The sequence below is a fragment of the Dipteris shenzhenensis genome, chromosome 16 (genome assembly GCF_047967505.1).
Source record: "Dipteris shenzhenensis isolate YYH24624 ecotype China chromosome 16, Dip_SZ_1.0, whole genome shotgun sequence".
Classification (NCBI taxonomy): Eukaryota; Viridiplantae; Streptophyta; class Polypodiopsida; order Gleicheniales; family Dipteridaceae; genus Dipteris; species Dipteris shenzhenensis.
In genome coordinates this window covers 22271306-22415484 of record NC_141611.1, presented here as the reverse complement: position 1 = coordinate 22415484, position 144179 = coordinate 22271306, and the positions used below count along the sequence as shown (strand labels likewise).

The 144179-nt window shown below is 43.8% G+C and overlaps 2 protein-coding genes across 2 annotated transcripts; one reads left to right on the top strand and one right to left on the bottom strand.

Moving 5' to 3' along the window:
* Positions 1-33084: 33084 nt before the first annotated feature.
* LOC147892695 (integrator complex subunit) lies at positions 33085-130161 on the bottom strand. Its single transcript, XM_087387187.1, has 10 exons — positions 129971-130161; positions 129387-129836; positions 97148-97362; positions 96410-97027; positions 73507-73603; positions 73332-73423; positions 73117-73237; positions 34321-34406; positions 34175-34226; positions 33085-34038 (listed from the first exon to the last, which is right to left on the bottom strand). The coding sequence occupies exons 1-10, from the start codon at positions 129977-129979 to the stop codon at positions 33496-33498; spliced, it is 2283 nt and encodes a 760-aa protein (XP_087243313.1). The 5' UTR covers positions 129980-130161; the 3' UTR covers positions 33085-33495.
* On the top strand, positions 107031-109986 carry LOC147892696 (uncharacterized). Its single transcript, XM_087387323.1, has 6 exons — positions 107031-107148; positions 107286-107400; positions 107514-107607; positions 107719-108587; positions 108697-108953; positions 109706-109986. Exons 1-6 carry the CDS (start codon positions 107031-107033, stop codon positions 109984-109986), a joined length of 1734 nt encoding a protein of 577 aa, XP_087243449.1.
* Positions 130162-144179: the final 14018 nt, after the last annotated feature.

Genomic DNA, 144179 nt, shown 5'->3' with positions numbered 1-144179 from the left:
GTAGGGATCTCCCTAATGCATCTAAAGTCACAAATCATTTGCTGAATGTGATTCTTCTGAATGGGGCAATCATAACAAGTTTTGGTGCTACCTTTTTGTCAATTTGAAAGATGCTTGGAGGGTGGCTTAAACCTATGTATTCTCAAAATTCATCTAAAAATGGGATAATATCAAATACACACAATTGAGACCCTCATTAGAGAGATCCTCTCACATTTCCATGGTGGGGATCAAATGAAGTCATAATTGGTAAGACACAATTAAAGAAGTGGATGGGATGGTATATCCCCCAAAGCATGCATGAATTAGGAGAATTTTCTCCATAATTGGGGAAAAAATGAATGGAATGGAGAGATATATAGCTTGTTTTTATACCATCAGAGTCATGCCTAGAGTTGTATGAATTTGAAATAGGGGGGAATTCTCCATAACTATATGAATAAACTACTTATTAAATGACTACATATGATGTCCAATCCCAACAAATCTAATGAAGGGTACTTCATGTGTTACATTGATGCTTCCTTGAATGGAGGAGAAGGGATGAGGGCAAAGGTAGAGAAGGAAACCTAGAGGATGCAATCATAGAAGGAGACATGGTATAGAGAATCAAATTCTTTTGTGTCAATGTCCACCATTTGATCTATGCTATCCTTGATGGACTAGCATGATTGCATCAAAGCCCATCAAAGCCCAACTGTTCTATACAAACTTGCACTTTGGCAACGTCTTGTTTGATTTTACTTTAAATGGTGCATGGAGAGTTGGAATCATTGATTGGGCAAGGGAAAAATATATTTTAGAGGAGCATAAAAAGGCGTTCATAAAAATGAAGCAGTTGCAGTATGAGAGTGATGAGGTCTGGGCATAGTGTATTCTCCAGCATGAGTAAGACCATGCTAAAAAACAATGGCTAGTGCCAGGGTTATGGATTTTTGCAGTACAAGGGAGATATAGTCCACAACTGGACATGTTTGCCTTTGGTTGGATTATCAATGACATGGTGCTTTTTTCCTTTGATGGCCATAAGTATTTCAAATTGGTTGTTTGCATGCCTGAAAAATCACTTTTGTAGTCCATTGTGTTACTTCATTGGTGGTAAGATGATTATAGAAAGCCCATAAAAAATCTTGCTCTGAAGCTTCTTTATACATACAAATTCTTTTGTACATACATTTGTTATGATGAATCTATAATAAGATCAAATTTTAAGTCTCTTTTTTAAACCTCTTGAGTCTACTTTCCTAAAAAAATTGGATTGACTATACATCTATCTTGTAGCATCATCATGCATCATATCGTGTGGGTGTAGCATCCTCATGCACTAGATCATGTTGCATCATGCGACATTGTATGCATCATCATGTTGCACACATTGATATTGAATGTTGAATGTGCTTGAATTGTTAAATGTTACAAGATCCATGTATTGATATTAATTTTTCCCATACGCTTGAATTTCTGGATGTAGAATAACTTGCAGATTATTTGCTAACTGACATGTGACCATAGATACAAACCATTGCCTACCTTCACAGAGATCATTTAAAAAGTAAGAAGGAGATAAGACGCATTGCAATGATGAAACCAAAAGCTACCCCTTACATGAGAGGAGGTTGAAGAAGAAGAGAAGGGTAATCATGCAATTTGTGCATGCTATGAGGGCTTGTAAAGGTTTTCCAATTCCTTCAATAACAACAACCATCTTACTAAACCTCCTTGGATTAGTATTATATTAATCAAATAGAGGAAACCCTTAAGTCGAGTGTGTTACTATAATTTTATAATGAAAGGTCCTTTTATTTGTTATTTTTGTGGCTTGTGTATCGCATATTAGTTTGTTTAACTATGTCTATCATTTTTCAATGTACCTCTAAATTTGCTAAATGAAGTTCAATTTTATATACATGTGTGTGTGTGTGTGTGTGTGTGTGTGCATATATGCGCGCGCGCGTGTCTGTGTGTAGATCGAACAGGGCATCAATGGTTGCGAGTGTGGATTGTGAAGGAAAGAGGCTAGGATGCAAGTACTTTTTGGCATGCTCCTAATGGGGTAGGGCTTAGAAATGGTTTGGGCTTGAAAGTGAAAAATCACATATTTTAGGTATTGTTTAATCATTCATTTCTCGTCATTTATGCATTGGTACACATGCACATGCCTCTATGTGAGTATTTAATGTTGACAGGTTTGTGGTTGCTTCTTCTTGATTTCACTCACTATAGACTGTACATTGCTGATGAGATGCTACAAGATCTGTGACTTGCCACTGTTATTGTTTGGCATCTCCACCAGGGTCAACTCTATCGTTCTCGCGATGATGGTTTCACGCAGCTCAGGAAGCTCAACAACACAAGGTTGTATTCCTCTTCGCTCCTTTTCGTCCCCTTCATCGCTCCTCCTCTTTCCAGGTCATCAGGTAAGACTCCTCCTCTTTATAGATATGCTCTCTAAAAGACATTTTCATGCAGCTTGGGTAGTTCATCAATAAAGGCTCTTGGTCCTCTTCATCAGTCCTCTAGGTATGCTCTCCTGCAGCAACTATTAGGCCATTAGTTTGCCTTAGATTTTCATTAGTTAGCCCCATTCTCATAGCTCCCTTGCTGCTTTGTCTCCCTCCCCCAGCATACACACACACACACACACACACACACACACACACACACACACACACACACACACAAAACACACACATGCACATGCGCACGTACACACACACACACACACACATGCATGCATGCATGCATGCACGTGCATGCATGTATGCACACACACACACGTGCGTGCGTGCACGTACACACACGCATGCACACACACACACACATGCACGCATGGATACACACGCATAAACACACACACATACACAGCCTCTGATATTACAACTGCCATAAAATCCCGCTCCCCATTTGGTGGTTTGCCCAAAATTTTGGAATGTCCTTGGCCAAAGATTTTTGGAATGAGAAGATCTGAGCCCAAATCTTGTGCTTGTTGCAAGGAGTAGGGAAAGTGGGGAAGGAGGCTTAGAAAATGGCTAGCAAGTGGAAACTCTGAACCAATTTTTGAGGGGGAGAGGCAACCTTGATTGGCCACCGTCAAGGGATTGGGACGTGAGGATAACATCATGACAAATTAGCTTACTGGTTGATTGTAATTGTTGAATTGCTAGCATTGAGACACATGAATGAATATTTATGAGCATGATAGGGGTGATTTGAGATGTGCAATATTACCATTATGGAAGCCTTGAAATCAAATAGTGGAGATTGACCTCCATGACCAAGCCTTTGACATAGGGAAATCGTGAGATGTCCAAACGTGAGAGCTAGCTTGAATAGAAGCTTGGTGAAGATGGAAGCTTGAGTAGGAGGAGTAGATAGGAAGTGGAAGCAAGCTTGAAGGAAGACTCAGGAGAGTCTGGCCATAAAGCACCCGGTTCTGGATGATATCCAGCTAGAGCTTGAGCGTCTCTCTAGGGGAGGGGTATACCCCCACAGTGTTATCTAGCATTTGCCCACGAAGGCAAAAACTATGGCGGACTGTTGGTAAGAAGGGCAAGGCCAAGATGGAAAGCTAGATTCTATCGACATAGCATCCGCATGCAAGTTTGCAATGCGAGTGGTCAATCAACTGTTTGCTTCAGCGTGGCCTCCGGAGGGACGAAATACTCATGCGGACGGACGGATGGTCGAGACCCCTCCCCCTTTCCTGTCGTCCCCCCGTAAAGCTTATGTTGCAGAAGGAATACAATGCATGGAGGTTTTGGAAGAGGCAACTTAGCAAGCCATGCCGGAAGCTAACCACAAAAAAAGACTGCATGAGGGTAAGAAACCAAGGAGAAGAGGGTAGGTGAAGGTAGCAGGCTGCCTCAAATGCCTCTCCAAAAGAATCAATGAGGTCATGAGACAAGCAAAGGTGGGTACGGCTAATCGCTTCAACTATTTCAAAGATGCAACGTCACCGTGATTTGGAACCCTGTCACAAGGGTAAATTCGACATGGTCTCCTGGAATGTTAGAGGGTATTGTGGCATTGTCAAGCAGAAGGGATGCCTAGCGGTGATCAAAGCTGTAAGGCCATTGGTAGTTCTACTTCAAGAAATCAAGTGTGGAGTGGATGATGGGATGTGGTTCACTTGCAGGAAGCTCGAGTACGATGTGTTTGTAAATTTTCCAATTCAGTGGAAGGGAGGAACGACTAATCTCATGCACAGTTGCGTCATCAAGGGCAGGGATATATTCAACTAGATCCGGGCATGCAACTCTTAATTGTGAAAGTGAAAGTGAATGATGAGTCGATATTCGAGTACATTGCAAATGTAAAAAGATGTCATGAAGGTATATAAGAAATGAAGCACAATTGAAAATGCTTTCTTAATCACATAACAAATCTTTGCTTTATTGTTATGTATAATTAGATAGCATTGTTCTTGTCGTGTATACATTGATGTGGATAGAGAGTTGGCATGTGCATAGGATGTTGGCAATGTATATAACCATATAATCATGTGAAAACATAATCATTTAGGCACAAATTTCATATGATATATAACCACATGTTCGTGTAACTACACGTTCATGTTCATGTGGGGGAGAGTTGGCACAGTTTCTCTCCAAAAGTTATAAGACCAAGGAATGTGCCGTTCCTTGGGATCTTGCATCATGTATTTTGCAAATTGCATAATGTATGTGCGTTCCTTGGGATCTTGCATCATGTATTTTGAAAATTGCATAATGTTTTTTGGACATTGCATAATGCTTCATTGTCAAAGCCATGTAGAACCCTCTCTCATTCCACCGAAATTTCTTACTTTTAGACGGCTTATATATATTGTGTCCAAGGCATCGAGTGTATTATAACAAATATTACCATCATGAAAATGGCATCTCGCCAACATGCTCAAAAACCTCAAAACATCAAAGCATTGATGCATCTATAGAAGAAGTGTTACAAGACTCACTGACCTGTGTATTTCATGGTTGCAGTGGCCACAACGTGCGGCTGGAGGGATAGTGGGCTCCAATACGAGACGCCAACCTTCCCATCGACAAGTGTGTCCACGTTTTCAAGATGATAGTGGAGTCGAAGAGGTAATTGAATTTGGGATTCTTGCTTTCGAAGCTCCACATATCGATGCCGCAACGAGGAATTGCTCAGCGTGAACTGAAAGGCAGACCAACGAATTCCAGGTTAACGTCGAGGAAGATGCGGCCACTGGCGCCAAGGCCAATGGCGTCGACAAAGAAGCGCAGTTGAGCGATGGATTTGGTTGGGGGAACAAGGGTGGCGAGGAGGTGGCTCCTCTCTGCGATGAACTACAGAATTTTTCTTGATTGTCTCCGTAGCACCCTTCTGAGACCCGCAATTGTTCGTTCCACTCTTCTTGGGCTACAAAGAAAAACATGCAGTTTGTGATTGTTTACCTTACTCTGGGGAATAGACATTGTAGCAGGATCAACAAGCAGAGCATGAGCAGCAGCAAGAGCAACCTCCGTTCCGTCGCCACCACCATCGCTATCGCTTCACCACTCTCTCCCTGGCCTTCAGCCTCTGCCCCTCCCCCTCCTCCATCCTCTCCAACCGTGCCCTCCTTATCCCACGCCTCCCTGTCCCATCGCCCAAATCCGCCACCATCTTCCCTTCTCAGAAAAAATGCATCAGCCCCATGCCCCTCATGCCCACGGTCTCTACAGCTACAGGACTTGTAGCCGCCCTACGTTCGCCTTTCTCGAGCACAAAGAAGAGCTCCAAATCTAGCACTGCTTTACCCGCAATTGTTCGTTCCACGTTACCTTTACGTTCCTGAATTGCCTTGGACTCTTCATCGGTACTCTCGTTTGAGCTGCTTCTATCTTTTTTCTCGCCTGAAGAGGAGAGTGGCATGTTTGTTTGTTCTGAATTTTGAGAATCTGCCTCGCCCGATTGCACCTGTACAATGTTGGAAAATGTGACTGTTCCCTTCTTCTTGCGAATTTGACTTGTCTCCTTCGTAACTGCATCGTGATCTGCCTTTCCCAACTTCTCTGTGGATTTCTGGCTTCGTGAATTTTTTCCCGGTGACCTTACTTAGACCTTTCCTCTCCGAAGCAGGATCCCGCCACCTCTGACTTTAGTCTTGGCGAAGGGGAACTTGCCATCGTCTTGTCAGACTTCATGTCATGGGCATCACTTTTGGTTGTCTCATGATTTGCAGTGGCGTACAAACACAAACAAAGTGAGACAAAGAGAAGCCAACCAGATATGAACTACTCGACAAATGGAGGAGCAGATTAACAGTGAGAAGAGGGGGGGGGAACGAGTACTTGGAGAAGCGCTGGAGGAGGAGGAAAGCATGGATTGGATGACGGAAGCATGGATGACAAAGGGGGGGAGCCATGGTGAAGGTGAAGCTGGAGCTCACGGGGCTATGGCGATGAGCGACGAAAAGCTTGCAAACAACAAAGCAAAGGACCAACTTATTTAGCGAGGCACGGAACTGAATTTAGATGAATCGAAACTAAAAATAGAGGGACACGTGGTTCAAGGAGAGCTTGGATTTGTGTTTACTTGGCCAGCACTAGGACGTTTTTTCAAATTCTGAAATCCTGTGCTTCCACATGGCACAATATACACCCTTAGATTTTTTAAATTCTGAAAGCCCAAAAGCTGCGTAAAAAGCCAATTGCGTAAAAAGCCAAGGCAAAACCTTTAAATATAGGCGAAACGGAGGAACGAAAGCCGTCTCGTACATGAAGGCTCTGTAAAAGCTTTGAAAGCTTTTGAAAAGCTGCGTAAAAAGCCAAGGCAAAACCTTTAAATATAGGCGAAACGGACGAACGAAAGCCGTCTCGTACATGAAGGCTCTGTAACGTAGGCTTTGCCAAATTCAATCAAGGTAGGCTTCCAAATCTTCTTCGAGATATACAGATTGGAATACCCTGCAACGCTCTTGATCGCTTCCGTTCAAACTTGTTACTTCACTTGGTTATGAAGAATTCTCCTTCTTTGGCAAAATTCAACATCCTGAATGCGTTAGTCGTTTCCCTGTCAGCGGTTTCCCTGGACAATTATCTTCCGCATTGCATATTCCAAAGAGTGCCACGGAGTTGTGCAGTCATGATCTAGAGAGGCTTCTCCAAGTAGTGCTTTTGCCTGCGCCAGAAATCCACTCTATTACTAACATTTATTATCACGTCAAGTGCACTCTTTGGCTATTAAGAATTCTTTCTGCAAACGAATCCCCGCTCAAATATATCCCTCACGTTGCCCGCGGTTAAAAAGGCCATTCTATGTCAATGGGTAGTACGTAGCAGTTGTCATGCTTGACTGAATCAAACGAATTCATTCAAAGAGTTCCATTAATCCTCCTAAGTCTCGGATGTTTAATCGCAACTGGAGATACTTGCCCTGGCAAGAGCCTTGCTCTGAAAGGCAAGCTATTTCCTAACTTCTCAAAGCTTCCTGCGCTGATAAATCCTAACTTGATGAGGGAATCAATCTTGCCAGTCTTGAGAGCCTCTCCAGCTTTGTTAAGCTCACCGGGCTTTCTTCGCTTGTCGAATTTGTTGTTGACGGTATCGTGTTAATGATTGGCACTGTCTACAGATATAGGCCTCAATTAGTTATGTCCGTTTTTGTAATTCTCCTTCTCCTCAGGCTTGCGGGAATCCTTGTCTCTAGGAGCTTATGAAGCTCTTTGGATTTGGGGCGATCGGAGGTAGCATTGGAGGAAGCAGCCCGATGGGAGGAGCAGACGGTGAAGGGGGCATTGCATAGCACCAATGTCCTTCCACTGGGACGATTTCAATAAACTTACGGGGACAGGCGCAAGCTCCTGGAGCTCCCGATGCTGCAGCACGTCTGGAGGGAGTAGCTAGGGCCATGGAAGCTCCAAGGTGGCGATGCCCCTTTTCTATAGATCTCTTCTTCCAAGAGGGTGTGTCTAGCTTTTGGTCTCTTTCTACTGAATTTTGTTGTCTGCTACTATGAGGCAATTGACACTATCATTTCATGTTAGCATTTTGAGATTATGCATGACTTAGCAGCACTCCTTGTGGCTTACGTAACATGGACACTTTGAGTTGCTACCATTGGTAGACTACACAATAAAATAGTTTGGAGGTGGATGCGATGCAAACATCAATAATTGTTGCGATCTGATCAAAGTTTGCAAAAGTGTCAATGATAACTATTGCCAACTCATAAGATCATGGACATAGTGAATCATTTTAGATATAATAAGATGTTATTTATACGCACTTTTATATTTCCATAGTCGTAATTTTTTGGAATCTTGCAAAGGCAAAAATTGTAACTACAACTGCTCGAAGATGTGTGAAGATGATTACCTTGATGGTTTGAACATCTTTGATCATTGGATTGTGTATAGCTTTTGTGCTTGAATTTATCATCTTTAGGAAATTGCACATATGCTAACCAACATATCCAAACATGCAGAACAAGAGGAATGCATATTGACTAATCATGATTGTTTTTCAGATTCCAACATTCCAGCAAAGAAATAGGCGACTTCTCGTCGAGCTGTGGACGTCACAAAGGATACTCCACGTAAGTAGAATGTACGGTCATTTCAATTCTGAAATGTTTCTGCACCGTCTGTTGCTCTGGTCCGCATTAATGCGCTACACCTCCAACACTGGAGGTGACTATTCGAAACGGGGGGATGGCACGTTCCCCTATGATATATAATTTTTGGAGAGACATGTGCTGGCTCTCCACCATACATTACGTATGGTTTTTTTTTTTTTACACATCTTGAGCACGCACACTTCTTCGCACATTCTGTTTCTGCAAGGGAACATTACATTTGCTTGGTTCGACCAACATACTAATCATGTCTGCAACACTTCTGTTTTCGAGATGTTTGCAGCCTCCAAACGAGTGTCTTCTCCTAAAGGGGGGGAAATCTTTTGGCGAGCTTTTTAATGTGAGCTTTTTTACCATTTCCTTTGTTTTTGCGAGCTTTTTTTAGAAATCCATACATGTTTTTGTTATAAGAAAGATGGGGAGGTTAGAAAGAGGGGGAGAGAATATAGGATATGTTCATTTTCATAGCATGTGGGAGGGGTGGAAGAGTGTATACTATGCACAAGGGGGGGCGGATATGAGTGGCAGTAGGAGGCAAAAAATTATGGAAGATATGTCCATATTCAAAGTAGAAGGGAGGAGCTATTGGAGATATGTACATTTTAAAAGTGTATAATTTGAAATTTTTGACCTCATATTTGGATTCCTCGTCGAATTCCGGTCATTTTGAGTACCAACATGACCATATTCTGATAAAAATTGGAAAAATGGTGTTTTTGTCATTTTGGCCTGTTTGGGGCCTGTTTTGAGTCTGTGCTAGCCATTTTGGCCTGTTTGGGGCCTGTTTTGAGTCTGCGCTAGCGCAGACTCAAAACAGGCCCCAAACAGGCCAAAATGACAAAAACACCATTTTTCCAATTTTTATCAGAATATGGTCATGTTGGTACTCAAAATGACCGGAATTCGACGAGGAATCCAAATATGAGGTCAAATCTGTCAAATTATACACCTTGAAAATAAACAAATTTCCCACATGCTCTCCCTTCCCCTTTACATTTAGTAGATGAACATAACTTTCACATTCCTCATCCTCTCTCTCCTCCTTGCACTCCTCTTTGCATACCTTATAAGTTCCCCCTCTACGTTCTCCACTATGATAATGAATATATGTTCCAACTCCCCTCCCCTCCCTTCTCCATGCCACCTTACCCATGCGCCCGTCCCTCCCCCTTTCCTTTATCTCCCCTCCCCCCCCTCTCTCCTCTTAACTGCAACCACAACCCAAACTTTCAACCCACCCCACTCCATGACCCCCCCCCCCTCTCTCTCTCTCAGGTGAATGAAAAGCTCGCAATATTCATGAAAATTGAAAAAAAGCTCATGACAAAAAGCTCACCAAAAAATCACACCCCTCCTAAAGGTACGCACAACAGAATGTATTTGCTTGATTCAAGTTATTTTATCAATTCTTTCACCTTCTAAAGATAGAGGTTCAGTCCATTTTGTTTTTCCTGTTGCGTTTAGACAAAACCACGTGAGTGAAATTCTAGCAAAGTTTCGGATGGTTTTTATTATTAATCCCTGTAGGTGTTTAAACCCGAACATAAGACATCGATTCATGTCACGATGTAGAAATGACCACCGGAAACTCCTTCGAACATGACCATTCGTCAACGGTCAGAGCAGCCAGAGGTCGAGCTATTCAACTTGATATAACATCAAGAAAGATGTCCTTGAGGCCAGCTACGTCATCGTGGTTGACCATCGCAGATAGATACAAGCAATGGGTTAGTAATTGCACGGCTATTTTCTCTAGCCTTCAAATCTGCGATGTCTGTGGCATAACCACGGTACTGTCTGCAAACCAAAGGATCGTTTCTTCGCAACGCATAGGCATCTCGAGCCACAGCGCCGCACTCGAAAACATGATACTTTTGGATGCCTGCGAGAATATGGGCATGCAAGTGACTTACTGGAAATGCCAAAGCAGCACACGAGATGCCCAGCGGAGCAGATACATTGTGCGGTTGATGCACTCTCGGCAGTTGCTTAAAACAAACCACCTCCACACGCAACTGCTAAGCATCATAGATATATCCATTTCAGTTACCACGACTGCAAATGCGATTGCTCGTGGCACACTCGATCGAAGGTCACTTCTAGACAATCCTCTGATATCTCGAAAAAACATCCCACTAAGCTCGGCTCAAGAAATCGTGACGAACGAGCTGTCAGGTGTGCTCCCATACAACATCGAGAACAATCCAATATTGTGCAAGTACAATTCTTTAGCAGAGCGTGCGGACATCAAGATGGGTATGTGCATCTTGAGTCCTCAAACCATTGCAGGTATCTTGGAACTACACGATGAGACAGCTCCCTTCGAGTTAATGTCAATAGCAGAATCTCAGCCTGAGCTCCTGCTTTTGCAAAACATGGTGGACCCCGCGAACCGTTGCGCCTTTGATGCAAGGGACAAGCATGAGTTTGCCTCCATACAGCTACGGGGTACATAAATGCTTTCAGAGAGGGTCGCTTCATTCCACGTCGACGGAGTAGCAGCAGCTGGCAGTGCGTGCGTTGACATAACCATGGAGTCAGCAGTGTTCCCCTTCCTGTTCCCTTTCGGACGGGGCTACTATGATGGCTGCATACAGTTCAGCAACTATGTGAAAATGAGAATATGCACCTTATTCTCTATCTACACGCTCTACAAGCCGTACTTGTTGATCACGTTCCAGTTAAAACAGGGAGTGATGATTGCCAATTCAAGCAACTCTACATGCTTGCAACGAGACATCGACCAATATAGGAAAGCCAACCCTGCCACGACCGATGAAGACGCAATGAGACACGTGCTTCGCTACAGCATGCCATCAACAATGCCGGGGTCCCCATCGTGGCATCGACGGCAACTGAAGGACCTCATAACGATGGTCGATGCTTGGGGCCTCCCAGATTTCTTTCTGACATTCACTGCAGACGAGGTCACCAATACACGATGGCAAGAAATTAATGTGATCGAGAGCATCGCAACACATTATAATGCGCAATTCACTTGGAAGGACTGTCCTGTTGAATGCGTGGCACTTTTCCACGCACGCTTCCACATGTTCATGCGCAAGCATTTGCTTTCATCCGACGGTCTGCTTGGCCAAATACAACACCATGTCGTTCGTTATGAGATACAAAACAGGGGCTCCCTACACGCCCATGTCATATTGTGGGTCCACCATGATGACCGTCAGCGAATTGCAAATGAGATTGCGGCTTACGTCCCCAGGGACGAGGCCCTGGATCCTCGAAACACAAGGCTGCGAGAACTAGTTCTCAGGAAGCAGTTGCACGTATGCAGGAAAGCGTGCTACGTCGGACCGTCACACCACAGTTGCAAGCACGGCTTCCCTTTCGCAACACAGCCAGAATATGAACCCATCCTCGACCCTCTGACGCAACGTTGGTTGTATTACCGGCCGGGACACGAGCACCAAAATGTCGTCCCTTACCACCCTTCCGTGTTACTGTTGTGGGGTGCACACATGAACATACAGCGGGTGACAAACTCTTCAATCTCTCACTACCTCCTCAAGTACGCGATGAAATCTGAACCAATGGGCAAACTGAACATCCATTCAGAAGACGCCTCGCGTTTGGGGTTGCAACATCTCGACGAAGTAAAGCTGAAACTCATCGCCGCGAGCCTCCTATCAAAACCAACCTCTCCAACAGAGGCCGCGCTAAACTGCATGCAGATACCAACAATCACAAGGAGCGAGACCGTTCACTATGTTGACTCCTCGCCACCATCTCTAAGACAACGCATCATCTCGCGCAACAACAACGTCACCCTGCACCCGGTCGACATATACTGCGGGAGACCGAGCGTCATCGAGGATAGCACGTTCTACGATTACCATAGGCAATATGTGATTCGAAAGCCCAAGGAAACGCAACGTGAAACGGTCGGTCTTGACCTCTTAGGCAACAGGATCGCAAAATGTGAGCGAGTAGTCAGATTCACTGACTACCACCCTGGACATCAACCAGAGGGGTACTTCTACAACGTGCTCTTGCGAAAACTCAGCTTCACGAATGAAACGGAGCTCATATCACCTGCCAACACAGCTGGATCCTACTTTGTCGAATGCCAAATGCGCGGCCTCATATTGAGCAACGAGGACCTCGAGATGTATGTGACCGACTACATGCAAAGGAACTTGCTAGCGACTGACCACATAGACCAGTTGATCAATATGATATTGCAAAAGGTTGTGATCATCCGAGACTGCTCGATGGAAGTGCCTAACATCGACCAGCAAACCGTCGAAGGGCCAACACGCGCGAGGATGTTGGAAAAAATGGCCGAGTTTCGCACCGTCGCCAATGCCGCATTGACAGTAGAACAACAAAGAGTCTTCGAAAGCCTAGCTTCAACAAGCTCGAGGCTGCACGTTGTCTGTGGAACACTAGGTAGCGGCAAAAGCTTCTTGATACGGTACTATGTTTTGCATCTGGTAGTGCAAAACAAAACGGCAATACTCTGTGCATCAACAGGGGCGGCTGCGACGCGGCTGAGCGGGATTGCAACCACTGTACACTACCAATTCAAGATCCATGTGCGCAGCAGCAGTTAGTACCCACTGAACATCCATGAGACGGATGAGCGACACCTCGCAATCAAGGAAGCCAACGCGATCATCATTGACGAGATGTCCATGCTAACAAGGATGACTTTCGATCTCGTGGTAAGACAAATCGTCAATGTGACTAATGGCACATTGCATGAGCCATTCAGACACAAAATGCTCATAATTTTTGGTGACCTGGCGCAATTACCGCCAGTCTAAAAACACCGCGAGGATCTCTGCGAGCCGTGCCACATCACGTCCTCCGCGCACTGGGCTCAAGCGAAAATGTACCACATGCAATTCTCGGTGCGACATGCACGAGACATGCCGTTCCTGGCATTCTTGCATACCATAAGACTCAGGACGCCCACAACTGATGAGATTTCCGACTGTTTGGGGCAGTGCATTGTTGACAAGGAAGGTGCATGCCACTTCATCGATGCCGAAACAACCATCATTTGCACGCACAGAGTTGATGTCGCTACCTTCAACGATGAGCTTGTGGAGAAATTCAACACTCCCGAGATGATTGTGCATGTTCAAATACACAGTAACGCCGCGAGCGAACCAGCTCTCAAAGAATGGTTGGAGGACAAAAGCTTCAACGAGATAGGAAAAATTTGTGTGGGGGCGAAGGCAATGATAACGGAAAACATCGACCTCGCAATAGGTGCCGCAAATGGAGCAATGTGCAAAATCAAGAGCATCAATGCAACTAGCAGGGGAGAAATCAATGGTATCACTGTCGTCGTGGACACAACAGCGGCCGTGCTCACATTACGACGCTCAAAGCATCAGCGAAAGGCAATAAATGGAAAATGGTTCCACAAGTCCACATTTCCACTAACCCTAGCATACACTATCACGGGACACAAATCCCAAGGCGCAACCATATCCAACAAAGCGCTGCTCATATTTCGAGGAGTGTTTGCCCCTGGCCTAGCATACGTGATGTTGTCCAGAGTGACTGAGAGAACGAGGCTGCGCATACTACATTGCCCACATCCAGACATATTCAGACCTATTCCACGAGAGTTCTCACAGCCAACAACACAACCACGCGCATAAAGGTATTCACTACCAGAGATTGAAAAAGGCAGAGACAAGTCATGAATATGTTACGTCAAACATGCGTGCAAGGAAAATGGTTTTAATATCTTGTCTGTTGTCGAGAACAGGTGCAGAGAATCAGAAAGCTCGGGACATTGCAGCATAAGACATGGACGCAGACAAGGTAAATTCCACCAGCATGAAAGAATCTTTTTTTTTTCTTGAAGATTTAAAAAGACAGCTCATTTGAAAAGACGGTGTAATAAGTCGTGCCTGCAAGCAGCTATTTGAGCTATACAAAAGCAATGCGAAGGCAACAAAACCTCCACCAGCAAAGAGGAGGTTCTTCCTAACCACAAAGCAATTCCGGCTAGCAAACAATGCAGGAGAACGTCCGGGAGCTTACATCAATGGCTTCAACATGTATGTGGAACTACGCGACTTCATTGACAACTGCAATAGGCGTTTGCCAGCTAAAAGAGAGCCGAGAGGCTTGAGATTCGCAAATGGTACGTAATGCTTCCGAAAATTAAAAAAACCGCAACAATTGAGAAAAAGAATTAACGAGTTGCAAGAACAACAAACTCATCATGGATTGCACTTCTCCTGTAGGACTCCTCAAAGAGATCCTTGTCGAGCTTGACATTGAGTTCGATGAGACCGATAGGATGATGGAAAGTTTGGAGGGGCAGAAGCTACTAGACACGAAGACGAAAGGGATCACAGCGTATGCGTGCGAGCTGCTGCATTACGGGTACAACGTATTCTTGAAGTTGCTGAGGGACACGACGCGCGATCAAGGAACAGCTATACTCGAACAATTCATGGAACAATTTGGAGGGGCGCACGACGTGACGCACCCGGTGACGACAATGGAGAAGCTTACGTATATTTTCGACAGGGACTTATACGAGGAGCACTTCGGTATTGGAAACGATCCTTTAACGCCAACAGAGAAAAACCAGGGCAAGTAAATAAATGCATTCTATTATGGACCTCAAACGAAAAAAAAAAGACCAAAAACCTCGATGATTAACGTAATTGTCAACGTTTACGCAGGTACGACATTGAAAGACGCGAGCCTCCAGATGAAGGAGGAGCCTCCACTGAAGCGCCCGCGCAAGGGAATCGTGCGAGCCTCGTCGTCTACTGCATCACGTGCAAGCCCAACAACAAAAAATACATAGGGAGCACGACGGACATGCCGCGGAGGATCAAACAGCACAATAAAAAACCACCTACGAAAATGAAAGAGGACTTGCAGCATTACAAGCCCTTCAAAGAAAATTTCGAAATCAAAGTTTTGGAAACAACAAACACTGTAGACAAAGCACGAACTTTAGAGCAGTACTACATAAGGAGCCACAACACAGTAGGTCCATTAGGTTACAACACGCTCGAGGGCCATCCGGCTAGAGCGCGGAAGTACTATTTCCTAAAGCGTAGGAACATAATTTGACCCAATCCAATGAAGTTGCAAATGGTGCTGGAACTTTTGTCGTACATGCAATGCAACTTTGGGTTTGGATTATTCCTGTCACAGTTGCATGCTTCTGTCTCAATTTGGTTTTGATTTATTATTTATACATTTCTGAAATACATCTCCCCGTCATTCGAAGTGGAATGACAATAGATTTGCTTACAGTGCAAAGAATAGGAATTTTTCTTCCTCCGAAAAAAAGAAAAACTACGTTTTACTGTCGACATGAACAACATCAAGTGCAAGCAGGACTGGATGATAACGAAATCTCTACAAAAGGTTGCATGCAATTGAACATCAATCTTCTGCATCATTTCTGACAACGTGACTCATGTGAACCTCAACAAGATAGCAAAAGAGAGAAGTATTCATCAAGAGCCCAGCTGGCCAAGCAATCTAGTTGATGGCACTATGCTGCCTGCCTAAAAATATTCTCAACGTCTCCACCGCCCTAGATCATCCTTGCAAAATAGGACAAAAGGTAAATCTCTTTGTCTTTTATCTTGATAAGGTGTATGACCATGTTAGGTGGGACTACTTGTTGCATACCTCCTTCAAGCAGTCCTTGGTCCACAGTCTGGAGGCTCAATGATTGGCAGTTAGGCAAGACACGATTGAGCAAAATCTCCCTGGAGATCATATACAAAAGGTTGATCAATGGCGCGATGGTTATCCTAGCCTTTAATCACAAGTGGATGCTCAAAAGAGGTGTCAAATGGTGGTAATCGAGATTTCACTCCATCTAGAAGGTGTGTGTAGTTGGAAAAGCTTCGTTCATGACGTGGAAGGTCATCCAGTAGTGGCTGCTAGTTAAGGGCAGATTGGCAAAGCACATCCTTATGTCCTTGGTTCGCCCTCTCTATGGTAAATTGACAGAGTTAGTAAGGCATCTTTTCTTGAACTGCTATGTCACCCGTGGGGTCTAGCTCAGAATGGAGGTAACCATCCGAAAGTCTGGCCTCATGGCTAAGTTCTACATTGGCTCAGTATGGTGCATGGTCCTTAGGGGTGAGGCAACCTGGTCCCCCTTGAGCCTGGTAACTTGCCAGCCATACATCTGGGCCTCAATCTTTCTCTTGGTTTGAGAAGTTTGCAACAAGACAATATTTATAAGTGATGTTGCCTTAGGTTACAGGGAGTTAGTAGTAATTGCCTTGGTCAAAGGTCACCGATGGGGCTCTTGGGCAACAATCATCCTATAGAGAGTAGGAATCTTTTAGTTATCAGGGTGTACGTGTAGTGGATTGCTGCATGCAGGGTAGGCCACAGGCGTCCTAGCCCATAGTCAGCCAATTTTTATTCCTGGTCTCTTTAGGGTTTGACCAACCCCTTACTATATAAACCTTTTATTTTTGTGCTTGAGGGGGGAAAGAAAAGAGAGGGAGGGACATGTGAGCATAGGCAAAGGGGGATGAGAGAGGAGTTTTAATACTGTTATAAGGAAAGGGCCATATAATATTACTTTATAGCTTGGTGGTATGGCTCAATCATGGTGTCATATTCAGACAAAAGAGTAGACGGACAAATGGTTGACAATGCTAGAGATGCAAACTTACAAACATACATAGAACGTGGAATATTTGATCACATGCTACCTAGCATGAGTAAGAGCAGTCAATGGAATGGGGGAGCGTCTCCTAGTCATTTTGAAAATTTAGAGCCAGATAATGCATCTCATGATTAGAATTATCAAGAACCCACATCATCCAAACAAACACAACATTAGGCAAAGAAGTTGGTGGATGATGCAGAGAGCATTGTCAAGGACATCAAACCTAAAAGACTATTTCTTGTCACTCTCTAAGTTGGTCTTCCTGTTCATTTTGTTTCTCTATCGAGGAGATGGCCATCCGTTCAAAATCCAAATCTCCATGGATGAGTGCTCGGATTCCATTTGCCGACGGATCTTCACCTGCTAAGCTTCTAGGATGTCTCGGCTCAACACCATTCCGACCTTTTGGCTCTGCATAGTAGTCAACGTCCACCTCTAGGGTAGCGTATCCGAGTCTCTCTTCTCATGCTCGTTACTCCTATTGGGCAATTGCCCCTACCAACCTCATTTGGAGATTGAACTCTTATTCCAAGACTACTCCGCCTCACATAGTTGGATGTAGCCACTGCCTCTGATTTAGATATTCTTCATGTCTAGCCTCCTATCTTCTTCTTCTCTCGGAGCATGTGTTAGCCATTGCTTAATTTAAAAAGTAATCAAAGAACTATCCGAGTACTTTCTGTATTCCACACCCCAATCTTTAAGGACTCTATCAATTGTTGCCACTCATTTGGAGTTACTTGAATAAACTTCCTATAGTAAACCATGATTCCTAGCAACTGCTTTTGATGGAACAAAACTGAGTTATTGTCCACACTTAACACTTAGTGAAATACACCACAAGTGAAATAAACAAAAAGTGAAAAGAAAACTTAGAGAGAGACTATTTCTCATTCATTCAATAAGAATTACCATGTACAACCAAGTTGCCTCGGCTTGCATCCCTAACGTATCAACTTATTCAGAGGAAGAGGACTCGGTACAATTACTCTCTCTTCCTTCCCCGCTATTACAACTTTTCTACCTAAGAACCACCTTCCATCTTAGCACATGCTATGTGCGCTCGCCACTACTCGCCTATGGGTTGATACCCTAGAATCATCGGCACCCCTTGCTGCAAAATAATACTCGATTGCCACTCCTACTATTTGTGGTTGATGCTCGCTGACACACATACTAGTTGGCCTCTGACCCATGGCCAACACTCAAATGACCTAGACATAGCAAATAGGCCAAAAGTAATTTTTTGAGTAATAATTTCAAAAAGATACAAAATTTTCTCAAAATGACCAAATGCTAAACATACCCTTCTTTATTCAATCACTTTCTTGAAGGAAGTTTGGCCAATGCGTAGTGCGGGAAATTTTCTCATGGATATCAAGGCCAATAAACTCATGTGCCAAAGCTAACTAGATTACTTTCACACCAACCACTTGGAAGTTTTGCTCTAAAGTATTACATACTTAGATAGGATAATTGAAAAGTGGGGGGACTAGTCAACCTTTATTTTAAAGGAAATATCATTTCACAAAGGCATCTAGGAGGATTAAGCCCACAAGACTACCACATAACTATGCACAATTTCTTGAACTAAGTAGTCAAGAGGAGTTACACATCTCTGTATAGGGCCACCTTAGAAAGGTTCCATATGTCACACAGAGGCACATTGAGGGTAGCTTCTCCTCTTGCCCATGTTTCCTACAAGTGTTGTGTATGTCCAAACTCTTTGTTGCATTTCCAAAGGTTCATTAGCTATTAAGTACCTCTACAAAGTTGTAATTTTTGTGTGCAAATCTTGCCTCTTAACCTTTGTGAGATATTATGAGTAGTTTCTTATCTTATAATTATCAAGGCTAGTCTAACAAACTATATTTAAGCGCTATTCATCTTCTATGGATGCTAAATTTTAATTTAGGTTTCAACACTACTAGGGCCTACCATAGCATGGCACTAGATTTGGCCTTAAGCCATTCTATGAGCTTCTATTGCAAGTATATCCTTGGCTACCTTCCTTCAAAGGCCTTAAGAATGTATGCTCTTTCTATGAGTTGGCTTTAGATTGGCTTGAAGTCATATGCACTAAGTATTACCTTACTCCTTGAGCCTCCATTAGGGGAAATTCGGACTCAAAAGGGCCTCTTGGATTAGGCCCTTAAGATTTGTTATTAGCAAACTAGACAATGGGAAGGCTTGGGCTAAAAGAATGGAGGGTTTGATATTGGTCTCTCATTGGTGGAACGACCTCCCTTGGTCCCTACTAGGCTCCCACTTGCCTCCCTCTTGCTCCCACCACCTCCTGGGGCATTTAATCGTGCCCTCGACTTTTGGGGTGGTCCCCATACCCTCCTTCCTCTCTTGGTCGGGCCAAAAATTTGCAAGTTTTTTTCCCTTCAAACAAATGGAAAATTTCCAAAACTGTCCCCACCTCCCCAAACACTACCCAAGAGTCCCCCCAAACTATACCCATTGACTCAAGACCTTCCTCTCAATATCCTCTCAGCCTCCTCTTGCTCTCAGCCTCTTCCTCCTCTCAACATTTTCCTCCTTCCAACCTCTCTCTCTTTGCTTGCTCCCATTCTTTCTATGATGGTGAAGCACTCTCCTTCCCCTAGACCAAAGCTATCAATTCAATCTTGTGTGGGTCACATATTGAAGAATGATAGTGAGGTTTGGATTCCTCAAGAGTTTAGGCTAATGTCTTCGGTCACAATGCAACCATCATCAATAGGTCCATTTAACATTTCAAGGAAGGATAGAGCAAAGAAAGAGAAGCATTAGGAGTTGCATTGTTGGGTTTACAAAGAAAGGAGTCAAGGTGAAGGTTCATCATGTGCAATGGCTTGAGACATGAACTTGGAATTTGCAAATTGAACTTGCTTTCCTTCAAATTGTATCTCTCTTTTACATTGTCTTTTTTGCATTAGGGCTCTTCATTTTTCCATTCTATGCATGTGTGTGTGTGTTGAGAAAGGGTGTTGTGGAGAGAGTAGGGGGAGTGAAACATGGGTTGGGGGAGGGGGGAGAGAGAGAGAGAGAGAAAGAGAGAGAGAGAGGGGGGGGTCAGGGTGGAAGGGAGAGTAGGTAGCGAGTGTATATATATATAGTTAGTTAGATAGCTAGATAGATAGATAGATAGATAGATGGATGGAGAGAGAGAGAGAGAGAGAGAGAGAGAGAGAGAGAGAGAGAGAGAGAGAGAGAGAGAGGATTGATTGGCTCATTGAAATCTTTCTTTGCTTCTTATGTAGGTATTTTTCCTTCCACCAAAGTCAAAACCTAGCCCTTGGAGAGTCTCACGGTAACATTATAAGCTTTCCATGGCTTGATATAGGTGCACATATTTGGAGACCACCAACACATTGGAGCATCCAATATTAACTAAATGGGAGGAAATGCATGACTCAACTAATGCAAGAGTCATCGACATGAAGTTCCATGAGGTCCAAGCAAAACTATTGGTGGAGAGCCAGGAGAAACATTCAAAAAGCAACAACAATGCGGCAGCCTCATCATCGGCACCACCAACAAACATTGATGAGAGATCAAAAGCTCCATCAATATTTGTGCAGAGGTTTATGATATGAAAGAGACACTAAACAAAGTGAAAGTTAATGACATTTTGTGAATATTAATGATTTAATATTTTCAATTTAATGATTTTCAAAAAGCTTACTAATCTGGTTATTACAACTCTCAGAATATTGATGTTGATGATTTTGCAATGTGGCATGGGGGTTGAGGTGATAGCATCAGCGTGGACTTTGCATCAAATGCAAGGCACTTTCACAGTTGGTGTCCATTGTGCCCTTACCTCCAACAGTCCATAAGTGCATTTTGGTGAGGTGAGATGTTGCTTTTTGAACTTTTGGAGAAAGATAAGCATGAAGGCTTTTGGTTGCTACTACTGCTATGGGGGCTATGGTAGGTGTTTACGATGGCACTCAAGTTGTGGAGACTTTCACACAACTGACTACCTTGGCACCCCAATGAAGAGTTGCAATTTTAGATAAAGTGAAGGAGGCGAAGCAAGCATATATTTTGTAGAGGAAATCATGTTCATTGATACCATGTTGTAATGACTTCAGTATACCAAAAATATTGTAAATACAAATGCAAATCTAATATGTACTCTTTTTTTTCAAGGTGATGTTAATTTGCAATTTTGTTGTAGTAAAATTGTATTTACAATATGGGCATTTATTTTAAACAATGTTAATGTGGAATATTAAATTAAAGGTTTTGCTAAGGACTTTACATGAAATGTCAATAATTTGTCAAGAACTACAAAGGATTGCCAAGGATTTTGCATGATAGTATCCATTGATAGGACTTTGCATGAAATGTAAAGGATTGCCTCAAATAAAGACCATTTGGTCAATAGAAATGGCTTTACAAAGCCATTTCATCAATTATATTTATTTTTAAGCATAAAATTTCACTAGTTTTGAATAGCTATTCAAAAGGGGGGCAAATGCATGCAATGTGTGCAATTCCATGTTTGCACCTCTAGAAGACAAACCCCAAAAAAAAATCCAAATCAGGCCCATGTGCACACTGGCGCGCAAATCGATCAGATGGCACTGTCTGGCCGATTTGTGTGCCGTGTGCACATTGGCCTAATTTGGAAAATTTTGATTGTCTTTTTTGGGGGTTTTTTTTGGAGGTGCAAATAGGGCATTTCTATTTTTTTCTTTTTTTTAAAGGCCAGAATAGGCCATGTGCATGCAGGCGTGCAAAATGGCCAAACTCGCCGTCTAGCCATTACATGCGCTTGTGTGCACATGGCTTGTTTTGGCCTTTTTTTGAAAATTTTGTTTATAGAAATGGATTTATAAGCCATTTCGCCAATTATATTTATTTTCAAGTACAAATTTCAACTATTTTCTATTAGCAACAATGTTAAGGAAAAAATGAGGGAGATGCATTTTGTTTGCATAAACACCAAATAATAAAAAAGATTAATGAGAAATACACATAACAATTCATCATTTACTTAAAATAACTGAAAACTGGTACAACCACCAACTTTGGTGTCCAAATATATTATATTACAAATATTTACAACCTTCCAAAAATGTTGTCATAACTCACTACAACCTCCAAAGATTACAAGATGTTTTCCAAAACCATTTATAGCCTAAAGGTTGGGTATTTGCCTAGCCAATTGTATGTCTTTTCTCATGATCGTAACCCTCTTAGCATGGACTACACAAAGTTAGTGTCCTCAAGAAGGGATACCAGAGCCATTTTGCATGCCTCTTGTAGAGCCGCCAGTGCAAGAGATTGAATCCTGAGGTCATCTCTGTACTCTTGTAAGATCTCCTTTACTAATCAAGAAAAAGGAGCTTTGTTAATCAAAGGCTCCACGGTCCTCTGATACTTCATGATCTTGAACAAAGCCTTCATGCCAGGCTTTCTGCGGTGCATCCCTCTCCTCCACCTCCACCTCCACCTCCACCTCCACCTCCACCTCCACCACCACCACCACCACCACCACCACCACACCACCACCACACCACCTCCACCTCCATCTCCACCTCCACCTCCACCTCCACACCACCACCACACCACCTCCACCTCCATCTCCACCTCCACCTCCACCTCCACCTTGCCTCTATCTCTTTCAAGAGCTACTTTCTTTCTTAGGTTGGGCAATGACTTTCCACTAGTTATTTTTGAAGCTCGCACAAAATTTACTGCTTTAGTTGTGTCATCGTCTTGCCTCTTGTGCCATTTGAATTCTGATTTGCATGGATTCTTCTTGCACTTTTAGCCCATTCCTCCATGCCTCATCTTTTGCGTGCATGCTCTTCTGGCGTGCTCTTGGGCTTTCCAGTTGCCTCTACCTATCCTTGAGGGTTTGATGGTTCTCCTCGCTCCTCCTCCTCCTCCGTGTCTATTGTCTCCTCCTCCTCCTCCTCTTTTCTTCTCTTGCATTGTTCCTCGACCATTTTCTTGTATATCTAGATGGGGATCAGGCCCCTGGTCCTTTTATCAAAACTGGTCTTCCGATTTGCTTTATTCTCACTATCTAGGTGATGTAGGGTTGTCGGCCTAAAGAAATGAGATTTTTATGGTATTATGGTAATGAATATTTTAAACTTTATATAGGGATTCATTTATTTAAGTGTCATCACTACCCCCCAATCCCCCTTTCTCAAAACTTTATCTTAATAGATTTTGATAATTATAGTCCCAAGTTGAACAGTTTTTTATTCTAGTGCATGCATCAAACATTATTATTGTAAAAAGAGAATGATGCATGAATCAAACATTATTTATAACGTTTCTTTAAAGAAAAAATGAGCCAATGAATCAAATGTGCTCTTAAAACCCTATAATAAATATTAAAATAAATATTAAATTGAGGTTCAGATTAACATCAATGTATAGTTTGTTTGGCGATCCAATGCTTTCCTACATTACTTCTAGTTGCTAACCACCTTTTGTGTTTTTGGGAAGCTTGCAAAAATTTCCACAAACTCCTCTTTTTAATAGTTTGAGTCTGACGAACTGCTTGGGCTAAATCTATTTGCAAAACTTTTTTCTTTGTGTAGGAGGGAGGACCCATTTATACAATGATAGAACCACTCAAACATCTCACCAAGAGCATTACTTCCATCAACCCCACCTCCATGCCCTGTACTTTTGAAATAAGCACCTTGAGCTCTATTATGTGACTTCTCCATTCCTTGGGCACTCCAAACATTCAGTGAACCATATTGCCCTATGAACCATGGACCATGAGGATAAAGATTGCGCATCCACCATAAGAAAGGTACAAGAGATAAACACTTAAGAAATAAGTTTGATGCAAATAACATTTTGGATGTCAACAAACCATGTAATGAGTAATGTATGATTCATCCCATCTTTCGACAATGGCTTCAATGAACTCTTTCATGACGACTTTATATAGCTATAAATATTCATCATCTATGGAAGGCTTTCTCAAAATCTTCACCATGTTATCCAATGCTTTCCAAACACATACTCTTAGGGTTAGCATATGAGGATGACCTTCCAAATCAGTGGTACAATCACATAACTCTTTCCAATAATTCCAAAGCATATTTAATCAAGTTTTTATTCATGATTGGATAAAAACCTTAGTGCCTGAGCCTCCCATGGACACTTTGTTTGGAATATTTCTTGATTTTCTTGACAGTTGTGTGTCTTTGGATATCTTTACATTCCCTCCATGTAGACCCATGCTTGAGAGAAGAGCTTCGACCCTTACTATACATGATGATGCCCTCTCTTTCGATTTCATGATTCATACATATTCAATGTGCAAGTATAGCAACTTATCAATGAGTTGCATCCCGGCATGCGACACAAAAAAATGCACTCTTTGTAAATGGGATGTTTAAAATTGGATCCCAATTTTTATCAATTTCATCTCTGTTGGGTGTAGAATCCTGATCACAACTCATTACTCCATTGCTCCAATACATCCGTTTGTTAGCATTGTCATCTACGATGTCATTCATCACATCTTTTGTGACTCTTTTAATTTTCCTTTTCCTCTACGTTGTCTAGTGCTTCTGTCATTACTCGCTCAAAGTTGTTGTGAGTGCATATAGAAAAGGAACGGATATGTCACATTTTCTCTCAATTGTGTTCCAAACATACATTTCAGCATTTTAAGGTCTCCTACCATGTGCCATTCAACTTTGAAGGATCCAAAAAACTTGAAGCAATTCCCCTTTTGTCTGGGCATGAATGACACTTGGAATTGGAGATATATCTTCCTTACCTTTGGCATGTATAAGCGCATTGTTCATCAAAGTAATACTAACCCTCTCCAATTTGTGGCCTTTTGCAATTTCACTTTAATCAAATTTTATAAAAAACACCAACAAGAGATTATTATGCTAAATGTACTCAAAGGTATTTGGTCCTTGCTTTGTCACTTTGGTAGTTTATCTACCTTTCATTTTTCTAAGTTTTCCTTTCGTCTTGATTGTGCCTTCCAGCAACATGCTTTCTGAAAATGTGTGTAAGTCCACCTCGCAAATGTTGGACAATAGAATTTGTTTTTTTCTGGCATTTCTAACATGTATTAGTCTTGGAAATAAAGGATTATTTTACACCTTGTTCTCAAAGTGCATTAACAAAGACATTATATATTGCTAAATACCCTTGTTGACTATGCCAGCAGCATCACATGCATGGACAACTTCTGAAGGATCTACAAGACTCTCTAAATTCACTGCTGCAACCCTTTGCACTCGAACGGGGATCCCTAAGAATGGAAATAAATTATTTCTTCTTCATTACACTCTTTTTGGCATAAAGTTTGTGAGATGAATCTCTTCTAATAACTTCCTTCATAGATTTCTACAAAAAACCATAACAACTACATTATTTGCAATTAGCACTTCTTAAGTACAAAATAGTCCAAGCATACATACTGTATGTCTTGCACCCTACACTTTCTTGCTCCACCACCACATGCCAAGTTGTCCTTTGGTTGCATAGGCTTGATCATATGCTTGTAGCCTAAAGGATTTCTTTTTATTTTTTCCCTTCAAAGTTGACGTGTGTGGGGTTCAGCCATTTTGTCCCTTACAGTATCAGTGTGTTCTGTGACTTCTGTTCGAAGTTGTGTTCAAGCTAATATCTCCTGGAGGATGTCCATTATGGGTGTTGATCTTCAGAACGAAGGAGAGCTACCGAGGTCGTGTCCAGAGATTGATTTGCTGTCGGCCGCAACGAGTGAACAGATGGCTCCAAAATCAAAAGTAGCACCTGTGCAACGCAGCAAGAGGTCGAAAATGGAGGTGAAACCACGGAAGTGGATTTGCGAGATGTTTCAAAAGATTCAGAAACAAAGTCGGATGAACCACCAAAAAAGCAAACGTTAAAGAAGCAACAAATGGTAGAGAGTCCACCGATTTTTCAACAGTCCAAGGTATTTTTGAATTTGTCATTGAACAAAGCGTGGCTGAAGAAGATCGAGTTGTACGAGTTTGCATGTTTCCCATGGGAATTGTGGAGGGATAACCCCAAAGCCTTAAGTCAGTTCCAGATATTGTAGCACACAGCAAGAGAGATTTCTTTGGGGGTTAGAATCACACCAGAGTTGGTAGCTGCAGTTTTTTGTCTACCATATTGTGAGGAAGAGATTCAGCTAGACAAGTGTTCGGATGATGTGATGATGGTAGAGTTTGGGAATCCCTATTCATCTTAGAATTCCTTGTTAGTTTGCAATGACTATATGGCAAAGGAAAAATATGCCTATCTGGCGGCCGCAGAGCAAGGGGAGAAGGTGCCATGGGCTACACTGTTGTGCACTAAGCTTTTGTAGGAAATTTCTAGGAAGGAAGTTCACACCCCAAATCAATTTTCAAAAATTGCTCCTTATGTAACAGCCTTATTCAGTGATGTTACTCCTAAATGGGAGAGGACTCTATCTCGCAAGGAGAAGGGCAAGCAGTTGTTTGGAGATGCAGATGATATTATCAGTGATACGATTGATGATTTGGTGCAAACCAAATACACTTATCAGCAATCAGTCGAGATGGTGACAGGTAAATCACTATCCTTAGCTCTATGGAATGCACCTATTGTTAGCAAGGAGAAGCTGCTGCACAAAGATCAACCAGTTATGAAGTCGAAGATTTTGGTAAGAAAGGGATCCATAATGGATTTAAAGAAAAGACTGGCTTTGTCTCAGGACTAGAATGTAGAGGGTATATATGAAATGGATACACCACTTGTCAATAAGAATTCGGTGTCTAATATATCATTTGAGCAATTCAATCATGCAGTTGTGATTGTACATATTTTTGGGAGTCAGATGTAGGCAGCTCAGCGTCAAGCTACTACTGATATTTTTGACCCACAAGAAGAAAATTGTAAATTGTTACAGTAGGTCCAAGAAAGCATTGAGATGCAGAAGATCAAACAAGACTTAGCACAGCTACAGAAAAAATTTCAGGCTTATAAAGAGCAGAAGGAAAGTGACCAACAGAAGCTAATGCAGCAGATACAAAAACAGTAGGCATGTCTACCTATTGTTACTAAATGGTTAAAAGAGATGCAAGATCAGTTTTTAAATGTTTTGGAAGTAGTGTCTAAACGCAACACAGAGCTGCAAACCAATAACTTATGGTTACAAGCAAGACTGGATGCATTGAAGAATTTGGAGCAGCAGTTGAAAGACATTTCAGATGAAACAGAGGTGGAGGGAGTATTTATGGCAGTAAATGCAGCGGACAGTCTTAAAACTGAGTTGGTAATAATATCTCAAGGAGTGTGGGATAATTTAAAAGAAAGGCTGTTTATTTTGGCTCAGAGGCCTTATGAAGCTTTTGCTTCCGAGGAATATACAGCAAATATCTTGAAAGATAAGGTTCAAGAACAAGAAAACCAGATTCAAGAATTACTGAGGAAACCCAGATGCATTATTGTTCAATCACCATTCAGAGGGTATATTCAATGTAGTGCAAAAGAAAGATGAGGATATAACCAGTATTGTTCGAGAGAAAAAAAGTACAGAATGAACTGGAACAGTTTGAAGATCAAGTTGACGACCAGCTTGAAGAGTAGTTTATGGGAGTTCAGCATGAAGATCATGATGTTGATCATTGTACTAGATCTACTACAGCAGATAAATGAGTGGGTTCGAGTCTCAATAATTTTGTGGCACAAAAGTGATTGTTCCACTGGGTGTGCCAGTGTGGGCGAGTCTATTACATTTATCAACTATTTATCTTTAGCAATGATATAGGATGTATGGAAAACCTTAATGGGAGTTAGTTGTGCAACCATTGATGAGGCGCGTCTGCAAGTTAGTAAGTAACTACCATATGTAGGAAGTTAGTCATGTAGTATTCCGAATGCGGATATGATTTTTTTGATCGGACTCTATTTTGTCTAGTCTTATGCCTATTCTATATATGCTATTATGACAGAAGAATTTACAATAAAAGGAATATGCAGTTGTTTGCCTTAATTGACTATCTATATTGCACTAAATCCTGAGTTGATGTGTTCTCTTTTGGAAGTTCTGAATGCATTCTTGAAGATGTTGTATTTCTACTAACAGGTAGATTTCAGGATTTAATCTCTACCTGTTACAACCTTGTATAATGTAGTGACTTATAATGCTAGACCGATTTGCATTGTCACCATTTTGGGGATAGTTGTGTCCATTGTAGGTAGGTTTGGGGTCTCCCCAATCACTAGGTAGCTCTTCCACCAATACTTGATTCAAGAGAGTAATTCGTGGTGGTGGTGGTGGTTGAGGTCCTAGTACTGGCAGGGGTAATGTAATATTAGCCCTAAATTGCCTTTGATTGGTTGATGTGGCTCCTTGTATTGCCAATTGTGCCTGATTGGGTGGATTGGGCAGTGCAGGCAATGGTAGATGCGGCCTTTGTTGATACTTGGGTTGAGGAATCACCCTAGGATAATGACATTGGGATGTGTCGTGATTTCCCCAATTTTCTTATTGTCTCTTGTAGAATCAGCAAGTTTTTTTTTTGTTCTTGGATGAGTTGTTCATGGAGATTTTTCATGGCATCTTTAAGTCTTTTAATCTCTCCTTCCATCCTCAACAAGTGAACTTTGGCAAATTGTGCTTTAACATTGGAATGGCCAATGGATTTACAATAGCCAAGTAAGCCTTGAAGACCATCTCCTACGTATTAAATCAAACTTGTGACATTTTCAAAAATAGGAGGAGCACCTATTAAAGGATCCGCTGGATAAACTCCACCAACCATCCATAGGTCAACATACCTTGCTCCATGTTGTCATACTTGATCTAATGTTTCTTTGTCAACAATCATGTGGCCACGGCATTGACAAGTCGTAGCATACTCTAGTGAAACTTCAATGTGGAAGATGCTTTTTCACGGCCTATTGGTGCGATCTTCCAATGGAGCCATGAGAGGAAATCAAAAATAGGTTCCTTGACCAGAAGTCAAAGAAGAAAAGGTTTTAGATTACTATAGTGTAGAATAGGATCAATGGAAGTAAGTTTGGAATCACAACAAACAAAATGGTAAGAAGAAATTGGATTTAAATTAGTACAATGTAGAATAGGATCAATGGAGGCAAGTTTGGGGTCACAACAAAACAAAATTGTAAGAAGAAATTGGATTTAAGGGTTGAAAAGTGATTACGGTGAGAAAGAGTATGATTTAGAGGTTGGAAGGTGATTATGTTGTGAAGGTATAGGATTTAGTTGTTGAAAATTGATTTGGGTACAAAGGTATGGTTTGGGGGAAGGGTTGGAAGGGTTTTGGGACATTTTTGGCACTGTTGAAAATTTTTAAATTTTTTGGAGAGTAGGGTACACGCGAGATACTTTTTGGGGATGGGGACCACCACAAAATCGTAAAGAGAGTCAACTTTGTAGAAGCGAGGGGGCTCTACGAGTGGGAGAGAGAGGTGCACTTTTTGGGACCCCCAAGGACCTAGGGAGATGTACCTTTTTGCCTCCATATGGGGGTGATGGGACCCTCCATAGTTCTTGTTAGTTCTTAATCCATTTTGCTCATCCACTCCTTATGAGGCCCTTTTTGGGTCAAATTCCCCTAATGTCCCAAGGAGGCTTGGATTTGTTATGCTCATATAAGTTAATGTTGCCAAGTAGATGTCTAGATATAGGCTTCATTATAAGTTAATGTTGCCAAGAGATGTCTAGGTATGGTCTTCATTATACCAAGATCTTATAACACCTTGGCTATGTGTCGTGGTGCCACTATGAATTTTATTTCCCTACATTTGAGCCTCAAGTTAGTGTAAGTATAGCTCCAAATTTGTCGCTTGACATGCTACTATAGCTCTTGCACTTATTTGAGACTTCTTGTTGGTAAGCTCTCCACAAACTCTTCATGAGCTACCACCTCTTAAGAGGGAGGAGATTTTTCCTCCCTACTAAGGCTACATTCTATCATTTGCTATTACAAACTCTTCTTTCCTCTTTGATACTCTATTCCACACAAAACCTGCTACAACTCTTTTATCACACTGTGCTATAACACTTTTTTCCCCTTTTATACTCTCTTCCACACAAACCTAGACATGGTTTTCCAATTAACAAGAGGAGGAGGCCGCATGAGGGAAAAGGGGGGGGGGGGGAGTTGAGGAGAGGACTAGAGGTGCTAGTATAATGAGAATAGTGGGTACTGCACTCTCTTGAAGTGTTGGAAACTGGTCAATTCTCCTAAATTAGCTATAACCCCAAAAGCATGATGGCTTCAACCCAAATTTGGAGAATCACTTTGAGTAAAACAAAAGTCTATGGCCCTTGTATTCACTTGTGGCATGAAGTTCACCGACCCAAGGTTAACTTTCAACTTTGATTCCTTGTTAAATAGTAAAAGACTCACACACGAGGAGCAAGAAGACACACCAAGTGTGCTATAAGATGTACACCTTCTATATTACACAAAACATAACACCACATATAACAAACCCTACAGGTTGCTCTAAGTACATCTTCTACATTATGAACAAAAAACTAGCAATATATATACCAAACCTTAAAAGGTTTTCATGTTGTAAGTTTGTAAGGACAATGAAGGTGAAGCTTTGTCCATAACCACGACAACTTTTAATTGTCTATTAAATTTCAATTAATGACATTGATGAGAGTTTGAAGAAACGATTCAAAGAATGTATACCAAAACCTAAAAGGATGTCCTAAGTCTATAAGGAGGGGGGAGGTAAAGTTTTCTCCACAACCGTGAGTGCTTTAGATCATGCATCAAATGTCAACCATTGACATTAACAAACTTTGACAAACCAAGACATCATGATGCATATCTCTCCCCCAACAACTATGTATTGATAAGTTATCTTCCGAATATGACAAAAGCAACCCCCTTTCTTCAATTATGCATACACACCTTGGAGAATTGCATTCTTCTCCTTTTCCAAGTAACATAGCAATCACATAAGTTTGTTCCTTTCACCCACAAGCTTGATCACATGAAGCCACTTAATGTTTCTTTCTTATTGTGTAGTCTTGTCTCGCAAACATTAATGTTTACTCACTCAAAGCACTCATTGTTCACTTAAATGTTTCTTGATGCATCTAATATCTTTTCGCCTATAAATCAGCTCTTCCAAAAAGAAACAGTAAGCTCTTTCAATCCCCTCCCTCCTTTCTGTGCAATTAGTGCCATCAACATTGCCAAAATTGCATGCAATAGGAGTTTGTTTAGAAGTAGAAGAAAGAAATAAATGTTATACTTGCACAAAGCAGAAATAACAAGCTATCATAAAGAGATTTTGAAAGGTGATTGGTGAAGCAACTGGCACTATAGGCACTCGAGTGTGACAATCTACAATTGGGCTACAGTAGTTGGATTTGCTTGAGAGTGGATGCAATGTGGTAAGATGCAAGTACAAATCTATACTCAATGAGGAGAGGATAAGGGTCTTAATCGAAGATTTAGAGACTAGGAATCTCAATAGGTTAATAAGCTACACCTGGCAATGAGTACTAGACAATGGCAAGCGACAAAGACAATTGGGAAGGCAATGTCAAAACAAGCAACCCACATAAAAGCACATACTAAGAACAAAGATGGAATTGTGGCTATCAAAGGGAACAAACATATAAGGCTCACCACCAAGCAACATCCCTAAAGGTTGCTAATGCATCCCCACGAAACAAGCCAAAAAATTAGATACAACTCAATTGAAATGTTGAGTCATGATGAGGATGTTGATGAAGACCTATTAAAAAAACTTTAGACGAAAATCATAGTGTCACGTATTTGCTACAAGAATGGATGCAAGAGATCCTCACGAATGACCTGGTTGGTGTGTGGCCCGATCGAGATGGTGGATGGGAGTACCGGAGGGGCATCTAAACTGTACTGAAAAGGAGGTATCCTATCGATGTGGAACCCTAGTCTCACAAACCATCTGTGAGTCCGTGCATACCAACATCGCTCGTCTCCCTCTACTGCCAACCTCATGGAGGAATCGAGAGCCAACCATATGATCTAACCCGGTGTAGATATATAATGGTCTGAAAGGTTGCATCTAGCTGGAGTGGAGAAGCACCAAACTCGGCCTGAATGATGTGATGTGGTACAGATGGTTTCCCTCAGATCATCCGTGAGAGCATGAAGATCTACAGGCACTCCACCCGTGATCACTCTATCTCTGACATGTCAGGCCCCCAACAGGGACTGCCATACATATTGGCTGGTCGGACCAAGGAGTCGAAGAGAAGAGCCTTGGTCTGAGGGTCCTGGAAGTGAGAGTGGAAGCATTCTCTCTAGCCGAGCTAGTGAGGCGTATCCTCTGCTCACTCTGGCCTGCATCCCTGGTCTCATCGTGAAGATCGGGCCGGAGACTTAGAATCATTATGATCCATCTTTGGTAATATTTCATCTCCCAGAAGCCTAGTATGTCACCTTGCCAAATCATTCTCTTCTACATTGTAGACCTAAAGACTAATACATAGTCAACCTCCATCGTATAAAGCATTAATAATTAAACGGATTGCACCCCCATAAGCTTAGCACCTCTGAATCCAAATGGACAATTGTCGCATGGTTAGCCAAAAATCCCAATCCTTTTCTACATTGTAGACCTAACAAATACATGAAATCACAAATAGATAGTCAACCTCCAAATAATCAAATGGATTGTACCCCCATTAGACCAACTAATATGATAGCATATCCTCTACTTCGAAGACATTCTATAGAAGTTATCAAATTAAAACTTCATCCTCACTCGTGATATTTTTGTCTTCCTTTGAGCTAGAGACATACATTACGGAATCGTTGTGCCCTTGTCAGCCAAAAAGTTCAGGAGATATCATTGTATCTCAAACAAGACAAAATGAATCCTTCGCTAAATATGGCGGGATAATTCAATGCATTTTTATTTGGATCAAAAATTGCAGTCACCTGAAAGTTTTGATTTTTATCATCCAAATTCCAATGATTGGATATTTCACCAATTTGGGATAATCACCTACGAATACAAACAATGGGGTTATTTCCCCATTCTATTTGTAGACCTATTGTTGAGCAAGGATTTACAAGAAGCAAATGTATGGATGATTTTTATCATCCATTGACGCATATTTCACCAATTTGGATAATCACCTATGAATACAATGGGGTTATTTCCCCATTTTATTTGTCTACCTATTGTTGAGCAAGGATTTACTAGAAGCAAATATATGGAAGACTTGTCCGTGCACCCACACAATCAAAAAAGACAAGCAAGACTCTCCATTGCAAAAACACATCTCCACATCATACTCTTGTATGTAGCTACATGAAGTGTAGCAAATTCTTCACAGCATCAGCAATGAGTTGACGAACAACTGGATCATCTGTCTCAATAAGAGTACTGTCATGTCTCAACTCCACCCTTGCAAAGGAAGGGGAGCTGACAACAATACATCTGCACCTTTTCCCAACATCATCCTTTGTTTGTGCTTCTACCTCACAACACAGGCCACGCTCATCCAAAGTTTTGACAAGATCTCCCGTCTCCACAGATCCCCAGCAGACATCACTTTTAGCTGAAAGCGACCAAGTACCCTTATGAATCTCTGACTGTGCTGGGAGTCCCAATGACCATCTGCCATCTTTCTGTCGTAGACTCATAGGCATATGACCAACTGCTACCCCCGAGTCCAGCTGTTTGGGATGGAAACGGCAGGCCAAGTCTGCAGACATGTCTACCTCAACCTTGTGAGGAATAGGAATAGTCAATACACTCCAAGTATTATAAAACCAGGTAACGGCTCCCAGAGATTCTGCTTTGCTAACACAAAGCTGTTGGGCACCATCTTCCATTGTTGCTGGCAGCTGGAAACAATTACATATGTGAAAACAATGGCAAGCATTATACATACAAACTGAGAACAATTAAGGAATTAGCAAGACAAGCTACTACAGCCCTGAAGGCTTTTGAACTAGCACATCTGAGGAGAATGAAGCTTACCAATGAAAGCTTAGGTTTCAGCTTCTCTATGATGGTGGCGACGTCTGCTCCTCTGTGAAATATGTTCCAGAAACAGCAAGGTTGTTATTGCTGCTCCATGCGGGATCTCAAATTATGAAACAGCAGGTACAAGAAGCACAACACACCTGAGCCTTCCAGTCCGTGCATACAGCAAAATTTTCATTGCTATTGGCCTGAACGGACTCAATGCCATATCAACATTCATAGGGTTCTGCAAAAATAACTACCCAAAGTTTAGTAAAGTCGTTAATGCAACTCGCTCTCTCTCTCTCTCTCTCTCTCTCTCTCTCTCTCTCTCTCTATATATATATATATATATATATATATATATATGGTCAGATCCATGGAATTTCTCGGAGTCTTACACACGACAAGATCTACCTTTTTATAAAACACACACATACATGTGCACATGCATACATATGCATTCACATACCCACATGCATGCGCATGTGCATGTGCACAGGTACACATACGAGTGCTCTCTCTCTCTCTCTCTCTCTCTCTCTCTCAGCCCTCCCTCCCTCCCCCCTTGCCCCCCAAGCCTCTCGTTCGTGCACCTCAAGGCCCGTGGGGCTGGACCTGCTGGTCGCAGGACCTGTCACGACACCTGCCAGGGCACACAGCCCCCCGTAGCTGCTGTCAGCGCCCTCGTTGGGCTGCTACTCCATCGCGCTGCAGGCGCAGTCTGCCTGCTAGGCCTGCGGACCCACCACAACACTGTGGGGCTGCCTTTCAGACCCCCGCCTCCTCTGTACAGCCCTAGACCAGGCTAAGGGGTGCACTCAGTCCCTGCACCTCTACTGCCTAGCCTCTACACCTTTCGATCAGCTGCCTAACTTACCTCAAAACGCCCACCTCTGCTCCAGCCATCCCTGGACCTGAAGGAAAGACCAAGAAAATCAAGACTGGAATCAAGAAAGTGCAGAGAAAGGAGATCCCAGAAACATTTCTTTGCAATGCACCAATAAAGGGGAAGGAAGGACTACCAGCATGCTTTAAGATCATCCCGGGACACGAACACACACAGAGATGTGAGGAATTTCTGCATCTCCTGCACTTCTGCAATCAATCAGGGATTGAAGAGGCTTTGCATAATGCCTACACAAGGATGTGGAGAGGATATTTGGGGGAAGCAAGCACTAGAAAACGCCATGACAGCCTACACAACAGGGACAACTCACAATGCCACATCTAATGTCCTCGCCAATCTCAACAAGATATGCCGAGCATTGATTGAGAAAATTGATAGTTTGGAGGCCACAAATGTGGCACTCCTAACAGAGAAAGCACGTGTGGATAAGACACTGGCCGAAGTGAAGAAACAAGGAGGGAAGATACAAGAATAATGGAGAAAGGAGAGGTCAAAAAGGGGGAAATGGGAGAAGGAAAAAGCTAAGTGGGGAGCTGAAAAAAAATAAACTCCAGGATAAGGTACATGCTTTGGGGATTGAGATGAAGCAATTAAAAGACATGAAGGAGATCCTAGAAGGGACTTGCAAGGCCGTAAATGAGCTCAAAACAGAAAATGCCACTCTAAGAAGAGATATTGCAGCTATGCAAGCAACAATGCAAGGAACACATGCTGAGCTCAAGCAACAAATCAGTAAGGGAGAGGAAAAGATGGAGTGGAAAGATGTGGTCAAGAAAGGTACATCAGCCCCCAAGAAAGAGTTTATTTCTGAAGCTCTGGAGGAGGAAAAGAGAAGGGCTAGCAAGGCACTAAATGTCTTGGTTAGAGGCCTCACAGTGGGAGACACTCCAATGGCAGATGCCATAGTCTTGCTTAATAAGATGGGGGCCAATCTCACCTGTGAGACAGCCCGGAGAGTGGGAAAGGCAGACTCTCCTATGAGAGCACTAGTAATGAAGCTCAAGATTGCTATGGACAGATCCACCCTCATGAGTATGAAGGCAACTCTGAAGGGACCAGGACTTGGTGGATGATCTCACTCTCCTACAGCAAGAGCATAGGAGGGAGGGAATGGTGCACGTGATGGCAGCAAGACAAGCAGGAAAATGGGCTGCATACAAGGAGGGCAAGGTGATTATTCGAGAGCGAGTAGACAGGGAAGAGAAGGAAGAGGGGGAATTGGACAGCACATGTCGGTGTCAAGGCCCATGGGATGAGTGCACTAAGTGGACTAAAAATGGCAGTGTGGAATTGCAATGCCACCCTCTGGTTTGACCCAAGGGGGTTCTCAGAAACATACACCGACAGAGACATGATCTTATACATTGAGACACATGAGAGCCCAGAGAGAGGACTGCCCACAGTGATAGCATATACATGGGAGTCAACTCACAGAAGAGAGTGCATGGCTGTCCTTTTCCGATCACACATGAGACCACTCATATTCGTGGTATGGCTAGAGAAGCACACAAGCCATATGTGGATACGAGTCCAACTACCAGATGCCCAACCGATGATCAGTGTAATGTGCTACTTCCCCCTAGATACGCCATCTTATGCACGTGAGGTCACTACAGAGGGACACAACCCATATGAGACGATACTCGATGACATCATAGAGTTCTCCACGTAGGTAGATACCCTCCTTCTGGGTAATGCACAGATAGGAGATAGACAAGTGGGCTAGACTTTGCATATGAGAGAGATCCCCACATAGTTCCGGAACTAGATGCAGCAAAGCTTGGGATATTGAGACACTCCGCAAATGCCTCACATGTTGGGGGCAATCCATGACCTGATCATCTATAATGGTCTCAAGAGATGGCCAGTACAATGGACTACCTACTAGGCCCATTAGCCTTTGCCTCACGGATACACGATTTCACTGTATCCTCTCCCCCATCGGGGCTGACCACTTATACCTAGCCTTTCGCATCTCTGCTACTATGCCAACCACAAGAAGAGCTCCATCCCACGTCTGCTCGTGTCCAAATCCACTTTGACCATGCCCTTGACCCAGTATATGTGAGCCACTTAGCCATAGAACTTCCGACCCTACTTGGAGATATACACCTCATCCACGCCTCAGACACCCTTGTCTCAGTGGTATAGGATGCTGCCACCAGATCTCTCCCCACAACTCGATTCACACGGGCCCAAGATGGAAAGATGCCTAAAAACCCTTCATTCGACGACGAGTGCAGAGAGGTGAGAGCCCACCTCACACGAGATCGAACCCTGGGCCATTTGACATCATTTGAGGCACAACAGATCTCCCAACCATTGATGTCTCATAAGAGGCCAGCCTTCCTCACATACTAAATGGATGAGATTATCAGAACAATACGAAGAGGAGATCCGACCACTAGATGGGGGCTTCAATCGGAGGGAAAGCCACCTATTCCCATCACACATCCATGTGTGCGGCACGCTTATGCATGCTCTCTCTATGATGTCCCAATACAGGCACCACCTGATATGTCCTCTATGCCCAAGCCCACCACATGTCACTTGTTCACTTCACAAAATGTACGAGGGGCACTCCGTTGGCTACACAACCGGAAAGCACACGATCATGAGGGCCTGCAAAGTGAGCATTTTGCACATGGGCAAGAGGTCCTGGCTCTAGTTCTAGCACAGATGTTTAACCATGCTATATGCCACAGTTTCCCACATGCTTGGAGCACTACGATTATTGTACCGGTACACAAAGCAGGGGACCCCATGGATACTGGACAGCCTCATGATTGGCCACACATTGGCCAAGATTTATGGATCAGTACCAAAGAGAGAGATCAACAGTCATACAAAGGATCGGGGGTAGCATTCCACTGTAGATCACATCTTCACTCCGAAGACTATCATTAAGAAGGCAAGGTCCACACGCCAAAAAGTTTGCACTTGCTTTGTAGAAAGCCTGTCAGAGGGAGAGTTTGGGCCCTAGGAGGCTTACTGGATTGGGTCGAGAGCACAATAGCGGTGAAGCATGGTTGCCCCCTTTCACCGACTCTTTTCAGACTCCTTCATAGACTGCGTAGGAGGCGAGGGATCACTACTCGCTAACCTCACGATACAGATATTGCTATACTCTAATGACAGTTCTCACATCATCTTTAATGAAGATGTTGTACAGACATCTGGAGGTCCTAGAGGTGTTCTACGGAGAGAGAGAGACTTGATAGTTGACCTTGGGACGACCAAGGTTATGATCTTCAACACCTCACACGCAGTGCTTCACCAACATAGCTTCACTTACTGAGGTGAGCCAGTGGAGATAGTGCAACCCTACACATACTTGGGAGCAGTCTTCATAGGACCCATCTTCACAATGACTCAGGCAGCCAGGGCATGTCACAGGGGCGTGAAATTCTAAGTACTTTAATGTACTACAAGACCGTGACAACTTTGGTTTTAAAAGTCCAAGCGTGGGCTTAATAATGTGTAATTAAACGCGGCATGGTGCCTAGCACATAAGCGTAATTAATCCCTAGGCCCAAAGGCATTCCAAGGAATTAAAAGAGTGGTTGTTGGGAAATGATGATGTGGCATTTTTAATGGGCCCCCTAGAGGGCCATGTACCTTCAGTGGCCCCCCTAGAGTTCCAGGTGGCTCTAGTGCCTTCTACATGCTCCTTTGCCATTCCTGGACCTTCCTGGGCCTTCTAAACTTCACATGTGTGGTTTTCTCTCTCATCTCCTCCCTTTGTTGAGATTTTGGACTGGTTTTTTCCGTTTTTCTTCATAACTCCTCACCCGTTTGGATTCCTCGACTTCCGTTTGGCCCGATGGCTTCCCCTCTGCCTGCCCTTCGTAGCGATATGCTTTTCCCTCCGTGCGTTTGGTAGAACGGGCAGAGATGAGCACTTCTTTTGCTGGTCGAATTTGCAAAAGTGGCTTTTTCTGGACCTTTTTTTCTTCTACCGCCTCCTGGGCCTCTCCTCTTGCAAAGCTACAGCTTTCTGTTGAATTTCGAGTGGTCCGACGCGCTGGTTGACTGGTTTTTCTCAGTTTTGGAGGACTTTCCGGCGATGAAACTTCTCCAAAACCTTCTCAATGCATTCCTCTCTGAAGCACGCTTCTTTTGAGCCCAAGAACTCCCACTTCTTCGCGACAGAATTGCTTCTTTTCGCATTTTTTAGTGGAATTCTTGCTGGTCGGCTCTTGTAAATGCTCTTTCTTCATGCCTTTGCGCTCCTCTTTGGCTGAGAATGCAATTGGGCATTGGCTACTATGTCCTCTTGGCGATTGAGGACTTGGTTCGAGTTTTCAGGGCTTGGTGAGTTGTGATTTTGCTACTGCAATTTCTTTTTGCCATAAGCTATTGGTTGGCCTCGTGTGCCGCCTCTTTCTTGGCTCACAGGTGCCCAGGCAGTGCTACATGAGTCATTCCTTGGTTGGGTACTTTGCTGATTTTATTTTGGAGCTTTGAAAAGCTTTGTGAATGCCAACTGGAAACCACTCAAAGAGAGTGCAGCTGGGGTGCACTGTGATTGCATCTGGACAGCCAATGGAATTGCACTCGGAAAAGAGAATGCCTTTGGGTTGAGCCTACGGGTTAAGTGCACTTATGTGATGGTGTTATATGCTTGAAAGCCTTGTGAAGGCTTAGTGAATTGGGGCTGCGTGCTCAGTTGCAGGGAAGGTCTCCCAGATGCAACTTGTAATCATTTCACTGTGAAATATAAAGAAATACCGAAAGGGGCGCCACGGTGTTTGGGGCCAATCGGGTGCACTTGTTTATGTCTGTTGAGCAGGGGCATTCTAGCCTCCATCCCTTTTTCAGTGGTTTTGTTTGTGAACAAATGGGTAAATGCCAAATGGTGATCATGCAATGGTTAATGGTTGTGATATATGCTTTGTGAGCTGTAAATAAGTGCTGAAGTGATTAAAGGTTTAGTTCCACTGCCCTCTGAGTGATTAGAGGCCGGTTTCAGGGCATGACTCACTCAGGGGCATAGTGCTTTTGTCCAGCTAGAGAGACAGGTGCTTCAAGGCAAACTTTCAGAATTCATTGACAAAGGGCTCTCTTTTCGACACTTTAGTGCGGCCGATTGCCATGTATGCAACACCCTTCTGGGGGGAGTGATCTCCCGGTGATAGAGTGGAGGAGATTTGAGCAGCTACAGGTGACTATGTGGTCTAGAATGATTCGGAGTAAGCCCTCAATCCCACATGAGATAGTACATGTAGAGTTCGCCATGACACCTCTCCGGGTTGATGCCATCTTTCAGACAATAGCATTCATCCATAGAGTTTGGGCCTTACCTCACTGGAGACTACCAAGGTTGGCCTTAGAGTCATCCACACGGCTAGCAGAGAGCGAGACAAGACACATGGTATGCACGTATATTCGGCACGGTATTCTAATGGACATGATTCTCCCCTTTAAGTACAACATAGACGGGTCACCTAAGTCAATCCCGTGAGACAAGATTAACTGTATCATATGGTTCGATCACCTAAGTCGATCTTGTGAGACAAGATTAACTGTATCATACGGTTCCAGCTCCATACATCTCGGACTTCGGGGGGAGGAGTTCCCCACGAAGATCCAGTTCTATCACGAGCACTTCCTAAGAGTATCGGAGGAGGAATTCATCATCAGACCCCCAGTATCTGAAGGGCAAAGGAGTCTCACATACACTGAGGATCGCCATTGGATAGATACAGGTCTCATCCCATCAGCTGAGGATGCAGATCTAAAGCTGAAATCAAAGCATATAAAATTGCATGATATTTCAAGCTAGATCAGGGATGAGTTGAGGCAAATCATCATGTTTATCCTCGCAAGAAAGAAACTGACATAAATGATGGGGCATGTATTGGTTGCCAAGAATTTGTGGAACATTGTTTCAAGCGCTGAGGCCAGGTCTACAAGTAATACAGCTTCTGGTGCTCCACCCCTTGCCTTTGGTACTAGAAATACTCCTTCAGGTGATGGGTCTAATGCTACTTCTAGAGCAACTGCAGTTTCTACTACAAGTACTTTGCCTCCTAAGTAGGAGCATATTCAGTGGGATGGTCGTGATGCCAAAGCACATGCCTTGATTGCTCTTTCAGTTAAAAGGCTTATTATCCCTCGTATCCGATCTTGCAAGACAGCTAAGCAAGCATGGGATCAGCTTGCATCCTTATATCAGATGTGGAATGTGTAGAATCCCGTAGGATAAAATAGATGCATCTTGCAAGAGGTGTGAGAGCACAATGAAAGAAAGATGGTAGATCTCTATTATGATTGTGAGAGAGAGGACTCTCTTATAGAAAGGGGGAGAAGGTAATACCTTCCCTACATAGAGGCAATCAGCCCCTACATCAGTGGGAATCAATCCCTACAGCAGTGGGATTGCCTTTGTCTTACATCATCACTTAGGTCACACACTAGACACATCATAGCACTTGATGTGCCTTTACAACACACACAAACACAAATGTGACTCCCCTAGATGCACACATGCACCATAGAGCAGCCCTTGATCATACTTACCCCAACAAACCCCCCCTCAAGGGGTTGCCTCTTGCAGTGTCAATGATACATCTAGTCTCATAGTTTCTCATGCCATCTCATGGTGGTCAAAGATTAATCTTTGGCTAGGATCTCATGCTAGCAAGGGTTCCCAAGGGTGTGAGGTTCACAGAAATGGGATAGACAAAACACATATCACATGGCCTACATCATATGGTGACCAGAGGTGATTTACATAACATATTCTTTTTGGAGTACTACTCTAGGCAGAGAACCTCAAAATTTGACCAAGTGATGATAAACAAAAAAGACAAAGTGCATAAAAAGCATAGTCTTCATTTTCTTCATTTGCTGATGGAGTTCTTCCTTCAAACAAATTTGCTTTGTTGTTGAAGTAGTCCTTCTTCATAAGAAATGCTTGATTCTTTTTGTTGTTCTTCATGGAATAACACATTCCCTTTTCCCATTGTAGGCAAAGGAACAAGATATATTTGAAGCACTTCCCTTCATCAATGTGGTGAAAGTATGAGCCACTTAATCCCAAAGCTATGATAGCAAGAGCCTTCTTGTCTTTGATCAACCAATTAGCTTTTTCTTTTGTAGACTTCTTTCCATTCACAACATTCCATATCTTCTTTTTCATAAGCATAAACTCGCCAAGTATGGAAACTAGTTCCATTAAACTTATCAGAAAAGGTCTTAGCTTCCATGGCAAGGTCTTACCCGAGGGCAGTGTCTAGTGCCTTACAAGTGAAAATATGAACAATAAAAAATAATCCTTCAAAGTACAAGCATTTAGTGTAGCAAAGACTTGTAACCAAATTCCATACTACAAATCAATGATGCTTTCACTTGCATGCTTCATAGAGGTGGCTAAATGAAGTATTCCAAGCAAATCCAGGTGTAGCAACTTAAAGCAAAGTTGTAGCCATAGTTGTACTGAAGCTATTCAACACTTTAAAACATCAGAATTGCTAAAGTAGCATCTAATGTAGCATCAAACTCACAACCTTGTCAAAACTGTCCAAAACAGAGGCCTGAACTTGGAGGGCTTGTATCTAACTCTTCAAAGCAAAGAAAAGAGGGCTTTCTAGGTAGAAACAAAGCTGGTATACTAGAGAAGAGCCACTGAGGAGAAGAGGCGAAATGCCGCGTCACGTCGCCATAGCCAGCAGCTTGAAAGTTGACTGGTTTTTTTGCTGTTTCTCCCTCCCTAGTGGACCATTTCCCTTCAAATCTGGACAGGAGCTAGCTCATATTGTTGTGCAAGCTTGGCTCAGAGGAATTTTGGAATGGCTACTCCAGCAAGTCGCATTGCAAGAAAAGGCGTCAGGATGAAAACGACTGTTACGCAGTTTCATGGGCAGCATTCTCTAATTCCTCTGAAGTGGAAGTTCGCCCATATGAAGGGTCTCTCCAGCCAAAAGGACCCTGGGAATGGTTGCTTGTAGGCAGTGAACTCAACTCTCAAAGATTTGGGGAAGAAGGAGGAAAATGGAGAAGATGAGAAACTAGTAGTTTATGCTAGAGATAGCATCTAATGCTAGGCTAGGCTAGATCTGGAACCTAAAGCTCTGATACCATTTTTAGAATCCCATAGGATAAAATAGATGCATCTTGCAAGAGGTGTGAGAGCACAATGAAAGAAAGATGGTAGATCTCTATTATGATTGTGAGAGAGAGGACTCTCTCTTATAGAAAGGGGGAGAAGGTAATACCTTCCCTACACAGTGGCAATCAGCCCCTACATCAGTGGGAATCAATCCCTACATCAGTGGGATTGCCTTTGTCTTACATCATCACTTAGGTCACACACTAGACACATCATAGCACTTGATGTGCCTTTACAACACACACAAACACACATGTGACTCCCCTAGATGCACACATGCACCATAGAGTAAGCCCTTGATCATACTTACCCCAACAGAATGAGGCGAGGGTTGCCTATCTCCGCAAGCAGTTAAAGGACTTGAAGCTTGAAGAGGGTGGTAATATGGATGCCTATCTTACCAATGTGAAGGATTTGAAAGAGCAATTGGCTAATATTGATGAGGTGATGCTTGATTCTCAGCTTGTTTCTAATATCCTTGATGGGTTGCCTGACTCTTATCAGGGCTTTGCTACTACATTGAGGTTGGTTGCAGGTGGCAATGCCAACCATGATTCCTTTGACCAGCCGGTTGCTCTTCTACTTCAGGAGGAACAAAGCCATGCAAATCGCAATGCTTCTCTGGGTAGTGATCAAGCCTTTGCCAAAGGTAAAGGAAAGGTTTTAGCTGGTAAACCCCCTCATTCACATGCTAGTCACTCCCATGGTGCCTCTTCTTCGAGGGATAACAAGAAGAAGAGATGTAACTACTGCACGAAACCTGGGCATGATATCTCTGAATGCAGGAAGAGAATTGCATCTGAAAAGAAGAAGAAAGAGTCTAGTCTTGCAGTATCTGGTTCTCCTAGTGCAAAAGATCGACATGAGTCAGCTAATTTTGCAAAAGACCAGCATTGGGATTTCTTGGTTACATGTCAGTATAATCCTGATGTTCATGATGTTCATGATGCCTGTATGATAGTTTCTGATGTTCATGATGCCTGGTTCTTTGATAGTGGTGCTAGCAAGCACATTACTTCCTATAGGAAGTTATTGATCCCACTTGAGCACACATCCAAGGGGGGGAGTGTCACATGTGCCAATAATGCATCATATACAGTGAATGGCATTGGGCAAGTTGCTCTTACTTCTGTTTCTGGTGGTCTTGTCACTCAAGAGAATGTGCTTTATGTTCCAGGCTTTCGCAAGAACCTCATCTCTATTTCAGCCATCGCTACTTGTGGCTATCAGGTTCTTTTCTATGGTGTTCGGTGTGCAGTATATGATGCTACACATGCCTTTACGATGGTCTTGACTGGGACATTGACTAGAGGCATGTATAGACTTGATGCCTATGACAAATGCTTGGATGATGCTGGACTTGTAGATGCACATGTCTTTGCTGTTAATTCCTCTACCATGGCAGATACCCATTTGTGGCATGAGAGGTTTGGACACCTCAACTTTGGGGCTTTGGTGAAGTTGTATAAGGATGGTATGGTTGTTGATCTTTCCAAAACGCATATGCCTTCAAAGCATGTTGGTGAACCTTGCTTGCTTGGTAAGATGCACCGTTTTGCATTTCCCAAGGATGGGAGAGTTGGTGCCTCACACAAGCTTTATTTGGTTCATAGTGATGTTTGTGGACCCATGTGGGTTGCAACTCTTGGGGGATTCTATTATTTTGTTGCATTCATTTATGACTTCACCATGTATACTTGGATTTTTGCTTTGAAATCCAAATCTGAAGTTTCTCCATGCTTCCGGCATTTTATTGCCTTGGCTGAGAATGAGAGTGGGCTGCACATTGCTCATCTTAATATAGACGGGGAGGTGAATATATGTCAAAGGAGTTTGCTGTTTTTTTTACCTCACGTGGCATTCATCATCAATGCACGGTGCCTTACACTCCTCAACAGAGTCCCATGGCTGAGGGGAAGAATAGATCAGTGATGGAGCCATATGGCCAGTGTATGTTGAAAGACAAGCACTTGCCTAACAAATTGTGGTTGGATGCCGTTACATGTGCTAAAGAAGAGGCAACATGGGAGTGACCACCATGTGAATGAGGGGGTTTACAATTCTTCTTTTCAGATGCAATTCTCTTCTTGCATTCAGAGATATCATGCCCAAGTTTCGTGCAGTAGTTACATCTCTTCTTCTTATTATCCCTCGAAGAAGAGGCACCATGGGAGTGACTAGCATGTGAATGAGGGGGTTTACCAGCTAAAACCTTTCCTTTGCCTTCGTTTTTATGTTGGGCAGCAAAGGCTTGATCACTAGCCATTGAAGCATTGCGATTAGCACGGCTTTGTTCCCCCTGAAGTAGAAGAGCAACCGGCTGATCAAAGGAATCATGGTTGGCATTGCCACCTGCAACCAACCTCAATGTAGTAGCAAAGCCCTGATAAGAGTCAGGCAACCCATCAAGGGTATTAGAAACAAGCTGAGAATCAAGCATCACCTCATCAATATTAGCCAATTTTCCCAAGCATTCCAAACAAATCATCCTTATTACCATCTATTGTGCCAAAAATGCAAGGCAAAAGCACTGATCTGACAATGCAAATGAGAGGAAAGCAACCTCTCAAAATCAAGTGGCAAAATTATGCTCAAGCTTCAAAACTTATCACTACAAAAGACTTTGCTTTCCCAAGGTGTACCTGTTGCAAAAAAAATCCCCAAAAGGCAACACGAGGCCTTCCAAGGCAACACGGGCCTTTCCGAAATGCAAAATGCAAAGAAGCAGTAACTAGAAAGAACCAATGCAACAAAGGCTTACCGAATGATGTAGCCCATAAATACAGCAGGGAAAAGGCTTTGAATGTGAGTAGAAGAATTTGCCCTTGAAGGAGAGGTGAAAATGAGAGCATATGGCAATTAGAAATGCCAAGAAAGGGCTGGAAATGAGAATTAAAGCAAGAGAAAGTGTTCCCACAAGGAGGAGAGCACTTGGAAATGAGAGGGGAGTGATCCAATGGAGGGGTGATTGCAGCCCGAGGCAAAGTTAAGCCAAAAGAGAAGGAATGGGCTCAAGAAGAGGCTTCCGGATCGTTGGATCGCTGCAATGACCTCCAAATGTCTTCAACAACCAGCACGCAGCACGAGACAGCTCCAATATGATGTAAAAAGTTTCAAATTGGTTGGCACGATCCCCGAGGTAGATCGAACAGCAATAAATGCTGGTACAACAATTCTGTATAGGCATCAACCTGATGAGGCTTGGACAGGTCATAAGCCCCGGATTTCTCATATGAGGACTTTTGGATGCTTGTCATATGCCCATGTGCCTTCTTAGACATGCACCAAGTTGGATGATAAAGCTGTCAAATGCATTTTTATTAGGTATAGCTCAAAGAGCAAGGGCTATAAGCTCTACCAACCCTGCACGAGCAAGTGTTTTGTGGGTAGGGATGTTGTATTTGTTGAATCCTCCACTATGCCTTTGCTGTGTGAGTTATAGAGGGAGAGAGAGAGAGCAGAGTGTGAGAGCAGGAGAGTGAGAGCTGAAATCACTAGTTGCAATAGAAGAGTGTAATACAACTAAAGAGAGTGATAGGTTTTGTCTAAGTGACAAAACCTTATCCTTCACTAACCGTAGTTAGTGAACTAACTGTGGTTAGGGAAAAAAACTCTAAATGAGGAAAAAGTGCCCCTAATCTACTTATTACATTACATTGGTCACTGCTAAATTATAACAATAATTCTAACACCCCCCTGCAGTGCCAATGACATGTACAAGGAAATGATCCATCACCAAAAAGAGATAAGTTCAGGGCACTGCGAAATGCCTCAAACTTTTCGCGTGAAAGTGCTTTGGTGAAAATGTCTGCAACATTGTCATGTGTTGACACATAGATCATATTGATCTCTCCTGCATGCAACTTCTCTCTGACGTAGTGATAGTGACTAACTTTCAAAAACCACCGTGTACCTATGGCATGCTTCCCTGGTGGCAAATCGACAACTTCCCATGTCTGATTTTTCTGAATGGACTGCAACTCATCGTGCATGGCATTCATCCAATGCACATTACCCTGTGCCTCTTCAAATGTCTCATGAGGGCTCCTCCTCATCAAGAAGAGTACCTGCATAAGCTGATTCAACTGAAAGTGCACCTCCCCCATGCCTTACTGCACTCCGAGTTCTGCCAGGTAATGGAGCATCAATTTTACTCTCCCTGAGAGTTTGTAACAGCCAATTTGGGACTGTTTTTGCTGCATATATATCTGCAATTTCTTGCTGAACAAACTCTTCCACTGACTGTGGAGGTGGTAAGACATCCTGTGGCTGAATCGGAGCATGTGGAGGTATCTAAAAATTTTGATTTGCATCAGATATATCAGCAGGGGAACCCAAGGCAATGGGTAGTAATTCCTCAAAGACATCATCGGAAGAAATAGGAAAATCAAATTCAGCTTGAGTGTGAGCTGAATTTTCTGAAAATATAACATCTCTACTGACAATAATCTTGCGTGAAACAGGATTGTAGGGACGGTATCCCTTGCTCTCTGCACTGTACCCAACAAAAATGCATTTGATTGCCTTATCGGACAACTTATGCCGAAACTCAACGCGCACATGAGCATATGCAAGGCATCCAAAAACACGAGAATGATCCACAGAAGGCTTTCTCCCTTGCCAAACTTCATAGGGAGTCTTGGTCTTCAAAGCTTTTGTGGGAGCCCGATTCAAAACATAATTGGCACACATGAGACCTTCAAGCCAAAATTTGTGAGGCAATTTTTTGCTTTTTAACATGCATCTATCCATCTCCATAAGAGTACGATTTTTCCTCTCAGCTTTGCCATTTTGCTGAGGGGTTAGCCTCACTGTAAGCTGATGTGCAATGCTCTTGTCTTTCCAAAAAGCATTAAAATCTGCAGACAAATACTCCCCTCCTCTATCTGTGCGTAATGTCTGTATCTTGAGTCCTGATTCATTCTCAACCATGGCTGCAAAGTGTTTGAAAACCATAAACACTTCTTATTTGCGTTTCAGCCCATAAACCCAGGTGTAGTTCGAGTAGTCATCTATAAAAGTGACAAAGTAAAGATGACCACCCAATGATGGAGTCCTCATGGGACCACAGACATCACTATGAATAAGCTGTAATTTTCGAACAACTTTTACTGATCCATCCTTCTTGAAGGGAAAGCTCTGCATTTTACCAAGAATGCACCCTTCACAAGCATGGAGGAGGTGTTTCAAGAGGAGGCAATGCATCAACCATAGCATGTTTTTGAAGTGTCATCAAGCTGCCATAATGCATGTGTCCATATCTGGCATGCCATAACTCCGCATTCTGCATAGCAGCAGTAGGAGTGGAAACTGCAAGAGCATGTGCTCCTCTTTTCTCATACATGTCAAGCTGAAAAAGAACACGTAACAAAGTGCCAGACAATCTCAAGGCATAGTCATTCTCTCTGTCATGGACTGCACACTTGTCATCTTCAAAAATGACCTGAAATCCAGCTCTGTTAAGAGTGGACACTGAAAGTAGATTTTTTGTGATACCAGGCACATACAAGACATCAGAAATTTTGAATGTTGAGCCATCAATGGCTGTAAGTTCAACTTCTCCTGTACCACAAACTGAATAGGAGGAGTTGTTGGCACATGTGACCTTTTTACCAACGGGTGGTGGATGCACAGATGTGAAAAGACACTTTCTGGAAGTGATATGCTTTGAGGCACCGCTATCAAAATACCATGTATTTTGTGTCTCATTGACACTGAAAGCTGATGCATCCTTGGAAGAATCATAACTGCATGTCAGAAAAGCATAAGAGTCATCATTACAAGTGGCTGTAGTATCCGGAGTAGCCAACTGAGAGTCTGAAATGCAAGACAAGAAGGCATAGTCGTGCTCCACAAAGTTGGCTGTAGCTTGCTCATTGTCAGATGCATGAGGAGCTGAATCTGAAACAGCCATACCGGAGCTGTTTTTCTTTTCTTTTGCAAGCCTTTTCTTGCATTCTCCAATGTAGTGACCTGGCTTTTTGCAGTAATGACATATTCCCTTCTTCTTGGGTTTACCTGCATCACCCTTAGCCTTTTGAGAAGGCTGTCCTGAACCACTGGAAGGCTGATTTGCTGATGTCTTTGCCTGTCCTTTTACTTTAGACTTGAATTTTGAAAGCATGGCATGTTCACCTGCTCGTGAAGCCATGTTTTTCCTGGTCTGCTCTTCCTGCAACAGAAGTCCTATCAACTCGTGAAAACTGAGAGGATTTGCACCCGCCCTCAATGACAAATTCAGCGAGGTATGAAAGCTGAGATAAGACTCAGGAAGAGAATTCAGAGTAGTGGTAATCATCTCTGAATCAGGAATGATCTCATCAATATTCAGCAATTGCTCTCGTAAATCCTGTAGCTTTGTGAGGTGCACTGACATGGAGTCACCCTCTTCCATATGTGTATGAGACAATTCTCTTTTCAAAAAAGACACCCTGGCATCATTCCGCATATCCGGTCGTGAAAGAGAAATACACGACAAAGCTAAAGCATCACGTGGATCCCATCTCTTTTGCTCTGGAGTGGTAGGTATAACTGCACCAATAACTTGTGCTGCAGCTGTACCCTGTGCACGACCTCTGCCTCCTCCTTGTTGGGGAGGGGTATTAGGTGCCACATTTGCTGGCCGGATCTCATCCCCATTTACATAGTCCCACAAATTACGAAAAATCAGAATATTGCATACCATAAAACTCGAGAGGGAGTAGTTGGTACCATCTAGCTTATCCTCTTGTGAGAGACCACTGAACTAGAAATCATTCTGATTTTGTTGAGCCATGTCTGAGAAAGAAATACAGCAAATGCAAATCTGAATTCCCTTGCTGGGAATGGAGTGCACAATTCCCAAAAAATACAGCCAAACACTGGCTAAAAATGCAACTCAAATCTCTGTAATGTCTCTGTCAGAAATCTGGCAGAGCATCCAATCTCTCCCAAAACCTGCCAAAAGTGCTTCAAAACACTCACAGAAAGGTAGTGTGAGCTGAAACCTGCAAAATTGCTCTCCCAACACAAAAGACCCAATTTGTGGCTTGAAATTACAACCAAAAAGGGGCAAATGGTCTAAAAGCCCCAAATGTTGCACAAATTGCTCTCTGCCTTCAAAAGCCCCAAATTTCACTGCAAAATTGCAGTGTGATTGCAAAAGCCCCAAATTTCTTCAAGGAAATTGCATCCAAAAGAGGGCAAATTAATTGAAAGCCCCAAATTTGCAATTTGTCTGCCAAAGCTCCAAATGTGCTCCCAAAAACTAAGCCAAACAATGGTTGTATGCACAAGAGCCTAACAAAACTCTTTCCAATATCCTCCTGCAAAGAAAACCCTGCAAAAATGCAACTTTCCAAGCCCACCTACAAAGTGACCAAATGTGAACGATGTTTCACCTTCAAACTGTACGGACTAACAGTACGGAACTGTCAGTACGGCTGAATGCAGCTGTACAGCAGAACTGTACAGTGCAGCCTGTACGGTCAAAATCCGTGCACATGTACGGATGTACGGATCTGTACTGATGTACAGATCTGGCAGTGATGTACGACGAGCTGTACGGATCTGACTGGCAGCTTGTACGAACGACGAGGCTGATGCGTGCAGGTACGAACAAGCGTACGGCAGCTGTACGGGCTGACGGAATGTACGAGGGCTGTATGGACTGACAGACGAGCTGGCGACGAGCTGTACGGCTGACGGTACGGGGGCAATACGGGCTGGTGACGAGCTGTACGGCTGACGACGAACTGTACGGATACCGTACGAAATGTACAGCTGTACGGACGGAAGCTGCACAGTGCAGGAGCTGGTACGGATGGGCAGCAAGCTGTTGAGCTTGGAGCAGGGAGATTGCGAGCAAGGAAGCTGGGAGCAGGGTCAACCCGCTCTGATACCAAATGTGAGTTATAGAGGGAGAGAGAGAGCAGAGTGTGAGAGCAGGAGAGTGAGAGCTGAAATCACTAGTTGCAATAGAAGAGTGTAATACAACTAAAGAGAGTGATAGGTTTTGTCTAAGTGACAAAACCTTATCCTTCACTAACCATAGTTAGTGAACTAACTGTGGTTAGGGGGAAAAACCTCTAAATGAGGGAAAAGTGCCCCTAACCTACTTATTACATTACATTGGTCACTGCTAAATTATAACAATAATTCTAACATGCTGGACTGTCAAAAACAGCCCGTTGTTGATGCCCCATATCTCTTTGACAGCTTGATGCCTTTGTTTCCATCAGATGCTCATGATGATGTCACATCTGAGGTTGTACCTCCTCCATTTGTTGTCATTTGCAGCCACATGTACAGCATGATATTCAGCCTCATTTACAGCCTGATATGCCTCAGCTTGATTAGGACATTGTGCACAGGGCTCTTGACCAGGAAAGAGCTGAAATACACGAGCACAAAAAGGTCCCCCGTTGGCGCCTTGACACATTAAAAGATAGCAAACAGGATACTCCTCTGTCAGCTTGTACTAGAGCAGCTGTCCGAAAGAGCATGCTAATTTTGTGTGCATTGGTTGCTACAGCATGCACGGAAGAGCCATTATGCCATAAGGATGCCTTTCAAAATGATTGTTGGTTGAAGGCTATGCAAGCTGAATAGGATTCTTTCTATCACAATAACACTTGGGAGTTATGTGACTTGCCTCCTAGCAAGAATACCATTGGAACCAAGTGGGTTTATAAGATTAAACAGAAAGCTGATGGTTCAGTGAACCATTACAAAGCCCATCTTGTTGCTAAGGGCCATGCTCAGCAGCAAGGTATTGACTTTGAGGAGACTTTTGCTCCCACTTCCAGGATCACTACTATTGCATTGTTATTGCCTTTATTGCCCACTTTCATTGGAAGGTACATCAGCTTGATATCAAGACAGCTTTCCTTCATGGGCATTTGCAGGAAGAGGTCTATGTTTCCCAACCTCCTGGCTTTGAGGTTGAACGTTCTGAAAGCAAGGTATGCCACTTACAGAAAAGCGCTCTATGGATTGAAGCAGGCACCTCGGGCTTGGTATTCCAGGATACATACTCATTTGCTCACACTTGGCTTTCAAAACAGACCTACTGAGGCTACTCTTTACATCCGCAAGAGTGGGACAGATTTGCTGATCTTAGTGCTCTATGCGGATGACATGCTTGTGACTAGGACACATGCTGAGCAAATTGCAGCTTTTAAGCTTGACTTGCAGAAGACATTTGCTATGTCTGATCTTGGTCATTTGCATTACTATCTGGGCATCCAATTTGCTAGCAGTGCGGGGCTGATGTCACAATCCAAGTATACTGGACAGCTTTTGCAGCGTTTTCAATTTGAGGATTGCAAGCCACTATCCACACCATTAGAGCCTGGTTTTCACTTCTCTTCTGAGGATGGCAGCAGTGCATCATGCATCTGATGTCACTCTCTATCAGAAGGCAGTTGGTTGTTTGATTTACTTATGCCATACGAGACCCAATCTACAATATGCTGTCTCACACTGAGCAGATATATGCACAGCACCTCTACGCACCATTGGCATGCCGTGAAGCGTGTCTTGAGGTATCTCAAAGGCATTCAACATTTGAGCCTGCTTTATGAGGCTGATTCTTCACTCGTTATGCATAGTTTCACTGATAGTGATTGGGCTGGCTATTCGGAGACCCGTGTGTCACATAGTGGCACATGTTTCATGCTTGGTACTTCATGCATTTCTTGGTTCAGCAAGAAGCAGAGTACAGTTGCTACTTCTAGCTGTGAAGCTGACTACAGAGCAGCTTTTACAGCTACAGTGGAGTGTGTTTGGCTCCGGAAGTTGCTTGCAGATCTTTATGCATGTCTGACTACTCCTACCGTCATCTTCACTGATAGTCAGAGTTCTTTGGCTGTTGATATTGAGGTTCACTATCACTATGCAAAGAGAGATTATCAGCAAGTGATATTCAGTTGTCTTATGTTCCCACTAAAGACAACTTAGCGGCCCTTTTTACGAAGGCTCTACCCTGACCTAAGTTTGAAGCTTTTCGGCAAGCTTTAAACTTAGTACCTTTTGTGACTTGATCTGTTGTAATCTGTACAGTCATAGGTTGCTATATCCCTACAGGATGAACATGTGCAACCATGACATTGGATATTCAGGTACCCTGAGTCATGTCGATGATATTTCAGCCCATACCATGGAGGGGGGTTGGTAGGCCATTCTATAGGCTATCCAGAGGTGCCACTCATTCCTTGGTATGTGCCTTGTAGGCCTAGTTACAATCAATTAGGTCAGTTGGTACGGTTAGTACATGTTCTATTTAGGAGAGTTAATCCAGTTAGGGCATTTAGCCCTAGGGTTTTGTTATGTTGGCTCTCTCTTGAGCCTCCACTCTCAGTTTTGCAGCAATTCATTACAGCATCTCGTTTTTTGTCTTCTCACCTCCATTTTTGAGCTTCCATTGCTTGCCCTAGCCTACAAGCTGGGCATCCGCACAATTCCTAGTACTCATCGATATCTTGTGAATATGGCTTAGGGAGTGACAGAGACATGGAATGAGAGAGAGTTCCTAATCTGCGATTGCATATTCAGGAGTACTCGGAGGATTTGCTTTTCATTTTTGAGATTAGACAAGATGGATCTACTATTGGGGATGGAGTGGTTTTACTCTAAAGATCATGTAGACATTGATTACACAAATCATATTGTTCAATTTCCATTGAATGAAAGCTACTTTGATCTGCGTGGTCCTATGTCTAAAATGGCTTCTCATGTTAAAATGGATATGAATGGTTTATGTGATCGATATTTTTAATCTGCTTTGGAATGTTTGAATTATTGCAATCGGGAGACGCTGAAGTGTATTTGGTGTATTGAGAAACCTGAATTCTATTTTAATAATGACTCAAGTTTATTCTATGTGAATCACACATTTAAAACATATCTCAAGGGTAATGATTGCGATAATAGGTTTGCTGTCCAGAGAACAATGCACAAGATATGTGTGCAGTAGCTTGTTCAGGTCATGGACATACCTCAGCCATGGATTTGGCTGCCCATACTGAGGATTCAGCAATGGTGGGTGAACAGCGTATGGATGGATTTCCACATGATGCGAAACAACCGGCTGAGGATAAGAGTTCTTGGAGTGAGGATTCACCCAAGGCTCAACTTATCCGAGGCATGTTGTCTGAGTATCCCGAAGTGTTTCCAAAGGAGCCTCCAATAGGTCTACCTCCGGAGAGGATCACTGACCATCGGATTGACCTGGTACTTGGTGCTCAACCTGTGTTTAGGCAACCGTACAGGACAAGTTCGAAGGAGAATGAAATTGCTAGGAAAATTCAAAAATACCTCCGGCTGGGGGTTAGATTAGACCTAGCAAATCGCCTTGGGGTGCATCAATCCTTCTGGTGAAGAAGAAAGACCCAAGGATGCATCTCTACGTAGACTATATAGGTCTTAATCACTTGACCATCAAGAATAAATATCCGCTACCTCGGATGGAAGATCTCATCGATCGGCTCTGTAGAGCAAACATCGATCTGAGAATAGGCTATCACCAGAGACGGATTCACGAGAAGGATGTCTATAAGACCGGGTTTCAAACAAGATTTGGTCACTATGAGTTCTTGGTTTTACACTTTGGACTCACGAATGCAACATCAACATTCCAACCGGTGATGAATGATCTATCTCGTCGATATCTGGGAGTGTTTATGCTGGCCTTTCTAGGTGACATCCTAATCTATAGTAAGACTCTCGTGGAGCATGGCCAGCGCATCTGAGGATCATGCTGACCATTCTCAAGAAAGAGAAACTCTATGCTAAGATGTTGAAATGTGAGTTTCTGAAGCAGGAACTCACGACACGCCATTTCGTTTAAAGGTGTCCGTGTTGACTATGAAAAAGTTAGAAAGGTATGTGAGTGGCCCATTCTAAAAACGATTACCGAAGTCAAATCCTTTTTGGGATCTGTGAACTTCTTCGAAACACATATTTGGAATTATGCTAAGCTAGCATTACTCCTATCAAACTTGCTCAAAGAGGTGGAGAAGGGTAGATACAGTAAGTATAGACTGGTGATGTGGACTGAGGAGCTAGATGCCTGCTTCAAACAATTGAAACATGCGGCTACCACAGCTCCTATCCTGCAAATAGTTGATCCAAGTACACCACTTGTGGTTGAAACGGATGCCAATGACTATGACATTGGAGCAACATTGTTCCAGGATTGTAGACCAGTAGCTTTTGAGAACAATAAGCTGTCTGAGCCACAGTATAAGTGGCCTATGCATGAGAAAGAGTTGTAGGCCGTTATTCATGCATTGAAAAAGTGGAGACATTACCTATATGGTTCCACTTTTGTGGTCTACGTGGACAATTCCTTCGTGATATATTTTTGCAATGCAACTAAATTAAGGGGCAAGAAAGCTCCGTGGTAAGAGTTGATGCATGAATTCGATTTTAAGTTTGTTATCGAAAGGAGTCTACCAATAAGGTAACAGAAACTCTGAGCAAGATCGGTAGCGTGAGTCAACCGTGCTTCACTCGTATCCAGTCAGACCTTTATGACTCTCTAACGGGCCTTTATCTGGAAGATGCATACTTCCAAAGTGTCTAGGATAACGTAGAAGTTGGGAATGCCCCTGTAAGATTCAAGAGTACTCCATTCAGAATGGTTTGCTCTTCCGAAAGGGTAAGGTCTATGTACCCGATGTAAGGGATACGAGACGTCATATCTTATTTGAATGTCATGACAGTCCTAGTGTTGGTCATCCTGGGGTATAGAGGACTTTGGATCTACTCCAAAGAACCTTCTTTTGGCAGAAGCTCAAGGTTGATGTCGAACAGTACGTTCAAAGCTGTCAACAATGCCAAATCAATAAAACGCAGCGCTTTAGACGAGGTGCCATGTTGCATCCTTTGGAAATACCTGAGAATAAATGACAAAGTATTTCCATGGATTTTGTGGTAGGACTGGCTTAAGGACAGGATTAGGAGTGCTCAACAAGACAGAGCAAATTCTATGCTAATCAGACGTGGACACCTCAAGTTTTCTCAGAAGGTCAGCAAATTTACTTGCGAATCCCAAAAGATTCTCAAGTAATGCGCACCAGACCTATGTACAAACTATCTCATCGCTAATGTGTTTTTTATCTTTTAAAATATAAATGATGACCTGCAACTACTTGATGGAGTTCGGGTATATCTAGTCTTTCATGTCAGTTGACTAAAAGAGACTTTGCATGCTAGAGATAATTTGGTTTCTGAGGATTAACTCATAAGATTGGAAGATTTATCCACTTATGTACCACATGAACTTCTGGATTTTAGGGAACAACAACTTCGGAACAGGACTGTTCCAGAGCTGAAGGTTAAGCGGAAAGACTGTTCTAATGAGGATAGCACTTGGGAAAAGGGTTGATTCTCTTCAACGCCAGTTCCCCGGCTTTATGTCTCAAACTTTCCCCGATTATATCATCCTCAGCAAACTTGTATCGCCTCGCTTGGTAATTTTTTTCTATTACATTTCAATTTCAATAGCATGTTTTGCAAAAGTAAATGAAAGTTTTCCTACAATTTCAGTTAGGTCATGGGGGCTAGGTCTAGCATTTCAGGGTGGACCCCCTTGCCTGGGGTTATGGGCATTAATGACCCATAAGAGGGATGCCCTCTTCCAAGAGGGACATCAGAAATCACACCCCACATGAGTACCCACTTCTGGGACCAATCAAATGCACAGATTGTAGACCAAGCAACCATCGAAGAGGATGTCACAAGGTCTTGGGTGTGACCCAGGAAACATGCCAAGAGGCATCAAGATACAAGATAAGACGACAAACAAAACAAGCTCAAAACATACTCTAGAGTAGATCAATGTATAGGACTACCTGCTAGGACCCCAACAGTGAAGTCAGAATTCAATTCTGACAACTTTGAAAAATTATGGTTTTTGGGTGACATGGTATGCTGAGGTGGAATGCTGACATGGCAGCCTTGCCATGTGGCAGCTCATGAGACACATGGCAGCTTGTGGGGACATGTGGAGGGCCATTCATGGACCATGGCACCACTTGTCCCAAAATCCAAGGGGGGCCAGTCCCCATTCTTAATTGGGCACAGGGTGGGGCTGAGCCTATAAAAGAAGGTCTTCCCCCCCCTCATTCCTACACAAATTCCATGCTCCCTCCTTGGTGCAGCAGCCCTCTCCCTCTCCATCTTGGTGCAGCCAGCCTCTCTCCATTGCTCTCTTCATGGTGCTGCAGGCTCTCTCTCTCCTCTGCCAGGCTTTCTCTCTCTACAGCAGAATTTTCTCTCTCTAGCCTGAAACACCTATTTCTGAGTTTCTCTCTCCAGCCCCAAGCTTTCATCTATTCCAGCAAGAGGGGCTGCAAAGACACCAAGGGCACATTAACCAAGGAAACCAATGAGAAAGAGAGCTTGAATCTGAGATTTATGGTTTGAAATTCAGTTTTTCATTGTGATTTCCTTCCCTCTTCTAGAGATCTAGATTGTGCAACTAATGTGGGTTCAAGCGATATTGAAACAATCAATACTAATCTCTGCCTTCTTTCCTTCGAATCACGGGCACAATCACAGGCGATGGCATCCAGATTATCCTCCCAACCTATCTCATGGATTGCATGCACACAAGATACGTAATTCATTTTCTTCATGCCTATCCACAAGCCCACAAATCCCTAGATGGTTCCCTCCTGCCACATGTCATCATTTTAGACCTTTAGCTTCGTACACCATTTACCCCTCTCTTGGGGCACAATTAAAACATTTTTCCCTTGGCATTCTTACACATTTAGGTGCACCTAGGCCTGAGCACTCAGAACCACCTAGTCGATGCCAATACACCCTCACCTAGGACCTTGGCAGTTACTTCCCTTGACCATTTAATTTACGCACATGAAATATTACCGAAGTCGGTCCTCTAAGGGAAAATGCCCACCGATCTTTCCGAGGTCATGCTATCTCGGCTAGAGCATAACATTCCTTCCCTCTTCAAGCATCAGCGTCCTCGATGATGAAATCTGGGAACACTCTCCGTAACTCGTATACGGATTCCCAGGTAGCTTCTGATAGAGGTAGACCATGCCATGCAACCAACACCGTGGGTATCTTCCAATTGCGCACTTGCATTGTTCCTCGGTCCATGATTCCTGTTGGTTTGCGTCTTGCATTATCCTCTATCTCCTGAAACAAAACAACACCTTCGATTAGTAAGTCACCTGTATGCAAAAATTTCTTTAAACGAGAAACATGAAACACTGGGTGCACCTTACAACCCTGTGGCAATTCTAATTTATAGGCTACCTTGCCTATTCTTTTTAGAATTAACCATGGCCCACAATATCGAGGTGATAACTTAGCACACTCTCCTGCACTCAAAGACTTAGAGTGCGAAGGAACTCTGAGAAAAACTTTTTCTCCTTCCTTAAATTCTCTAGCGGATCGGTTTTCATCCGCATACGCCTTAGCTCTATCCATAGCTTGGCGGATGTTAGCTCTCGCAAGTGCTAGCATCTCCCGCATCTGAACCACAAAGTTCGCGGCACTAGGCACTTTCTGAGGTATTTCAACTATAGTTGGATTCGCTGGCCTATAACCATAGTTCAACTCAAACGGACTGAACCCTATAGAGGAATGTTTTCTATCATTGTAGGCAAACTCTAACAATGGCAACCACTTGTCCTATGTATGTTGCCTCAATGACACATATGCTCTAAGCATATCCTCTAAAATTTGGTTGATTCTTTCCGTCTGACCATCTGTTTCTGGATGATCCCCACTACTCATTCCCAACTCAGTCCTTAGTGTCTCAAATACCGCAGTCCAAAAATGACCGGTAAATTCGACATCTCTGTCTGACACTATGGATTTGGGTAATCCATGCAGACGAAATATATGTCTAATAAACAAATCCGCTACTTGCAGGGCACTAACAGACTCTCTAGTTGGAATGAAGTGAGCCATCTTGGTAAGACGATCAACCACCACAAGGATAGAATTATACCCACCTTGTGTCGTAGGCAGTCCTACAATAAAGTCCATGGAAATGCTCTCCCACTTACTTAGTGGTATCTCCAAGGGCTGTAAAAGTCCGGGTGGCTTCACCCGTTCTGCCTTACTTACCTGACACGAAAAACAACGTGTCACATATTCATGAATATGCTTTTTCATCTTTGGCCAAAAGAAATCTCGCTTCATGAGATCATATGTCTTCTCGACTCCTGGATGTCCAGCACATGGGCTATCATGGCATTGTCGAATGACTCTCTGCCTGAGATTATTTTGATTAGGTACTACTATCTTGCCATTTCTTTTTCAGAATACCATCCCTTATGGCATATCTTACATAAGTTTGGCCTTTTCTGGATGCCAGGTCATCCTTTTCCCCGGGTTTTAATACATGAGTCTTAGGCCAAAGGCTCTGTACGAACTCGTCCACCTTTTGAGTTTCTCTAATCTCGGTCATTAGAGCACTCTCTAATACCGTGAAACATAATGCGTGACAACGCATCATCAACTTTATTATCCTTCCCTCTTCGGTACCGAATCGTCAAGTTAAACTACTGCTACCCACCTAGCTTGGCGGCCTCTCAAGTCAGGTTGTTTACAAAAATGTTTTAGAGTATCATGATCAACATCCACATAAAACTCTGATCCATACAAATAATGTCTCCATGTTTTCAAAGCATGGACAAAAGCATACAACTCTAATTCATGAGTTGGCCAATTTCGTTGAGAGGGAGAAAGCTTCTTGCTTTCAAAGGCTACTGGCCTTCCCTCTTGGAGGAGAACTGCTCCTACCGCAATGCCACTTGCATCGGTTTCACGGAAAAACGGTTTCTGGGGATCAACTATTTTTAACATCGGTCCTGAGACCACAGCTTGTTTTATGGTGTTAAAACTTTCCTGTTGATTCTGTCCCCATATAAAAGATACTTTATCTGAGGTCAGATCAGTCAATGGCGATACTGTTTCAGAATATCCTTTGTCGATAAAATTGGACAAATCCCAAGAATGATCGCAACGCGGTCAAACTCTGAGGGATTGGCCAAGTCAGTATCGCAGCCACTTTCTTTGGATCCATTTCTACCCCCTCAGGAGTAATTATGAATCCTAAATATTCAAGTCTTACCATACACAGTATAGCTTTCTTTTTATTTACATAAAGACTGGCTTTCCTCAAAGTACTGAACACTATTCTTAAATGTTCGTGATGCTCAGTAATACTTTTACTGAATACCAGAATATCGTCAATAAAATGTACTACAAACTTTCCGATATACGGACGTAGTAAATCGTTCATAAGCATGACGAATGTAGCTGGAGCATTGGTAAGTCCAAAGGGCATTACCAAAAACTCATAATGTCCAGACCTGCTTCTAAAAGCGGTTTTATGCACATCCTTGGCTCTAATACGGATCTGATGGTAGTCACACTTAAGATCTATCTTACTGAAAATTACGGCTCCATGTAATGCATCTAGCAAATCATCGATCCGAGCCATCGGATACCTGTGCTTAATAGTGATATTATTCAATGTTCTGTAATCTATACAGAGGCGAAAAGTATCATCTTTCTTCTCCTTTAATATCACTGGCGAAGCAAAAGGTGAGAAACTTGGTTGAATCTGCCCCAACTTGAGGTATTCTTCCAATTGTCTTCGTACCTCCGCTTCTTCAGTAAAACTTAATCTATAGGGAGGTCTATTTACAAGTTCTGCTCCTGGGATGAGCTCAATTTTATGCTGAACATTCCGCTCTGGAGGTAATCCATAAGGTAACTCATCCCTAAAATAATCAGAGAACTTCTCCGATATCTCTTTAGCCAACTCGGCCATTTTTCCATCTTGGGTAGCCTCAGTGCTAGCCGATGCATCATCAATCGACTCTACCGATGCTATACACAGACACAGAAACTCTTTCGGAGTCTTCCGAATTTCCATGGCTGAAATCAATGGTCCTCAAGGTAAATCCTTTTCACCTCGCAAAACATATTCTACCCCATTCATCTTGAACTGGTAAATATGCTTTTTCCAATCAATGGCTGGATTTTTCTAAAAATGCCAAGCCATGCCTAGGGCTATATCTGCGTGAGCAAGCCTGGTCAACTCAAAGTCCAGCTTCTCAACATAGTCCTGTATTCGAAGTTCCAACTGGGTAACCCTCTGGTCCCATACTTCAGTTGAACTTCCGTCCGCCATCCTGACCGTATAAGCATAGTCAGACGGACTAGTTTTTAACTTGAGCCTCTTAATAAGCTTCGAGTTAATTACATTGTGCGTTGACGCTGAGTCAAACAATACAATCACATCATGATTGCCTACTTGCCCTTTCATTTTAATCAACTCGGGCTCATCGAAAACCGTATATCCCGTTGCTGCGGGCTTTGAAAGGATGTTATCGGGTGCACCGCTTACTAACTTAGTAACAGACACACTTAACAACACAGGTACTAACCTCTGAGAAGGTCCCGCCAATTGCTTCTGCATATGTTCCGCATTGGGACTCTCCTGCATTTCCGCATCGCATTCAGATATTATCATATTGGCCGTGCGACGGTCTTTGTTTAGTGGACAATCTTTCCACTGATGTTGCTGAAGGCAACCGAAGCACAATCCTTCTTTTCTAGCTTTTTCTTTTTGCTCAGGGGTCAACGAGGACTTTGACCAAGCCCGGGCTACCATTGGAGTTACTTTTCTTTTCACCCCAACGGTGGTACTTGTCTTTGCTTGTCCCTCAACCGGCTTCACCTGCTTGGTTTGGCCACTTGGCTGCGAGACACTTGCCTTTGAAGTCCATTTCCTCTGAAATCCCCCTTTTCTCGGGTACTCATGCTGAGTCCCTGCCTGCACAAACCCACTAGGTCTGCCTCTGGCATCCTCATAGTTCAGGGCTACTGCAATAGATTCATCTAATGTAGTCACATATTTAGCCCGAACTTCCATTTTAATCTTGTCGTTCAGTCCATAGATATAGTCTTTCAACTGAACCGACATAGGGAGAGGGTCTGTTATTTTCATAACGCATTCCTTGAACTTGTCAGTGTACTCTGCCACCGACAAATTCCTCTGGCGAAGGCTTCTGTAGGCATCCCAAGCTCGGGACTCTTCGTCAGGTGGAAGAAAGTGTTTCTTAAATTCAGCCTTAAACCCTTCCCAGGTGGTAGGGGCAACCTGATCTTTCTGTTGTTTTATCCACCACCTATCCGCTGCCTCAATAAACAGGTGAGTGGTCTCGCGGGGTTTCTTTAGATCAGATCTGATTTCACAAATGGCGAAGGCTTCTTTCCACTTGTGTAACCAAACCTCGATCACATCAGAACTGCGCTCGGTCATCCGACCAGCGTACTTTTCCGGTCTATAATTGGCAATATTAGGTACCTTGACCTTCGCACGTTCCGACGAGTGTATACTGGGCTCTAGCTCTACTGGAGCTTTGCCCTTTTCATTTCTAGATGGTCTAGCCGACAAGGCTTGCACCATCCCTCTAAGTTCATTTTGACCAGCATTCACTTGAAGCTGTTGGTTCATGATCAGTTGTAAGGCATCTTCCAGCACAGAAATCCTACCCACCATAGTAGGTGCTGTGTGGTGGGACACTTGTTGCGTAGATCGCGCTCTAGATTCACCAGGATTTACCCTGGAATCTTGTCCCTCTGCCTCCATTCTTTCAAAAGGGAAAATAGATTTTTTTTTTTAATTTTTTCCGTACGCCAAAACTCCAAAAGTATATCACACTTCAAATTCCCCTTTGCTGTACAGGAATAATAGACTGCAAACTGAAAACTGAAATTTTGTATAGACGGGAAAAAAAATGCCCCAACTTGAGCATTCTGAGTTCTGCAGTTGTGTCTTTGTCCTCTCTCTCTCTGTCTCTCTCTCTCTCTCGTGTCTAAGTCTAAGTTTGTAAGGTGCATTGCACCTTACTCTTGTATCTCCACTTGAGCAATAAAAGAGCCTGGATAAAGGGGGGGGGGAGGGGGGGGGGACGTCTTAGGCCCTCAACCCAAGTGCAATTGTATATATCTCTCATATGTTGTTCTAAAGTTCATTTCAGTTATGCAAGCTCTTATTCATGCAATCTCCCATTTCAACTTGCATCTATGTGCATATTGAAAAGTCTGTAAAAACAGCATATAAATTCCTTGGTTTAAAGTGTTGAAAAGCACAGAGTGGTTTCAGATTAAGGGGGGGAGAATGTTATGTCCACGCCTGGATAGAACCATGGCTAGTGTAGAGAGGTCAAGACTGTTGGGGTAAAGGCACATTGCCACCCCTTTATTAAAGATAGGACATCTATGACTGTCTTAAGACAGTCATAGGGTAAAACCTAATCCTAATAAAACTAATGAGTTTGTGGTGTGGCTCATCACTTCACACCCGCACACTTGGAGTCTCTCTCACTCTCTCACTCTCTCCCTCTTGCTCTTCTTCCCCCTTCAGGCCATTCAACTGGTATCAGAGCCACCTCTCCCTCTACCCTTGCCTACCCACCCCCCTCGACCTCTACCTGGCCAGCAGGTCAGACAGCGCCGTACGAACGTACGTCGTCCGTACATCCGTACGGACGGTCATCGAGCAGCGACGGCATTGCATCGCGGACGCGGGCGCGGGCACGGATCAGGGCGCGGGCGCGGGCGTGGGCATCGAGCAGGGCACGGGAGCTGGCGCGGGCGCGGGCGCGGGCATAGAGCTGGGCGCGGGCTGTATAGCAGCTACTAGCTGCAGCAGGGCGGCGCCGCGTCACGCCAGCAGCTGCTAGCTGTTAAGCTCTCGGGCGTCGCACAGGCTACAGGTACACGACCGTACGGCAGTCCGTACGACGGGCGTCCGTACAGTACGGACGAAGCCGCCACACCTGCAGGGAGCTGCATCAAGGGAAGAACTTTCGAAATTTTTTTTTCTTCTTTCCCTCTTCTGGGATTCCGTACACTGCGAAGGTACATCAAGTACAGCAGGCAGTTTTTTTTGTGGGAAGAAAAGAAGGAGAAAGAGCTCTCTGCTCTTGATTCAGGATCATCTTTCAGTTCACAGAACTGTGTTTTCTTGAAAGTACAGCAAGTACCTTCATTTACCTCGTGCTTGAGGAGAAGAGAACCACAGTGTGTGGTTGATTGCACAGTTATCTGTTTTTCGTGAAGGAAATGCCTTGATTTTGCAGAGGACTTTTATGCTTTTACTGGGCTTGAATCTCAGTTTCTGGGTGAGCAGATCATAGGGCTTTTGCCTGGTAGTTGATGCTTTGTATGCCTTGAGGTAGTGTGGTGCCAGAGAGCACACATTTACCTCGATTTCCGCAGTGTCGAGGTGACATTTTCTTGCAGGTCACATTTCTTGTGCAAAACTCAGAGAACCTCAGTTGAGCCACGCTTGGCCAGGGCGAGTTTACTCGGTCCCTAACTGTCCATCGTTGACAGTAGTACAGCAGTGTTTACAGCAGTGTTTGTGCCTTGTCAGCTGATTATGCACTGTTAAGCACTTGTTGAGCAGCTGCAGCATTCTGAAATTACTGTTTATGCCTCTTTGAGCACGGTACAGTGTGTCAGAAGGTACAGTATTTGCAGGGACATTTACTGTTTTGCTGCAGATTTTCCTGACAGTAAAAAACAGCACTATTGTGAGTGCTCCTGGCTCTTGATAGAGCAGGTTTTTTCTGAGAAATCAGAATTTTTATTCAGTCTTTTTTACTTCCAGTGAGTCAGATACTTTCCTTATCTGATATGGCATCAGGGGGAAGTGATTCTTCAATTCTGAACATAAAGAAACTGGAAGAAGCACACAATTATGCATTATGGGCAGAACAGTGCTTGAATGTACTTCTATTAAAGAAGATTTCTAAGCCCATAAGGGTGAAGGGTGTCAAGCCATCTGACATGGCAGCTGATGACTGGGAAGAACTTGATTTGTCCGCAAGGGCAGCTATCATGCTCACTATTTCTGACACTCTTGTGTTCAATGTTCAGGCTGAAAAGACCTCTTATGGTCTATGGCAAAGGCTAGAAGAATTGTATGCCCAAAAGAGCTCAGCCAGTAAGGTTTATTGGTTGAAGAAGCTGGTTGATCTTCGCATGAAGGAAGGTACAGCTATGACCTCACACTTGAGTGAGTTCAATGCCATCTTTACACAACTGATTGCACAGGGATTGAATCTTGATGAGGAGTTCAAGGCTACTTTCTTGCTGTGTACCCTCCCTGAGAGTTGGGACACTTTCAAGACCACCCTGTCAAATTCGAATGTCACTCTTATTTATGCTGATGTAGAGAGTTCTCTCCTTATGGAGGAGATGAGCAGGAAGAATAATGCGAGCAGCAAGTCTTCAAATGCCTTGCAGGTACAGGATAGAGGCAGGACTCAGCAGAAGGGGAGATCTGCTAGTAAGTCCAAATCCCGCAATCAGTCCCGTGGCAAAAAGGATATTGAATGCTTTTATTGTGGCAAGAAGGGACATGTGAAGTCTAAGTGCTTCAAGTTCATACGGGATCAGAAAGCCAAGAAGGCTGAAACAAAGGATGCAAGCAATGGAAGCAAAGGCAAAGGCAAGGCCAAGGCAGATGACTTGGATGCAGTGAATGTTGTAGCAGAGGACAGTGACAGTGACATACATGATGTTTTATGCTCTTCTGATGTAATAGCACATGCTTTGGTTATTGATGGCCATGATATGCACACCTGGCTCTTGGATTCAGGTGCTTCTTTTCATGTTACTCCTCATAGGGAGTGGTTTACTTCCTACACAGGTACTCATGGAGTTGTTCATCTTGGGAACAACTATGCATGTCAGATTGCAGGGATTGGCAGTATACAGATAGTATTTCCTGATGGACGCATATTCATGCTTGATGGTGTCCGCCATGTGCCACAAATCAAGAAAAATCTGATTAGCACTGGCTTATTGGATGACAGTGGTTACCACACCACATTTGGGGATTCCAAATGGGTGATTACTGATGGCCAGGCTGTAGTGGCTGAGGGTTTTAAGAGTGATACCTTGTACCCTCTTCATGTTTCCAGTGTGGGTAATCATGTTGTTGCCATAACCGAGCTGCCAAAGGTTTCATTGTGGCATAGCCGGTTGGGACACATGTCTGTTAAAGAATGCAAGAACTGTCACGTTTGGGTTATCTGCCGTCTCTTTCTTTTTCAGATTTGCCTACTTGTGATCATTGCATATTTGGCAAGCATTCTGTGACTCCTCATAAGAGGAGAACTCCCCAGAATAGAGCACCACTTGATCTAGTGCACACTGATTTGTGTGAGATGCCACAGTTATCACTAGGGGGTGCAAAATATTTTATTACTTTCATTGATGATGCCACACGCAAAGTGTGGGTCTATTTCTTGAAGCATAAGGGCGATGCCTTAGATGCTTTCAAGAAGTTTGTCGCTCAGGTTGAGAATCGGACAAGTCGTAGGCTGAAATGCCTCAGATCCGATAATGGGGGTGAGCATGTGTCACATGCTTTTGTGCAGTTTTGTGAAGCTAAGGGCATCAAACAGGAACTCACAGCCCCTCATAATGCATCTCAAAATGGTGCAAGTGAGCGGATGAATCGAACTATTCAGGAGAAGGTTCGATGTATGTTGTCTTATGCTGCATTACCCCATGGCTTTTGGGCAGAAGCCGTGCAAACAGCAGTTCACATTATTAACAGGTCGCCAAACAAGGCTTTGGAGTTGAAAGTGCCAGAAGAGGTGTGGTCTGGCAAGCCACCTTCATATAAGCACTTACGTGTATTTGGCTGCGAGTGCTTTGCTCATATACGCAAAGAACTGCGCACCAAACTGGAGCCAAAGTCTTCTAGATGCATCTTTATGGGTTATGGTGACGAAGGTGAAATGGGGTACAGGTTATGGGATCCCGTTAAACGGAAGATTATACGCAGCAATGATGTCATCTTTAAAGAGGATAGCGTACACAAGGAACCCGTGCAACCTGTGGAATACAGGAGGGTTATTTATGATGATGTTGGACAGCAAAGAATGCCCATTTATATGCAGCAGCAGGCTGCTGCAGATAACCCTGTTCAAGAGGGTATACAGGCTGAAAATCAGCCAGATAATTTTGCCAATGATGCACCACTGGATATGCCAGCAGATGGGGCTGTAGAACAGCCAGATATGGTGGTACAGCCACCCGTCATGCATGACGAACAGGCTGGACAGCAGCCTAATCCGGAACATTTTGTTAGGAGGAGCACCCGTGTACAACGGCCTCCTGCCAGGTTTGTTCCAGGAGCCAATAATGTGGCTGATTTTATCATGCTGACAGATTGTGGTGAGCCTTCCAGCTTCAAGGAAGCTATGGGAAGAACAGAGAAAAAGAAGTGGGAGAAAGCCATGCAGTCAGAAATGGACTCCCTACTTCAAAATGATACATGGGACTTGGTGCAGCTACCTGCAGGCAGAAAGGTTTTGCCATGCAAGTGGGTTTACAAAGTCAAAGTGGATTCAAATGCTTTACCGAGGTATAAGGCCAGATTGGTTGCCAAGGGATTTAAGCAGGAGAAGGGCATTGACTTTGATGAGATCTTTTCCCCTGTAGTCACGATGACTACTTTGAGAGCAGTGTTAGCTCTTGTTGCTCATGACGACATGGATTTATGTCAGATGGATGTGAAGACAGCTTTTCTTCACGGAGATCTCCATGATGAGATCTATATGAGTCAGCCAGAGGGATATGCTGTTAAAGGGAAAGAGCAGCTTGTGTGTAAGCTCAAGAGGAGCTTGTATGGACTCAAGCAGGCGCCAAGAGAATGGTACAAGAAGTTTGATGCCTTCATGCAGTCCCAAGGGTATCATAGGTGTGAGACCGATCATTGCTTGTACACCAAACGGGCAAAGGATGGCAGTTTGATGCTTCTCATTCTATATGTGGATGACATGCTTATTGCCAGTAAATCTCAGCATGAGATTAGTGCTTTGAAGAAACAACTGCATAAGTCTTTTGACATGAAAGACTTGGGTGATGCAAATCATATTCTTGGCATGCGGATTACTCGTGACAGGTCCAAGGGACTTTTGTTTCTGTCACAGAAGGAGTACATTGACAAAGTACTGCAGCGCTTTAAAATGGAGGGGGGGAAGTCTATTAGTACCCCGTTGCCTCCACATTTAAAACTCAGCAGTAAGGACAGCCCCAGATCAGATGATGATAAGGCTGAAATGGCCAAGGTTCCGTATGCATCTGCAGTTGGTTCTTTGATGTATGCCATGGTTGCCACTCGTCCGGATATTGCTTTTACGGTGGGAGTCATCAGCAGGTATATGGCAAATCCAGGCAAGCGGCACTGGGAAGCAGTGAAAGGTGTCTTGAGGTATCTCAAGGGTACCAAAGACTTGTGCATATGCTATGGTAAGCAGGATGCATTGGTGCATGGTTTTACAGATTCAGACTATGCAGGGAATGCAGATAACCGAAGTCTACTACCGGTTATATTTTCACATTTGCAGGAGGTGCTATATCATGGGTGTCTCGGTTGCAGAAATGCATTGCACTGTCAACTACTGAAGCTGAATATGTTGCAGCCACTGAGGCTTGCAAGGAAGCAATATGGCTTACTCGGCTGGTGGGAGACTTGGGCATTACAGGAGATATGCCAGTTTTGCATTGTGATAGTCAGAGTGCTATCATGTTGGCAAAGAATCCGGTCTTTCATCAGAAGACCAAGCACATAGATGTGAAATATCATTTCATCAGGGAGGTACTGGAAGACAAGCGACTTGAGCTTGTGAAGGTGCATACTGATGATAATCCTGCAGATTTGCTCACTAAAAGCTTGCCTACAGAGCGGTTTGCACATTGCCGCCACATCATGGGATTAGGATAAGACCATTCTTATTTTATGGTCTTGTATACAGTAACTGTATATTGCTGTAATTTTTATTCTTTTCTCCCCTTTAGGCACATTGGCCTTTAGGTGGGAGGTTGTTGGGGTAAAGGCACATTGCCACCCCTTTATTAAAGATAGGACATCTATGACTCTCTTAAGACAGTCATAGGGTAAAACCTAATCCTAATAAAACTAATGAGTTTGTGGTGTGGCTCATCACTTCACACCCGCACACTTGGAGTCTCTCTCACTCTCTCACTCTCTCCCTCTTGCTCTTCTTCCCCCTTCAGGCCATTCAAAGACAATCGTGGATATGTGCCTAACCCTGGGACAAGTAGGGTGCCCAGCACATACGCTATAAATAGAGGTTCCTAGGCTTGAGACACCTAGGACACCCTATGCATATAAGTGAGGGCCATTACTCACTTGGGGTTATTCTCAGGAGTGGGGCCTCCTGAGAGACCCAGCTTAGTAGAGACCCGTCCAGGTCTGTGTCTCCCTAACGACGCCAGATTGACTGGGGCTGTGTAGTATTGGATGCGCAGTCTTACCTAGGATGGACTACGGTCGGTGGTTGCCTGACCTCTAGCTCAGGGGTGGTCCAAATGAGCCTATGGTTGAGTGGTGACGCACCTTTCACCTTGAGTCCAGTGTAGTATGTTCTGTTAGTAGGATGGCTCGAGGATATAGAGGAAATCTGGCTGTGCCCCATGTGGGGGTTGTTACAATCTCATGCATCTTATCCCGAAGGAAGGGGTCCATAAATTTTCTTATTCGTGATACGTAGATGGGGTTTGTGCATGGCCCAAGCATTTTCATAGCAGTTTTTAATTTTGGGAGGCTTCAGAGTGAGCTATGCAGACTGGCTAGAGTTTAGCCACTCTACTCTTGGATCTCGAGCAAGCCTATGGCAGAGTAAATTGGAATTTTTTGGAGGTACCCTCCTACGCTTTGGTCTTTCACACGCTTGTCTCCTCCCTATACAGATTTTCATCCCATAGCAAAGTGCTTATCAGGGGGTCAGAGCAGAGAGACTTTAGATTCTGACAGGGTGCCCCTTTCTTATACTTATTCATGGCTGAAGCCATGAGCATCAAGCTGACATTGTTAGGATGAGGCTTCCCCTGAGGCAAGGTGGTACAGTATGTTATATGTACTGCATGAGTACCAGTACCTTGCATTGTATGAACAAAATTTGAAGAGATGTAAGGTACGCCGGCTTTGTTTTTAACTTCCAAAACAAAGGGAGGGAGAGGGAGAGGAGGGGAAAGGAGGGGAGAGGCAATACTAGTGACTCAAGTCCATAGAATACATTGATTAATCACCATCAACAATCAAGTAGATTCTACCATAGTTGACTATTGACGTACATACATCATCCATGGAACTAAACAATACACAAAGAGACTCGATTGAAACTACAAGCTCAAAGTTAAAACTAATCACTAGATCGAGATTGTAGAGCATACTAAAGCTATGATCCACAACTTAAGAATCTATACTCTACAGTCTACGAGGATGTGTGGACCATGGGAGAGACTACAGTTTCGACGAAAAGGATGTGCAATTGTGGGCTATAGGAAAGGGTAGGAACCAACATTGAGGTAGGATGAAAAGGAAAGAGGTAGCAAGTGTACACAAACAAGTGCCAAATTGATTTGAAGCGGTATACGTTTAAAGGAAAGGGGACACATTTGAACCACACCCCTTTTTAAATTTTAGTTTTCAAAACACGCGCACCCACCCAACCCACAAAAACATTTCCGTACCATACCATACTATACAAAATGTGGCATATTGTACCATACGAAAAATTCCCTATTGTATGCATTCCAAAACTACCTTGTGCTGGGGCAGGATGAGGAGATCTATGACAGTGAGCATGCTGATGATACTACTGCTTTTCTTTATGCAACCTCCTAGACTCTCACGTCTTTCAAGACAGCATTGGATTTATTTTGTTCAACAGCAAGTGCACATATCAATTGGAACAAATCCAAATGGCTTCTAAATTAGTAACGAGGACATCTCAGATTTAATTTTGTTTTCACTTGCTGACTTGTCAAATATTTGGGCTGCCAAGTTGGTATGGGTATCTCTCCATCGCAGCAGCTTGCTTTTGTGTTGTCCTGTGTTGGAGAGTATCATGAGAAAACTCCTTTGGAATTCAGCTAGACTTTCCCATGCATCCACAGTGGTATCTATTAACCAAGTATTGTGGGCCACAACCTGGTTTTATTTATTCTTGTTGGTGCCACGATAAGGAATTGCTTTCAACGTAGAATTAATGGTTCTGCACATACCAAATCTAGAGAGCTTGGGAGACCTTGATTCTCCCACACACGAGGCGAGCCTCAATATCATTGATAATGATGCTTAGCAAGTGGTGATTGAATAGAAAGTACCGCGTGAACCTTTACCTCAACATATGTTAGGATTCTTTCCTCCATCAAATGGCTGCCAACCTGAAAGCTTGGAGCAGCCTCAAGATTAATCTTCAGAGAATTCCCCCCTCTTCATAGGAAGAGATTGATAGGCAGCTCGTCATGCAGAACAACCTCAAAATTAATCTTCAAAGAATTCTACCCTCTGCATAGGAAGAGATTGATAGGCACCCTATCATGTGGAACAACCTCATACTTGATGATCATGGCAGACCTCCTAGTGCTTCTAGTCACATGCAATGGTCCAAATGGGAGAGAGGACGCGTTTCATCTGGGGGCTCTTGGAAGGATTTCAAAAACCTCGCAAATGATTATAAGCTTCAGTTGTAAGTCACCTTAGAAAAGGTGAAAGAAAGATTGAGTAGATGAATGCAACCTTACCCTTGGACTGGGTTCTCACACATGACACGCCTTACCATCACCCTAGATGGCTTTGGGCCGAGTATCCCACTTCAGGTGATAGGGCTCCAATGAGGTTCAAATAGGGATGTCTTGGTTTTTTATGTTCCCTCTGGGTATACGTTATCCACACCAAGGGACGAGGACGTCCTTGTGAACGTTTTTTTAGTCTATCAAAGTTTTGGGTGTTTCTTGAGTTCAAATTGGTACCTAGACCCAAGCCCAGAGGATATATTCCATTGGGTTTTTGGAGGATTTGACTTCATGGAGGTGTCCACACATGGTGTTTGCTAGGGAGTGGTAGTGGATTGACGCGGGCAACCATGAGAAGAGCCTCTCTTTCTTCTGCTCCACAATTAGCACTTGCAAGGGGTTTCAGCTCAGTCTTAGGGGCCAGAAGCCAACCAAAGCTCCTCATTGGTTGGGTTTTACATATTTCTACAATCTTGCATAAATCTTTTTGGAGAAGGCTCTGCAAGTCCCTCACAAATAGAAAAATCACTCTTTTCTTCTGGCTTTCCATTCATGGAAGAATTGCAAAGAGCTTGTGTAGGTCAGGTTTGGATTATCCCTTACTTGCCCTCATTGCCTTTCTGTTGAGAAGTCCATTCAACGTTGTTTTATGGCATTGCATACACGCGCAGTTAATGTAGAAGGGGATTGCTAGACTTTTTTAGTACCTTTATTCCCTCCCCTTCTTCGTGACTTGGGTCCCTCATATATTTTATGAGAGGCATCGCTCCTCTTGGGCCATTTTGGTGCAACAACATTTAGTTGAGTCTTGATCGCTGGGAGATCTTTGCGAGCATTTCAGCATGGTGGAGATGCAGATGCACAAAGGCACTTGATGACTCCTAGGTCCACCCATCGCACACTTTGGCCAGTATTTAGACACACTGTACGCACTCTGATGGCCGTTTGGTTGAACATGCAGGGGTCTTCCCAGGCGACCTCAACCAAGAGGACTATTTTTCTCAAGGAGGGAAGAGAGGCTCCCCTTTTTCTTGGAACCTACCACAGGTTTGAGGTGGCATTTTAGCCTTAACGTTAGAGCTTTATTGGCTTTTCTTGATGAGCAGGTTTTTGACCCACTCAAGTAATTTGTTTTTCATTGATGTACTCTTGCCCTGAGCATTTTCCCTTGGGGATTTTTTCCTACTTAATAGAAGCCATTGGAAAAAAAACATAAAAACTGTCAAAAACTAACCGGCACATCATGATGCAATAAATCATCATCCAGGTTACTGAACTTATTTCTAGGAATCTAAATCTCCTCAGATAGAAGCGTGTTCTAACCTGTGTTATAACAAGAAGACCATTAGGATCTTGGCGCCATTTATGCAGCAGAGGAACAACCGGTCCCATCCTCAGACTCCAATGTGAGGCAAAGGCAATACAGGGTTCCTTCCAGACATTCCTGTATACACATGTTGCTCCACATAGTATTTAATACATAGTGCTATTGAAATTGAGTGCAATACAAAAACCAAACTGTAGGCAAGACCTCGCACACTGATTCCGGTGAATGAAGTGCACAAAGATGATGCAATCGTTTCTCTTGTAAGAGCTCTACGTGGCCAAACAGGGCATCTCCTGCATACAACTGTTAAAAGGGTTCAGAAGGCTTTATACGCCTCGAATTGTTTGCACCAGTATTGTTGCAGAAAGTGAAACAAACCCAACTACCTTTTCTTGTCTAGCAGTACAGAGCCATTCTGGCACAGTGTTGGCATAGACTAAAATCTCTTCAGCAGCTGGTGAAATGAAGAAAATAGGAATGTGCCTGTTGAACAGGGCAAGAAAACAATGTGTGACTGAAACAACCCAAACCAAAATACACATTTGGAAGCTCAGCTGCTAATATTCAGACACATGCTGATCCACATTCTTCCCCTCAAACCAATGTGATGACATTCACTATCCTAGTCACATAATAAGAACTCTCATCACATAGTAAGAACTCTCTGCATCAATCTTTAGACAGCTTAAACGTTTAACAGCAAACTTTGGAATAGTTAGCAAGCTCTCCATGATGGGTGCCATTTTGATGAAAACATCTCATTGCCCATTTTGCCTTTCAGAATATTTCAAATTTTAAATGTAGAATGATATCTTTCAAAAGAGAAATTCTGGCCCAAGCATAAGTTCCCCTCTCATTCAACTTCCCATCCTTCAGGGAAGGGAGAGGAGAAAACTATGCAGCAGTCAACTATTCACAATGTATAGCTTCACACACAAAAACAGCCTTCCTCCCTGCCTGCTTGCTTCGCCTCCACACTCTGCTGTTGCCACTTGCTCCCCCATTGTTCCCCCTCTTGTCGCTACCCCATCTCCCCCCCCCCCCCCCCCAAAAAGCAACTTTCTTGCCCCTCCTTTCTTGTAGCCCGCCTCCCTTGCTTCTGTTCTCCTTTCTGTCCCTCCACTTTTCCCTTTGCTTCCCTGCTTCTGTTGGAAAATAAGATCCATTGACCTACCTATAAGCCCCCATATGAGGAAAGCACAAGGACATGGTACCAGTGTAGGAATGGGGAGCATGAGAGTCTGCTGTGTGCATTAGGTTTTGGATTTCACATGGGAAAATCTAGGTGGAGAAAGATATCCACAAGGCAAGCAGGTGGGCAGTACCGTAGGCTGCCACATGGTATGGTCTGCTACACGGTCCACTGTCAGAGGTGGACAGGGCTTTGGATTAGGGCAAACCTGTGAGGAGCATGCACGATGTGTGGATTCCAGAACAGTATGTCTGGTAACACAGCAGGTATGGAACTCCAGTCAGCATGTACAAGCAATACAGCAGCAATTACAGGTCTTCCTGGAGCATCCACAAGGGTTGGGGATGTGTTGCAGAGAGGCAGTCATGGTGGCTGCTGTGCAGGACTGCGCAGGTGCTGCCACAGGCTCTCAAGGTAGGAATGTTAGATGGCTGTTACAGGGCCAGAAAAGGTCAGGATATTGTGCAAGTACATAGCCAATTATAGGCCAGAGAAGCCAACCAGTCGGCAGACTTACAGCCTTCCAGTCGGAAGTCCTGAACAGGGCTAGGTGCAGGTGGGGCCATTATGTCCTAGGTCAGGTCGTCCCAACCCTAAACAGGTTGGGCTGACAGAATGGCCAGTCTGCCAGTACAGGAGGGGTACTTCCCCTATAAAAGGCCTCATTGTGGAGCTATCATCAGTTCAGTTTGAGGGCCTCCCTCCCCTTTTTTTGGGCATCACCTGGCACACACCTACAGTCAGTAGGAGAGCATATCTTTGCTGGAGGGTGCTGTCTAAGGACCTTGCACCACAAATGGTGACTAAAGCTCACTGAGGAGTATGCAACCTGAGGAGTGCAAGGACAGAAGTAGGAGCAGTTCATGTGCTCACGAAAGAGCATCCAGGGCAACAAATTGATGCATGTTTTGGGATCTCTATGGTGAGCTTCTAGAAGTGTTTGGCTCAGTTTTGTGCAATATACTTTAAAATATTTTCGACTGTTCTACTGTTGTCATTCTCCAAAATTGATGATTCTGAGTTCTCTTGTGGACACATAAAAGTTTGAAGTCTGATTAAAGTGTTCCGTTCTCTACTCTCAAGATTCTTCCAAAATATCTATCCCTACTTCCACTGCATGGAGAAGCTAGCTAGGTGGCTAGGTTTCTTCTAACATGGTATCAAAGCATGGTTACTTATCTGGATAACCGTGAGATGGCGGTCTGCTAGGAAGAGAGAGATGAGAGACTAGCATTTCAAACGAATGTGAGATTTGAAGCCACGAGGTGTATACAACTGAAAGAGGAAGGCGATTTCTGATTAGTAGAGGGGTGACAAGAAGGTCATGCATTTGTAAGTGAGGATTCCCTTTGCAATAAATCTCACAGGTGCAAGATGGTATCCCACCTGCCGGCTCCAAAATTCGGTGCAACGGGATGACGGGTGGAACAGACTATCCAATCTAGAAGGTTAATGACACGGAGTCACATGGTTGCACATGGATTGTGGGATATAACTGAAGGACGGGGATTGAAACCACAGGGTCAGAAGCTGTGTCAGGGGAAGAAACACGCGTGGCAGATCCAGATGATGTCAAATAATGGATGCAGAAAGATGTTGATGCATTATCAATGATCATCAGGACAATTACAAATTTAATGCTTCAGGACATTCGACTGGTGGAACTTTTATAAATTACAAAATTGGAACTTTCCTGCAAGTATAGCTGAAGCCCCTTTTATGGGCATAGGGAAGTGGGGCAACACCTAACTATTTGTGGCATTATTGGACAACAGTGCAACGTGGCATGCCCTAATAAAATATGCTAAAACTACTATCAGTAAAAAATACTAAGGAGACTATAATTCCTCTTATGTGTTACAGTGCCTGATCTCTATCCTCCTCCATAGGAAGCTGCCTCCAAATCCCAAACGAGTGCGCAGGGCCACTATCCCATTGTGCCCAAGTGATATGTGTCTACTGACCAAGCATGCGTCCCTCTGAGTCCCAAACCTTTGGGTGCCATAGCAAATTGCAATGGTTGTCTGTCAACTCCTCCCTGCATGTGGGCTCAGCTCTGATAAGACCAAGCGACAAGCACTTCTAAACTCTGAACAGGCTTCTCATCAGGATTCAGGGGAAGCCCTTCCTTGTGAGAGGCGTAGGCTAGAATATCCATCTGAAAGACGACTGCCACGGACCACCTGTACAGGGGGTGTTCCTGGGTAACCCGCGCAACATCATGAGTTTCCAGGGCTCCGAGCCTGGGCCCAGGAGTGAGACCTTGCACTATCAACTTGCCCAGGAGGGCTCTTCTCTGCATCTCTGGATCAATGATGCCAAGACCCCCCTGGGCCATGGCAAGATCCCTATCTGCCAAGCCACTCATAGCACGGTTATTCCGGGTGCCGTCTAAACCTAACCAAAGGAAATTGCGTACAAGACGCCTTAGCTGCCCCATGCAGCCCCTGTGAAAACACCAGCAAGAGGCTATATACCAGGCTGTGGCGAGAAGTACATGGTTCACTACTAGGGCTCTGGCTACTAAAAGAGTTTGACCGAGCTCCAATAGAGAAGCTTGCACCGCACAATCTCCAATGCCGGGGCTATCTGCTGCTCCACGGAGATCTCCATGCCCACCTGGCATCCGAGATAGTACCCCCGCGAGATCCATTGGAAGCCCGAGGCTGCCCCCCAATCTCGGTTGTCTTGAACCTCTTCAGTGGTTGTAAAGAAACCCATTGATTTGGCCCAATTGATCCTGGCACCCAAAGCCATGCAGTACGTAGCCAGAGCCCCCCTAACCGCCTCTAGGCTCTCTACAGAGCCCTCCACATAAGGTGTTGTATCATCTGCAAACTCTAAATCCAACAGCTGCTCCTACTACTAGAGTGGAATTCTCATCCCTGTGAGGCCCCTGGCCTTAGAGCGCAAAAATAGGCTAGGGCCTCCACCACAAAAAGAAACAAGAAAGGGGCGAGGGGGCAAGAGAGAGCAAAGGCATCGCCTGAGTGCCCAACAATAAGCATCTGATTGGAACTACCTGCATACAAGGCCGAGGCTCCTCTGATCCACTTATCGAAAAAGAACAGCTGCTGCATAGTGCCCTCTAGGAAAGGCCACTCCACCCTGTCATATGCCTTCTCGAAATCAGAGAGTAGGATAGCGAGAGGCCGGGACACCTCCTAGGCTCAATCAAGCACCTCCCAAAAAGTGAAGATGTTGTCCAAGATGCTGCGTTTTTGGACAAACCCTATCCAAGTGTCGTGAATGATGTCCACCAGATGAGGCTGAAGATGTAGCCTCAAGACCTTAGCTACGATCTTGTAGGCTCTGTCCAGCAAGGTAATCAGCCTCCCTTGGCGCAAGTATGCTCTGTCACTCTCTTTCGGGATCAAACAAATCCATCCCCTACTCAAGGATTGAGGAAGAAGACCAGTGTCGAAGATCTCCAAAAAGGCCCGCCAGAGGGGAGTACAAATGTGCTCCCAGAACACTTGAAGAAAGTCAATGTCAAGCCATCCTCTCCCGGGCACTTCTAAAGAGGCAGTGCCTACAGAGCCTCCGAAAGCGCCTGATCGGTAAACAACATCTCTAGCTGCCTGCTCATGCTCTATGACACCACCAATGGGATGTGCTTGGCAAAAGATGATGGCGCCATCTCATATCTGCCGCTGAAAATATATGCTCCTAGATCAGAAGGAAATCCACCGGCCTCCGAACCATTGCTCTTTGAAGATCTTGGCTAACGATTAGATACTGCTCTCTAAAGCTCCTAGTAAACAATCAAATATTGTTGAGGTGCATGGCCATGGAGTCCTTACACGTTCTAACTCACTAGCATCTAGCTCATGGAGAAAAGGCTTGAGGAAACAGAGCTCTCTTGTGAGAAGGAGCATGCATGGATGTATCCGATTCCTAAGATTTTGAAGGGGGTTTAGGTGAAGAGTAGTCAGCTTCCATGTGCTTTCCAATCAAGGGCATAACAGGTTCCACACCTACCTTGAGAGCCCACTGCATCATCATGGACACCTCAGTCCCTAATTTGGCTGCACAGTGGTGTAAGCACCAATGCATGACCTGTGAGTAGTGTATCTGTGGTCCGAGGCGGATGATAACTGTGGTGTACCCTTTGCCACGTGTCTCAGGGGGGGAAAACTAAGCTTTTGCATCCTCAGATCAAACAAAGAAAGGGATCCATCTTTCTTTACTAGTTGCGGCGAACTTGACCCCCCAGAAGGGGCGAGTGGGGAAACCAACCACTTCAATCGAGCCCCCTTTGCGGGGCTGCAAAATGATAATCACCTCCTCCAGAGCGAGGGGAAAAGCATCAAGTACCTCCAGGTAGTTCCAGGGACCTATCCTCTAGAAGTCCCTAGGCAAAGGCTTCCCAGTGCCTGGTCCTGAAAGCTGAGATATGTCTCCTAGAGAGGCATTCTGCGACGAGGTGATGTCCTACAGAGGAGCGGACGACTAAGACTGCACTGAAGAAGCCGCAACCTAAGAATAGGAGAGAGCAAGGGGGGTGATGGGGGGGAGGGCTCTGACGGACCGACGAAGAAGAGACCACTGACCATGCCTCAATGGGAGGGGGAGCAGGGGGAGCGGACAACTTGAGGGCGGGTGGTAAGGGTGACAGCAACAGTAGGAGGGGGAGGCGGCGGTGGAGGGGAGAGGAAGGAGGGGACGGGGAGGAGAGCTTGTCACAGCCGTCGGGGGGCGGAGGAAATGGATCCTGAATCTGCTAACACTGACGCTATTAAAGCACTATGATCTTGCTGTTCGATCGAATCGTGGGAGCCTTGACCTGCTGCAGCTAATGAAGCAGCCTGGGTAGCTGCTGGAATCCCTATGTCTTGCACAATGGGGTGGCTCATTCCTATCATCTTTGTCTGCCTCCACTTTGGCATGGCAAAGAAACCTTAGACATTCAATAAGTTCAAGGAATAGAAGGCCAAAGTCAAGAAAGAAAGTGAAATCATTCCAAATCAACAGAGGGGCAAAGTTCACCTCAGAGGATTTCAACACATACTACAAGAAAGATGGGATCAAGAGACATTTGTTTAACAATTGCGCACGCATCCAAGCAAAACGGGGTGAAGAGAGGAAGAATTAATAATCACAACGATGGGACTATGTATGCTGAGGGGGAAGAAGCTTCCCAAATCCTTTTGGGTTGATGTAGTCCATGTGGCAGTTCACAGCCGTATCAAGCAATCCTCCTATGTCTACGCCAAAACTCTTGGTCCCTCCGAAAAATCCTTTTGGAACTTTGAAATCCCCCCCCCCCGCCCCCGAGAATCTTCCTTCCCCTCAAAGTCACAATGATGTGCCAGGCAAAATGGGAGTTCAATGAAGCGGGGGAAGAAGATGGGGGATTTTCCAACTATAGATGAGACATTTATCGCTTTTGCCGTGTCCTTGAAAACTCCCGTAGGAACAAAACATTTGAGGGTTTGCAGTTCTGATACTTATGTACATGTGAACAAAGCAGATAGAACAAAGTTAGATCCCGGGAACAAGAAGTGCATCTTTGTTGGTTACAGCAAGGAGTCAAAGGCTGCCCGTAAGATCCCATCAAGTTCCTTTCGTCATAATCTATATATGACCCAAAGACAAAGAAGCTACTAGTGAGCAAAGATGTAGTTTTTAAGAACACAGAGTCCAAGCCACAAGCAGCTGCACAAGACTCCACTTGTTCCTCCTCAGAGACCTAGGCTTGCTATTACACAAGAAAAGAAGACAAAGGATCCAGAGATTGAAGATTCAGAGTCAGAGGTACCTAAGCGAACAAGATGGACCCTGGACAAGATGGTACTTAAAGACCCTTGAGGAGTCAGGAGACACAAACATTCAAGAGAGCGATTCGACTTAAGGAAATCTCAAAGTCAAGCTCCAACTGTGAACTACGCTCTAATGATTCAGATTTAGAAGATCGTGAAACCAAGAACCGTTGAGGTAGAAAGTTGGAATTCTAGAGTGGTGGGCTGCCATGGAAGCAAAAATGAAGGCCATCCTACAAAACCATACATAGGGCTAGGTTGATCAAACCTCAGAACAAGAAGATCATAGGAACCAAGTGGGTTCACCACATAAAGTATAAATCCAATGAGACCTTAGATAAGAACAAAGCAAGGAGGGCTATACATAGGGCGAGGGAGTCACTTAGTAGGGAGACAATTGCTGTTAAAAAAATGACCCAACAGAGGGTACACACAGCGGAAGATTTATAGTAATGCCCAAGAGCTCACACAGTGTGGTGTGGGTGTGGAATCACAAACTTCTTTACTTAATGTGCATCACATAGATGTGCAGACTCATCAATAGACAATGAGCCAGCCAGATAGAGAAACCACCAAAATAATATATTTCCGTCCAAAACTATGGACACGATACAAAAGATATAGATCCAGAGTCCCACCAATGGTGTGGTCCTCTGATCTTACCACAAGGTCCTTCTCCTATCTGCCTGTTATCTCTAGACTCGAGCCCGCGTGCTCCACCTGGAGCTTCTATAGACTATCCGTCCAGATCCCTTCCACCTTGCTGTCTTTGCACCAGCCTAGGTGGGCAGCACCTTTGCTGAACTAAGTCTGCAACTCTCCAGCCTCTATATGCTCCTGGATGTAGGCTCATAGGCTGCTGTTCTGCTGCTCTTTCTGCTCCCTGAAGTGCTACTGCAAGTGATGATAAATGAGGCCACAAGGACCTCCTTTTATAGGGCCCCAAGGGTTGGCAAAAGTACCAACCAGCCTGCAGCAAACTGGCCGACCAGTCTGTGGCTGGTCCAGCCCTATAAGGGCTCACAACCCGGGGCTTTTGGCCCCACACTTCTAGGGCCTTTGGCCCTCCAATCTAGGCAAGGGCCCAGCCCTATATAAGCCTGCCTGGCCAAACTGTGTGGGCTATAAATATGCCCCCCAGGGTCAGTCCCTTGCAGCCCTCCTTGCTGCTACTTCTGGACACCTGGGTGCCCACTCTCCAGCCCTAAACCAGGGCCTCCAAACAGTCCCAAAACCTGCTCCACATCTGTGCTTATCCATCCTGCCATCATTGTGCCTCTGCCAAGCTCTTCTCCAGCAGTGTACAGAGCCGTACACCCTGCAGATGTCAGCGCCATGTGATCGCCTCCTATTCTGGGTCCCTTGTGCTGGCTACTGCTTCGCCTTTTGCTGCTGCAGATCCATCCTAGCTCTGGGTACTTTCCATGGTCTTTGATGTGAGGTGCTGCCCATGTGGCAGCCCCTTCTCTTTCTTCTCTCTTGGGCACATCCTGCCCTAGGTCTCCCTCCCCCACGCTCTCCTCATTTGGGGGCTTACAGATGGGGAGGTGACCTTTCCAACACCCCCTCTCACCGACACATCTCGGCCCAATGCCAACACGTCGATGACGATGCTCCAGTAACTCCGTGGTCGTAGTCCTTTGGAACACTTTGATGTCGAAATCCTTTCCTGTCTTTTCATCCAGTGGCTCCTGCTCCACCAGGTCTGGTTCCGCTTCCGCACATCATCCTGGTACACAGGTCCATCTCTGGTAGCACCTCCTAGCACCACCTCCTTCAGTCCCGTTCTTGCCTTCGAACTCAAGCAATCCAACTGTCACGATCTTCCAATTGTCCCCCTCATAATGAGTGAACAACCTGGAGTATTCCAGGCACCATGCTCTGAGGGTCTGTTTCAACCCGTCCTTCCTTTGGCAAGGTCTGTAACCAATGAATATTTCCAGTTTACCTGGACCATGAACTCTCGCTGAGTTCTCAAGCAGGTGCTCTTCTGGCTTCAGTACTCTTTGTCCATCACCTTCAAGCAATCTGCGTCCGAGATTTGAAAAAGCACCAATACTTCCCCTTCTACCTTCGAAGAAGGCCAATTCCTTCCAATCTCGTATCACCTGAGACAAATGAAGAGCAGAGTCTTTCCAAAGCATGCTATAAAGGCTCAAATGCAAAATATCAAGTACATACCAGACTGTTGTACTGCCTGTATGTTTGCTCTGGAAGCAAACCCTGTACCTCAATGAGGCACCCGCCAAGAGCCTGTGTAATCCTGTACTGTCCCCTTCTGAACTACAGCATCCATCTGACCATGAGACCCCAAGGCTTTCCATGAAATCCACCCTCGTGTCAGTGTCAACAGCCACACACCTGAAAGGTACAAAGCGCTCCATGTTGTCCTTCACCTTCACAAAGGCATCTGACTCCTCGTCGACCCACATCTCTATGTCAGACATCCTCACTGTGATTTCTGGATCAACATATCTGACCTCGGTAACACTAGGTAATGTCACCAGGAACAACTCTTTGATTACCACATTTGCTTTGGCCTCTCCCTCTGAATCTGAGTTAGACTCCTTTTTGTTTTTCTGATCTACCTTTTTCTTTCTGCAATCCTTTGCAAAATGTCCTGGCGTATCACAGTAGAAGCACTTCTTCTGTTTCCTTTTAGAAGTCCCCTCGTTGTTAGAGTCGTCTTTCTTGGACTTGCCACTATTAGGCTTGCCCTTTCCTTTGCCAGCGGAATCCTTCACCAGCATCGCCTTGTCATCTTTGTCCTCGTTGTAGAGCTTCTCCCAAGCTTCCTCCTGTAGCAGTAATGGACCCAACTCCTCAAACGTCAGAGGTTTGGTCCTCTATCCTGCTCTCACAGTCGTAACAAAACTCTTGAAACTCCGAGGTAGTCTCCTCAATACCATCAAGGCCAAATGGCATGAGTCTGTCTTCTGACCAACTGCAGCCAGCTGATCCCTCACCACCTTGACCTTCGTCAAGTGGCTATGTACCGTATCTCCTTCTTCCATATCAAGATTGTAGAGTTGATGCTGAAGAAGCAAGATCCAGGAGGTGTTGTCCATCTCGTACAAATCCTTCAAAGTGACCCACACCTCTACTGACGTCTCTGCCAACTGGATATGTGGAAGAACAGAGTCCGCCGTAGTCCCTATGATTAATGCCAGAGCATGGGCATCTCTGTCTTCCCAAGCTTCGAGCTCCTCTCTATCTACTACCATGACTATCTCCCCTTTTCTGTCCACCATGTCCTCCGGCTTCGACTCCACTCCCGTGGTCAGCTTCCACAGCTTCCGAGCCACTAAATGACTCCGGATCTTCACTGTCCAGATCGGGTATCTGGTCCCGTCCAGTTTCCCAAACTCTCCAAAGTTAGGGATAGTGAATGAGGGAAAACTGGGGGAGGAGGAAGGGAAAGCAAGGGCTGAAGAGGCTGTTGAGGTCGACATCTCTGCTGTTTATACCACACAACAAAGTCAACCAAACTCAATTTCAGTAAACCGGAACTCTGAACTCACCTGACTGAACCTGAGTCACCCTCCTTCTCGCAAGGGCACAATCCTCCAGTCGTGGAAGTCGATTCCCAAGAGCTTCTGAATCAGGGTCATCCTTCAGCAAGGTCCCTGCCTTCAGGCTCCCACACCTATGAGCCTCTTACTTGGGCTCTGATACCATGTTTAAAAAATGACCCAACAGAGGGTACGCACATCGGAAGACTTATAGTAATGCCCAGGAGCTCACACAGTGTGGTGTGGGTGTGGAATCACAAACTTCTTTACTTAATGTGCATCGCATAGATGTGCAGACTCTTCAATAGACAATGAACTAGCCAGATAGAGAAACAACCAAAATAATATATTTCCATCTAAAACTATGGACACAATACAAAAGATATAGATCCAGAGTCCCACCAATGGTGTGGTCCTCTGATCTTACCACAAGGTCCTTCTCCTATCTGCCAGTTATCTCTAGACTCGAGCCCGCGTGCTCCACCTGGAGCTTCTGTAGACTATCCGTCCAAATCCCTTCCACCTTGCTGTCTTTGCACCAGCCTAGGTGGGCAGCACCTTTGCTGAACTAAGTCTGCAACTCTCCAGCCTCTATATGCTCCTGGATGTAGGCTCATAGGCTGCTGGTCTGCTGCTCTTTCTGCTCCCTGAAGTGCTGCTGCAAGTGATGATAAATGAGGCCACAAGGACCTCCTTTTATAGGGCCCCAAGGGCTGGCAAAAATACTGACCAGCCTGCAGCAAACTGGCCGACCAGTCTGTGGCTGGTCCAGCCCTATAAGGGCTCACAACCCGGGGCTTTTGGCCCCCCACTTCTAGGGCCTTTGGCCCTCCAATCTAGGCAAGGGCCCAGCCCTATATAAGCCTGCCTGGCCAAACTGTGTGGGCTATAAATATGCCCCCCAGGGTCAGTCCCTTGCAGCCCTCCTTGCTGCTGCTTCTGGACACCTTGGTGCCCACTCTCCGGCCCTAAACCAGGGCCTCCAAACAGTCCCAAAACCTGCTCCACATCTGTGCTTATCCATCCTGCCATCATTGCGCCTCTGCCAGGCTCTTCTCCAGCAATATACAGAGCCGTACACCCTGCAGATGTCAGCACCATGTGATCGCCTCCTATTCTGGGTCCCTTGTGCTGGCTACTGCTTCACCTTTTGCTGCTGCAGATCCATCCTAACTCTGGGTACTTTCCATGGTCTTTGATGTGAGGTGCTGCCCATGTGGCAGCCCCCTCTCTTCTCTCTTGGGCACATCCTGCCCTAGGTCTCCCTCCCCCACGCTCTCCTCATTTGGGGGCTTACAGATGGGGAGGTGACCTTTCCAACAATTGCTCCTACAACCAAGATGACTCATAGCTTTGCCACATGTTGACCACCCATCACCAAATTGCAGTGGCCAACCTAGGTATCTAGGAAGTCATGCTAACTATGTTCTCCAAATCTCATCCTCAGGGGGACAAGAAGTTGTACGTTGGGGTGACCGAGGGATCTTAACCCTAATTGTTGAGGCACTTGGATCGAGTAGGCTCAAGAGTTGCCCCTCTCCTCCATCTAGAAGATTTGCTTCAATTGGGAAAGCTAGTCAACTACCCCCAACGACACCACCCTAAGGCTTGTAGATAATAGAGCAAGGATCTTGTGGGTGTCTCCAAATATGCTACATTGCTAAGCATCTCCAGAGACCGTCTCCTACATGCCATGATTGCAATGGTGGCAGGTGTTATCTCATCTCTTTGCTCTAGTGAGGGACCAAAAAGCTAGCCCTGTTAGAATTATTGTTATAATTTAGCAATGACCAATGTAATGTAATACGTAGGTTAGGGACACTTTTCCTCACTCAGAGGTTTTTCCCCCTAACCACAGTTAGTTCACTAACTACGATTAGTGAAGGATAAGGTTTTGTCACTTAGACAAAACCTATCACTCTCTTCAGTTGTAACACACTCTTCTATTGCAACTATCGTTTTCAGCTCTCACTCTCTTGCTCTCACACTCTGCTCTCTCTCTCCCTCTACAACTCACATTTGGTATCAGAGCGGGTTGACCCTGCTCCCTACTTCCTTGCTCGCAATCTCCCTGCTCCCAGCTCAACAACTTGCTGCCCATATGTACCAGCTCATGCGCCGTACCAGCTCCTGCACTGTGCAGCTTCCGTCCGTACAGTCGTACATTTCGTACGGTATCCGTACAGTTCGCCGTGCAGCCCGTACAGATCGTCGTGCAGCCGTACAGCTCATCGCCAGCCTGTACAGATCGTCGTGCAGCCAGCACATGACTATGCCTTGAGATTGTCTGGCACTTTGTTACGTGGTCTTTTTCAGCTTGACATGTATGAGAAAAGACCAGCACATGCTCTTGCAGTTTCCACTCTTACTGCTGCTATGCAGAATGCGGAGTTATGGCATGCCAGATATGGACATATGCATTATGGCACCTTGATGACGCTTCAAAAACATGCTATGGTTGATGCATTGCCTCCTCTCGAAACACCTCCTCCACATGCCTGTGAAGGGTGCATTCTTGGTAAAATGCACAGATTTCCTTTCAAGAAGGATGGATCAGTAAAAGCTGTTCGAAAATTACAGCTTATTCATAGTGATGTCTATGGTCCCATGAGGACTCCATCATTAGGTGGTCATCTTTACTTTGTCACTTTTATGGATTACTACTCCAACTACACTTGGGTTTATGGGCTGAAACGCAAATCAGAAGTGTTTATGGTTTTCAAACACTTTGCAGCCATGGTTGAAAATGAGTCAAGACTCAAGATACAGACATTACGCACAGATAGAGGAGGGGAGTATTTATCTACAGATTTTGATGCAGTTTTGAAAGACAAGGGCATTGCACATCAGCTTACAGTGAGGCTAACTCCTCAGCAAAATGGCAAAGCTGAGAGGAAAAATCGTACTCTTATGGAGATGGATAGATGCATGCTAAAAAGCAAATAATTGCCTCACAAGTTTTGGCTTGAAGGTCTCATGTGTGCCAATTATGTTTTGAATCGAGCTCCCACAAAAGCTTTGAAGACCAAGACTCCCTATGCAGTTTGGCAAGGGAGAAAGCCTTCTGTGGATCATTTTCGTGTTTTTGGATGCCTTACATATGCTAATGTGCCCGTTGAGTTTCGGCATAAGTTCTCTGATAAGGCAATCAAATGCATTTTTGTTGGGTACAGTGCAGAGAGCAAGGGCTACCGTCTCTACAATCCTGTCACACGCAAGATTATTGTCAGGAGAGATGTTATATTTTCAAAAAATTCAGCTCACACTCAAGCTGAATTTGATTTGCCTACTTCTTCCGATGATGTCTTTGAGGGATTACTACCCATTGCCTTGGGTTCCCCTGCTGATATATCTGATGCAAATCAAAATTTTCACATGTGAGGGAAAGAGAGAGGGAGTGGAACGATGGAGACAGAGAGAGGGAGACACAAGAAGTATGGGTGTGTCTAATGTGTTGAGCCACACCACAAACTCAAGAGTTTTATTAGGATTAGGGATTCACCCTATGACTGTCTTAAGACAGTCATAGGGGTCATAACTTTACCCCAATAACCTCCCACCTAAAGGCCAATGTGCCTAAAGGGGAGAAAAGAATAAAAAAGTACAGCAATATACAATTACTGTATACAAGACCATAAAATAAGAATGGTCTCATCCTAATCCCATGATGCGGCGACAATGTGCAAACCGCTCTGTAGGCAAGCTCTTAGTGAGCAAATCTGCAGGATTATCAACAGTATGCACCTTCACAAGCTCAAGCCGCTTGTCTTCTAGTACCTCCCTGATGAAATGGTATTTCACATCTATGTGCTTGGTCTTCTGATGAAAGACCGGATTCTTTGCCAACATGATAGCACTCTGACTATCACAATGCAAAACTGGCATATCTCCTTTAATGCCCAAATCTCCCACCAGCCGAGTAAGCCATATTGCTTCCTTGCAAGCCTCAGTGGCTGCAACATATTCAGCTTCAGTGGTTGACAGTGCAATGCATTTCTGCAACCGAGACACCCATGATATAGCACCTCCTGCAAATGTGAAAATATAACCGGTAGTAGACTTTTGGTTATCTGCATTCCCTGCATAGTCTGAATCTGTAAAAACCATGCACCAATGCATCCTGCCTACCATAGCATATGCACAAGTCTTTGGTACCCTTGAGATACCTCAAGACGCCTTTCACTGCTTCCCAGTGCCGCTTGCCTGGATTTGCCATATACCTGCTGATGACTCCCACCGCAAAAGCAATATCCGGATGAGTGGCAACCATGGCATACATCAAAGAACCAACTGCAGATGCATACGGAACCTTGGCCATCTCAGCCTTATCATCATCTGATCTGGGGCTGTCATTACTGCTGAGTTTTAAATGAGGAGGCAACGGGGTACTAATAGACTTCCCCCCCTCCATTTTAAACCTCTGCAGTACTTTGTCAATGTACTCCTTCTGTGACAGAAACAAAAGTTCCTTGGACCTGTCACGAATAATCCGCATACCAAGAATATGGTATGCATCACCCAAGTCTTTCATGTCAAAAGACTTATGCAGTTGCTTCTTCAAAGCACTAATCTCCTGCTGAGACTTGCTGGCAATCAACATGTCATCCACATATAGAACGAGTAGCATCAAACTGCCATCCTTTACCCGTTTGGTGTACAAACAGTGATCGGTCTCACACCTATGATACCCTTGGGACTGCATGAAGGCATCAAACTTCTTGTACCATTCTCTTGGCGCCTGCTCGAGTCCATACAAGCTCCTCTTGAGCTTACACACAAGCTGCTCTTTCCCTTTAACAGCATATCCCTCTGGCTGACTCATGTAGATCTCATCATGGAGATCTCCGTGAAGAAAAGCAGTCTTCACATCCATCTGACATAAATCCATGTCCTCATGAGCAACAAGAGCTAACATTGCTCTCAAAGTGGTCATCTTGACTACAGGGGAAAAGATCTCATCAAAGTCAATGCCCTTTTCCTGCTTAAATCCTTTGGCAACCAATCTGGCCTTATACCTCGGTAAGCATTTGAATCCACTTTGACTTTGTAAACCCACTTGCATGGCAAAACCTTTCTGCCTGCAGGTAGCTGCACCAAGTCCCATGTGTCGTTATGAAGTAAGGAGTCCATTTCTGACTGCATGGCTTTCTCCCACTTCCTTTTCTCTGTTCTTCCCATAGCTTCCTTGAAGCTGGAAGGCTCACCACAATCTGTCAGCATAATAAAATCAGCCACATTATTGGCTCCTGGAACAAACCTGTCAGGAGGCCGTTGTACACGGGTGCTCCTCCTAACAAAATGTTCCGTAATAGGCTGCTGTCTAGCCTGTTCGTCATGCATGACGGGTGGCTGTACCACCATATTTGGCTGTCCTACAGCGCCATTTGCTGGCATATCCAGTGGTGCATCATTGGCAAAATTGTCTGGCTGATTTTCAGCATGTATACCCTCTTGGACAGGGTTATCTACAGCAGCCTGCTGCTGCATATTAATGGGCATTCTTTGCTGTCCGACATCATCATAAACAACCCTCCTGTATTCCACAGGTTGCACGGGTTCTTTGTGTACACTATCCTCTTTAAAGATGACGTCATTGCTGCGTATAATCTTCCGTTTGACGGGATCCCATAACCTGTACCCCATTTCACCTTCGTCACCGTAACCCATGAAGATGCATCTGAAAGACTTTGGCTCCAGTTTGGTGCGCAGTTCTTTGCGTACATGAGCAAAGCACTCGCAGCCAAACACACGTAAGTGCTTATATGAAGGTGGCTTGCCAGACCACACCTCCTCTGGCACTTTCAACTCCAAAGCCTTGTTCGGAGACCTGTTAATTAGGTGAACTGCTGTTTGCACGGCTTCTGCCCAAAAGCCATGGGGCAATGCAGCATAAGACAACATACATCGAACTTTCTCCTGAATAGTTTGATTCATCCGCTCACTCACACCATTTTGAGATGCATTATGAGGGGCTGTGAGTTCCTGTTTAATGCCCTTTGCTTCGCAAAACTGTACAAAAGCATGTGACACATACTCACCCCCATTATCGGATCTGAGGCATTTCAGCCTGCGTCCTGTCCGATTCTCAACCTGAGCGACAAACTTCTTGAAAGCATCTAAGGCATCGCTCTTATGCTTCAAGAAATAGACCCACACTTTGCGTGTGGCATCATCAATAAAAGTAATGAAATACTTTGCACCCCCTAGTGATAGCTGTGGCATCTCACACAAATCAGTGTGCACTAGATCAAGCGGTGCTCTATTCTGGGGAGTTCTCCTCTTATGAGGAGTCATAGAATGCTTGCCAAATATGCAATGATCACAAGTAGGCAAATCTGAAAATGAAAGAGACGGCAGATAACCCAAACGTGACAGTTCTTGCATTCCTTTAACGGACATGTGTCCCAACCGGCTATGCCACAATGAAACCTTCGGCAGCTCGGTTATGGCAACAACATGATTACCTACACTGGAAACATAAAGAGGGTACAAGGTATCACTCTTATAACCCTCAGCCACTACAACCTGGCCATCAGTAATCACCCATTTGGAATCCCCAAATGTGGTGTGGTAACCACTGTCATCCAACAAGCCAGTGCTAATCAGATTTTTCTTGATTTGCTGCACATGGTGAACACCATCAAGCATAAATATGCGTCCATCAGGGAATACTATCTGTATACTGCCAATCCCTGCAATCTGACATGCATAGTTGTTTCCAAGGTGAACAACTCCATGAGTACCTGTGTAGGAAGTAAAGCACTCCCTATGAGGAGTAACATGAAAAGAAGCACCTGAATCCAAGAGCCAGGTGTGCATGTCATGGCCATCAACAACCAATGTATGTGCAATTACAGCAGAAGAGCATAAAACATCATGTCTGTCACTGTCACTGTCCTCTGCTGCAACATTCACTGCATCCAAGTCATCTGCCTTGGCCTTGCCTTTGCCTTTGCTTCCACTGCCTGCATCCTTTGTCTCAGCCTTCTTGGCTTTCTGATCCCGAATAAACTTGAAGCACTTAGACTTCACATGTCCCTTCTTGCCACAGTAAAAGCATTCAATATCCTTTTTGCCACGGGACTGACTGCGGGATTTGGACTTACCAGCAGATCTCCCCTTCTGCTGAGTCCTACCTCTTTCCTGTACCTGCAAAGCATTGGAAGACTTGCTGCCCCCATTATTCTTCCTGCTCATCTCCTCCATAAGGAGAGAGCTCTCCACATCAGCATACATAAGAGTGACATTTGAATTAGACAGGGTGGTCTTGAAAGTGTCCCAACTCTCAGGGAGGGTACACAACAAGAAAGTAGCCTTGAACTCCTCATCAAGGTTCAATCCCTGTGCAATAAGCTGTGTAAAGATGGCATTGAACTCACTCAAGTGTGAGGTCATAGCTGTACCTTCCTTCATGCGAAGGTCGACAAGCTTCTTCAACCAATAAACCTTACTGGCTGAACTCTTTTGGGCATACAATTCTTCTAGCCTCTGCCATAGGCCATAAGAGGTCTTTTCAGCTTGAACATTTAACACAAGAGAATCAGTGAGAGTAAGCATGATAGCAGCCCTTGCGGACAAATCAAGCTCCTCCCACTCATCATCTGCCATCCCAGATGGCTTGACACCCTTCACCCTTATGGGCTTAGAAATCTTCTTTAGCAGAAGTACATTCAAACACTGTTCTGCCCATAATGCATAATTGTGTGCCCCTTCCAATTTCTTTATGTTCAGTATTGAAGATTCACTTCCCCCTGATGCCATATCAGATAAGGAAAGTGCCTGACTCCCTGTAAGTCAAAAATGACTAAATAAAATTCTGATTTCTCAGAAAACCTGCTCTATCAAGAGCCAGGAGCACTCACAATAGTGCTGTTTTTTACTGTCAAAAAATCTGCAGCAAAACAGAAAAATTTCCCTCCAGTCACTGTACCTTCTGACACACTGTACCGTGCTCAAATAGGCATAAAACAGTAACTTCAGAATGCTGCAGCTGCTCCACAAGTGCTTTATCAGTGCATCATCATCATCTGACGAAGCACAAAACACTGCTGTCCTGGACACTTCTCCCACCTCAGATGAGGTATTGCACTGATTTTATATGCATAAACCACTTGTCATACACTGTTTTGTCCACTGAAAAAGGCTCCAAACACCTCAGCCTGTCACAAACCTGCAACAAAGTATGGGACAAATCCCAAACAATCACCCTTATGCCAAGGGGATAAAAGGCATCTGAAGTTCTCAAACAGTAACTCAAGTGCTCACAAGCAAAATCTGGGCAAAAGCCCCTTGATTTGACACCTGTACCAAGTGAAAAACACCCTCAACACTGAGGTAGCATACAAAATACAGCGCTATCCTGGCACTTTCACCTGACAATGTAATGCATAAACGGTCCTGTGTACACATTGTGTACACAGTAACAACACAGATCCCAACGTACAAACACTGAAGAGAATCTTTTGAGCACTGTCAACGATGGACAGTTAGGGACCGAGTAAACTCGATGCGCCCTGGCCAAGCGTGGCTCAACTGAGATTTTCAAAGTGTCGTACACAGAATGTGACCTACAAGAAATATCACTGAATACACTGCGGAAACAAGACCAATGTGGGCACCCTGGCTCCACACTGCCTCAAGGCATACACTGCATACACTTCCTGGCAAAAGCCCTTTGAAATTGTCACCCGAAAAACTGAGATTTGCACTCAGCAAAGGCATAAAAGCCCTCTGCAAATTAAGGCATCTGACCTTCCCGAAACAAAATAACTGTGCAACCACCACACACTGTGGCACTAGTCACCTCAAGCACGAGGGACACGAGTGTACTTGCTGTACCTCAAACACACAGTTTTAGAACTGAAAAATTCCGGGAATGCAGAGCAGAGTGCTCTCTCTTTTCCTTCTTCTCCCAAAAAAAAATATGTGCCTACTGTACCTTCTATACCTGCGCAGGGTACCTACTGTACCCTGTACCTGCGAGGGCACGGACCCCAAAAAAAAATTTCGACCTGTACCTGCTTGTCGAGGCGTCCGTACAGCCACGTCCGTACAGCTGGTACGGTACGGTTGCCTGTATGGCTTCCATACAGCCGGTACGGATGGCCGTACCTGTCGCGGCTGCTGTACGCTCCGGTACGGCTGCCTGTGCAGCCTGGTTGCGCGGCCAGTGCTGCGCGCTGCGCGCGCTGGCTGCACGCGGCCGGTGCTGTGCGGTGCACGCGCTGGCTGCATCCGCCTGGTAGCGGGTAGCAGCTAGCTGCTGCTGCTGCAGCTGTAGCTGCCCACGCGCGACCTGCTCCTGCGTGCTGCGTGCGCGCTGCTCGCTGCCCTACTCGCTGCTGCCGCTGCTGAGGGCACGAGGCCCAAGGGGAGAGGGAGGGGTAGAGCGGAGTTGATAGGGAGAGGTAGAGGCTCTGATACCACTTGTGAGGGAAAGAGAGAGGGAGTGGAACGATGGAGACAGAGAGAGGGAGACACAAGAAGTGTGGGTGTGTCTAATGTGTTGAGCCACACCACAAACTCAAGAGTTTTATTAGGATTAGGGATTCACCCTATGACTGTCTTAAGACAGTCATAGGGGTCATAACTTTTAAAGGGTGGCAATGTGTCTTTACCCCAACAACACATACCTCCACATGCTCCGATTCAGCCACAGGATGTCTTACCACCTCCACAAGCAGTGGAAGAGGTTGTTCAGCAAGAAATTGCAGATATACATGCAGCAAAAACAGTCCCAAATTGGCTGTTACAAACTCTCCGGGAGAGTAAAATTGACGCTCCATTACCTGGCAGAACTCGGAGTGCAGTAAGACATGGGGGGGAGCACTTTCAGTTGAATCAGCTTATGCAGGTACTCTTCTTGATGAGGAGGAGCCCTCATGAGACATTTGAAGAGGCACAGGATAATGTGCTTTGGATGAATGCCATGCACGATGAATTGCAGTCCATTCAGAAAAATCAGACATGGGAAGTTGTCGATTTGCCACCAGGTAAACATGCCATAGGTACACGTTGGGTTTTCAAAGTTAAAAGAAAGCCAGATGGGACCATTGATCGGTACAAAGCAAGGCTGGTTGCAAAAAGATATGCTCAGAAAAAGGGCATCGACTACGAGGAGACTTTTGCTCCTACATCCAAAATGACAACTATCCGGTCAGTTATAGCAATGGCTGCAAACTTTGAATGGAATGTTCATCAGTTGGACATTAAAACAGCTTTCCTTAATGGAGACTTGTTGGAAGAGGTTTATGTCAAACAACCTCCAGGCTTTGAAATTTCAGGAAATGCACTTCATGTATGCAAGCTGAATAAAGCTTTGTATGGGCTGAAACAAGCCCCAAGTGCATGGTATGCCAAAATTCATGCCTTTCTGACCAGCAAGGGGCTGCACAATAGTCCAACTGAGAGCACCCTCTACATCAAGAAGGATGGGGGGGATATTTTAGTCATCATTCTTTATGTAGATGACTTACTGCTCACAGGGTCAAATGAAGATAATATTGCAGATTTTAAAGCTGAATTGCAGACCACTTTTGACATGTCAGATTTGGGGCTGCTACACTTTTATTTGGGGATCCAGTTCACTCAAGAGAAAAGTGGCATCGTTATGTCTCAATCCAAGTATGTGCAGAAACTCTTGGACAGATTCAACATGCAGGATTGTAAGCCCATAGCTACTCCCATGGAGCCGGGGCTGAAGCTTACAATGCATGATGCAGGTGAATCATTTGATGTCACACTCTACAGTCAGGCTGTCGGATGCCTCATTTATCTCTGCAATACACGACCTGATATTCAGTTTGCAGTTTCTCAGGTGAGCAGATATATGTACAGCCCAAAGACTATGCATTGGCAGGCTGTAAAACGCATCTTCCGTTATTTGCAAGGTACCAAGTCTTTTGACTTGATGTTTCCCAGGGGGGGTGACTTGCAGATGCATGCCTACAGTGACTCAGATTGGGCTGGAGACTATGACACTAGGTAGTCCACAAGTGGCAATTGTTTCTTTTTGGGCAAAGCTTGTATTTCTTGGTTGAGCAAGAAACAATGTACAGTGGTTACCTCTTCATGTGAAGCTGAGTACAGGGCAGCTTTCATAGCGACAGTTGAATGTGTTTGGCTGCGTCGTTTATTTGCTAATCTTCATCTTTCATTGGAGGGTCCTTCTCCAATTCTCACTGATAGTCTGAGTGCTATTGCAGTGGCAAAGAATCCTATGTTTCATGCTCGCACGAGGCACATTGAGGTTCACTATCACTACGTCAGAGAGAAGTTGCATGCAGGAGAGATCAGTATGATCTATGTGTCAACACATGACAATGTTGCAGACATTTTCACCAAAGCACTTCCATGTGAAAAGTTTGAGGCATTTCGCAGTGCCTTGAACTTATCTCCTTTTGCTGATTGATCATTTCCTTGTACATGACATTGGCACTGCAGGGGGGTGTTCGAATTATTGTTATAATTTAGCAGTGACCAATGTAATGTAATAAGTAGGTTAGCGGCACTTTTCCCTCACTTAGAGGTTTTTCTCCCTAACCACAATTAGTTCACTAACTACGGTTAGTGAAGGATAAGGTTTTGTCACTTAGACAAAACCTATCACTCTCTTCACTTGTAACACACTCTTCTATTGCAACTATCGTTTTCAGCTCTCACTCTCCTACTCTCACACTCTGCTCTCTCTCTCCCTCTACAACTCACAAGCCCTTCATAGATTAACGACCAAAAGTAGCAAATGCACTGCAACCAATGGTGGGGCTACAGGTGAGCCGAGAGGGTAATTGATCTTTCTACATTCTTGTGGCTTGCTTATGAATGAAAATTCTTTTCAAATCAATTAATTCTTGAACATCTATAATATTTTGGAGTTTATGACAATTGGCATTGTAGATATAGTATGCAAAAGATATCATGTTTGGCACTTCTTTGCATTGTATGCCATTGTCTAGGAGCTGTATATTGGAAATTAAGCATGCTTCATAATCTTAACATACCATACATATGCTGGTAATATTATACACTTTGGGCAAGAAAGTACAAATCAACTTCCCACTTTTTTTTTAAACCTTTCAATTTTCTGTTTTGACACTATGCAACTTACAGCCTAGAGATGTTAGAAACACAAATCTAGTTATACATAAAGACAATACAGCCATCAAAGGCAACGTACAATAACAAGCTTTGTCATAGACGAATCACTTGGACAATTATAAATCGTCCACAGCATTTTCTATAGAAAACATCTCGGGCGGGTACTATCAAGCACGCAACAGAACACAACCACCTACAGGGTTGTTGAGCTCTGCGGTGTTATTCAAAACAATTTTTGGTAGGACCAGTTGTGAAGAATTTCTCACGTATAACATACTTGTAGATGGTGTTCTAATTATATAACCACTAGCAGAACCCACAATCATCGCCAAATGTTGTAAGCACAATCTACAAAGTATGGAGAAGATCTTACAAATCACACCGCAAGTGTAGTCTGCAAGCTTCCCAGCAGCAAAGATGTGAATCTATGTTGTAAGCACAATCTACGAAGTATGGAGAAGACCTTACAATTCACACAACAAGTGCAGTCTGCAGCTTCCCAGCAGCAAAGATGTGAATCTCAATGTGAAGACAATCCAAAAGCCTATGGTTGAAATTTTCCTAATGTACTAGCAATGACTGCTTTGTCTTGTCACACAGATGTTATGCATAAGGGCAGAAGGTCAACCATCCAGACCACATCAAGTTCCCATCATAGAAACAATCTTTCAATCTGGTACCCAAGCAAAGCATATGAGAAACCTTCTCAGAATGACTGAAACTATACCTCATGTTGGAAGAACAAAGTTGTTGCGAAATAGCTTCCAAAAGCTCCAATGATGCACCAATGCCATTGATCGTCACCAAGACGCAACCTCCAGCACAGACAGCATCTAAAGCGGCTTTACAGACTGATGACAACTGATCAGTAGAGTTTTCATAACGATCTCCCATCCTTTCTGCCATCTCACTAAGAGAATTTCCCTGCCCTGCCAAAACTGCCTCTGTGTCTGAAAAACTGGAAGGACGAAGGCTTTTGCCTCCAGGGATTCCTTCACTTGAAACGCTACTAGAGCTCCTGTTCTCAGGCACCTTCAGGCAATTCTCTCCTAGATTATCAGCACTTTTAGTGACAACCGGATCACCTTGTTCACTTTTCAAGTCAGAAAACAGTAATGTGTCACTGGATGTATGAGGAGATAGACTGAGACTCATAGCATGCTGGGAGGTGAGCTGAGAAGCCGAAAAGTAGGACAAGCATCTTGCTCCAAATATGACCCAATTCGAAGCACCTATTTCTAAGCCAGAACTGCAAGGCTTTATCCTCAAACAGTCAAAAATGCTTATTTCCTCCTCGTAATGGAGACAGTGCACTTTTTTCAAGCATGATAGTATATCCTTCTTGCTGCACCACCAAGATATATACGGGATCATATCTAAGCAAGATGATGGAGCGATGGAAAAACTTACTGCTTCGGAACATGTGTCACACCAATAAAAAACAAAAGATTAGCAATAGATATACCTATACAATCTGTGCCAATTTGATCTACCAACTCCATCCTTATCCACCAAATCTCTTTTCAAATTTTTTGGAAGTGTTGCAAGGGTAGCAGGTTCAAGCCAGAATGGCATCTTTGAATCAGAACGGCCAAAATTTTGAATGAATTCTGCATGCATGGAGACAAGCTCCTCCATCATTAGCTGACCCAATTTGGCCGTAACACCTGTAGCATATATCTGAAAATGACAAACAGAAAAAAAAAAGTCGATGAAAGGCTCACCAAATATTTAAAAATGAAGAGTCCAACCACCACCTAATAAGTTTCTGAAGTCAACTTTAAAGAGACAAAGTGGGAAACACATTATATAGCAGGAATATACGATCAATATGTCACTTTCCTTGTAGGGAAAAGTTTTGTCGATGACAGGAAGAAGAGAGAGGAGCAGAGCAAATTGCTTGTTTAATGTTAATTCTGTTTATCAAACATTGGCATTTCATACCTGCCGCTGTTTGTAACAAATTGGAAGAGACCTGCAAAGCTTCAAGAATCAGAATTGAAGTAATTCAAAACATATATTTTCTCCCTTTCAAGGGTGTGGCGCATGCATCAATGAGTACTTCACCTCTACAAGATTTGTTTTTGCAGAAAAGCCTCTCTTGCTATGTGATTGATCATATAGACGGCGTTCAAACCATCATCTTGGCAGAACAAGCTTCTCTACCAGAATTCTTGCCAACACAAGGCAAGCTAGACAGAATTGGACTTGAGTTCCGTCTTGTTTTTCAAACTGGCAGTTCAAACTCAAGCGTGTGCATGAACTTAAGTGTTACCAGAAACGTTTCTAGAAACGTGTTTCGAAGGTTTTGTTTACAAAAGTTTCGAGATTCTACCTGAGGTTTCATCTAGAAACACTTGATATATAGTATATAATATAATTAAGTATTAAGATATAAATAATTATCAGGAGATCACCTAGGCAGTCGTGATACTTTATGAGAGAGTCGGGTAGGGTTCGGACAGGTGCAAGGTCGACAAAGGAGATCATGACTACCATTAGGGTCAAAGAAGGTTGTCCGTTCTCACCAACCTTGTTCAGTCTCTACATAGATCAGACCCTTATTCGGACCCTAGGAGGGGCTGGTTGATCTCTAGCCGGATCCTTGCTCCAGATTCTACCATATGCAGATGACGTGGGCTTACTCTCTTCCTCAGCAGAGGGCCGCCACTGACACTAAGATGCACTACATTCCTTCTATGAGAGGGATGATGCACAATTTTGTAACTTCTCCCAAGAAATAAAGAGAACCTTGAAGATTGACTTTGGTCAAAGAACATTGACCCCAGTTAACTAGAACAAGTTTTATTTTCCTTTGAGTTGAATTAGTTAAATAACATTGTGGGGACTCCCACAAGGGACTAGGATTAGTCCAAGAACTAGAATGCATGCATTTGGCTAACCTCTAATGGGTGTTGGATATTATTTGTGCAAGGTGCAAGACTTTGGAGGGTGCTAAATTCCCCCACTTTTTAAGGGGTTTTAAAGCACAAGACAAGTGACAAGGAGGGACAGGAAGCTATGACGATGGCAATGGGGAGGAGCAGCAGCTTGGGAGCAGGGAGCAGCTCTTCCCTAGGCGACGTCTCCTTGGGCATCTCTTTTTGACAGTTCAACAATGACATAATAGAATTTCCGGCAAAGACAAGATCTCTATTGATAACATCTCTATTAATAATAATCTTTCTTGTACTTGGCTGGTATAACTGATAGTGTTTGCTTTAATTAAAAATGAAGATGTATTTAAGTGCCTTGTCCTTCCTAACAGAGATGGAACATGTGCATACACAAGGCATCCAAACACACTCATGTGTGGAATGACCTATGACCTGCCCAAGCCTCATGGAGAGTAATAGTCTTCAATGCCCTGGTAGTGATGTGTTCAAAACATAATTTGCATTCAACATCCAGCACCGTGCCATCTTTGTCAAGGGTTCTATTCTGGCATTCCGCAACACCATTTTGTTGTGGTGTGTATGGCATAATTCATTGATGTGTGATATCACGAGATGCTAAAAAATCAGCAAACTTTCAGGACATGTACTCCATGTTAGAAATTACCCAACAGAGGGTACGCACAGCAGAAGACTGACACTATTGCCCAAGAGTTCACACAGTGTGGTGTGGGGTGTGGAATCACAAACTTCTTAAACTTATGCGCATAGATGTGCAAGCTAGTAAATAGACAATGCTAAATATAGAAGCAACTCTTTATATTTCCGTCTGTCCACAAAGTAGAGCAGGATACAATACCAAAAGGTTCTCCTACTAGATGTCAAGCACTTCTGTTGGGTGGTGGAAGCAATGGAAGCTAAAAAATGGAAGCACAATGGAGAAAAACGAGATCTTGTAATAGATTGCTGCAAAACCGAAGTGTGGAGGCTAGAGCCAACATAACAAAACCCTAGGGCTAATTGCCCTAACTGGACTAAGTGTCCTAACTGACCTAGATGGTACATAAACTAACTGTACCAATAGTCCTAACTGACTATAACTAGGCCTACAAGGCTCATACCAAGGTATAAGTGGCATCTATGGATAGCCCATGAGATAGCCTACAAACCCCCCTCCATTGCTTCAGGCTCAAATGGAAACCATCAGGATAATGGCAATGTAGACGTGTGCAACAATAACGTGCTGAGAATAACTAGGGCTAATTGCCCTGACTGAACTAAGTGTCCTAACTGACCTAGATGGTACATAAACTAGTTGTACCAATAGTCCTAACTGACTATAACTAGGCCTACAAGGCTCATACCAAGGTATAAGTGGCATCTATGGATAGCCCATGAGATAGCCTACAAACCCCCCTCCATTGCTTCAGGCTCAAATGGAAACCATCAGGATAATGGCAATGTAGACGTGTGCAACAATAATGTGCTGAGAATGACTCCCTCCTCAGGTGAGATGACTGAGTTTGAAACAGGTTCAATTCTTGCTGCTGTTGATGGTCTCATTAGGCACCAAGCAGCAGAGGAGATACGGAAGGATGATGGTTTAAATAGGAAGACTGGTTTTCTGAATGATGCATGTTTATCCTCAGACACTAGGGAACCTGCATGGGGGGTCGATCAACCTCCAGCGAAAGACAGCTCCCCAGCCACCTTTAACAGACTGCAATCTTAGCAACTCTCGTTTGGATACTAGTGGTGCAAATATTTCTTCTGTGATCCCAATGGCTATGCAAGGTGTAGAATACTCAAATGTGTACAGAGTACAACAGAGCAAGTTACAAAAGGTACTAAGTTTAAAGCTTGCCAAAAAGCCTCAAACTTAGGTCGAGGTAGAGCCTTCGTAAAAAGATCTGCCAAGTTGTCTTCAGTGGGAACATGAGACAACTCAATATCACCTATTGATAATCGCTCTCTGACATAGTGATAGTGAACCTCAACGTGCTTTGTGTGAGCATGGAAAACCGAATTCCGTGCGACAGCCAAAGCACTCTGGCTATCAGTGAAGATGACGAATCTGACATGCACAACCATATTCTATGGATGCAATCTGACCGAATTGCCATAGTTCTAGATGCCCAAAGTGTTCATGCTAAAATGAGTGTCTGCAATCACAGAATCCTCTATTGCAAGTGTTGTGGCGGCTATCTCTTTCTCACAGGGATCAAGTTTGTATAGACATCTAGTCAAGGTTTGAGTGATGATAATGGTGTTGCCATTTTTGAAATCAAAAATTGCACAACGATAACCGTTAAAGATAAATCTATATCTGGATGTAGCAATGGCTAAAATGGATATGTGATTCTTTTAATTCTTGGAACATACAAAACATCCTGAAGAGTGATAGATCATCAGATGCGGAAGTAAACTCAACTTGGCCAATGCCTTTAATGGCATATGATGAATTATTGGCACAAGTCATAGTGCTTCGCTTAGGCATAGAAACCATGTCCTGGATGAAGTTATGTGCTTAGAAGCACCACTATCAAAGTGTCAATTGTTGAATGCATCAAAGATAGCCATGCATGAATCATGTAGAGAAGGATTATACAAGCTTGTGACAAACAAAGCCCAATCATGATGTGTAATATTTGTTGCTTCATCCTTCTCTTGTGAAGATGAAGCATCAGTAACTGCAAGGCTAGACTGTTTCTTCTTCTTTTTCGATTCAATGCCCTTTCGGCATTTAGAAATATCATGACTTGGTTTTCTGCAATAGTTGCATCTTTTCTTTTTCTTATATGCATCCTTTTTTTTCCAAAAAAGAGACTTCCATTAAGTACAAAACCCTTGAGAGCAAGCTCAAAGCGAAAATGCATCATGCAATGATCGATAAAAGACTCCTAAGAAATAGGTGGAAAACAACCAAGGTTGAAACTAAAAATGCCATCTCAACCCTATAGTAGACTCAGAGAAGGGGGAACCCCTCCACTCTCTAAAGAATGCAGCCCTCTTAGCAGAAGCTGCGTGAGAGGACCCCTGCATGCTCGCCTAGATGGCCATCACTGTATGTATCATGTCAGTCCATATACTGGGCAAAGTGTAAGAAGGGTGAACTTGGGATCCATCCAGTGCCTCTATGCATCTGGCTCTCCAAATGCGTATAACTAGGGCCACAGTAAGTCCTGTAGGTTGCGCTTCGGGTCTGCACATGGAAGGGATGTCTCCGAGCATGATCTGTGTCCTCCCTCTGCGGGTATGTTGTGTCGCTGGCTCTGGATCTCTACCTCACCGATATGAGGTGGGATCTCATCTCTTGACACTCATCATTGAACAATGGGTTTTGGGGCATCTTCCTAGCTGGGGAGCGTGATGTAGCTTGAGTCGTGAGGAAGGATTTGATTGCGGCATCCTGAACCATTGGTAGTAGAGTGTCTGTAGATCGAGTCAAGAGAAAGGATTTGATTGTAGCATTTTGAACCACTGATACTAAGGCATGAGCAAAGTCTGCATAATCCCCAAGGGAGTCTGGTAGCTCATGTGATAAGTGACTCATGTAATTGTACCACAGGGCATAGTCAAAGTGCACCTGGACCCAACTTGAAGCTGGTGGACCCTGTCCTGTTACTAGGAGTTGTCAGCGTCTAGTTGGGGGGAGGGACAGTGAGATCATGTATTCATACATAGAAGCCGGGGATCCCATAAGGTAATCTACTGTACTGTATCCCTATCCGTGTGGGTGAGCCCTCCCGACAACGGCCATCTGAGAAGAGTGTTGTTTATAATCAGATTATGGACTGCTCCCATATCCAGGAGATGTCGGCCATATCCAGTGATGTGAGGTGCATCCTCTGAACGTCTCGCTATCCCAAGCTCTCTTGGGTCTATCTTGGTACTCTGAGGTGATCAGCCTCGAAGTCAAGTAGGCCCACCTATATGTAAACGTGCATGCATTGAAGTCACCCAAAAGTAGGATCTCTCCTTGTCTAGAGAACTCCAAGATATCATCAAATATCATCTCGTACGGGCTATGACCCTCTATGGCAGCCTCATGTGCATATGATGATGTGTCTGGGGGGAAGTAGCATACCGCAATGAAAATCGGGCGTGCATCAAGTGGCTGAATTCGTATCCACATGTGGCGTGCATGCTCCTACTTCCTCATCACAGATATATAAGGTCTCATATGTGACCTAAAAAGGATTGCCACCCCAACGAAGTCTCGTAGGCCGTCCCATATGTATCCTGTCACTTTGGGCAATCCCCTCACTGGGCTCTCATGGGTCTCTGTGTAAAAGATCACATCCCTTGTTAGTTTAAAACTCTTTGGAAGACCAAAGGGTCTATGCGACTAAAAGAAACAATACAATGAGTTGAGGGGTGGAACCACTAAGCGGGCATCAACACCCATGACGAATACAAAAGAAAACCCATAATCATGATCATAATGGCATCGATACATAGGGAGAAAACTCTATGAGCTCATGGAGTGGGAGCTAGCACGGGCATCAACCTTAGGCCGGGGCATCGATGTGCGAGGTGACCTAGTTCACCTCATGATATGTGAGCGGGATGGAGGGGATATCAACGCTGTATTGGAAGCGAGGTAGCCTATCTACATGGAGCCCCACGGTCTCAAACCATCTGCATGTACGTGTAGACCAACACCTCTGGTCACTCTCTGCCGCCAGTGCTATGGAGGATAAAGCCAACCAAGGAAGCCTACATCGCCCTGTGGTGCAAGACGCATACTGTATAATGCAGTATAGATGTGTAATGACCTGAAATGTTGCATCGAGATGCCCCAAACTCAGCCAAGACTATCTGATGTGGGATTGAAGGATTACTATGGATCATCCATGAAAGCAGGAGAACCTGAAGCCTCTCAACCTGTCTCTGATAGGTCTGGCCAAACAAGGGCTGCCATACAGTACCTGCCGGTCGAACCAAAGAGTCGAAGAGAAGAGTCTTGGTCCGATGGTCTTGGAGAGGGAAAGCATTGTCGTCTCAAATTTGGCTAGTTCAACGTATCCCCTGCTCAATTAGACCTGCGATGCTGGTTGCGTCGCGAAGGTCGGGCCGGAGAAAAGTACCCCTAGGTACGCGTAGGATACAACCACCTCCAATGGCAATGCATGCTCTCTGTGCATGGATGCCCGGGAAATTTTAAAGATTATGACCTTGGTTTTACCAAGGTTGACATTCAAGTCATGTAAAACCTTAACCACACCAAAAACTCATCTCCCGAAACAAAACGCAGCTGCTAAGTCAATGTGCACCTTGGAAACAAGCCTGAAACTGAGTGGAAACTTCAATCGCACTCTACAGCAAATCACAAATGGGGTAGACCTTGTCTGAAAGCTGGAAACTCCGAACAGCGCATTAAAAACTCAACAAGCTAGTAGGTGAATCGTTGTAGTCTTTCTAGTGGTTTTTGGGCTGAGGCAATGAAGACTGCAGTGCATGTGATCAATAGATCACCTAGTAAGAGTTTGGATGGTGGTATTCCTGAGAGGCATGGAGTGGCAAGAAGCCCACTTACTCTCATTTGCGTATGGGTGTGAGGCATATGCACATGTGCCAAAAGAGCTTCGGAAGAAGCTAGATCCTAAGTCTAGGAAATGCATCTTTCTGGGTTATGACCGTGTAGGCATGGGACCTCAAAGCACATGTCCAACAAGGAGTGGTTTGAGACAATGGAAGGTAAGCATCCTGACTCCAAAGTCAATGTGGGGGATAACCGAGCATGCCCTATGAAGGGTGTTGGTAGTATCCCATTCATCACGACTGCAGGAAATGAGGAGCTGATTTCCGGTATACTCTATGTACTGACTTTGTGCAAGAATCTTTTGTCTGGCAGCCAGACGGACAACACAACATGTCGGTCCTATTTAACGACGGCAAAGTCACTGTCACATCCAAGGCAAATGGAAAGGTGGTGGCTCATGACATCGAGGAGCATGGGCTATATTGGCTTAATGCTTTGTTGGTGCACGGGGACCATGGCAGGTCCAACTTGTGAAATAAGCGGTTCAGTCACGTCAATTGTGGCACTCTTGCCGAGATGCAAAAGTCCAAGATGGTGGATGGACTTCCACCGATTGCAGGCAATGATCGTGTTTGCAGGGCTTGCTTGAAGGGCAAGCAACACAGGGACAAGTTCCCACAGGAGGCCTCATCACAGGCCAAGAAGCCGCTCGAGTTGGTTCATTCTGACATTTGTAGCTCTGCCTGGCCAAGAAGTCTCATGTTTATGAGAAATTCAAAGATTGGAAGGCCCAGGTAGAAAAGGAGAGCGGGGAGGTAGTCAAAGCGTTCCGCACAGACAGAGAGGAGGAGTTCAATTCTACCGAGTTCAATGGATTTTGCAAGAAGCACGGGATCAAGCAGCAACTCACTACACCTCGCACATCTCAGCAGAATGGAGTTGCTGAGAGAGAACAGGACCGTCACAGAGACAAGTTTGGCCATGTTGCGAGGGAGAAATCTTTCGAAAGCTTACTGGGGTGAAGCCGTGAACACTGCCATTCACATCCTCAACAGAACCAAGACCAAGGCTGTTGATGATAAGACTCCATATGAAGCTTACTATGGTAAGAAACCGACCACATCTCATTTACGGATTTTCGGTTCTAATGCATTTATTCATGTGCATAAAGATGAGCATACGAAGCTTGATTCCCATAGCCGAAGATGTATCTTTGTGGGATATAGTGAAGAATCCAAAACGATAGGCCTTTACGACCCGGTGAAGAAACAGATCCTTTTCAGCACGGACATGATCTTTGAGGAGTCAGAGCCCCAAATTACAGAAGAGATTCAGGAACTTCCGACATTACCCCCACCCAAGGTCACCATCAAAGAAGTGGAGACGACTGAGAACCCGAGGAGGAGGAGGAGGAGGAGGAGGAGGAGCATGATGTTCCAGTACCGGCTCCAAAGGCTTCTCCACCGCTAACACATATAGAGTGCTATAAAGGAAAGGGTTAGATGCCCTAACCCGAACCCTAAAAGGGTTCGTATATGTAATGCTCAGTCCTTCTTCGATTCCCCATAATCATCATCTTGAGGGAAGGCCTACTTCATGATGTTGATCTTGAAAAAAGGTGTTGAGAGATCAGCTCAACATCATGTGATCATATATGCATAGCACTAACACATATAGAGTGCTATAAAGGAAAGGGTTACATGCCCTAACCCTAAAAGGGTTTGTATATATTCTACATTTTCAACTAAATCTAGCGTATAGTTAGTCATTTGTGGTGTGCTCTCTAGCTGTGCCCCATCTCCACTCTTATCCTCTCCCCTCTTCATATTTTGTCAATAATTGTGTTGCAACTTGCATAAATGTAAATAGCTATCTAGTCTTCTGAGTGCTGTATGAGCTACGATCGGAGAGAGAGGTGTGAGAGATTCTATCCTTCTATTTCCAGCACTCCCTCCTCAAAAGTGCCCAAGGGAAGATGGCCTGGCTCTGACTTTCTTCCTGAGCTTTTGGGAACTGATTAGCATGCCCTTTCGTCTTGCCTGTCCGAAGATCTTTGACTCTGGTTCACTCCCACAGTCCTTGATTCAAGGCTGGATATGCTTGATTCCAAAAGGGGGGGATAGATCGGACATCCAGCAATGGAGACCGATAACACTTTTGGATACCACATACAAGATCCTTGCCAAGGCCTTGAGCTTACAGTTGCGGCCACACCTTCCGAACATCATCCATGACACAGACAAGCTTTGTGCACGAGAGGAGTATCCTAGACAACATTTTCACTTTCTCGGAGGCGGTGGATTGGGCCAGGGAGAAGGGAGGAGTCACTGCCTCTCGCGATTCTTCTCTTGGTTCTCGGGCCTATGATAGGCTGGAGTGGTCGCTTCTAGAAGGCAAGATGCAGAGACTAGGCTTCACAGAATAATTGGATTAGAGGATCACACAGCTTCATGCATGAAGAGTATTGAAGATCTCTTCAAAGGAGTGAAGGCAAGGTACATAAGAGTTCATGCTCAATTCATATCACCTATAGAGAAAGATGAAATCAAGTTGTTGGCTATGCTTCAAAGGTTTAATCTGTAAGTACTTTCATATTTTAGTTAAGGCTCTTGAAGATTTTCATTAGGAAAAAATTAATCTTCATTATTCTTTCTCATGACTTGATAGGATGAATGAGGATGCAATTGTGACTACCAATCTGAAAGATATATTATGGCATTGTAGCACTATGTGTGCTTGTGATCATGAGCACTTCACTAATAGTTTTTCTGAGAAGGAGAAAAAGAGCTTGGAAAAGTCACGTTAAATGGAGATTTCGCAAGGTCAAAGGCCATGGTATCCCTTAACACGAACAATTTTGGGACGCATGATATTTTATGTGAGTGAGGTTTTTCCAATTGATTTTATCTTCCGTTTCTTTCTAGAAAGTGAATAATATCTAATGTTGGATCTTTGTTGTTACCTAAACTATGTTGTCATCGAATGGGAAATGGAAGATGGACTTTGAGGAAAAGTGCAAGGAGATTCCAAGTGGGCTTCCAAAGGACTATTACGAAGACCATGTGGCTGATGCAAGGAAGGTTGTGGGTCAAGCTTATGCCCGAAAGATGCAATAGGTAAGGTGTCGCTTTTATAATTTATGAAATATTGCATACAAATAATTAATATTACGCAATAAGCTTATACGGTATTTATGTGCAACCCCTTTCTGTTCCTCTTTGTAGCAGAAGCTCTGGGCTACTTCCTTCGCTCCCGGTCAGCTGGGCTCACGGGGATGTGGCTTCCCATCAGACACGAGGAGGGGCTACTAGGCGTAGAGTTCGCTAACGACACAGGCTTGTTTGTCGAGGGCGCCATAGCGAGCCTAGAAGTGGTTAGGAGAGCTCTAGCTATCTATTGTGAGGCTTCGGGGGCTCAAATCAACTAAACCAAATCAATTGGTTTCTTCACAGGTGCAGAGGAGGTCCAAGAGGTTCGGGCATTCAGCCTGTTAAGGAGAAATGGCATAAGTATGGGGTCACTTTGGTAGCAGATGGCTGGAGTGATGTACGTAGTCGATCACTAGAGGGTATTTTGGCATATTGCAGAGGATCTTCTTTGTACATACACTCCATAGAGTGCGGAGTACAACAAAAAACAGCAAATGTTTTGATGCAGATGTGGGCAGATGCAGTGGAGTATGTGGGCCCGTCTAATGTTGTGCAGTTGGTTTCAGATGGTGAAAATACCAATAGGGCTGCAGGTGCATTATTGGAACAAAGGTACCCCCATATTCAATGGAGTTCTTGTGTTGCCCATTGTTTGAATAATTTGTTGAAAGACATTGGCAAATTACCTTGGGTAAAAATTGTAATTGATAATGGAAGAGAGATAGTTGGGTTCATTACACGCCATCATTTTTCTCTCTCTTTGTATCGCACCTATGCAAGGAAGGAGCTTTTGAAGTATGCGGAGACAAGGTTTGCATACAATTATGTGATGCTTCGCAGACTCATTGAAATGAGACCTGCTCTTAAGCAGGTTGTGGCAAGCCCACAGTGGGATGCATGGCCCACTTCAAAGCAGGCTCTTGGGATATTGGTGTACGATTTGTGCATAGGCAGCGATGACTTTTGGGCTGATGCATCACACTTGTATGACTTGTGTAAGCCGATTGTCTTGTTGCTAAAAAAGGTTGATGGAGACATGCCTTTTATTGGCAAGGTATATGAGGGGATGGATCGTATGATAGAAAATATCAGAGTGTTAGAGAAAGATCCCCACAGGTTGAAAGAGCTGGAGGACTTGGCTGTGACTAGGTGGAATCAGTACTACTCTCCCATTCATGCGGCTGCATTTGTGTTGGACCCAGAGTTTCAACACAAGGCAACTGCACAACAAAGTGATGCAGAGGTGGTCCGTGGTTGGAACCTCACTCTTCAGAAGATGGTGCAAATGCCAGAGGCTCGCCGGACAGTGAAGGACCAGCTCGCCAATTACCGCAATAAGGAGGGCATATTTGGATGGCCAGATGCCCAGCATGACAGGTAATCCTAACTCATTTAAATTCTTAAATTTTACTATTTAATGATTCATAATTTTCAGATTTCATGAGCTTTGCCATATATCTGAATTTTATGATCTTTCAAATTTCAGATTTCGAGTTGGGTCTGTTACATGGTGGGAGGATTATGGAGCTGATTCCCCACAGCTGCAAGCGCTTGCCATTCGGATTCTCAGCCAGGGTTGTAGCTCCTCCTCTTGTGAGCGCATGTGGAGCAGCTTTGCCCACATCCATACAAAGAAGAGGAACTGTCTCAAAGCACACAAGGCGAACGATCTTGTCTTTGTTAATGCAAACTTGCGTTTGCTTAACAGGATGAGACAAGAGTACACTCATGACAAGTTCATTGGTTTTCATAAGCTTGATGACACCCTCATTGATGATGATGAGGAGGGGGAGGATGATGACGACGACGACGACGATGAGGAGGTGGCAGTGGAGGAGGAGGAGGAGGAGGAGGAGGAGGAGGACTCTTGAGCAGCTGAGCTATCTAGATTCGAGAATCTACATTATGGATTTTGATCATATCATCAGTGATGTAGCGGTTGGCCTTAAGGCTTAGAGCCTAGGCTTTTGGGAATCTGAATTTTGTACTTTTGACTCTTGAGTCTTGAGTCTTGACTCTTGACAATGAGACATAATAATATATGAATCATATATTATATTGCCTTTGGCATTTTGTAACTTGTCAATCTTCAGCTTTTCTCATTGATTTCAGATTTGTCATTTATATTTGTAATATGTATTGCTCACTGCTAAGTTAACTTCTAAGCTCCAAGTTCTAAGTTATAATTTGTAACTTGTTCTAACTTCTAACTTCTAAGTTCTAAGTGACATTGTGCCATGTGGTAAGTATTATGCACTATATTTTAAGTTACAGGTAGGCTGTAGGCTGTAGCATTCTAAATGTGTGTGTTCTCATCTCCAAACTCCCTTTTCTAAACCTCCCTTGCTGACGTGGCGTTTCCTCGTTTCAGCCCTCCCAGAAATCCCGAAACGTTTCCGTTTCCGTTTCCGTTCCCCGTTTCCCCGTTTCCGTTTCCCCTAACTATGATGCATGGGGCAATCTGAGATGACTGGTACGGAATTTGCTCTGGGCAGGATCGGATGGCACACGAAACACTAGAGCCAGAGTTGCATGGCAGACGACGGTGATTCAACTGCAGTCACAAGGAGGATTGGGCATCATTGATCCGGAGATGCAGAGCAACGCCCTCTTGGGCAAGTTAGTGGTACGGGGTCTCACCCCAGGCACAGAGCCCTACAAGCTCCTCCTTCAGCGTAGGCTTCTTGGGAACACTCCTCACACCGCTGGGCAGTGGCAGCAGTCACACAAATGGATCTTTTCAGAGCTCCCTTCACAGGGAAGGGCTCGCATTTGATGAGGAGCCTCTTTGGAGTCTGGCAGCGGCTCTCCAACGGACTTCAGGGAGGAGTTTGAGCATCAGCCACTTATCTGGCATCCAAAGGTCCAAGCTGCGGAGGGACATTTGTTAGAACAGAGGACGCACATCGGTTTTGGGTACAGTGGGACAATGGCCCAACGAGGTCGTTCAAAGCCTGGAGACGGCTTCGACGCAAGGAGATGGCCAAGACATACGCGCTTGCTCATTTGAGAGGGACAAGCACCAGGATGACAGAGATCGAGTCAGCGACACTGGCCTCTTGGTGCGAGGGCTTGCATTCGACCTAGATTCCACATTGCTGGCATGGACAGTTCTTAAGGACCAAGGTACCCCTTAGGGTCCGCTTCTACAGGGACACTCCTCTCTTTCCGCTAGTGCTTGAACAGGTGGCCAGTTATAGGCGGATTCAGAGAGCAATGGCTAGAGTACGGGTGATTTGTGAGGGCTGGAGTGGCAGCGGATCAGAGTAGAACGCTGTCTAGGCAAGGCCTGTTAGAATTATTGTTATAATTTAGCAGTGACCAATGTAATGTAATAAGTAGGTTAGGGGCACTTTTCCCTCATTTTAGAGGTTTTTCCCCCTAACCACAGTTAGTTCACTAACTACGGTTAGTGAAGGATAAGGTTTTGTCACTTAGACAAAACCTATCCCACTCTTCAGTTGTATCACCCTCTTCTATTGCAACTATTGCTTTCAGCTCTCACTCTCCTACTCACATTTGGTATCAGAGCAGCAAGATCCTGCTCTTTGCTTCCTTGCTCGCAAGCTCCCTGCTCCAAGCTCAACAGCTCGCTGCTCCTTTGTATCTGCTCCTTGCTCAACACTCGACGTACGGTTCGTACGACCTGCACGTACCATCGCTGCCCGTCCGTACAAGTACCGTTCTGTACAGCCCGTCGTCCGTACAGTCCTCCGTACAATCTGTACGAACTCGCCGTCAGGTCCGTACAAGCTCACGGAGCTCCAACACTCCGTACATCTGCGTCAGCCCGTCGCCGTACTGTCGTACAGTTCCGCCGTACACCTGCTATCCGTACCATCTGCGCCAGCCCGTACAACTTGTCGTCATCAATACCTGCTCTTTGCGCTGCTGTCCGTACAACTTGTATGGACTCTTTCGTACATGTTTCGTACATCCGCCGTACAGATCTGCGTCGACTATTCCGTACAGGAATCCGTACATCCGTACAAAGAGCCATACAAGTCGCTGTACACAATCCGTACATTGTGTAGATTTCATACTGACAGTTCCGTACAATCAGAGGAGACCGTACTTTTTGCAGATTTTCTCTTTGCAAGTGAACTCTGGAAGGTGTTTTCTGATACACATTTGCGCAGAGAGCCATTGTTTGGCTAAGATCTTGCAAGAATTTGGGGCATTCCATATTTGGGAACAGACTTTGCATTTGTTGAAGAGAATTGCAAAATTTTGGGGCTTTTGTAATCACACTGCAATTTTGCAGTGAAATTTGGGGCTTTTGCAGGCAGAGTGCAATTTGTGCAACATTTGGGGCTTTTAGACCATTTGCCCCTTTCTGGTTGCAATTTCAAGCCACAAATTGGGGCTTTTGTGTTGGAAGAGCAATTTTGCAGGTTTCAGTTCACACTGCCTTTCTGTAAGTGTTTTCAAGCACTTTTAGCAGGTTTTGGGAGAGATTGGATGCTCTGGCAGATTTCTGACAGAGACATTACAGAGATTTGAGTTGCATTTTCAGCCAGTGTTTAGCTGTATTTTTTTTGGGAATTGTGCACTCCATTCCTAGCAAGGGAATTAAGATTTGCATTTGCTGTATTTTCTCTCTCAGACATGGCCCAGCAAAATCAGAATGATTTCCAGTTCAGTGGTCTCTCACAAGAGGATAAGCTGGATGGTACCAACTACTCCCTCTCGAGTTTTATGGTACGCAACATTCTGATTTCCCGTAATTTGTGGGACTATGTAAATGGGGATGAGATCTGGCCAGCAAATGTGGCACCTAATACCCCTCCCCAGCAAGGAGGAGGCAGAGGTCGTGCACAGGGTACAGCTGCAGGACAAGTTATTGGTGCAGCTATACCTACTACTCCAGAGCAAAAGAGATGGGATTCACGTGATGCTTTAGCTTTGTCGTGTATTTCTCTTTCAGTGAAAAGATTCATCATTCCGCATATCCGGTCGTGTAAGACCTCAAAGGTAGCATGGGATATTTTGGAGAGCATGTATGCAGCTCCGAATGATGCCAGGGTGTCTTTTTTCAAAAGAGAATTGTCTCATACAAATATGGAAGAGGGTGACTCCATGTCACTGCACCTCACAAAGCTACAGGATTTACGAGAGCAATTGCTGAATATTGATGAGATCATTCCTGATTTAGAGATGATTACCACTACTCTGAATTCTCTTCCTGAGTCTTATCTCAGCTTTCATACCTCGCTGAATTTGTCATTGAGGGGGGGTACAAATCCTCTCAATTTTCACGAGTTGATAGGACTTCTGTTGCAGGAAGAGCAGACCAGGAAAAACATGGCTTCACGAGCAAGTGAACATGCCATGCTTTCAAAATTCAAGCCTAAAGGAAAGGGACAAGCAAAGACATCAGCAAATCAGCCTTCCAGTGGATCAGGACAGCCTTCTCAAAAGGCTAAGGGTGATGCAGGTAAGCCCAAGAAGAAGGGTATATGTCATTACTGCAAAAAGCCAGGTCATTACATTGGAGAATGCAAGAAGAGGCTCGCAAAAGAAAAGAAAAACAGCTCCGGTATGGCTGTTTCAAATTCAGCCCCTCATGCATCTGACAATGAGCAAGCTACATCCAACTTTGTGGAACACGACTATGCCTTCTTGTCTTGCATTTCAGACTCTCAGTTGGCTGCTCCGGATATTACATCCACTTGTAATCATGACTCTTATGCTTTTCTGACATGCAGTTATGATTATTCCAAGGATGCATCAGCTTTCAGTGTCAATGAGACACTAAATACATGGTATTTTGATAGTGGCGCCTCAAAGCATATCACTTCCAGGAAGTTTCTTTTCACATCTCTGCATCCACCTCCCGTTGGTAAAAAGGTCACATGTGCCAACAACTCCTCCTATTCAGTTCGTGGTACAGGAGAAGTTGAACTTACAGCCATTGATGGCTCAACATTCAAAATTTCTGATGTCTTGTATGTGCCTGGTATCACAAAAAATCTACTTTCAGTGTCCACTCTTAACAGAGCTGGATTTCAGGTCATTTTTGAAGATGACAAGTGTGCAGTCCATGACAGAGAGAATGACTATGCCTTGAGATTGTCTGGCACTTTGTTACGTGGTCTTTTTCAACTTGACATGTATGAGAAAAGACCAGCACATGCTCTTGCAATTTCCACTCCTACTGCTGCTATGCAGAATGCGGAGTTATGGCATGCCAGATATGGACACATGCATTATGGCAGCTTGATCACATTTCAAAAACATGCTATGGTTGATGCATTGCCTCCTCTTGAAACACCTCCTCCACATGCCTGTGAAGGGTGCATTCTTGGTAAAATGCACAGATTTCCTTTTAAGAAGGATGGATCAGTAAAAGCTGTTCGAAAATTACAGCTTATTCATAGTGATGTCTGTGGTCCCATGAGGACTCCATCATTGGGTGGTCATCTTTACTTTGTCACTTTTATAGATGACTACTCCAACTATACTTGGGTTTATGGGCTGAAACGCAAATCAGCAGTGTTTATGGTTTTCAAACACTTTGCAGCCATGGTTGAGAATGAATCAGGACTCAAGATACAGACATTACGCACAGATAGAGGAAGGGAGTATTTGTCTACAGATTTTGATGCATTTTGGAAAGACAAGGGCATTGCACATCAGCTTACAGTGAGGCTAACCCCTCAGCAAAATGGCAAAGCTGAGAGGAAAAATCGTACTCTTATGGAGATGGATAGATGCATGCTAAAAAGCAAAAAATTGCCTCAAAAAATTTGGCTTGAAGGTCTCATGTGTGCCAATTATGTTTTGAATCGGGCTCCCACAAAAGCTTTGAAGACCAAGACTCCCTATGAAGTTTGGAAAGGGAGAAAGCCTTCTGTGGATCATTTTCGTGTTTTTGAATGCCTTGCATAGGCTCATGTGCCCGTTGAGTTTCGGCATAAGTTGTCTGATAAGGCAATCAAATGCATTTTTGTTGGGTACAGTGCAGAGAGCAAGGGCTACCGTCTCTACAATCCTGTCACACGCAAGATTATTGTCAGTAGAGATGTTATATTTTCAGAAAATTCAGCTCACACTCAAGCTGAATTTGATATGCCTACTTCTTCCGATAATGTCTTTAAGGGATTACTACCCATTGCCTTGGGTTCCCCTTCTGATATATCTGATGCAAATCACAATTTACAGATACCTCCACATGCTCCGATTCAGCCACAGGATGTCTTACCACCTCCGCAAGCAGTGGAAGAGGTTGTTCAGCAAGAAACTGCAGATATACATGCAGCAAAAACAGTTCCAAATTGGCTGTTACAAACTCTCAGGGAGAGTAAAATTGATGCTCCATTACCTGGCAGAACTCGTAGGCATGGGGGGGGAGCTCTTTCAGTTGAATCAGCTTATGCAGGTACTCTTCTTGATGAGGAGGAGCCTGAGACATTTGAAGAAGCACAGGATAATGTGCATTGGATGAATGCCATGCACGATGAATTGCAGTCCATTCAGAAAAATCAGACATGGGAAGTTGTGGATTTGCCACCAGGTAAACATGCCATAGGTACACGGTGGGTTTTCAAAGTCAAAAGAAAGCCAGATGGGTCCATTGATCGGTACAAGGCAAGGCTGGTTGCAACAGGACATGCTCAGAAAAAGGGCATAGATTATGAGGAGACTTTTGCTCCTACATCTAGGATGACAACCATCAGGTCGGTTATAGCCATGGCTGCAAATTTTAAATGGAATGTTCATCAGTTGGACATTAAAACAGCTTTCCTTAATGGAGACTTGTTGGAAGAGGTTTATGTCAAACAACCTCCAGGCTTTGAAATTTCAGGAAATGCACATCAAGTATGCAAGCTGAATAAAGCTTTGTATGGGCTGAAACAAGCCCCACGTGCATGGTATGCCAAAATTTATGCCTTTCTGACCAGCAAGGGGCTGCACAATAGTCCAACTGAGAGCACCCTCTACATCAAGAAGGATGGGGGGGATATTTTAGTCATCATTCTTTATGTAGATGACTTACTGCTCACAGGGTCAAATGAAGATAATATTGCAAAATTTAAAGCTGAATTGCAGACCACTTTTGACATGTCAGATTTGGGGCTGCTACACTTTTATTTGGGGATCCAGTTCACTCAAGAGAAAAGTGGCATCGTTATGTCTCAATCCAAGTATGTGCAGAAACTCTTGGACAGATTCAACATGCAGGATTGTAAGCCCATAGCTACTCCCATGGAGCCGGGGCTGAAGCTTACAATGCATGATGCAAGTGAATCAATTGATGTCACACTCTATAGTCAGGCTGTTGGATGCCTCATTTATCTCTGCAATACACGACTTGATGTTTGCAGTTTCTCAGGTAAGCAGGTATATGCACAGCCCAAAGACTATGCATTGGCAGGCTGTAAAACGCATCTTTCGTTACTTGCAAGGTACAAAGTCTTTTGGCTTGATGTTTCCCAGGGGGGGTGACTTGCAGATGCATGCCTACAGTGACTCAGATTGGGCTGGAGACTATGACACTAGGCAGTCCACAAGTGGCAATTGTTTCTTTTTGGGCAAAGCCTGTATTTCTTGGTTGAGCAAGAAACAGTCTACAGTGGCTACCTCCTCATGTGAAGCTGAGTATAGGGCAGCTTTCACAGTGACAGTTGAATGTGTTTGGCTGCGTCGTTTATTTACTGATCTTCATCTTTCATTGGAGGGTCCTTCTCCAATTCTCACTGATAGTCAGAGTGCTATTGCAGTGGCAAAGAATCCTGTGTTTCATGCTCGCACAAAGCACATTGAGGTTCACTATCACTACGTCAGAGAGAAGTTGCATGCGGGAGAGATCAGTATGATCTATGTGTCAACACATGACAATGTTGCAGACATTTTCACCAAAGCACTTCCACGTGAAACATTTCGCAGTGCCCTGAACTTATCTCCTTTTGGTGATTGATCATTTCCTTGTACATGACATTGGCACTGCAGGGGAGTGTTAGAATTATTGTTATAATTTAGCAGTGACCAATGTAATGTAATAAGTAGGTTAGGGTTCTGTTACGCTCTAGCCGAGGTAGCATGACCTCGGAAGAATCAGTCGACATTTCCCTTAAAGGATCTATCTCTGTAATATTGTGTTTGTGCTTCATGTAAATGATCGGGAGGGATTTAATGTGAAGGTCCTAGGTGAGGGCTGATAGCACCAGACTAGGTAGATCTAAGGCCAAGGGCCTAGTGCAATGATTGTGCCTAGGGGCAAAGGAATTAATGCATCCCAAGAGAGGGGTGGAATGTTACATTAGCAAGGCCCTATATGGATGACATGTGGCATCTAGATCTATCTAGGGAATTGGGGCTTGTTGAGGCTAGAGAGAGAAGAGAAGAAGATTATTCACGTGGAAAATTGGAACGAAGATCTTTGTCTGCTTGTTAGCCTCAGCGAGATATGGCTAGGAGGATATACATGGTGCTACTCCCGTGATACGAAAGAGAGAACTAATCAAGAGTGTTTGACAATTGGTATCAGAGCTCGTGGAGAGATCAAGGGATACGTGACGTGCAGAAGAAAGGTCGTGTTCGTGAGCTTGTAGGTTCATATAGGTGGCGAGTCGACGGACGTGAGCGTCGAATTGATTGGCGCTGGCCTACGCAAGCAAGTCGTAGAGCGCAGGAGCGGGGCACGCTGGCGGTGAAGCTGTGTTGGAGCGGAAGGTTTCTGGATGGTCCTTCGACATCGATACTTGGTGGCTGACCAGATCAATAGGAAGCCCAAGGGAAGGTGCTGGAATGGACATGCAGGCGTCTAAGCTGAAGCGCAGGTTGACAAGGATCGGCGTGGGCGTATGATGCATGTGCGTTTTTCAACGGAAGTGGATCTGGCCGTCTTCTCCGTTGACGCCAGGAGTTCGTGAGCAAGGTGATCAGGTGGCACGATTAGCCTGACAGACAAAGGATGAGACCTTCGATAATTCGGCGAAGCTGACGCAGAATCGCAGAGGTCTAGTCGGGGTTGGTGCACGTAAGCGGTCACCTGGGGATCCCGTAAAGCGCTGACGGACAATTGGCCTACGCACTGGTGGGCGCTGGATTACCTTAACGGAGACCTCCATGTGACGGACTCCTTCGACGAATTACAAATAGATGAATTGGACGAACGACGTGCTCCGGTCAGAGCCATGTATGAGCACGTAAATAATTCGTAGATAGCAGGTTGGAACGCAGCTGTGACAGAAGTAAAAGAAACCAAAGGTCGTGTTATTTGCGAGCAGGTAGTACGTGGAGGCTGCAGGATTCGGGGACTCGATCTGCATGGAATCAGAAAGACTATGACGAATCCGTTCGTGACCAGGGAGCTCTCTTTGACCTCCATTACTTTCGTTTTGTTTTTTTTTGTCTCCTTGATTTAGTCGGGCGCTGCTTTGCTTTCATAGACGGGATCTTGAGGGTAATCAGCATGCATGAGGCTTCAATGTTGTAGCAGGGACAGATTATGCCTGTGTGCTTCAGTCAGAGTCAATTTGCAGGAATTTCCCTAGTATAGGGAAAAGCGCCATCTGAGATATATGCCTATGTTAAATGCCTGATCAGTGTGAATGTGGGATTGCAGGAATTCCCTAGTGTAGGGAATTGTGTCAGACTGTTAGTACACTGAATTGTGTCAGCTGTAAATACAGTTTCTAGTGGTGTTTAAAAAACAAAACAAAACAAAACACCCATTGAACGGAATGGAAGCAGAAGAAGGAGCTTCCAGGAGGGACCTGGGTGAATCAGGAGTCCGGCCGACGCAGCAGGGATCGCGCCCAGTAGCTCACACTTTATCTGGCAGGATTGCATTGCTGGAGGATGCCTTGCAACAGTTGTTAGCGCAGCAATTACAGGCCAATGCAGGGCAGTCCGAGCTTAGGAGAGCGATACATAGTATGTCTGCCAGACCTTCTCGAGAGGAGAAGGGAAAGGCTCCAATGGAACCGGGGTCTAGCGTTCATACGGTCGAGCCTAGGAAGGCTAAAGTGCCAAATATTGCAAATTACAGACCGGAAAAGTATTCTGGTCGGATGACCGTAGCTCCGATGTCATTGAGACCTGGTTACACAAATGGGACGAGGCGTTCGCCATTTGTGAAATCAGAAATGACATCAAAAAGATCCGCGAGGCCACCCACATGTTTAGTGAGGCAGCGGATCGGTGGTGGATTAAACAACAAAAAGATGGGATAGCATCCACTACCTGGGAGGGGTTTAAAAGAGAGTTCAGGAAACACTTCTTACCTCCTGACGAAGCATCCCGAGCTTGGGATCAATATAGGAACCTTCGTCAGAGAAATTTATCAGTGGCAGAATACACTGATAAGTTTCGAGAGAGTGTAATGAAGGTTGACGAACCCCTGCCTCAATCAATCCAAGTGAAAGATTTCATATTTGGATTGAATGATCGAATAAAAATGGAAGTTCGGGCTAAGTACGCGAACACGCTAGATGATGCAATAGCTATAGCCCTGAACTATGAGGATGCCAAGGGCAGCAAGCCAAGTGGGTTTGCACAGGTCGGAACCCAGTATGGGTATCCGAAGAAATCTGGGTTTAAGAAGAAGTGGGCTAGTAGAGGGAGTGATTCGCAGCCGAGTGGTCAAGCCAAGCAGGCGAGACCGGCTGAAACTCCTAAACCAAGTACCACCATTGGAGTGAAGAGGAAAGTAACCCCAATGGCAGCCCGGGCTTGGTCTAAGTCTCCCTTGAACCCAGAACAAAGGGAAAAAGCGAGGAGAGAAGGCTTATGTTTTGGTTGCCTTCAGCCTCATCAGTGGAAGGATTGTCCACGTAATAAAGATCGCCGAATGGCTGAGATGGTGATCTCAGAGTGCGACGTGGAGATGCAGGGAAGTCCCAGAGCGGAAGAGATGCAGATTCAGCTAGCGGGATCTTCTCAGAGGTTAGTACCTTGTTTGTTATGTGTGTATGTTGCTAAGCTAGTGACGAGTGCACCTGATAACATCCTATCTAAGCCCGCAGCAACGGGGTATACAGCCTTTAATGATACGGAGTTAATTAAAATGAAAGGGCAAGTGGCCAATCATGATGTCATTGTGTTGTTTGACTCGGCGTCGACTCACAATGTGATTAACTCCAAGCTCGTGAAGAGGCTGAGATTAAAAACAAGCCCATCTGACTATGCGTATACAGTCAGGATGGCAGATGGAAGTTCAACTGAAGTATGGGACCAAAGGGTTACCCAGTTGGAGCTTCGGATTCAGGACTATGCTGAGAAGCTTGATTTTGAAATGACCAAGCTTGCTCATGCAGATATAGCCCTGGGTATGGCGTGGCATTCTAAGAAGAATCCAGCCATTGATTGGAAAAAGCACGTATATCAATTCAAGATGAATGATGTGCTTTATGTCTTGCGAGGTGAGAAAGATATACCTCAGGGACCGTTGGTTTCCGTGATGGAAATCCGAAAAGCTCAAGTAGAGTTTTTATTCCTTTGCACAGCATCGGTAGAGCCGGTTGATGATTCTTCGGCTAGCACTAATGTTACGCAAAGTGGTGAGATGGTCAAGCTGGCTAATCTTATAACAGAGGAGTTCTCTGAATGTTTTAGGAATGAACTACCTTATGGGTTACCTCCCGGAAAGTTCAACATAAGATTGAACTGATCCCGGGGGCAGAGCCTGTAAATAGACCTCCCTATAGAATGAGTTTTACTGAAGAGGCGGAGGTGCGTAGACTCAAGTTGGGGTAGATTCAACCAAGTTTCTCACCTTTTGCTTCGCCAGTGATATTAAAGAAGAAAAAGGATGATATGTTTCGCCTCTGTATAGATTACAGAGCATTGAATAATATCACTGTTAAGCACAGGTATCCGATGGCTTGGATTGATGATTTGCTAGATGCATTACATGGAGCCGTGATTTTCAGTAAAATAGATCTTAAGTGTGGCTACCATCAAATCCGGATTAGAGCCGAGGATGTGCATAAAACCGCTTTCAGAAGCAGGTTTGGTCATTATGAGTTTTTGGTAATGCCTTTGGACTTACCAATGCTCCAGCGACATTCGTCATGCTTATGAACGATTTACTACGTCCGTATATCGGAAAGTTCGTAGTACATTTTATTGACGATATCCTGATATTCAGTAAAAGTATTACTGAACATCGTGAACACTTAAGAGTAGTGTTCAGTACTTTGAGGAAAGCCAGTCTTTATGTAAATAAAAAGAAAACTATACTGTGTATGGTTAGGCTTGAATATTTAGGATTCATAATTACTCCACAGGGGGTAGAAATGGATCCGAAGAAAGTGGTTGCGATACTAACTTGGCCAATCCCTTAGAGTCTGACCGCGTTGCGATCATTCTTGGGATTTGTCCAGTTTTATAGAAGGCATATCAAAGGATATTCCGGAATAGTATCGCCATTGACTGATCTGAACTCGGATAAAGTACCTTTTATTTGGGGACAGAATCAACAAGAAAGTTTTAACACCATAAAACAAGCTGTGGTCACAGGACCGGTGTTAAAAATAGTTGATCCCCAGAAACCGTTGTTCCTAGAAACCGATGCAAGTGGCATTGCGGTAAGAGCAGTCCTCCTTCAAGAGGGAAGGCCAGTAGCCTTTGAAAGCAAGAAGCTTTCTCCCTCTCAAAGGAATTGGCCAACTCATGAATTGGAGTTGTATGCTGCTATCCATGCTTTGAAAACATGGAGGCATTACTTGTATGGTTCAGAGTTTTATGTGGATGTGGATCATGATACTCTGAAACATTTTTGTAAACAGCCTGACTTGAGGGGCCACCAAGCTAGGTGGGCAGAGCTCATGCAGGAGTTTAATCTAACGATTCGGTACCGAAGAGGAAAAGACAATAAGGTTGCTGATGCGTTGTCTCGCATTATGCACAACCTGAGTTTCACGGTATTAGAGAGTGCTCTAATGACCGAGATTAGAGAAACTCAAAAGGTGGACGAGTTTGTCCAGAGCTTATGGCCTAAAGCTCATGTGTTAAAACCCGGGGAAAGTGAAAAGGATGACCTGGCATCCTGAAAAGGCCAAACTTATGCAAGATATACCATAAGGGATGGTATGCTAGTTAGAAATGGCAAGGTTGTAGTACCTGGTCAGAATGATCTCAGGCAAAGAGTCATTCGACAATGCCATGATAGCCAGTGTGCGGGACACCCAGGAGTCGAGAAGACATATGATCTCGTGAAGTGAGATTTCTTTTCGCCAAAGATGAAAAAGCATATTCATGAATATGTGACACGGTGTTTCTCGTGTCAAGTAAGCAAGGCCGAGCGGGTGAAGCCACCCGGACTTTTACAGCCCTTGGAAATACCACTAAGTAAGTGGGAGAGCATTTCCATGGACTTTATTGTAGGGCTGCCTACGACGCAAGGAGGGTATGATTCTATCCTTGTGGTGGTTGATCGTCTAACCAAGATAGCTCACTTCATTCCGACTAGAGAGTCTGTTAGTGCCCCGCAAGTGGCGGATTTGTTTATTAGACATATATTTCATCTGCATGGATTGCCTAGATCCATAGTGTCAGACAGAGATGTCAGATTTACCGGTCATTTTTGGACAGCGGTATTGGAGACACTAAGGACTGAGTTGGGAATGAGTAGTGGGGATCATCTTGAGACGGATGATCAGACGGAGAGAGTCAACCAGACCTTAGAGGATATGCTGAGAGCATATGTGTCATTGAGGCAACATACATGGGACAAGTGGCTGCCATTGTTGGAGTTTGCCTACAATGATAGAAAACATTCCTCTACCGGATTCAGTCCGTTTGAACTGAACTATGGTTATAGACCAGCCAATCCAACTATAGTTGGAGTACCTCAGAAAGTGCCTAGTGCCGCGAATTTTGTGGTTCAGATGCGGGAGATGCTAGCACTTGCGAGAGCTATTGCTTTCAGCTCTCACTCTCCTACTCACAAGGCCTAGCAAATTGACTCGAACACCGTACTCTCGGGTCCGAAGGGAGAAGTGTGGCACCCTTGGCTCTGAAAGGGCCGGCCTCTTTGCGATTCGCAGTGAGACCCAAGGGAGCGGTTTTGGCCAGGGTGGGTAGGAGAGTCGGATAGAGTGGAGGAGGTGCCTTTCTTCTCTTACACGACGCAAATCGGTCGACAGATTCAATATGAGGCCGCAGCTTGGACCCCATCAAGGGAGAGACACTGGGTAGAGCAAGATGTTCCCAGGGAGGTTATCTCCCGATTCTGGCCTTATCGCTGTACCAGCCTAAGACCACGGAAGATCTCCTACTTTTTTTGGTTGATGGCTCATGGAGAATTGCCCATCGACCCTTGGCTAGAGCAGATGCGAGTCGATGGCAGGTGCCTTTGTTGTGCAGAGTGCATGTTGGAGACAATCCAGATTCTCTGAGCTGCTACATAACCCCACGGGCAATGGGGGCTTGCGTCCTTTTGGATAGTGGCCAGTTTTCAGCGAATGTAGAGAGACTTCACTTGGGGGATGGTAGCACAGCTCACGGAGGACAGGCACGCTTTTTCCATCAACCCAGTGTCACCAGCTTATAGGATCCATGGCCAGCAGGTCTCCCGGATAAAGGCCTATGATGCAGTACCGCCTTCCCGCTCATGCCCCTCTTTCACACCAAAGGACAAGCTTTGGGAAACGATGGCCAACATTACCATCCAAAACATTTGGGTTGCTCGGTGCAGTCAGGTGATGGAGGGACATACGACGACTCTAGTGGCCACCCTAGTAGCTATTTGGCAGGACATCATCTTCATGCTACACGCTCCCTGGGACATTAAAACATTATTATATATTATACGCAAATGGTGTAACATGTATTTGTATTCATGATGGACACCGACGGATTTGTTATGGCGGTGGATCATCTCAGTAGATAGGACTAGTCGAGCTGGAGCCACTGCTTTAGACGGCATCGAATTTGGACATGTGATACTTATTCTATTAATTAAAATGTGCACACACGTGTCTAGGTCCTAGGGGCAATAGGAAGGGAAGGGTGCATTAAAGTGCATTAAATGGTAGATGCATTGGTCATAGGCCAAGGGTAGGTGTAAATGGGAAGATGGAACTTGAGTGATCTCAAGGGACATTAATGAAAGGGTATCACCCTTTCATTGTGAATCTCACGTAGCATTCTTCATTCACCTTGCATTCATCCGCCATCTCTCACACACACCTTGCATGTAGGTCGAAATAGAAACAAGTACTCTCACAAGGGCGCTCTTCCCCATTGGAGGGCCAATCGGCATTCAAATTCTGCATGCACTGCACACATTTGCATTCTTGAGAAGGCTGGTTTTTCACATTTGGTATCAGAGCATCGACGATCCACCACCGGGACAACAAGAGAGTACGCGGGGCAGAGGGTGTGAGGTCATGAGAAGGCTGTGCAGAAGAGAGCCGTGGAAGGAAGGCTGCGCGGAAGGCACGAGAAGAGTGGAGTGCCACGCGCAAAGGCTGTGCGCGAGCGAAGGGGCATGCGAAAGTAAAGTCGCGGGATACCGAACGGTGGTCTATAGATTACTGCACGCAACAGTGGCATGACTGACGCGTGTGCGAAGCGGAGGTCGCTGCAACAAGCCAAAAAGAAAGGGGGTCGCAAAGGGCAGTTTGGAAGGCTGCAAGCAGAGATGCGAGTTTTGGAGGAAGATAATTTCTAATCGCTGCAAACCTTGGATTTCGGAAGCCCCGAGGCAAGGAATTTCTCCGAATTATCTGGTCTTTGGACGTGGAACGGGGTGTCCTAACGGGGTGACTCCCCCCCCACCCCCCCCCCGCCGTGCGAATAGACCCTTAAACCGTGAGGAAAAGAGACCCCCCCCAATTCTCCCCAATAGAAAGTTGGATTGGAACAAGATTTTAAGGGGGTGATCCACCCAACAAGTACCCCCTATAACGGTATTTAGAGCTCCAATCCACTCAAAATAAGTAGCCCAAACGGAGCGCACCAGTTTACAGCAGAAATACAAGAAGAAAAGCCTAAAAGAGAAGGAAGAATAGGTCATTTGAAGTGGTTTTTTGACACAAGCCAAGCGGGAGTCGGATAAGTACCACCAACTCTACAACACTTGACTTTTGCTGTAAAACAAACCCCTTTTCTGAAACAAGTCTTTTTCTCTCTTGTATTACTAAAAGGAAAGAATGGAAGGAGAAGGGATATTTAATAATGAACTTGTCATTTTTCCTCCACTACCAGAAGGACATAGGGAGAGAACACCATCACCACCTCCTGAAGAGGATAATGTAGATGAGAGTTACACGCATATTGAGTATGATAGCCCACGTATAGAATTACCTTCATCTCTCCTTCAAGAATCTCTTGATAGAAAGTTTACCTTCAGAAATGAAGGGAGAAACGAGTTCATCTAAGAGCAAGGCGCTGAGTTTACGCCTTTAACTCAAAATCCCGTACACATGGATTATAATCCAAGTGCAAGAGGGAGAGAGGAGTCTCCTGTTAATAAGCTGGTTTCTCAGCTTAGCCGTATGATTGAACAGTCCATTATGACAAAATTAGGGACTAAGAGGGTGCTGAATTTTGGGGATGACGATTTAAGTACCCCCTCAAAGAGAGCTAAATTCCAACCCCGAGAGAGATAGAGTTCCCAAAGTATGATGGAGCAAGAGAGGCGGATAAAATCTTCAATTAGATTCGCCATTTTGAGCTATATTTTGCCCATCAAGATAAGACCTATCACGAGAAGCTTGCTCTTGCCACACTGCATCTACAGAAGGATGCTTTGATGTGGTGGTCCTTATCACAAACAGGAAAAGAGCCTATTCTTCAATGGTCCAAATGTGTAGAGCAGCTTAAGGCCACTTTCATGTCTCCAAGGCATGAAGAAGAATTGAAAGGTTCAGGCGATTCGAAAACGGGATAACGCCGAATTTACAGCTAGGTTCTGAAAACTCTCTTTAGAGTTACCTGAGAAGAGCGAGGATGATAAAAGGAAGAAGTATTTAGCAGCCCTAACCCCGAAAGTGAGGTATGAGGTTGAAATGTTCAACCCAACCACCTTGAAAGACCTCACTAAATTGGCTAAGATTGCTGAGAGAAAATTGAATTCTTGTAAACCCTTCAACAAAGGAAAGGAGAAAGCTATTGTACAAAATGTTAACAGCCAATCATGTCCTAGATGGATACCACTTCCTTCCATGACTGATGATGAGAAGAAAAAGCTAATTAAGGAGGGTAAATGTTTGGGATGTAAGAAACATAAGCCTAGGCATCCATGGCGTAAATGTCCTACTCTATTAGCCAAAATTGCCAAAACCAATTCTGTAAAAGGGAAAGGCAAAGCATCCAAGCATGAGGGTGAGGCTTCTACCTCCTCATCCCAGGACTCTACGGTGAACATAGCACCAAGAGTAAATGCTATCCATTCAGCCAACACTGGAGTATGGATGTGTGAACTGAATCGAGAGTAGGCATATTCATTGTAGAGTATAGACGGAGAAAAATCCGTGTAGAGCGTCTGATAGGATGAATCTAGCTGAAATAAAAGAGTTGGAAAAAGAGATTGAAGGTCTATAGTTTCTATAGACTAAGTAGTTCTCCATCGCAAAATCATCTATAGCCAAGGTCTACCTAGTTCAATGAAACATTTGGGTGAGAGAATCGTTTTAATACTGTCCAGTTTGTTGAGAATATGTTTCATCTTATTGAGCAAGTTACTATAAGAGATTTCAGCAGCTTGGTATTCAAAAGAGAATTCTGAGGATGAAGAGATATTGAAGAGGCACTGCAGTGGTACTTCTGCATTTTGAATATTCAGCATCAAGAGGAACCAAAACTTGAAGATGAGATTTAAGTTCTGATTCAGAAGAGATCGTGTGCTACCAAGAGAAGACTGTTTGCAGATTATGAAGAGGAGATGCAAATGCAGAAGTAAAAGAGAAGCGTACGCAAGAGAAAGAGACAAGAGAGGATCCAGAAGAAGACTTCTGCCCATTCAAGCAGGAGGGAGTGTCATGACAAGAGAAATCACTAATCCGTGATTAGTAGACATTAAAACATTATTATATATTATACGCCAATGGTGTAACATGTATTTGTATCATGATGGACACCGACCGATTTGTTATGGCAATGGATCATCTCAGTAGATAGGACTAGTCGAGCTAGAGCCACTCCTTCAGACGGCATCGAATTTGGACATGTGATACTTATTCTATTAATAAAAATGTGCACACACGTGTCTGCGTCCTAGGGGCAATAGGAAGGGAAGGGTGCAGTAAGGTGCATTGAATGGTAGATACATGGGTCATAGGCTAAGGGTAGGTGTAAATGGGAAGATGGAACTTGAGTGATCTCAAGGGACATTAATGAAAGGGTATCACCCTTTCATTGTGAATCTCACGTAGCATTCTTCATTCACCTTGCATTCATCCATCATCTCTCACACACACCTTGCATGTAGGTCGAAATAGAAACAAGTACTCTCACGAGGGCGCTCTTCCCCATTGGAGAGCCAATCGGCATTCAAATTCTGCATGCATTGCACACATTTGCATTCTTGAGAAGGCTGGTTTTTCACACGTGGCACTCCAAGATCGAGAGGGACCGCTGAAAGGCGGGGCCGCTTTTGCAAGCCTTGGCTTGCACGGATTTTTTACACTTTCTCTGCGGGTGATATCTGTTGGATGTATAGACCACCTCCGTGAGTCCCACGGCTGTTAGCCCCTGTTCCACCTGAGGCAACCTAGGCAGTGAGCCGGTGCCCTGGAAATAGGCTGTGTTTTCTAAACAAGCTTGCACTGTATTTACCGTCTTCACTCAGCTAGAAGCACAGGGTTTTTTCAAGCATTAATGGAAGTTTTCTTTTCTCTGGAAAAAAAAGAAAAAAAGAACTGTCAAGAATAGCCAAGTATTTTTGCTTCTGATGTCTTTGATACATTGCTGCCCTTCCTTCAGACTTTGATGAATCGATGGAGGCTCCAACTCAGCCACTAGCAGGTGATTTACAGCCACAAACTATCTGCTCTTCGCCTTGATTGCCTCACATTGATCAAGCTACTTATTATTATGTCAAGAAGAGACGGTCAGCAGGAAATATTCGCTTATCTTATTTTCGACGCAAGACAATTTAGCAGATATCTTCACCAAAGGCATCCACAACCCAAGTTTCAAGCTTTTTCGACAAGCTTGAACTTGATTCCATATGTTACATGATATAGCCATCCCTGTACTTCCATAGGTTGCTATATCATTTTGGATGAACATAATGCAACCATGGCATTAGTTCCAGGTATCTCTAAGTACTGCGCCCATACTATGGAGGGGGCTTTGCTACGTTTAGTTCCCTGGTATGGCCTTGTAGGCTAGTTCTAGCAATTCCAGTCACTTCTGGGACATTTAGTCACATAGTCAATGTATGACACATAGGACTTTGTCCTAGCCCTAATCCTAGGGTTATCATGAGGTTGCATTTTCATTTCATTACTTACTGCAATACTCAAAAAACGAATTGCAATACTCCATTGTGTGTAGGTTCACCACTAAAGCAACAGCCAGGGACATCCAATGTTATGTAATAAGCTTCTAGGGGCACTTTTTTCCTTTATTAATGATTTTCCCCCCAAATCTCTGTTAAAGGTTGACTTTGTGAGTGAGTTAGTCACCACACATGTTTTGACCCAAGGTTTTCTCTCAGCTTTGCAGTTCATTGTTGTTGCTACAATTTTCGTTCAGCTTCCTTCAGCTACATTCTCTCGCATTCTCTCGCTTCCATTCCAACATTTGGTATCAGAGCAGGTTCCCCTTGCTCCCCAACACATCCCTTGTAACCGTGGAACATTTCTGTTGCGAAACCTTGCATTTCATCGCGCGGAAACTTTGTAGGAATTGTGTTTCTTATTAGCCACGTGCATTTTTCTCCTCAAAAGAGCTCCAAGAGCTGCTCCCAGGGTAGGCAACTGCTCCTACAGGAATTTTGGCTGTTCTAGGTGCTGCTATTTCTGGTCAGTTTTCATCAACCGCAAGGCTTCTCCAGCATTGGTGACTGATTTGCAGTAAATTTCGATTGTTTTGGGTGTTGTTTTGGGGAATTTCGACTTGTTTACAACTGAAAATCACCACCTGCTGCATTTCACCTGTTTCAGGAGATAGAGTTGTTTTCTCAGTGCTTGAGCCGAATCAAATGATTAAGTTAGCCAAGGATACCATTAGAAAGGCTCAAGATACAAGAAGTTATCCGAATCCACACTGTTGAAAGTTGGAATTTGAAGAGAAGTAGAAAGTCTATCTTAAGATGCCAAAATCTTCAAAATTCCTAAAAAAGGAGACATTGGAAATGAAGTCCTAGTTGACCTCATCGAACCTGCATCTTTACCACATACACCATGAAAAGTTTAAATAGACAAGATATATATAGAATGTGGAAGGATAGACTCGAGGAAAGTTCAATATAGGAAAGGGTACGTAGTCTCCATAAGAGGTTTCCCGACTTTGTTTTCGAGGACATAAAAATTCTGTAAGAAGGGAATGTTAGGTCACTATGATACTGAGATTACAGTATAGGAGGGAAACCGTGCGGGCTAGACAATGCTTGCATTAAAGAGATTAAAGAGCTGGGATCTAGGGGCATTCTTAGGCCTAGGCAATGATAAGAGGGTGCAAATGGAATGGTCATGAGAGGGCTTTAACTAAAAGGTCCATTTAAGGAGACATGGCATCGTAAGGAGAGTCCCAATGGCAAGCATTGGGCTAGGTGGGAGAGCTTCAAACAAAAGGAGGTCTAGACCACGTGGAAACTCTGAATAAAGGAGACCTTGATGGAAGCACTTGGATTCATGCTCGGGTAGCTAGTAGGAGAACAGCCCTTTGATGTTTTGAAGACTTAACAGATTCGCTGTACTAAGTAGCTGAATTTTCATTTTCAAATTCCATATTTGTGTCTTTCTCCTTTTACCCGAGTTGTACACAATGTCTTTCGTCCTCTCCATGTACTGCCCATGATCTCTGTCCCAAATTTTAACATGAGGAGATTTCTATCCATCTTGCAATAGAACATAAGCCCACCTGCTCCTTTCTAATTCGTATTATTATATGTTAGACTTGTCAAAGATTGACCTCCATCATTGAGTACTTGGAGGATCTTAGAGAGAGAGAGAGACTTAAATGGTAACTAGCAAACTGCTACTAAAGTATCTTAACAATAGACTATATGCACAGCTCTACACACCTTCCGGTCTTAGGAATCCAATGCCATACCTTCCCGGAAAACTCTGGCATGCCAGTCAGAAATGGCAAACCTAGCATGCCTTCAGGATTAGAAATGAGCACTGCATCTACGGATGATACGTCGAGAAGGCCCAATTCAGCTGTCTTGTACCATGGTTCCACATCCAAGAACAGATGCCCATCTATTGTTCTTAAAAAATATCCCTCCTTATTATCGCTTTGAATATCAAGTAGCTTCTGGCTGTTGAAATCTACCCCTACGTTCTGCAATTTGCTGCACGTTGAGGGCCCAATCCTGCCCGCACTCCGTTTTCTTTGTCCGTGAAGAATCTCATCAGCCGAGAGGATGGGAGGTAGAAAAAACCGAAGAACAGACAGATCGAGAGGGCACTCCAGTAAAAGATGAGTGCCTGAGACCTGGAGCAGGTGACAAGCAGGTCCAGGTGAATTCACTTGGTCCACTCCAACTCCCAAACATGTCTGCAAAGATGAACCAAGAACCTGAAGTTAGGAATTGAATGATATCAGCTGAGACATATTCATTTGCTTGGGAGAGGTGACGGGTATGTTAGCGTTTGATGAACCCACAAACAAGAGAAGAAACTTAGACTTGCCAGCTCCATGGTGTTGCGACGATGAACATCCGATTGCTTGCTCAAGACATCGAGAAACCCGCATGCAGTGATCTACCGGGACGATCTCACTTGTCACACCTCCTTATTGCTTCAGGTGTTGAATGTCATAGAAACCACATTCCCTTCACAGAGGATGAATTATGGAATGCCTTATCGGGTATGGAGAAGGAGAAAGCTCCTAGTCCAGATGGATTGATGGTGGAGTTTTATTTGCATTTTTGGAAGCTTTTAAAGGTTGATTTGGTGGGCATGGCTAACTATGCAGTCAAGAGAGGTGCTTTGAGAAGGTAAATTTTGGCTTAGTTAAATTGTTCCCCAAAAATCAGTCATGTTTGTTTGTTGGGGACTGGTGTCCCATGACTATGCTAAATGTATGCTATAAGATTATAGCAAAATCGCTAGCCATAAGGATCAGAGAAATATGCAATGTTGTGGTTGACAAGGAGCAAACCGGCTTCATCAAGTTGGGGGATATTTTATCTTGAACATATCAATAGCATTGGATTGTGCTAGGGCAGTGGCGCAAAGATGTGTCTTCTTTGGAATGGATTTGCATAAGGCGTATGATAGAATCAGTTGGGATTATATTTCGGATGTGCTTGGGCATTTGGGTTTGGAGAAGGGTTTGTTAATATGGTGAAGTCCTTGTTCGGCAATGCTGCAGCTATCCTATGCCTAAATGGGGGTGTAGTTGGAAGATATAACCTTAGAAGGTCAATGAGGCAAGGGTGCCCCTTAGCGTCTTCATTGTTTGCCTTGGCCACAGTACCGTTGATAACATGCATCAAGGAAGAGATTGAATAGGGCTGGATCAAAGGTCTTGTATTGCCATCAGGGGATTAGCGGGCAACATAAATGTTTGCTAATGATATGATCTTGGTTTCACAAGAAGATGTATATAGTGTTTCTAATCTATTTGAGATGGTCCAAAGATTTTGGTGCACCTCTGGCTCAGTGTGTAGTTGGGTAAAGACATATGCTTTCAGGGTTGATTAGGATGATCCCCCTCAATGGCTATAGGATTTGGGTGCATTGGGTGAAAAGAGGTGAAGTAATTAGATACCTTGGAGCTCCAATCGGGCTGGGTCTTTCTCCCTGCCAAAAGTTTGAATGATTTAAGAAGCTAAAGCATAAGTTAATGTATTGGAATGGGCTCCCCTTGGTTGGAATACCCGTTGTCTGGTTTTATAGCACGTACTCTCTACATGTACCACATACCTGGCCTTCGTTTGGAATTTTAGAGATTGCCAGTGGGAAAAGGTTGAAGTTTAGGGCCTTCTTGTGGGCAGAAGAGGGTGGTAAGCATAAGTTTCATTATGTGGCATGGGATTTGATTAAGGTGCCCAAGAGTGGGGGTGGGTTGGGGCTGGTTGATGTGGAAGTAAAAAATAGAGCTTTGGTTTGTAAATGGATGCCAAGGTTGTTTCAGTTAAATTGCTTGTGGGTCTAGATAGTAAAGTGGTTTGTGGTGCAAGATAAGGGGAAAGATGTAGGCAGTTAGAGCAATCTCTTGGTATGAGAAATTATTCTCATGGTTTCCCCTCAAATTAAGGGTTCGGATATGGTGGAAGGACTAAAGGGCGTGGAGGGATGCTAGTATGCTTTTGAGCTAGAAAGGAAGAAGGGGCCTATGGGGCGATGCTAGCTTGGGTGAGCCAATATGGTGGGGGAGGGTAGTACAATTCAGAGATGGCACTCTAGCAAATTTGAATTTGTCTTGTGCAAAGAGTTTACATCGTCAAGGGATCATGCATTAGGTTGATTTGTGGGATGCCCATGTGGCGGATTGGAAATCTCCTGGGATGCTGAAAGCACAGTTTAGGCTCAGGCACCTGAAATGGACTTCTTAACGAGAATATTGGAATGAGTGCCAGAGAATTGGTGCACTAACACAGTTTATGCAGATGGCTAGATATGTAATCAGTGGTCTTTCAGTCGTATCTTTTTGAAGAAGATCTCTACAAAGATAGCCTACATATCTCTAATTAATGTTGCTCCCTTGGCACCAATTTTGAATGCAAGATGGGGGCTTTGGTGGGGGAATAAGTGGTGGAAGAATAGGTATACTGATATTTGGCATGGTTGCCATTTTGGTAATGCGAGCTTTCTGCTTTGGAAGCTGATACATTCCCTCTACCTATGAGAGGCAAATTTCAAGGTGGATGAACGTTAATCCAATGTGTGGAGTGGTGGTAGAGGGTGTGAAGCATTTGTTCTGGGCATGTCCACGAGCTCGTGTGTAAAGCATCCAAAAGCAAGTTTAGTTGGTGGTTTGATTGCATAGGGGAGTCTACATAGCCCTAAGAAGTCACAAAGAAGTGTCAAATTAATAAAAAACCCAATTTACTTGGTGGTTTGATTGCTTGGTGTAGGCTTCATGGCCCTAATAAGTTACAAAGCAGTCAAAAGTGACCTAGAATAGTAGCCTTATTGCATGTGTTCTCATAATGGCCCTAGTAGCCACAAAGAATTCTTAAAGTAGTCAAAAAAGCACCTTAATCCGAAAGTGATAAAATAGTCCAAAATCAGGTTAACTTGGTGGTTTGATTACTTGGGGTAGTCAACATGGCCCCAAGCAGTATAAAAAAGCACATAGAATTGGTAGCTTGATTTCTTGGGTGACACATCATGGTACCAAGAAGCCACAAAGTAGTCTCTAAGCAATCAAAGAACAACTCCTCTTATGTTTTTTTCTACTTGAGAGACTCATCATTGCCCCATGCAGTCACAAAATAGTAATAAAGTAAGGGCAAGCAAGTTCACTATGTGGTTTCATTGCTTGGGGAACTAATGATCCCCCCAACCACTCAAAAATCAGTCAAAAACACCTACAATTGGTAGCTTTATTGCTTGCGCGACCCAACATGGCCCCAAATAGCCACAAAGTAGTCCAAAAGCAATCAAAAAGTAGGTTCACTTAGTGGTTTAATGGCTTGTGAGAGTCATCATCCTCGTAGTCACAAAGTGTCCACTCATCATAGCCCCTAGCAATCACAAAAGTTTCCATAGAAGTCCTAGGGGTACAATGAATGCTTAAAGTAGTGTTGTGTCTACTAGAAGTACCCAATAGTAGGCTCATGAATGCTACAAAGTAGTGAGTTCACCATACTTAAGTGTCCTTGAAAAGATGGATAGGATGCTTCACATAGCTTTTTATGCCTATCCTCTTGCAATATACATCTTTCTTACTTGTGACACTTGGGTTTCATGAGTCCAAAATGCAATCACAATATCTTGAACCTACTGTGTAATGTTGCTCCCTCATTGTTGTTGTCTTCAAAATAAGGATAGCAACAACATTTCCTAATCTTTGATGGACAAATGAGATTTTATAGAGTAGAATTCTTCCTATTGGCAACCAAAAGCTCCAAAGATTTCATAAGGTTCATTCCTAGTATTGTGGTCCATCAAAATGCATCATCGTCATCAGGGTATACCTTTTGAAGAAAACAAGAATCACCCATTTATGGCTACTTGACATGGGTTAAGGTGTTGTAGATGTGGATTACAATTGCCCCCTACAACTCAACTTCTTTGTTGGCATTCGTGCAAATGCTTGACATTGGGATGAAATAGGATCTATTTAAAGATATCCTTTTTTGGTTGTCGAGTCCATTCCAATTTTCTATTCTTGAAAGAATCACACAACCTCATTTGCTATCTTTTGTCTCTTGTTCATGTCAACTACAACATTAGCTTGACCTGCCATAGCTTTTTTCATCCTAGCTTTCTATCGATGCTCCCTTTTATTTGAAAACTTGTACTCTCTGATAGTGTTTAACCCTCATGCTCAATGGGTCAATTGCAGTTATTGAATCTGCATTGACATCCTTAAACATTGAAGACAAATATGTTAGATGCACATGCAAAAGTAACATAAAACACATGCCCCCTTTGTAGTGTTAGTTTGAAACATCATCCAAGAAAGCAAAGAAAATGTATTTTTTATCAAAGCATGTGCTAGTTCACAAATAGAGAAAGAATTATGAGCAAAAGAGAGCTTGTAGGCAAGGGAGAGATAGCGTGTATAGAGAGAGAGCAACAAAGCTTGCAAGGCATGGAGATACACAACTACAAGCAAGGGAGAGAAACAACAAGGGTGACAATTGTGCAAGCCATGGAGACATAGAGGTTCTAGGCAAGGAAGATTAGACAAAGAGAGTGATTGAGGGAGACAATGCAATTACAAGGTTGTTATGGCTTGAAGATGGTCATGGAGATGGGACATGGGACATTACACGTCCTTTATTTTATTTCAGTTGACCAATTGCTAATCTACATTTGAAAGGTGCTTCTGCACTCAAAAAGCATTGGCCATGGACATTGTTTTTGTAGTTTAGTGAATGGTGCTTCCACCCAATGGCTAGCTACCTACTAGTTACCCCATTCACTAACTATTGACTCCATCCACTAAGCAAGAAACCCTTTCAATAATTAATGGCCTTGTGCATTGATTATGGATCACATACCCAATGCGTTCCATCCACTAAGCAAGAAACTCTATGACTAATTAATGGCCCTGTGCATTGATTACTGATCACATTCACTAATTGTTGACTCCATCTACTAAGAAAGAAACTATATCACTAATTAATGGCCTTGTGCATTGACAACTAATGATGTGCACTACCATATACTAACCAATGAAATTTTTACATTACTAAATGAAGTAATTAATTAAATTAGTGAATTATGCATATTGACTAGGGTCATTTGTTTGTGATGATGTCATTAATTAGTGATCCAAGAGCTAGTGACCAAAGCAACTACATGTTGCTATTTCACTATCAAGTGACCAATCCTTGGTCACTTCTGAGTGACATGGTTACTAACTAGCTGAGTGGGTCACTGACTAGTGTCATGTTCCCCAACTGGTGACTTGGCCACTATCTAGTTGCCTAGCTAGCTGAGTCAATAATATTTGAAGTGGTGGCTATTGAAGTCACTAGTTGCCTACCCGACTGGTCACTAACTAATGACTTGGTCACTAACTAGCTTCATAGCTAGTTGTGTTGGTAACTATTAAAGAGATAGATATTGAGCTCCATAGCTTCCCACTAGACTAGAAACCACTAACGTGCTAACCAATCATGTGCGTAAGAGTGAGTCCAAGTGCAAAAGATGTTGGATAGAGTGAGCTCCTCAAAAAAGCAAAAAATGGAATTGGAGAATAATCTTGTTCAAAAGGATAACTCCAAAAAAGTATGCAACTACATTGAAGTTGACAAATGTGAACGGAATGAATATGGAATTTCCTAATGAAGTGGTGAATTGTGGTGACTAGATGATGGCAAATGCTGTCTACTTGACCTGAAAACTACTAAACTACTAACCAATCATGTTTGCAAGAGGAGGTCCAAGTGCAAAAATTTATGGTATGGGTTCATCACAAAAGCAAAAACTGGCATCAGAGGATAACATCTTTCCAAAGGTGTTATAACTCCAACAAATGTATGCACTCATCTTGATGTTGGAAAATACAAAAAGACCCACTGTAGTTGCAAAAAAATGCATTTTGGTTATTCAGAAACGTTTGCAAACGTTTTCTAAAAATGGTTTTGCACGCTTGTTATTTTTTTAGGGCATGCTTCACTTGCCAAACAATGGAGAATATGCATATGATGAAGGCCATGAAGCAACGACACTTGAGTAGGACTATTGACCTACAACCCACAGGTTTTAGTCCTTAATAATACAGCTTGGAAATAGTTGTATTTTTGAATGAGGATCTTTGAATTTAAGTAGCTTGGAGTTGAGATCCTAAATACATATGTTAAAAATTATAGGTCTACAATGTTCCCACGTTTCATTCAAATAGAACTAGTAATAAAACATTTGCAAACTACAAATGTGTTTTCTTGTGTTGTCTTTGGTTCTCCCAATTCCAGGTTCCAAGGGTGTTCGTCACCTACAATCTTGTTGTTGCTCATTGTAGCATAAGTTTTCACAAGTGTAGCATAGGTCCTTGGATTGTATTCTAGTCAGAGGTGTAGGCTAAAGCATGGAAAGGAGATCTCATGTGCGCATGGGCGAGAAAGAGGGCTTGATCATAATGATGTATGGAGGCTCTCGCCTCCATGAGAATTTAAGGGTTTAGAAGGGGGCTGAAGGGTTTGGAAGAGGACAGGATTGAGAGAGCTATCTAGGAGTTCCATGGTTTAGAGAGGGTTGCAGGGCTTAGGAGGAGTCCAACGTTGAGGAGTGGAGAGCTAGTCTCCTTTGTGATTTTGTATTGAGGAGGAGGGACAAGGGAGGAGGGAGGAGGAAGGAGGAGGAGGGAGGAGGAGGAGGGGAGGAGGAGAAGGAGGAGCAGGGAGGAGGAGGGAGGAGGAGGAGTAGGAGGAGGAGGAGGAGGAGGAGGAGGAGGAGGAGGAGGAGAGAGGAGGAGGAGGGAGTACAAGGGTAAAGGGTGCAAGGGTAAGAGCATGCTAGAATACAATATTGTGAGAGAGCATGGATACAATGGAGGTCAATCACATGAACACAATTGTGAGCTTGAATAATGAACCCCAAAGAGTGGGATCTTCATTCCATTAAGAGATATTTATACATGTTGGTCTCTACACAACCCGTAGGTATCTCTAGGGTGGGACCTCTTTGGTCCCTTCACTTTTTGGGGGGACCTTTTGGGTCTCTACACAAAGTGGGGGAACCTTTAGAGTCTCTACCACAAGTGGGGGAACCTCATGAGTCCCTACACAAAGTGGGGGGACCTTTTTAGTATCTATACAAAGTGGGGGGACCTCAAAATGTGTAGGCTTTTAGTCTTTGTCTCTCTAGTTTAGGATTTCTCTATCTAGTTCATGATTTTGCAAGTATGATTGGATCTTTTCTAGAGAGTATTTTGTCTATCCTCATCCTTTATTCATCATACCATCTTTTAGGCTCAAGATATTACAAGAGGAGGTCTGCCGCTACTCTCCATACATAATGATCTCATCATTGTTGCTCTAGAATGCACTTCTGGCCCTTGTTGCCACAGGGTTAATAGGTTGCAACTATGGGAACCACTATGGAATGGAGTAATGATGTTTTGAATTATGATGACTAGATGATCGAAAATTCAATGAGAATTTTTAGGAGATTGTGGCCATGCAAGAGATCGTGTATGTAGGTGATGATGTTGTTATAAACTCTATAGTTGAGATAATGGAGCAGTGGGAAGTCACCTTGGAACTTGTAGTAGTGAAGAATGGAAGAAAGTAGAGGCATGGCATATCTCTTGGAATACACAATGCTCAATCAAGAGAGGGTAGATACCAATTCATTTTTAATGGTTGGTTTATAATACTTATGATTCTCTAAATTTTTTTGTATGCGAGGCAGTGGATGTGCAAAAAGAGAAGAACCAAATTACACTTGATGCCACATCAAGTGTAAGCAAATGGGCAAAGGGTCAGCACCAATTAAGAATGGTGGATATCAGCACCAATTAAGAATAGTGGATAATCAAATCCCAAAGCATACAAGAAATTTCACTTTGTTAAGACATTAAAAGTCAAGCTTTACTCCCCCACCACCATTGCCTTGCCAATGGTGCCCCCTTCCCAATCATTGATAAATATATTCATTTTTTTCTTTGTGTCCCTTTCCCAATATGTGTTCATGATGTCATGTTTCCCCCCTTCCAAATGTTAATTTTTAATTCTATGTGCATTGAGTTCCCAACCTACTTTGTGAAACAAAAGCACAATCCTCCATTTGTAATGCTATGGCACCAAAATTTGATAAATTCTCAATTATCATGTAAAGAATGATCTACTTTTCTGCTTTAAGTATCTATTGTTTGTATTTAATCATAGTGTTGAGGGTGCTTTTAATGTTATGGTGTTTTAGTTGGCATCTCCTTACATACTCGAGAAAATTTAAGTGCTATGTTGATGATAAATGACAATGAACTCATGATGATAGATGATGAACCAGTGGTAGCATTTGTTTTAGATGATATAAAAACTCCCTCCTTGGACATTGAATCAACAACTACATATATATACAATGAGATGTTTGTAGTTGCTTTGGGTGGCATGGCTACACATGCTTAAATGGTATGTATGTAGAGCTTAGTAGGCCAAAAATATGGAAGATATGTCAAGAGAAGGAGAGGTTGGAATAGCTGAGGATGCCACTAAAGATGTTGCACCTTCACATGATGTCAAAAGATTTGAGAATGCTACCATTGCACAATATGTTGCAACTCCACATGATGTGATAGGAGTTGGGATGCTATCCCTCCACAACATACTACACCCCCAAATGTTTTGATAGAATTTGGGGATGATGTAGCTCCTTATGAGACGCCTTCTTTGCTCATGGCATCCCTTGTTAAAGGGCAAGAGAGCATTGATTCTAGACATGAATGGCATGTTGTTGGCATTTGTGAATAAATAGCACGACAAAATACCTCCCTTATTTCAAAATCTGAAGAGTTTGGAAATATCATAAGAGAATTGGATCATGCTTGTGATTTGACATGGTGTTATAAGACTTTTCAAATGGAAATTTTCACACATAAATGTGTTTATTTGGACCTATTGCATGAGGAAGAAGGCACTATCATTGTTGCAAAGATGCTTCCCATATCATTGGCACACGTTTATTGGGGTGTATTATAGGAGGATTGTGTGAAAGAGTATGCATTTGTGATCTAGCCTCAATAGAAGCTTGTGTTCTACAAAATTTTTGTGGAATCCAAAATGTAGTTGCCAAATCCAAGAGAAATTATGCAATCAAGCTACAAAATAGCTTACATGTTATCTCATTGAAGTTGTCACAAAGTGGCTAGCAAAGTGTTATGTCAACCATAATTACGGAAGCCCCACGGCTTGGTTATGGCAAGGTGGGAAACCGGAGGGCTCGACAATGCTTGTATAGATAGGGGCCTCGAGGGCTGGGGTCTAGGGTTACCCTAGGCCTAGGCATTTTCAAAGAGGTGAAAAGGATAGTCCAAGAGGGGTCTAAATGGAAAGAGTCCATTAGTGGAGAGATGGCACCAAGAGGGGAGGCCACTTGGCAAGCACTAGGCTAGGGGGGGAGCTCTAGAGAGAACTCCAGGGCTCAAGAGAGAGGAGGAGATATCTCTCATAAGGAAATGGAGATGCATAGTTTTAAAGATTTCTTTAGGAACTCATGGTTGGGAGGAAGAAAAGATGAGAGCCCTCTTATGGTGTTTCGTAATGTGTATTTAAGCTAGGAATTGACAAGAGTATGCCACTCAAATTGCATCTAGCATGCCAACAATGATGAGAGTATTTGGATTGCAAATTAGTGGAGGCACTTCCATATTGCTCCACCACTATGACACCACCATCTTGGATGGGCATGATCAGATTCAACATATGTACAAGACTTAGTGACATGTATCTATGTAGTGATACAAGTGTTGGAGTGTCACTAACCCATCTATGAGCCCACATATAAGGAGGACAAGGGGTTAGGGCACTATAGGAGAGTGTGCTATTTAGAGAGAATGTCTATACATGGTTTGTAAATCCTCTTTTGAAATAAATTAATCTTTTATGCTTTCTCCACTATGTGTATAAATATTTTTGAATAGTTTGTTTTAATGATGTATATGAATATTTTTGAGTTTGGTGGATTGGAGTACTGTTATCATGCAATGAGGGATTCGCTGGTTGTATAGTCCCCCCCTAGCTATAGGGCACGGTTGAGGTTTTATTCTTGGTTGGTGCCTTTGGGACCACTAGCTTGTATGGTTTTTGTTTCCAAGCATCAATTGAAAGTTACTTTTCCTATAAAAATAGAAAGTTCCTTTTTCTGTAAAAAATAAAAGGTTAGTGAATTGCCACCCTTGAGGAGGAGCAAAACGTAATTGTTAAAGGTAATGCGAAGCTAAAATAAGTACTGGTAAATTTTGAGAGGCTCAGTCATGACTTTGAGGAACTAAAAACCAAAGTACCAAGAGTCTTTGAAGATGCAAAATCTACACAATTTATGCTTACATTGAGAAAAGCAAGGTTAGCAACCTCTTGGATGAATTGAAGACTGAAGATGCAAAATCGACATAATCCATGCTTACATTGAGAAAAATAGGGTTAGCAACCTCTTAGATGAACTGAAGAATGCAAAAGTACATCAGTCTATCCTTTAATTAGAGTCAAGGAGATTTGGATCAAACGACATGCTTTTTGTCAGCATATAGATCCATTCAAAGAATTTTCAATAGAATATAGGTATCTTGATCTAGAGCATGTTCCATTTTTGATTTATTTAATACAGCTATGTATTGATCTTCTATTACTAAAGAAATATTGAAACATTGTTCAACACAAAAGTATAGTAATTCATACTCATGAATTTGCGATCACATTGTAGCAAATGCTAAACTTGACCGAGCAAGTATAAACGTTAGAAATCTATACAAGGAATGGAAGATTTTTTAATTGATGTAAAGACATGTGTGGTATTGATACATTTATTGAACATTTCCCACGACTAAAATGACAAAAGGAAGAAGTATATAGGAGGAATGGAAGATCTGTAAGTTGATTTAAAATCACGCTAAATAATGAAAAATTAATTGATATAAAGTCCTTTGTAATCACATTGTAGGGAATCCCAAACTTGATTGAGCAAGTAGAAATGTTTAACATCTATAAGATAAATGGAATATTTGTAAGTTTTGTTTGAAGTCGTGTGGTAACAACACAATGATTGGACACTTCCCATCAAGTAAAAACAAAACAATTGAAGTCATAAGGTAACCGCACATTGATTGGACACTTTCCATCTATAAAAAATACAACAATTTTGCATGCTTCGTGGAGTGCTCATATGATTGAAATATGGGAGTGCCAAATAATATTGTTGACAAGATTTTATCAAAGGGGAAGTCAGACTTGAAAAAGAGCATAGTACAAAGACTGCCCATATAATAACAAAGTCCATGCACTAAGCCTACGTTGATTGGGTTGCACTTTGATTTCGCTTCTAGGGTGTGGGTCTTGCCTAAGATACCCTCTACTTCAATTTTTTTGTTGTGGCTTAGCCAACCTTTACTTTGTCTTTTAGCATCTGCAGTGGTGTGTGCTTTCCATGACTTATCATGCACTCCATATCCCCAATTGCTTCCTCAAATGCCTTTGTCTTAGTCTTTACTTCTTCCTCCATATCATTGTAGATCTCTTTTCTAAGGCACAGAGTAAGATATGACCAAGGAAGATTATAAACATCCACATCCTTACCCCCACAAATGTCAAAATACAAGCACTAGAGGTCTTGCAAATGCACATCTAACTCTTTGTTGGTGTGATGAGCCATTGCATCAATGATAAGTTGAATGGGATTAGCCTGCTCTGCCTTGGTGTGGGCCATTGAGTGACAATGAGGTGTGTGGGATAAGTGGTTTGGAGCAGCAAGGGCAGTGAAGATGCAATCTATAGCAATTAGAGTGAAAGCTACTATGATAAAATCACTCGAACATCTACTATGTATTTAGAACTCACTTGGTGATTATTAATAGTATGTGATCACAATGGAATCTGGGTGAGTGAGATGGGACTAGGCCATGTCAAAGGACTCATGTGGTTGCATGGTTGCAATGTAACTAAAGCTTGCAGAGTGGTAGTCCTAACAACATTTGGGATGGCCAAGCCTCTATTTCGTAAGCCATCCTAAACGTAGAGACTTACGAAATAGAGGCTTGGCCATCCCAAATGTAGAGTCTCAAGGTTTGATACAAATTTTATGCCTACCACGTCTTGACCATCCCAAACATAGAGGCTCATGGGTTTGATACAATATTTTTTTAAAATCAAAGGTTATATAAAGGTATAATAGGTTTTATAATCCATAATATCAACATTTGTGACTAAAACACACAAATTCTAATAGGTTACCTGAGCACGGCAGAAACTTTTTGGGAACCTAGGTGGATGGACAAGGAGATTTTGTAGATTGGACGAGGATATTTTGCAAATCCTACTCCATAATAATACATACTATAAGGTGTGGGTCTTAACTCTCAACTGCCCACCCCACCCACAGCATTGGTGCCCGCACCCATGCTCGTGGCCTAGCACCTGTGGCATAGCACCCATGGTGTAGTGCCAGTGGTGCAAAGTGCGATGCTTGCTTGAAAGATTCTTGTGCTTGCATGATACTCTTGCAGGTGGCACAATGTGCAATTATAGAGATATAGTCACAAGAGGAAACTCAAGGGGTTCATAGAAAGAACTGTGCATCTTACGTTCCTATTGCTCATTGTGCTCCAACTCATGTAGGCCTTGCTTAAAAACTACAAACATAATTTATATATTCATAGCTCTAGGAGATATGGGTGGATTTGATCTTATGTTACATGAGCAATCTACACATACCCACCCACAAGGCATGCTCACTCAGATTCACTTGAATATGCAATGAGTAGTCCAACCACCATTACACTCCCATTGAGAGATGGGTGTTTGTGTCCAATAGGGGAAAGCGAGGGGGGGTACATGCTCTCCTCCCTTTTGTCTATACATGGCACCAAATTGGCTAGGTTGACTAGAAAGTTTTGACTATACTAGCCAATCAAATCCACTTATAAAGGGCCATCATTGTTGTTAGCCCATACTTTTAGAAGAAAGTACATGTATAAACTCATGATGTTAAAAGATGGACACCTAGAAACAAGTCTCTTGGAACAAAGCTCAATCTCCATCTATTTTTTTGGTTCTGTTGAGCTCTTCATGCTGGTCTAGATCTCATGGAATGACAAATTAAAATGAAGTTCTCCCTACAGTTCCCAAAAAATATCAAGAAAGCCTAGTGCTTTACCCTGTAACTCCTCTACCATATTTTGTTCTAGATGGAACACGTGCTCCCAAAAAGTCTCCTTTTTAATGAACATATGCACCTTTTCTACACTACTAGTGCTCTTGTAGTACCATTTTGAATCCATTGATGTCGAGGTTCCAAGGTCCATGTCCAAACTCCAATGGCTATCCAATCATCTCATTGGCAACAAAGTATTTGTCATCATTTCATGAAATCAAGGCTCTCATACAAGCAAATTTTTATTTTATGAAATATACAATCATTACAAAACATTGTCTCAAAAAATAAAAGAGACCACTATCATATTATCACTAGCTATCATCTCCTACCTTATCCATGCTAGCTACATGTGTGCCTATCAGTGCTAGTTCCACCTACACATGAGTGCTCTTATATATGACCTGTATAGCATTTTTTTTTTTTACAAAAAGATATCAAACACACAAAAAGTTCCCGTCACATTTTGCCATCTCCCCAACTGCTAGGACATTCATGTCCAGTAGTAGCAGCTAGAGAGAAGTTGATCCTCTGGAGCCATTTGGATCTGATTGTAGCCATTTTACCCATCCAAGAAAAAATAGACCTCATGTCTCACTAGCTCATCCAACATCGACTCCATATAGGGAAGGGGAAATGGGTTGGGCAGTGTTGCAGTGTCAAGCTTCTAGTAATCCACATAGATCCACGATTTCTAATTTTCTTGGGTACAATGATAGTTTAAAAAATCCACTCTAGATTCTAGATTGGTGCAATGAATCCCATTTACAAGAGACACTCCAGTTCCGCTTTTAATTTCTTGGCCACATGTGGGTTCATCTTGTATCTCCGTATTTTGGTTGCATCGGCATCTTTCTTTAGGTTAAGGGTCATTGTTTGCTTGGGTGTAGCCATTTTTGGTGAGGTTCAGGGACTTTTTAGTATATAGGTATCTTACATGACCCATAACTTATGCATTGCTCAATGGAATTCGGCAAACTTTGTCTTCAAGTTGTAGTTCACATTCCAAATTGAATATGAGAGAGAAAAATTATGGAATAAGGATTTGGAATGAGAATGTTAAAGCATTACAAGTGCTATGTTGTAGCATGCATCCTGAAGACTATAGGATATAGCAATTTATTCAAAAAGATCAAAATTTTGTTCTACACATACATGCAACCACGTAATCATTCAAAAGTACACCATAAGGGAAGTGGGGGTCATCTCCTTTTACCGAAACAACTACTTGTAGAAATCCGTGGTTATTTCCAAAATTTTTGAAGGGTCTATATGCGTATGTCCCTGTTTAGCTCTCAGTCTTGCTACAATTGCATCCCTACTGAGTGTAGAATGGTGACCTGGAAAAATTGACGAGTCATCTTGTGCCTGTGCTACACCCATCTGACGCAGGAAGAGTGATACATGAACTTAG

What these genes read in the sequence shown, in the direction of transcription:
- LOC147892696 (XM_087387323.1), top strand. Translation starts at nt 107,031, where the DNA reads ATGTTGTCATCGAATGGGAAATGGAAGATGGACTTTGAGGAAAAGTGC. An exon ending in TGATGCAAGGAAGGTTGTGG is followed by an intron (nt 107,149 to 107,285) that starts GTCAAGCTTATG and finishes TCCTCTTTGTAG; the next exon opens with CAGAAGCTCTGGGCTACTTC. An exon ending in CACTCATGACAAGTTCATTG is followed by an intron (nt 108,954 to 109,705) that starts GTTTTCATAAGC and finishes TGCTCTGGGCAG; the next exon opens with GATCGGATGGCACACGAAAC.
- LOC147892695 (XM_087387187.1), bottom strand. An exon ending in AATTGGCACAGATTGTATAG is followed by an intron (nt 97,028 to 97,147) that starts GTATATCTATTG and finishes TTGGTGGTGCAG; the next exon opens with CAAGAAGGATATACTATCAT. An exon ending in GCACGGACTGGAAGGCTCAG is followed by an intron (nt 34,227 to 34,320) that starts GTGTGTTGTGCT and finishes CATATTTCACAG; the next exon opens with AGGAGCAGACGTCGCCACCA.